Source organism: Bremia lactucae, linkage group LG1 (assembly GCF_004359215.1).
Source record: "Bremia lactucae strain SF5 linkage group LG1, whole genome shotgun sequence".
Lineage (NCBI taxonomy): Eukaryota > Oomycota > Peronosporomycetes > Peronosporales > Peronosporaceae > Bremia > Bremia lactucae.
Genome location: NC_090610.1, coordinates 12,809,711 through 12,942,591, shown reverse-complemented (window position 1 = coordinate 12,942,591; position 132,881 = coordinate 12,809,711). Strand labels below are relative to the sequence as shown.

The following is a 132,881-nucleotide window of genomic DNA, read 5'->3' as shown; positions in this document are numbered from 1 at the left end:
ATTTGTTATACAACTCGCTAAGAGTCGTATGTGCTGGGCATATGCGTGAACATCACGCTTGCCTTGCTTGAGTTTCAGAAGCTCTGAACGAGCTCTAAACTCAGCCCTTGGGGGTTCAAACGTCTGTTTGAGCCGGGCTTTAAAAGCCTCTAGCGACCCAAAGACGTATGGGTCGCGCAACTTAAGGCCCAATGCCAAAGTTTTGGCACGACCTGCCAAATTTGATCGAGCGAATGCGACTTGCATTTGCTCGTCGACGATATGACGTGCCCTTATGGCACCGTCCAACTCGACAAACCATCTCAAGAGGGAGTCTTCTTCGACTCCCCTATACTTAGAGATGTCAATCTTTAAGGTTTCGGGACGACGCGTTTGCGTCATCCTAGGTACAGGAGGCTGTACCTGTTGTAACCTCAACAGTTCTGCCTGTTGAGAGCCTTGCTGATTCAGCAAGGCTACCTTCTCCTTCTCCTTCATCTCGTCAAGTTCATGTTGTATTAACTTGGCGATGGCTGAATGGAGGTAATCTCTGTCCAAACTGGACAGTATTGCCAAGATGGCATCGTTTCCTATGGTCGAACTCATTCGTTCGACCACACTCCTTTCGATGTCACTTAGAAAGGAGTAGCTATCACGCGAAACGTGATGCGTATTCCCATTATCATCTGACATTTGTCCATGTTAGATGGTGGAACTGTGGTCCTTCGACGAACTACAAAGTGCTACCAGGTGTACCGGGGCACTACTGGATTGTACTGCTTCAATACAAGTCCACTTCGCACTGCCTCAGTGCGAGTGGTGCATCACGTCACTTCACGTACACTAGTACGTGCAGAGGAAGACTCTCTTTATAACACTTGCTTTAAAGAGTATTAATGAGAAATTGTATTTATATAATTAAGTACATCTGTTCTATCTACTTAATACTAACTGAAATATAAACTGATTTAAAACATGTAACAAAGTCTTATCTGTCTTTCTCTTTGCGCGCGTCCAGCGCTGACTGGACCGCGGAGAAAGTAGATATAATGGTCTATATCTACCAATGGATAAGCTTTAAGAATATTACCATACAAAGTAATATTCTCCAAATATTCTTTACCTTTTAGATAAAATATTAATTAACAACCTTTCAGTGTTAATTTCATGTAACGATACACCCCGTTACATACCGCCATTTCTAAACTACTCATTCTGCGAATACACTCGGTAATGCTTGCTATTGTTATTACAATAAAGGGTATATAAAAATTATATCAAAATAATCAATTAATAAGAAAATGTAGGGAACTGGTATAGACACACACCCTTTTGGTATAGCCACATCCCCTCCCCGTCTATCAGTTCTAATTAAATAAAAAGTACAGATTAAGGATGAACAGTTTCATTATTCCGCTATCTGCAAAATTGACAATTATTCCTCTAGAGGCGACTTGAGATCCCTTTTGGACCTTATATTCCCCCCCCCGCTAAATTACATTTTGCTGCTCGGTTGCTGCTCTATCTTTTCGCTCTTTTTATGAGTCGCCAATCAATTACAGGCGCTCTTGGCTTTTTTTCACCGGTAGAAAACCGTATATTTAACATCGTTAAACGAAAACACGGTGTCTGATGTGCAGCCACTACTCTCATATAGATAATTTGGGCGTTTGGATATAGCGGTGCCTAATTTAATTAAGGGGGGGGGTGATGTACCAAAGGCCAAAAGGGCGATCTAAAGACGATTCTAACGGAATAACTGTTGAATTTTGGATGCAGTGGATGACCCATAAAGTAAAAATATTTGACGCTTTTATTCAAGACAGACGGGGAGGGAGTGTGGCTATGCCAAAGGGGTGTGTGGCTATATGTGTGGCTATACCAAAATTATCGACACGGTATTCAAACTCCACGGGTTACCCCGTGAACGGGTCTCGGATAGAGATCCAAAGGGGTGTGTGGCTATACTATACCGTGATAACATTTGACGCTTTTATTCAAGACAGACGGGGAGGGCTATACCAAAAGGGATGAGTGGCTATACCAAAAGGGGTGTGTGGCTATCTATACCACACAGTGAAAATATATGACGCTTTCATTCAAGACAGACAAGGAGGGAGTGTGGCGGGGTGTGTGACTACACCGGCTCCCCAAAAAATACCTGATAATAAAAAAATTAAAAAAAATACCAAAATAATTTATAGATAAAAATATATATACCACGCATGTATACTATACGTACGAGTATACACAAGCTTGGGATCATGAAGAGATATGCTACACTTGATCTTAGCCATGAGGCAGAGAAGGTATCATGAAGAGCTGTGGATTGAAGGCATTGTTATTCATAAAAAATTGTCATAAGCTTACGACGGAGTTTTAGCATGCTTCAATCTATTCACGTAATCAATAAACTTTCGAGTAGATTAAGACTGTAAGACTTTTCCATTTACGTTTTCTGCTGTTCAGACGAAATTTGACACATATCCTATTCTGATTATTGTATGATCGTAATGCTACATTATGTATAATTTTGGCATGTTGCACAACTTTGATGTCCCACCCCCGCAACCTCTTGCTGGCCTCACATCAATGATTGTGACTGCTGTAACGGGGTGTATCGTTACATGAGAGTAACACTCAAAGGTTGTTAATTAATATATTATCTAAAAGATAGATAATATTTGGAGGATATTACTTTATATAGTAATGTTCAGAAATCTTATACATAACTAGGTATAGGCCATTATATCGATTTATCCCGCAGACTAATCAACTGTAGATGTAAACAAAAGGGAGAGACAGATAAGATAAGATAAGATTTCAATTGCATGATTAGTACTAATTTATAAGTTAGCATTAACAGATAGAAAGAAGAGATACTTAATTATATAATACAGTTTCGTTGAACCCTCTTTAAGCTAGTTGTCTTAAAGAGAAGTCTCCCTCTGCACGTACTAGTGTACGTGAAATAACGTAAGGCACCACTCGCAACTGAAGCAGTGCGAAGTGGACTTGTACTGAAGCAGTACAAGTCGTAGTGCCCCGTTACACGGTAGCTACAAGGATCCCACGCGCGCCATTATCGCGCACCGCGATCTGAACAATTTTAAGCCTCGCCTGTGCGTGACGAAAAGCCCTTTTACTTCTTTACGTTTATGCTGACATTCAAAACTTTAATTCTCACGCTTCCAAAGGCCCGCTAAATGATCGTGGTATTTGTGAAACACTTGAACGAAAGCGTAAAAGGCAAAAGAATTCCAGTGGTTGCGAATGCTCACCGGTAAAATGCTGTCAGAGCCCGTAACGAAAACGCTGCAAGAACTCAGACTTTTTTTTCTTGACAGAACGTTTAAGAGGCTATCGAACTACTTAACTTATTAACTTAAGGAATGACTAGACCCACCCCAGGTTTTTATGTCGTTATACTTGAGTACTGTAACGGGGCACTACGACTTATACTGCTTCAGTACAAGTCCACTTCGCACTGCTTCAGTTGCGAGTGATGCCTTACGTCACTTCACGTACACTAGTACGTGCAGAGGAAGACTTCTCTTTAAGGCAACTACCTTAAAGAGGGTTAAATGAAAACTGTATTAATATAATTAAGTGCCTCTCCTTTCTATCTGTTAGTCTAACTTAATTATGAACTGGTACTAAACATGCAGTTGAAATCTTATCTGTCTCTCTCTCTTTGTTAACGTGTACAGCTGATTAGTCTGCGGGATAAATAGATATAATGGCCTATACCTATTTATGCATAAGATTTCTGAACATTACTATATAAAGTAATGTTCTCCAAATATTATCTGCCTTTTAACTAATATATTGATTAACAACCTTTAAGTGTTAATTTAATGAAACGATACACCCCGTTACAAGTATTAGGCCGAGCAGCCTAGCAATCTTTAAATGAGTCATATATGCTTCTTAAATGAGTTTGCGGCGAATTTGCGCCTCTTAATTGCGATAGCGAGCTCTATGAATCGTGTCGACTACCTTAAGAGTCACTTAACTTTATGCTTGGGTGAAAAGAGGCTTTTTCTCACGCGGTCAAGATAGAAAAGTTTGCTTGTCTAGGTAATGATATCGATTCAAATGACTATTTTTAAAAAATGTCTTATTTCGCTTTTATTAAAAATTTGGGGAGATTTCTACCTGTAGACAAAATTCCACTTTTAGTGGTTTATCCATAGAATAAAATGGATGTTGTCTGCAGCAATTCCCAATCTTTATTCTCTACCTCTAATTAGTTTAATCGCAAAACAAATCAAAGAATACGTAAGTACTGCTATCCAGGCCATTAAAGTAACTCCGTCGTTCGCTTAATGGTAACCAGAAACCTCCTGGAAATGGCCGCCCGGATTGAATTTAATCATAAAGTTAGCCGCCTCCTTTTCCAATTTTGAAGGCTCTACGTCGAGCTCGCGCAGTCCAGGGAGGTCGGACGTCTTAACCTCGGTGAGACTAAGACGCGTAGCCCAGTCGCGCGTAAATTTTGGGTCCGGAAACTGCTCACAAAAGTAGCCAATGGCCTGAGCAATAGGCAGCGGTAGATTGATTAATCTTGGATTCGTCTTGGTAATATCAAACACGTAATCAACCAGCTCCTTATACGAAAATTCTTCGTCGCCAACGAGCTCAAAAGTGGCCCCCCGAATCGTCTCATCTTGCGTAATGTGATAAATGGCCTTGGCCACATCATTTACAAACACCGGCTGGATGACAGCTTCGCCATTGTCAACAACGGGCAGACCGCCGTAAGTAAGGCGATTCCCCATCCAAACGAGTAAACGATCTTCTGGACCAAACATGTTGGCTGGTCGCACAATAGTAGCCTCTGGAAAAGCTTTTCGGACAGCCACCTCGCCACGAAATTTAGACGCAGCCCACACGCTAGGTGAGTTAGGCTGGGCAAGCAGCGACGAAACGTGCACCATACGAGGTACTTTAGCCTCCATCGCCACCTCAGCAATGGTGCGGGCGACGTCCACGTGCACGTCGTCGTACGTGTAATTGATCCACCACGGCAAAAGATGCTTCGTTTGATAGTGTTTTCCGATAAGATTAATTACAATGTCCGAGCCTTCCACAGCCGCAAATATCGAATCACGGTCGCGTGGGTGGAATGGCAGTGCCGCTACATTTCCTAAATCAGCCGATACACGCAAGTGTGACACCTCCGCATCATCTCCACGGTACGGCAGCACGTAGCCATTTCCATTCATCCCTAGGAACACAATGTCGATTGATAGGAAAAAAATACCTGTTTCAATAATACGAACGCCACTCACGCACCCAGATGTGCACATACATAACGTCCTAGGAAGCCTGTGGAGCCAAAGACCGTGGCGGTGATACCATTGCCACGCACGCGACCTACGGGATGGCGCAGCGCCGCCTTGGCAACTGGGGAGAGCACCGACATTTTGCAATTGTGAGGCAGTGAAGGAGCGACCTTCGATCGACATTCGCTCGTCCAGCAAATTAGTTTCGCTAACTTTTCGTGACGAGCAAGAGCCAACATCATTGGTCAGAATGAAGCTCGTTAGCGTAAAAGAGCAGGCGTACGCGTCGCTGGACATGGACTCGCCCCTCGTGGCGCCCATACGCCGTAATCTCTCAAACATTCCGTCATCCCCGACGCCTTCTATAATTTCCGTTACCTCGGAGCTCGGCAATGGCTTTAGCAGCGATAATGGAGAGACTCGGCGCTTTTACAATAGCGTGACCAACGAAATTCTCGCAGTATTGGATGGACCCGTGCGACAACTGGCATTTGAAACAAAAGGCGCGCTATTAGCCACAGGGTGAGCACATTCCTGCCGTTGGACGAAGAAAATTTACGGTCTAAAATTCTACATGTGATGCTCATGATTGGTTATTTTATTAGACTGGCTTCGACGTTTTACTTGCTCTCTTGGTTCCAGGCTGTGATGGTGCCTTTCTTCCTTGCCATTTTTCTCATGTATGCTTTGCTTATACTCAAATTTCAAACTCAAGTCTCACGAGCCTTTTGTTCTGTTTTAACTTGTATTAAAATTGCAGGTACCTCGTCGACCCGTTAGTTGAAATGATGGATGTATCTCCTAAGTATTTTCTCTGCGTCTGTACTTCGCGCGGTCGTCATGCCCGGCGAAAGTCACGTGGTTGCTCGCGTGCACTCGCGTCCCTTGTGGCCGTCAGCTTAGTGTGCGTGTTCTTTGGACTGCTGGGCTACATTACTGTGCTCTCGGTTCATGCCCTGGACTATAGCGCTTATCAAACGGGTTATAACAATTTAGTGTCCGGGGTCGAGCATATTCTTGGGCAGCTTGGCCTTCCTGTCAACATTACTACAACGCTGCATGATAACGTCGAAAAATTAGCGCGTATTGCAGTCACAGAAACGATGGATTTACTCTCTGTGATGTTTGTGACGCTCATTTATCTTACCTACTTTTTATGCACTCGCACTCGAGCAAGTGATGCTGGAGGCGTTTGGTCAAAGATTGACCACGATATTCAGCGATTTGTCACACTCAAGTGCTTTTTGTCATTGTTTGTGGCGTTGCTTGTGACGATTGTGTACGTTTGGCTGAACGTTGGACTGGCCATTGTATGGGGCATGCTGACGTTTATTTTAAATTGGATTCCTAACGTCGGAGCAATGATCGCATCTGTTGCGCCAGTCTGCATCATTGCAATCACTCCGTCAAACTTGATGAATCCCATGGAGAAATTCTTGGCCATGTTTTTTCCCATGTGCTTCCACATGTTTGTGGGGAATTTTGTGGAACCCCGAGTTTTTGGACGGAAGCTTGAAATTGATCCTGTAATTGTCATCTTGTCGTTATCGGCGTGGGGTCTATTATGGGGTGTGGTAGGTATGATGTTGTCTGTCCCGCTCACTGCCGCTGCTAAAATTATGCTCAGTCACCTTAAATTGTGGCCTGAGTTTGTAGCTTTGGTGGAAGGAACGTACTTTACAAGGTTTGGTAGTAAGCCCAGTAGGTATAAGAAGGAAGAAGACGATCAAAAGGATTTTGAAACGATGGAAGTCCAGACAGAAAGTGAAAAAGAACGTGCAAATGGCAGTCACGTACGGGTATAATTGGCACTTGACCAGTAACTAACAGGTAGTAGCATTATAGTTTTCATACCTTGTTTATCTTAAGTGGACTGCAGCTGAGTAGCATAGCTAAATAGGCCGAGGGATAGAAGAAGCCAATGCGTGGGAGGTGGACCCGTAGCAACGAGGCATTTATATTTTATGGCTATCTTTCTTCGCCACTATCTATTGATGCTCGTCAACTATCTTAACGGGCTGCCTGATTATCATGCAAATACATATGACACCGTTACATGTACGTCGGAAGCGTTGCAAGGTATGCTGTTAATTCTGGTGGAGTGTATGGCGCCGCAAGATGAGTTGAAGCAGTAGACGAGCTGTCTTGAAGAATGTATTCTAGTCCTTGCCCCTTGGAAATAGTTAAGTTTAAATAAAGTTTCAAAATGCCAAAAAGTGCTTCCTGTCTCTCTGCGCGTGCAATCCCAAGCCATCTGAACCAGCGTGGCAACTAACTCGCATCGGAGCACTTCTCGGAACGTTCTGTTCGATGACCCAGCTTTTAGTTAGGAATTAGACCTCAACAATTGCATTTTGGGCAGTTGAAAAATACTTGTAAGCTTTAAGCCTAAAGATAAGTAGCATGGAGTATGCATTAGCTGGTCGCATCCAATAAAATTGGCTGTAAGAAGAGATATTCATGAGATTACCAATTGTACTACTGTATTTCCATTTTGCGCAAACACGTTTTCAAAGGCTAGTCCTACCACGCAATGAGCCCTCGAGCACAGGCGCTGTCAGTGCTTCCGCAGCGAACCCAATGCTTTGTTACTGTGCTTAAACCGCATGTAATGTATGGTGCTGCAATCACATCGCTCTTGAGGGCCAGATCAATGTCAATGGCATCGTCAAAGCCTCTATATTTCGGTCGACACTGCTACACTACAGCCAGCACCAAAATGCCGCTGCAATTTGATACGCACCTTGTTGTCAAGAGTCTGCAAGAGAGAGGTAGACCAGCAATATCTTTGCTATTCCCGTTGGACTCGTAACTGGAGGCATTCTATGACGCACGCCAGGCTTTTCAGCTGATCAATCGGAGGCCATCCTGGAAGTAATGAAAGATGCCATGGCCGACTCGTTACAGGCGCAAGCACGCATCGTAAGTCTTGTAATAAGGGTGCTCTATACCTTCGTAAATTATATTAATAAAATCTGTCAAGCTGGCAACAAAATCAGAGCACGTAGAGCTTAAGGCGGAGCTGTCCGAGCGCGTGTTTAACTCCACGCTCAAGTTTGGTACATTGTGCATATTTACAAGCATTGCTTGGAAACACTAATGATTGTTACAGATATTGCACAGCGCCACTCGCGAGAGCTGCTGGTGCGAGACTTTAACACACTAAAGCATGATATTCGTATGCTTGAAAAAATCGATTTTGACAAGATCCGTATGGAAATCGCCGAGCTCGAAAAAAAGTTCTTACTGCAAAAGCAAGCGGAAGATGAAACCCTAAATGAGCTTCGATTGTCGATGGAGAAGGTTGAAAAACGCATGCTTCAATACGCTGTGGGTTTTGCCGGTACCATCATGGCCGTGGGTGCAGCGTTAATGCGTTTGGTTCTATAGAAAACACAACTGAAAGAAAATAGACAATATTTGCTCAAATGGTACGCGCGTGTTATAAAAATTCCGAGTCTTTCGGATGCGCTTTGTCGTTCACGCGAGAAGTTGATGTTGCTAGCTGTTTAGCACTACTCAAGATATTGCTCAACACGTTCGTGCTTCCACCACTTGAGGTTTTCGATTTGCTATCGTGTCTTTTTGGCTCTTTTTCCATAGGCCGATAACTGCTTCTACTTGTGAAACGATCTGGACGCGGAGGGAAAAGCTTTGGTTCTAAGTACGGTCGTTTTCGTCTTGTGTTTGGACTTGTGGATCTATTGCTCTCAGCCTTTAACGGAAGAAGAGTTTCGCTGGGTTGGCAATATTCCTTTCTAGAAAAAGACTGCGACATTTCTCGGGATACATTTCGAGAGCTTTTACTTCCTTCTCGATGTGAATCTCTTCGCCGGTTACCGTAGTCACGACGATCATTCCTGCAGTATATGTGATCCGGCCAGTTCTTGTCTTCACTTCTCCTGTTTTGCTCTTTGTCGTATGAGCGTCTGTAGTCGCGAAATGCAAATCGATCCTCTTCTCGATGAGTTCGGGAGTTCGCGTGCTTATCGTCACCTTTGCTACTGTCATCATACGATATGGAAGGCATATCGGAAGCCTCTCTACGAGTTTCGTCTTGACCAGATGTCCCTTTATGAGCGCGGTAGCCATTATGCTGACGCATGTCCGGCGACGATGAACTTTTACGATCTCGAAAGCTTCGAATCTCGTATTGATCTCGCAAATTTACTGCAGTGGGCAATTCGGTTGCCGACAAGCGAGGCCTCTTCGATTTATCATCAAATGACTTATCATCAAGTGCACCAAGCGCCGCGACTCTTTTGTGGCTTTCAGTAGGTTTCTGTATTCCTTGTTTGCTGTCGTTTCCATCGCACAAAGGCTTCGAAGATGCATTCGAATTACTCACCCTTTCGTCACCCTCTTGAGGCACGCAATCATTCGATTGAGTAGCTTTCACCCCCGAAGGTTGCGTCGCACCCACTGATTGCGCCTCTTGAGCTATTGTCTCAGCCTTACTAACCGCCACTTTTGGCTTTACAATCAAAGCACACTTCTCGACTGCTTTTGAATGCATCAATTGGTAGTGCTCTGCTAGGTCACGATATTTGTCGCTTTCGAGTCTCTTTGCCACCATTGAAAATGGCTCCCCTTTTGTATTAATAACAAGCCTTCGATCACGAGCACTTTTCACAAGAGCAGCCCATGTTTCATCACGCACCAAGGTATCAACATTCCCAACTACATACATACAATATCGAGCACGCGTAATCGCGACATTTAGACGCCGAATATCACGCAAAAAGCCAATGCCACCGCGCTTAGACGATCGTACGCATGAAAATACAATCACATCTTTTTCTCGACCCTGGAATCCATCCACCGTGTTTACTTCAATTGACACGCTTGCTGAGATTTTCGACCGTGTTATTTCTTGTCGAAGTACGCGGACTTGCTCCTTATAAGGAGATACGAATCCGACACTCCAATTGTTATTCCTCACGTCTATACAAGTTTCAAACATATTCTGGCACAAGTTTATGCAGAATGCTGCCTCCTCACGATTGTACTTGGATCCGTTCATGTCCTCTTCCCTTGAATTCTCAACATCATAAAGCAAGAAAGGCTGAAAGCTTGGACGGGCGTACACACCAGAACAAGTCTTCTGAATCTGCTCCATTACACTCGGTCCATCGGTCAATAATCCCCCATAAAATCTCTTCGACGGGAATTCCCGCAAAAAAGGGTGCATTCGATATTGCACCCGTAGCATCGATGGTGCAACGCCACTCTCCGCTATCCGTTCAAACAATGATCGGTCATACCGCGCTTTTGCTGCAACAACGCTTTTGACGGTAGCAGGTAGCTGCTTGGGATCACCAACGAGCACCACTCGAGCTACTCGCTCTCGAATCGGGATTAGGGTGCTTAGTTCTACTGCCTGGGCTGCCTCATCAATAATTAGTGCGTCAAAGCCATGCTTTAGATTCGAGAAATCGCCACTTCCAGCCTTCGATAGCGTGCAAGCGATAATGTTTGCTTTCGACAAAATCGTCTCAGTCGTTTTGGCTCGAATAGCAGTCATCTCGTCTCGCAAGCGTCGGATATTGCCCGTGCATTCCGTGAGCCGTTGATGAGTTTTGGCTAATTCCTTTCGATTTTTCTGTTTGCCATCATTCTCGTTAGCTTTATTGTGAAATTCACGTATTGAACTGCGCAAGAATCGCTGAGTGTCTTGAAGTGCGCGCAAGCCCATGGCTTTCGGGTGAATGGCCATTTCACGCCGGATAATGTGAGGCAAGCACACCGAATTGACAATTTCAGGTGCGTCCTCGCCTGCGTTCCCGAGGCGGACAATGGAAATGAAATCTTCCTTCAGAGCCTCTGGATGCACGCTTGGCGCGCAAACCTTTGTCAATTTACCTACGCTATCCAGTAACCCGTCCGTCATAATTCGCAGCACCAATTCATTAACTGCGCCATTGGAAGGAGCACAAAGTAGAATGTTATTTGTTCGACCTGCTAAGCGCTCTGAAGCTGCTCTTGTAATGATACGGCGCTTGACCACTAAGTTCGAATTTGAATGATTCGTGCGAGATGACAACTTGGCTTCTAGTCGACTGCGCGATAATTCTTTGTTTTTGAGTGTCTGAACTGATCTCCGATTTGGTCCAGTAGAGGTAGAATTAGAGGAGCGACATAGAATGCTCCCGAGTGCACTAACGGAAAATATCGGCGCCGCAGTCGAAGATGTAAGCATTTCTTTAGGTTCACCCTTTAATTGACGCGTCGGAACAGCCTCGCGGTTCGTTAAGCCACCTTTGGCATCATCGCTCTGTGCGTCAAGCTTTGATATTGGCATTATAGCAGAAGTCGGTAGCCGCAATGAAAGCAATCCGCTTAAAAGTCCCATGATCGTCTTAGTTTTGCCTGTTCCAGGTGGTCCTTGAAGCAGCGATACACCTATGCTATAGTTATTTAATACACTATGGATAGACTGCAGTTGAGAATTGTTGTATTGATGCTTGATCGCTTCCCAAAGGTCAGAAGGAACAAAGCGAGGTGGGCATTCCAAGACATCCTTTTGATCTATCAATTCAGTCCACTTGTCTTTGAGCTTGGTGGAAAGGGCCTTAACGTCTGCGTTGTCATGCTTGCGCAGCTTGTTTACAGCTTTTCCTATACTAGTGGACTACACATTCAAAATTAGCTTATTTGTCAAGCACCTCGCAGACTCGACACTCACTCTTAAGTCTGTCAACATAACGTTCATTCCACTCAAGCGTTTTAAAATTTTCACAATCTGCGCGCAGCTTTTATTCGAACTTTCACGACGTAGGTTGTCCAATGCCGACGTAATGGTAATAAGCTCTGATTGCGTCGACTGGTATGCGTCAGGAGTAAGAATTACACTTCTTAAATGCTCGGGAAGCATGTCAACTGATCGAAGCCCAATGTATTCCCGCGCGGACGTTACCAGATTACATAAGGACTTAACCTTCCATTCCGAACTGGCGATCGCACTTGAAGTCAATAATTCACTTGAAAAAGCGTGTACACTTGTAGTTGCACGATCCAATTCGCCATCGTTTAAAAATAGTACACTAACAGACTCTTCTACATCGATTTTGCTAGACTTTTCCGTCCCGAATGTTTGTCTTCGCCCCTTTTCCGTCTCGCTGATCAAAACGACTCCTAAAAATGTGCGTGCTCTTATATGCCCACTTCGATTTTGACTTTCCCCTGCAGCTTGCAAGAAAATTATGTCACCGTTTCGGAGAAGCTTTTCATTGTAGGAATTATTAGGTCGCTCCTTACACCTAGAGCTCGCGAGCAATCCTTCGTCTCGCTCAACAATACTAAAATTGAGGCACCGCATTCCTTCTCGGGGTTTCTCAGACACATAGCGAAGAAGATGCCCCCCGTTGCTGTATCCGCTCCTTCGAAGTCCCTCTTGCACTTCGTTGCTGCATTCCGCCACCAGAAGGGGCAAAAAAGCTCGAACATAATCTGCGCTTTTCTTAAAACTTAAGCTTGGTATCTGAAGCTCATCATTCGAATTTTCAGTTTTGAAGTCATCAGATAAAAGATCAGGCATGGCAGCTTGTAGTATTTGCCGATAAAATGGTAGCAGAGAGCAAATCGCAATGGGCTTCCTCATTGTCTTGATTCGATGAAAAAGTGCCGCGAAACGCAAATCGGTATCTTCGCTTTCCTTTTCTTTTGATACTTCTCCTACATTTGCGTTAGTTGGTTGCTTCAACTGCTTTAATTGCTTTGCTTGTATTGTCTTGATCGAGTTCGTATGTGTGTGTGATATCCCTTTAATGACTTGGGCCATATTAAAGGAAGTGTTCTTTTTCATAGCTTGCTCTTTAACAGCCATTTCTGATTTTGAAGGTAAATTGTATTGCTCTTCAGAGTAAAAGCTGTGTTGTTTCCTAGCTGCTGCAATATTTGATACTTCTTCAATGCCACTTAAATCGACCAACGCGTAGCCTTGGGCTCTAGCGGCCAATTTTCCACTCATCGGCCGGATCAAAGATTTTGGCTTGCTTCTTAAAGCCTTTGGGTCCAATGCATGCTTTGCTTCCGATCGAGCGGTGAAGCTCGTCGAAGCTTTATAGCTATTTGAGTCTTGTGATCGTTTCATAAAGAATTGGGATGATTTGACAAGCTGTCGAAATTTTTTGGTCTGACTACCAAAGTCAGTAGACTGGTTGGACTCAATTGCTGCGGCCTCGCCCTTTATACTATCGATCATTGATAAGATGGTGTCGTCAAGACAAGTATTTCCTTTTAAAAGACACTTAAGCACCGTCATTAACAGATCCGCAGCTCGCTTTCGCTCTGACATTGAACCTCTCGCTATGCACTCAACAAGCGGATGGATGAGCCCGATCACGCGTGTACTTGACACGGTCGGATCTTTCAAAGAATTGATCCAGAATTTCCAAAATGATATTCCGAAATCAAGACATTGTACTCGCGTTGCTTCCGTAATTTCCACCGTAAGCGTCACAGTTGGATCAAACAAGGCTGTCAGTAGCGAGACTAAGAAGTCATTTAGTAGACTAGGAAGCTTGATCAGGTGGTTAGCAGTGATACCAGTATCCGATATCTGAAGCGACAATGTCGTCAAGTCTTTGGATACGGACGCTTTATGAAACGCTGTTTTTAAATCACTGCTCAGCATATCAAATACGCGAGACCATGCAATAATCAGCTTTTTAACAGCAGGCAAGTAGACTGCGTGCTGAAAACCATAGAGACGCATTGATTGCAGCATAGAAAGCTGGCCTCGTAAAAAAGCCTCAGCATTCCGATGAACAGAAATTAAAAATGCCTCCAGCGGAGAGGGTAAATGCGTAGGTTGACTCTTCTCGGCGGTAAATTGGCCAATTAAGCTACCAGCAGCGCAACAAATTACGCAAATATTAGCAAAATCGCATGAGTTCGATGCAAGAATAGCCTACCTCTTAAGTTGCTGGCTAACAAAATTTGTTGGGCTTAAATAACAAGTACTGATATGTTGACACACGATGGGATATCTAAATGGATTAGCTAAGCCTTTAGATAGCACTTCGTCGCACATTTGCTGAAGATACTGCTGACTATGGGCCTCATACTTCTGCAAGAGGTCTAATAAAGGTTGCAATTGTCTACTGGAAGTGGTTTGCGCTTCCACACAATTCAAAAGCTCAGAGACTCCCCCAATTGATTCAAATAGTGCTCCGTGAACTTGTATAGGGATCGTTGTGACAGAGTTCCACGAGCACAAATTTTTCAATAAATCAGTAATGATCGGCCTTCCTTTCGTAAAAACTTCTAGAGACACGATACCATCCCCAGCATTGGCAACAATATAAGTGTAAACGACATCTCGAGCAAGCTGTAAATGTCTGCTCAAGACAAGAGCTGTTGTCTCGGCTGCTAAGTCAACAAGTGACTCGACATTATTTGGTCTAACGACAGTATTATACAAATGATCCATCCACAACATTTCCAATTTTGCTTGACTGTCACCCCCCGGATTTGAACCACACGGCCACCAAAAAGCACTGTCAGAAACAGAATAGTCAACTGAGATTGACTTGGATAGTGCGCCTTCATCTCGTTCACTTGTACTGTTCGCATTGGTAGCTACGGGCATGCGATGCCCGTAACAGTCCATGACAATAGTAAATGCCGCCCTCGACAAAGCTACAGCAGCAATTCCGTCAAAATGTTTGGGGCGGAGGTCCTCAATTATTAAAAATTGCAGAATTTCATGGCGAGTCTTTAAATAAAAAGCAAGCTCAGATTGATTAGACTGCACAAAGGTGGCTGTTAGCAAAATTATCAAACTCGTAACTAGAAATCATGGAACTATAGTGATTTACATACAGCATTGCTTGAGGCCTGAGGCGGCCGCATTGCCACAAGAAGCGGTGGCAAGAGCTCAATGAACTGTTTCGTAACAAAAACACGCCAGGATTGAAGGCGACAATGCTGCATGACAACGTTATAAACGATTGTCGGAGAATGCACACAGTGACTCCAAAACCGGTGTTCAAGGCATCGTAAGAGAGCCAGAAAACATTTAGAAACCTGCAGTGGTCAAAATATGAATATAATGAAGCAAACAAAACGATCAGGTATTTTTATAATATGTTGCGCACCACCAACGTAATCGTCTGGTCTTCTGATGGATCAGCGTCCTGAAGAAAATTGAAGACCAAGTCCGGGATTGTGTCAAAGGATTCAAGCATTGTTTCCAAACCGTATATATCTAATTGCTAAGAAAATTAATTAAATCTCCAGCTAGTATTACATAAAGCGTAACAAAAAATCCCAACTCAACCTGCATGACATGATCCAGCGCAGACCACAAAATCTTTTTTGTTGGCGTCTTAACACAATTTGTCGGCTCCAAAAACTAGAAAAACAACAATTGGTAAGTCATTAACCATGAGATGAGAAACCGCGCCAGAAAACTCACATTTTGGAGATTATCCGTCGTTCTGAGATCCAGTTGTAGCACTGGTTTATTAAACGCCTCATTTTCTAATATGTACATCCACTCTTCCATCACGTCAAGAAAATTCTTGTCGTCGCCAATGTCTCCAGTTAGCTGAATTTTTCCAAAGTGTGAAATCATTTCCTGGGCCCATTCTCTACAACCACCAGTCATCATATCTATAACGTTTGCTCGTTTTTAAAAACTTACATAGTAGAACGCACCTCACTGCTGAGTCTGGTGACACTAATAGCTGATATAGACCAGCACAGCCACGAAGACTCTCTAATTTCCGATTAATTTTTACATCGGAGAATCGACTCGAAACCCACTATCAAGCATAATGGTAAACATTCCTACTTCACGATAGCCCCAAAACCCATAAACCTACCCTTGATAAGACTCGCACAATGCGAAAGTCTGACAGTAATCTTCGTTGAGTAAGAATCTCATATAGTGCTAGTGCTATCGTTTCTGAATTCTCCCGGAGCGCACTTGCCAACCCCATGGATGTTTCTGTCAACTGACGCTGAACTCGATCGGCGTCTAAACCTTGTAACTTGATAAAAAAGGCTTGTATAGAATCCTGCGTGAATTCAAATTCGAGCTCTACGTGAACACTTGGCATGGAGGCGTGGTAAATGTCTACACTGTCAATAATGCTCAAGTAAGCAGTAGTACATCCATCAATAGATCGAATACATAGCCACACCATTTACAACAGGCGCTAAGCTGCTGCTCCATTCTCTGGTAAAAAACCACAATGCTCTCGGACGATGGGTAGAGCTCCAAAACACGCATCATAAAGACCATGAGAGGCGAATATCGGCACCACCAGTGTTGCATACTGAGGCTTCCCATTAAGAACTGACCCACACGACTATATAGACGCTGCTTTTGCAGTATTGTTTGTTTGGTCTGTTCTTGCTCGCATAGCAGCCGCACTTCTTCCTCCAGCGCGGATGCTAATGCTTCCATCCTTAACGTTGAATGTGTCAAATTTGGTGTACTTGCACCTCAAGAATAAATTTAATGGTTTTGCCACGAAAAAATGTGGCTCAAGGGCTCCTATTTCTGCCGCCTGTTCTCGTGTCGGTGCTATTATTCTTTGTATGCGGAGCGAGCGGGGTCTCTGCACTAAGTATCGGCATGCTTTCAAGCTTTGCTTTCTGCGACGTATGGTATTTTCTGCGAATGGGATTTGACACGCTCAGGCCTGCACCTCGTGGGTCTCGCAAGCATTTATTTGCCGTTAGCAGGATCAAGGGTCGTATTGGACTCATGGATATTGACCGCAATGGGCACTGCAACAACGCACGTTTTCTGCGCGAGTGCGGCTTTGGACGCCGCGATCTGTGGCAGGTACGAATGCTGATTGAGCTTTGGCAAGAATTGCAGAGTAATGAAGGTCAATGTATTCTATATTCGGCATCAATTACCAGCACAATGGTGTGTGGAAAGTTGTGACTGCATCAGGAGGCAATCTTATTGTTGGCTCGCAAACTGTACGTTATCGGCGCGAGTTGCGCTTTGGACAGACCTATACGTTGGAGTCAAGACTCATCTGCTGGAATGCGCGCGCTTTCTACGTTGAGCACCGCTTTGTAACTCAGGACGTCATGGGCTATTTTGTGAACGCTATTGTACTGGTTAAAAACATAGTAATAGGCGCGCTGGAACCCGCGCAAATCATTGCTAAGCTGCCGGTCCTGCAGTCTGACGAGGAAAATAATCCGCCAATGCCCGTGGATGTCTTGCGGTGGCTTGAAAGCAACGAAGCTTCTAGCAAGATGCTCCGTGCGGAGACTACTTAGTGATAGAAATTGTTTTGCGTCTTGAATCCCGTGGAAGCGTTTTCACTTTGACGGCAATGATTAATGTCCTTCGTATGAGTGAATTCATAGCTAGTATCATTGTAAGCGTTAAAGGCAATGATGATACACCCCTTAATTAATTGGCTTAAATTCATCAGTAACCATCACTCAACCCTTATGTACAGATTGTAACAAATGGGTTTTCGTAATTAATTATTTTTGAATAGAATAAAAGGATATTTTACCCACAAAGTAAATGTACAACAACAACGGTTCTCCAACAATGAGTGCCACATTACACCCTTCCCCATCAGACTGTTGACACCAAGTGACAACATTCGCTTCATTTCCTCTTTGAGGTTGGAACATAAACAACCGTTTGGTTGTGTTTTGCATTCCTGTTTCCCATGACAATTAAGCGTGATTCACAGACTCTTAGCACCTTCCTCGACGATGAGGGTATGGTGGACTTTGATAGTCACACTCAATTAGAGGATGAGGAACAAGAGCATCGTTCTCTCACGCCTTCTCCTCCGGATGAAGGTTGACGGGCCCCGAATCCGTTCCCAAGACGTGGTGCCGCTGATGTCTTAACTGCATTGAGCAAGACACATGACCCGAGTCCAACATTATTACGAATCCGCTCGATGAAGAGCAAGAGCGGGCAATCCTCATATAAATAAAAGCTCGTTGTCGAGCTGCAGAGATAGCGAAAGCTAAAGCATGTAGTGAATACAGATTCACTCCACTTAGTGCGAAAAGCTTTTCAAAGAGATCGCGGGTCACAGTCACAGCTTGGCCATCTGGATCTCCGCTTCCACGGCGAAGACGCCGGAGAAGCTCGCTGCTCACGACGCTCTTTATGAGCAATACCTTACGCCAAAGGTAATGACGCGAGGTCAGTATCTGACACGTTTACGTGATCAGGCCCGTAGGGCTTCGGTGACCTCGATGAGGGAAATTTCGATCGTTTTGTTTCCAAACGAAACAAGAAGTGAATGCGAAGTCTTATTCGAGAACTGGGTCCATCGGGCCCGCTGCCTCCGCAATTTTTGGAATATTAGAGAGTTTGTGGATATGGCTAATGTTCGTTTGGAACGGAAGCTTCGCTTCGATTTCGCCAAGCTTAAGGCCAAAGGCCAGTTACGTTCGGCATTTATGCCACAAAACGAACAAAGGCCTAGCCGATATTTAAGAGCTTCGGTTGACCGTGCAACCATGGATTGAAGCCGCACTGAGGTTATAGATCCACCTAATTCCACTTCTAGTGGTGGAGAGCGTCGTTTGACGCGAGTTGGCGACCTTGATCTTGGCGCTCAAAAATGTCAACGGCGTACGGGCAATCTTGCCGAAGAGGTACCTCAAACTCCCAAGAATTTTCGGAAGAGGAGTACCCCAGCCACTTCACCAGATACTGGTGTTGGCCCTTACGACGACGTCGCTTTGAAAGTTCTCCACGTGAAAGTGAAGGTTTCCTTGCGCATCAAGTAGCGCGGGAGTGGGCCGAAATCTCGACGGAAGCATTTGATGCTTTAAAGCACGAGGCGCAATTTCTTCGTGAGATCCTTGCTCTGGTTAAGAGATCTTTTGAGGCGGTTCAGAACCGTCTTTCGATGCTGGAACGTCAGCAACCTCGTTTAAAGGGCCAGCTGGACATCCTGTTGAGGATGCAGGAATCTGCGGCCCGACCGCCTGTCCCGGCGCAAGCGCCTTTAAGTCCACGTGGGAAGGGTCCCGATACGGCTCAAGCAAGCCGACGTAGAAAACTGGGTGTGTACGCAGCTTGCTGAAAGGTTTAACGTGTAGCTAGGGACTTCTTGGGCACGACCGTAATTGTCCAATAAAGCGCGGGCGCAATAAGTTCTTGAAGACCGCGGAAACCAAGTTAGTAGGTAGATTTTTAGCGTTTGATAAAACTCGGTCTACGACCGCATTACAATTGGTACAGCTTCTGCCTATGGCATCTGCTTGTTCTTTATTTTGACTTGGCTATCAGCCATCGTGTCACGTACATGTCTTAAGACACTAAATCGCGTTGCGTGAAACTCGCTCATTTGTTTCCGAATGGTAACAGGGCATTAGCAAGCCTATTGGCTAATTCTCCCGTCACATACGACACTGGAAGGCCGATTTGGATTTGGCAGTGCCAGAATCGGGACACGGATAAGACTATCCTTAACTTCTTGAAAAGCATTATGCTCTGTGCTAGTCTGTATCCTATTTAAGGAATAAGATAATGGCCTAGCCATATCAGCGTAATTTTCGCTATATTTGTATAAATCATTGGCGTGACCCAACCACTTACGCAAATCCTTTGGGTTTTAGAAACCGACCCAGCTACTATGGCTTTTACTTTGCGGGATCCGCTCTAAGGCCTCGCTTCCCAATGAAGCACCCTAAGAAAGGAATTTCCTCTGCGCCAAAGATGCATTTTAGATGCATTGGCATACAAATTATTGGTGCGTATACACTCGAGCACTGCTCGCAATTGGTATAAATGGCCTTCCATATCCGACCAACCCTGCTCCGCACGACTATGGACAAAAATGTCATCAAAATAAGTCTGTCCATAACCTCGATTAGGGCGTTGCGTCTCGAGACGATTAAATGTTGTCGGGGCGTCGGAAAGCCCTAGTAGTAAAACCAACCACCCCCATAGCATTTCGCTTGGAATGCTAACCGTTGTGAGCGAGATATCGCTAGCTCGCATGAGCAGTTGGTAATAACCATCGACTTAGTCAAGTGCACTGTACATTGTACATCCCACCATATTGGTATGAAGAACATCTTTCTAGGAATAGGAATTGTCCTGGTATAATGGCAGCATTAAGCTTATTATTAGCATGTACAATGCGCCATTAACCATTTGGCTTTTTGACACAAAATGTCGGTGTCGAATGGGGGGATTTGCTCTCTCGTACCATTCCAGCCTCGTGTTTTGCACAGAAGAAATCGTCAATGACGTCACACTGTTCCTTTGGTAATGGCAACTGTCGTATGACACAGTATTGGTTCCCAAAACCAAGTCAATTTCATGACGGACACCTCTATCCGGAGGTAAAGGAGATGGTGGATTGGTACATACCGCATCTACGAATTTCTTAATCAAGGAGTAAAATGGATATGTAGGATCTTTAAGGATCGATGACCCACTCCGCTCACTAAGTGCAGCTTTTGCGTCATCCAGGATAGCTTCGCCCAGAAGTGACGATTAGTTTAACTCAATCGCTGGTCGAATTACCACCATCTCAGATAAGTCGCCAGCCTTAAAGGCTCGGCCACACTTATGAATAGACACTTTGTCTAGCTCTAAAAGAGCATGTAACGAAGGGATTGCCGCAAGGCTAACTTCTCCCAAGATGCTGCCGGTTACAACATTTACAAGCGTATGTAATTGCTCATCATATCAATTTGTGAGGATATAGACGCTTCGCGTCTCCCCTGTCTTGGATCAGAGACAAGCGCCTCTTAGAGGCCGGGACATTCACGTCCCCTAATTTCAATCTGTATTGCTTCTATACCAGAGATGGAGTCTAATTCCACATCCGACAAGGAGTTACTGAACTCAACTTCCTCGTCTAACGAACGTGCATAAGAAGTTTTGACCGGAAATGCCCTGGCGAACCGCCAATAGTGTCACTATTGACACTCAGTATGGTGCCACTTCGGCCGACCACACTCGGTGGACTTAAAAGTGCGACTCCACGTATCTCAGGGATATTGCACCCTTGATGACTCGGCCTTAGGCCTGCAATGCTTTTAGCATTCAGTGAATCGCTATTACAACATGTGTCACTCGACGGAGTACGTGTTGTTCCAGCCCCTTTTTCTGAGTCGGGCTCAGCCCCGCACCTACTGGGTATCGACGTTTTCCCGCACCGTGCCAGATTTCTGGTATAGGTTGGAGTTGGTGCTCTTTCGAGCTTCATGCGTTGTGTGAAGGGGACAGGCCGGACGTAAATGTTTCGTGCTTCCGCACATATAACTTTTACAAATGTTTTTATGCTAAGTGCCCCTTCTCCTTCCTCAACGAGGCTTAGATCCATGGGTTCCGGTCTTGTAGAAGCTTGTACGGTGAACAGGCGTTTTTAACACGAGAAGACTTAAGGCCGAACTCAGCGCGTAGCGCTATGGCAACTGCCTCTTCGAAAGAATCAGGATGGGATCGGACTAATTCCGGCAGGGCAACGTCATCATTGAGATCTGCATAAAAATTGTTACGACAATTGCTTCTTGCACCGGGTCTTGATGTATAGATGCAATGAGAGTTCTCAACTCCTGGACATAGTTCCCTAGGGTTCGTTTACCCTGTCGAGTCGCTGTGAGCCGTGATCGAATGCGAAAGTCCTGATTAGGTGGTGTAAACATGCTGGTTATTTGCTGTTTTAGCGAATACCGTGAGGAAAAAGCGTCGTTTTTTGACGAACTGCACGATAGTGCCCATATATCGCTCTACCTCCGAGTTTGGAAATGGCCATAGCCACCTTTTGCCGTGATGCTAAGAACAAGGCGAAGTCAATGGACATCTCCATCTGCTTAATCCAAAAAGGGAGGTTTTCTCTCTCTTTTCCCTCAGATGTCTTTACATTGACAACTAGAGGGCGAGACTTTGGCTCTGAATCAGGTACAGAGATGTACCGAGTTGGCATAGATACCGCACGGTGATCGTGTACCTGGCCGATCAGGAAGGATTCATATCGCATGGAGGCTTCAAGCCTTGCATGCAGCACCTTTGCGCCCTGGGATATAATAAACTCTACATGTTCAAGCCCAAACAAAGTTTTGAGTTTGTCATACGCTGCGCGTTGCGCCTCTGAAAGTTCTAAAAATCTACCATTTCAGTAAAGGTTTAGTGTTATTTAGACTCAAGTAGATTGACTACGAATGCTACCAGGTGTAGCGGAGCTACCCCACTCTTAAAATTAGAGCAGAATTTTTCGATTAAAAGAGTCTCTTTGTTCTATAGATATAATCGGTTTAACAACTCAAAGAGTCGTACAGGCTATTAAAGCTTAATGACTCCTAGTTCAAGGAATTCAAGGGTTCTTAGAACCAAGTGGCAACTACTGCCCAAGAGTATATACCTCAAAAAGGCTTTTATCTCTTAAAGATCAATGGGCAAGCCTTAGGAAGGCAAATAACGCTTTGATATTTAAAGGGGAACTGCACTTTATTTAATTATTTAATCTAAAACCGTACCCTAGCTATTTTAAAATAGATTTCGGCCGCCAGATTTATATCTGGCGGCGACCACTTTTTGTTACCCATAATAAATGGGTTTTTAGTAATGAACGATTTTAGAATAGGATAAAACGGTTCACAAACCACTCTATGCCCCATTACACACAAACACCCTTTAGATTGAAAACAACTTATTAACCACCACATACTGCGCAATAAATCAAGATAAAAAAGAGAAGTAGGGCTTTCACTTTGCAACTCAGATTATAATTGTACTAAAACTTGTGGAATGAACAGTTTACACATAGAAGAGTTGATAGAATGGGACTACATAACATGTGGTGGTGGTGGTGGTGCTGGGTGTATATTCTGGGAGGTGGACCAGGCCAAGCGCGACCTTCAATGCAGGTACGCGCATTATGACCCTTTCTATTGCAGTTCCTGCATCGACGTTGGAGGGGAGCCTCTAACTAATTTCCAACGCGCTTAAATTGGGAAGGATCACGTTGCGTAGATCCTGTTGGCCTTTCTCTTGTCTGGATCATTATTGGGTCATGCATGATACCATCTTGAACGTGCAGCACATGGTCAAGCAATACCCTTTTTCGATGATTATAAAAAACTAGAAAGCTGAGAATCTGATTTTTTTGCATTTTGAGTGAATTGAGGGGAAGTGAGTTGAGAGAATTGTTTGTTAGTGAGTTGAGTGGCAGTAGTTGTTAAAAGTGAGTTTCCGTCTAACGTCAATTTGAGTGAATTTAGCCAATGAATTTGGGGTGATTATATACTGTTAAGAGGGTGAGTGATTACTAACGGCTCCCATATTAAAAGGACAAAACGTCAAAGTCATGTGCACTTTAAACGCATAAGGAGGTCTAGAACGGGCGTTACTGCTGAAATCCATACAACAAAGAGTCGAGTCGTATTTATCTACGGGAGTTTATATTGCAAGGAAATTTGTGGAATACCAAACGAAAAATTCAGAATATTATTGTTATTTTTAATTGTCAATACTACCGTTCATGACAATATTGTGCCTAATGGGACAGCTCTGTTCGTTGGTTGATTTTAGTCTTTAAATTAACCCCGCCAAACGCTGTTAAACGCGCGAATGGGCGGAGCAATCAATCACCTTCGCAAAAATTATATTACTATATTTAGGTAATCCTTAATCTCCCCTTAGTTTCTGGTAAAATCCGTTAGTTTGATAGAATTAGCTTACTTTATCCGCGCGTAGTGCTAACTGCATCTAGGTAGGTAGGAGACGATATGATAGCACTGCCCGCTCGTTGCCTTTCGAAGTCAACTATTTGTGCTCAATTTGCAATCATTTAGTCCAGTTGGCGTTCGCGTTCGTTCATTTGTGACCTTTCTTAATAGACTATTTTACGGTCCACGGTTCGTTCATGACACAAAAACATTTTATTCTGTAAACTAAGTCCTACTCTTTCACTGTTTACGGGCCATCGATCACACAAGAACGTTCTATTCTAGCAGACGCACTTGATTGTTACCAAAAGGAACCAAGCCCCCGTTATCACCATGCACGCATGAAATTAGCGGATCATATCAAATTGAGGGAATTTTATAAAAATTGAGGGGAAATGGACGATTAACTATAATATCAGGACTATAAGAAGATATTGGTGCGGTACCTCGCCCACACTGACATCAGCGTAGGTTGGTAATAAGGTAGTACTAGCAAAAGGTGCCCCGTCACACATGGTAGCACTCCGTGATCCGTTCAATGACCACGTACGTACTATCCTACATAAACCTGTTTGATGAAGAAGAAGTAAGTTTTTACGCTCCGTGTGGAGCCTTCCATGCTACGCATGAGAGGTTCACTCACTTGATGACCTCGAGTGGAAAGCAGTCGAACGAATAAGTTCGATCGTAGGCGGGTCAGTCGTCAGCGCAATGTTGTTCGCTCTACAAAAGACGACCAACATGCGGTATCACCGAGCTTACTCAATATGTACTCGACACGGCCATAGAAAGGTAACCTTGCTTCACCAGGAAGGCTCTCAACAGGCGGAGCTATGTGAGAACAAGGTGTTTAAAAGTTGGAACTGTTGAGACAGCAGCATTTACATGCTGCTGTGGGGCCGATACATGTGCGTCGACCAAGGCTTATAGATCGAGATCTTTAAGGCAGTCGATAATAGCTCCTCGTTGCTAGGGCTCGTTGAACTAGACAATGATATCGAAGCTCGTCGCATCGAGGATGAAGCGACGAAAGTGAAGTTTGGCATGTCCAACTTGGCCGGACTGGCCAGATCTTGGGCTACAGGGCAAGGCTCCAGGACCTATATGTATGAGGTCTTCACGGCTCGGCCGGCTCAGACGAAGTTTGAGCCGCCACGTGTCATTTTGGGGCCTCGAGAGCAAAGCTGCTGAATTTAAAGCAGGGCAAGCGTGACATTCACACTTACACCCACCATTCACTTTACCTACTAAATCTATCGCGAGTAAATCGATCAATGATTCATCACAGGTGTTCATCAAGGGTCTTGCGGATGGTCCTGTCAAGATCCATTTGTTCCGCCTCGAATGAAAGAAGCTAAACCCATCTATCTCTATAGGGGAACAGGAGGACTTCAGCCTGAAACTGGATTTCGTCCACTCGAGCTCCTATCGTTACCGATACGACAAAAAGTTGATGTCCTGAACCAATAGACGTCTAATATATTAAGAGTGAGAAATCTCGCTCTCCAAATCACGAGAGATTGCAAGGTCCAATCGATGTCAGAAGACAGAGAACTGTAGTGCCCACGCCCAGTACAAAAAACACCGAGCGAGCAGAAGACATGGCACTGAAGTCCCCACGCCCAGTGACAAGAAACATTGAGCAAGCCGGTTGGCAATTTCTCCGCCAACAAGCTTCAAACCACGCAGTAGTAGCTTTAACGGAACATGTGGGTGTGTATAAGCGTTCACATAGAATGGAGTATAGCCTGTAGAGCCATGCCCAGAGTTGTTCAACGCAAACGCATTAACCGGGAGCATTGTGCTTTAGCGCTTTGGCGTCTCAGCACACACACTGCGCAGAACGTCTTCAATATCGCGGTTAGTCTTACCATCGATTTGCGAACGGCATGTCCAGTTTAAAGCCAAGCACACGTAATATCGACTTCCAGAACGTAATCGCGAAACGGGTCTCTATCGGAGAAAGTCAGATGCATTACTGTCGACACTGTAAGTGGATTAGGATTTGGGAGAGCCGAGATCGGAGCATGGATGAGGCTATCCTTTACCGCTCTAAAAGCGTCATTGTTGGTGCTAGCCCAGCACTAATCCGTGCGCTCTGAATAATGTTTGCTGTGCTTATGCAAGTATTTACCGAGCCCTAGAAATTGGCGCGAATCCTTCACGTGTCGTGGAGTAGGCCATTCCTTTACTGACTTTATTCTGTCGTGGTCTGCTCGTACAACATGAGTACCTACAATGCAGCCCAGCACAGGTATGTCGGGGGGCTTTATGACGCACTTTTGCAAGTTGACGTACAATTGGGCGTCTTCTAGAGTCTTCAACACAGTGTCCAAATGACACTTCTCGACTCTATTTTGCTCAGCCCGACCTCGGCTGTAACGGGGCTAGAACGTCCCGTCACTTGCTTACACGAAACGCTTGAGGAAGGCTCCAGCTTATGTGCTAGGTATCAAGTAAGTTCAAATTTATTTAGTCGTCTCGAAGATTTTCAATTGCACTAAGTATGACCGTGTCCCCGCCTTTCGGGAACCACATATTTTCAGGTAATTAATGATTGGTCCAAATTGGGTCTTAAGGCCCCCAATACTATACCAATAAAAAGAAATTGTTGCGCTGTGCCCGCAATTTAGGCACAGCACCTGCCTTCAAATATATTTGTTTGTTTTGTTTTGTGTTACTCCTGTTATGTGGCCCATTACATCACCCCCTTCTCATAACAGCACTAACCAACCGTGAGTGCTCGATTGTCGAAACACTAACAGTCCCGACCGATGCCACGATGGCAAAGCGCACGACCCACAATTCCACAGCGCTCCCGAGCATCGCATCATCAGCGGGAGTGCAAGACAGACCAACAACTCATTTCTTGAGCGCTGTACGACTTGTCCGGAGCTCACGCTCCGAATTCACTTGCAATGACACAGGACTACTTTCGGCGCTTACGCGATTTACGCGGTCTACGCGAATAGAGTCTTGAGAACGTTGCGTACGACGCTTCGCAAAGCTCCTAGTGCGCATTCATCCGGCGTTGGAACCTGATGCTCGAGATTGGAAGGATCTCAACACAATGGCTTGCCAATATAGATGACATTCTTGCCAATCACTCAATCGGCGCTTTACACGAAAAAGTATGCGAGAGCGCTCGGACTGATGGCCGAGTCTGCTATGTTTACGTCATCGAGGGATGTCACTCTCGCGGCTTAGTGCCACGTCCATCTCGCGACGAATGACAAAGACACCTCGCTGAGTAACAACTTTGCATGCGCGACTAAGCCTGGATCGGAAAGCACGACCGTAGTCTTTACGAACGATGGACTGTAGTTGTTCGTGGTGCGCCTCGCTGGCGTCACCACTCTCGGCAGCGGAGTCAATCTCCGCTAAACGCCCAGCGCAGGGCGGCGACACATTCGTCTGCCCATCCTGTAGTGCGCAACTTGTGGAGGTCTCATTCTCGTGATCGTGGCGATACACGTTCACAACGACGTTCTCGTTCTCACCATCGTTTTCATTCTTACGACCGTGAATCTCGACACAGTTCCTGTTCTCGATATCTTGGGTCGTCATTTACCGTGAGAACATTCACGTCTGCGGTTGCATTGGGGTAGTACGATTCCATGGACTCATATGCCCGAACAATGCCTGGAACGTCGCGGAGAAGCGAGGAACGCGGCTCCCACGTATGCTGCTCAAGTGGGAACCCAAGCCAGCATAATAAATAGTTGCGCGCGATTGAAACCGCGCGCGTCTCATGAGTCGACGGTGTTACTTCGCGGAGAGGGTCCTCGTGACCCACAATACGATCCAGCGAACGTGACATTTCGCATCCACAAGCAGCGATGAGCCCTTCGCGATGGTGAGCTGGCGTTCTAATTACCCAGGACGATATTGGTGAAGCTGCGAACAAGGCTGCCGACGCTCAGCTGGAAGCTGAGGCTGCTCTCGAGCGTGCTGCACAGGTGGAGAGGACCGCGAGTAAGATCCAGCAGTCGACCGCAAGCTGCTTGACGGGTGAGGAACCTGGAACGCCAGGATCTTAGCCATGTGCAGACGGGAAAGCAGCCGCGTCCATTGTCATTGGCGCGTCGAGCAAGGCGGAAAAAGATGTCGATCTACGATCACCTGACTCCGCTATCGGAACCAACCTGTGAAGCGTAGCCAAACGATATTCCTTTACCTATTCGAAGTAGAATGTCGGGTGCAGTCGCAACGATGAGGAGTTGTCCAGCGTGTAAGCGTCGCCGATCGCCTTAAGACCCTTGAATGGTCCGACAAGTATTGGGTGAGTTTACTTGCGCCTAGTTTGGTAACTGTTGAATCGCCTTGGCCTTCTGTATACAATAGTACACGATCACCTTTCTGAAACTAACTCGTGTTTTCCTGCCATGTTTATCTGCATTCTCTTTCTGTTTATCCACTGCAGACTAAAGTGTATCACGTACAAACCGGATGATGGATTGACGTTGGAGGATAAACTCCGACACAGTTTTGTGGTCGCGCCGACTCAATCAGCGCATAGTTGGCTATAGGTGAACGCGTACCCGAAGCAGGGTCAATAAGTGTCTGCGGTGTCCAACGAGATAATGGGGACGCCACGCCACGTGGGGTCAAAACGGCAGACTTCGCTTGGATCGCTTAAACAAATGTGGGCTGCACTAGATCTGTTTTTTATCACCTTCACCCGCACCCGGAGTGGAGCCACGAGGCGCTGTGGGCGCGGATACAGCATTGTTGAGTACGGACTCAGCAAGTAGTAAAAATTACACTCTAACTCGTGAAGGAAGCTGCATAACTTCGAAGCACACCTTCGAGGACTCTATTCACGCGCTCGGTTTGCCCATCCGTTTCCGGATAGGCCGGGGTTGACATATGCAGCTTTGTTCCGAGAAGCTTGAACAGTGACATCCAAAATGCGGATGTGAATCTGGGATCACGGTCCGAAAAAATATTTTCCAGCAAGCCGTGATGGCCACGAACAACGTAAATGAAGTGCACCGCGGTCTCTGGCGCGGTGATCGTAGCGAACAGGCACCAGGTGTGTCATCTTGCCGAATCTGTCGACAAAAGTCAAGACACCCGTTCGATCTTGACTATCGGATGCGAGCCCGAAGATAAAGTTCATCGAAACTGAACGCCAAGCTTTAGCTGCAATCGGTAACGGCCTGCGACGATGGAGATGGTTTCACCCGTTGGCAAATTTCGTATGTACGAATCTAGTTGCGTACTCACTTGTACATATGGGGCAAGAAGAAGTCACGAGACGCAGCCGCGAAAGTCTTTTTGCGGCCTAAGTCGCCACCAGCTGGGGCATCGTGATACTCGTGATAGATGCAAGCACGCAAATTCGAGTCGTTGGCAATTACCGTACGAGGAGCATCGAAGTGATCGATGCTAGGTCGCCGTCTAAATTGTATCGCTGAGCTTGATCACGCTTGGTTCGTCACAGAGCTCCCAGTGCAACATCAGTAGGAGCGCGTAGATAAGCGATAACATCCGCGTAATCGGATTACTCTCGTTAGCAGCAACTATTTCGTCGAATAAGCACAGTCAGGGGAGATCCGAGTTACATTTAGCGATACACACATCTCACATCGATCTCATTCTTCATTGTCGTCAGTCACCTGGCGACTCAGCGCGGTCCGAGGATAGTAGTCGGGACGTCGTGACATAGCATCAGCAAGAACTTTGGTCTTGCCCTGTTTGTAATGCACGACGAAGTTGTACTCAGGTATTAAATACAGCCACCGTACCATCCGTTAGACAAGTGCGGAGTCTTCATCGCTGTGCGCAGCGATGCATAATCGGTATACAAAGTAAATGTACGTTCCCCAAGCAGAAGCACACGGAACTTGATGAGTGCGTACCGCATTGCTAATAAATCCTTATTATGAACTGAATAATTTTCGTCCGCCGACTTCAACTATCGTGACTGATAACTCACGATTCATTTACGGCCTTATCATCAAATTGCATGAGGGCGCAACCATTGCGAAGTCCCTTGCATCGCATACCACGCGGAATGGCTTGGAGTTGGCTGGAATGACCAACACTGGTGCTGAAGCCAGGCTCTTCTTCACTGCATCAACGCCGCTTGATGCTCGAGACGCCACGTGGTTGTGGCGTCTTATTCAAAAAAAACGACAAAGGCTCTTAAGTACCGGCTTAATCCTTCGTATACTTATACAAGTAATTAGCCAGGCCGAGCCACTGACGCAACTCCGAAGGGTTCTTGGGCGAGGGCCAAGAACAGAGTGACGACACCTTCTCTAGATCAGGTCGAACTCTCGACTTTCCTACATAGCAACCGAGCACCGGAATTTCCAGTGCACAAAAGACGCACTTCTTGAAATTTGCACACGACTTGTTGTCTCGCATGACTTGAATAACCTGTCTCAAGTGTTGAAGGTGAAATGTACATCGTTGAGGTTGTCCCCAGCGCGACTGTGGACGGAGATCATGTCGTAATAGGAGCAAAGTCCTGGAGTGGTCTCAACACTTGTGACACCATGCAATTGAAAGTGGCCGGTGCAATTTTCAACCCGTGTGGCATCACTAGCCATTCCCATAGCATGCCACTAGGGGTACTTACCGCTGTGAGTGGTATGTCGCTCGGTTGCATCAGGATTTGGTAGAAGCCATCGATTTGATCGATGGCACTTAAGATGACGCTTCCTGACATCGAGCTTAATACCAGCTTCTTCCTGGGGATAGGCGTTTGCGCAGGAATAGTGGCGTAGTAAACGCATGCACCAATCGCCAGCCTCCCGTAGCCTTCTTCACCCAGAAGGTTGGACTTGAATGTGGCTAGGTACTCTCGGGCACTTGACCCGCCTTGCGGCGGCCTTCGAAGAATTTGTCAATAGCCTCGACTTGATCTCGAGGCAACGGCCACTGCCGTGCCACGCAACACTTCGAACTTAGCACGAAATCAATGTCGAGCTGAACACCACGATCGGCACGAAGTTCGGCCGGAATCGTGTCCGGGAATGCGTCTGCATTTTCACGAGCAATGTCGGTATACACACAGGTGAATGTCTTTCTGGATGGTATGTTTGGGGGGTAGGCCCGCTTATCGCTGAAGCGTGCGGAGCCTGCCACATTGGAGGAGGCTTTTGCCATTGCTCTCCGTGAAGACTTAAGGGTCATTAAGCTTCTACCAAGCCTTCGGCTGTCACCGTTACGCGACCCTCTAGTCCGGAGCCTATGGGCTTCGATGCGATTAAGTCGTCGTCTGGCCAACGACATGCGACTTTCTTTAATGGGGACCCGCGCACCGGGCGTCAAAAAAAAATGGTTCGCTTTCGCTGTCGAAGCCAGGGTATCGCGCGGCTGAATGCCGCGCGACATGTCGGCTTATATAGGGGACGCCTATAATGAGGGTGCTATCCCGGTCGTACGTCCAAAAACAGTCGGGACCATTAGGTGCAGGGCGCTCTGCTGGTTGAAAAGGAGGTCCGGGTCGTCGAGTGGCAGCCCGACTTTTCAACTAGCAGAGCGCCCTGCACGGTTAAAAGCCACCACTACGACTGGTGATTCACGCCTGATTATCGTCAATTTAAATGTCGCCGGTGTCCGACGATCTCTACGAGCGCTCCAGGAGTCAGGCGCGACGAACAATTTCTTTTGTGAAACTTATTTATCGATACTGCTTCTCAGCATTCATATCCGCGGGGGGGCCTTGCCAAGTCATTGTCAACTTGGCAGACCGGAAACAACATCGCGTATCGCGGCGCAAAGTGTCATTGCCGTATACGTTAGACGGTTTTCGCAGTTATGATGATTTCTTGGTTATCGCGATGATCTATGCATTCGATTGCATCCTGAACATACTATGGCTGGCACGTAATTAGTCCCAAATTTACCGGTTAACCAGATCGATGAGACGTCGACGCAAGTTTGACGTCAGTGAAGTGTTTATTAATCTCTTCTTATCCCTAAGTGAGTGGACGACGTCACAGTCGTGGATCGTGAATTCACGACGTCTGCGGTGCATAGAGCGAGCGATGGCCCCTTGTGCTGCTTGTGTTCTTTCGGACATAATTGACAGAGACTCCTCGCATCACAGCGAAGAGAACGATGCAGATGAGCAGTGGCTCCCACAAGAGGTCGACGCGGTCGAGTAGGGGTTTCCGCACGTGCATGCAGTGCATGAACCGGGGTTCCCATCTACACTCCTCGTGGTTGTGCAGAGGCTCTCACAAGGGCAATTCGTGGTCGAGCAGGTGCTTCCACGTGAATACGACGTGGACGACAGGAGCCCTCACGCGAGAACATGATTTTCGGACTGGGTCTCCCATCATCACCCACTGTGGTCGAACCAAGGTTCAAACATGTGCAATATTTTTAATTTGTGGTCGAGCAGGGGATCTCACACGGGTTTACGGCGGTCGACTAGCTCCCGCATCAAATGTCGACGGTCGAGCATGTATTACTTCCGTCACGTGTTTGCGGCATCATGGATGACGATCCAATGCCTAGAGAGGGTAAGGGTTCATCACCGCTATGGTTCGCCAGCTTCGAGTATCGACTCGAAGCACGACGGGGACGCAAGCATCGAGATATCAGTGTTGGAATGTGTACAAGACGTGGAAGGGAGTATGCAAAGGCGCTATTACATTGAAATCGCGAGTCCACCTCGTGATTCAAGGGCTCTCCTGGAAGCATTTCCCATGTGCCTAAAGGGAAGCACTGTGGAACAGGTATGTTTGATCACCAACGAGATGGTTACCGCGACAAACGGAGAGCAAATGACGCGACATCGAAGAGCTGAGCCAAAATAAGCGCGCTAAGAACGATTTGAGTCGCAGTCATGGTAGGCTTTGCGAGAATCTGGCAACCCTGTCTTGTTCATGGAATGTGTGATGATACAAGATGCCAGATGCCGAGCCATCTGCACGTAGTCGCGCATCGCCATTTTACCCTCCCACATGGACAGGAATCTTAAGCGCACCGTTTTTTTCCTCTTGCGGTGGCTCGAAAGCAAGGCGAAGGTCATCCTGGATGGCATCTATGGTGGGAAACGCGTGCTCGTCCACGACGAGCTTACCAAAAGCACATTCCTTGGATTTCCCAGTGAGATGGGAAAGGAGGAAGTAGACCTTCGACTGGGGCGTCTCGAGGAGCCTCGATGCGATGGCGATGTTGGCTTCTCGGAACCATCTATTCAAAGACAATCGATTTTACCTTCTCCGGAGGGGGTGGATGTTTATATCCTCACGGAATCGTTCCGTGAAGATCACGAGGGAGGTAAACCTCGCCGATTGGATTAGGTGAGCTCGCGGGGCCATAAATGTATGTAGGGGTGAGACGTTGTGCGTCGAACGTCGCAGGTCTCATCAGCGACACGATGAACGCCTCTCCCGATAACGCCGCGAGGCGACCGAGGGCATCCCACTCAACACCAGTGAGATGAGGGAAGGTCGTGTGCTCCAGAAGCAAATCTGGAGCGTCCAAATACGACGATTCGCTCATTCCAAGCTCGAGCATAGGAAGGACTACGAAGTACTACCGGTGTAGCGGGGCTAAAGCGTCCCGTCACTAGCTTACACGAACGCTCGAGGAAGCCTCTAGCCTAAGTATTATGTATCAAGTAAAAAATATAATTTATCTAATCTTTACGAAGATTTTTATTGTATCAAGTACGACTGTGTTCCCGTATTCGGAAACTTTTTTTTCCAGGTAATTAATCATGGTCCATATTGGGTCTTTAGGCCCCCAATACTGAAGCAATAATAAATTGTTGCGTTGTGCCCGCTATTCGGGCACACACCTGTTTTCAAGCGGAATTGCTTATTTTGCTTTGTGTTAATCCTGTAATATAACCCATTAGATCGGCCCTACTATGCACAAATGCATCGTCAAATTAATGGAGCGCGTATGTGCGGTGCTGACGCATCACGTGAGCCACCACTCGGTTGAATGTCGCCAATGCGTTTTTCAACATTACGGCATCACAAGCCACTCCCAAAGCAGACCGCTTGGGGTGCTTACTGCTGTTTTTGCAACATTGGAGTACCTGATGGTAGTATTTTAAATCCAATGCAAAAATAATTGACCTCCCAAAGGATTTCGACAAGACATCATTCCACGGGATTGGCATTTGCGCAGGTATGGTGGCCGTTCTCAGGCGTGAACCACGCGCCATCCACCTGTGTCCTTACGCACACGGAAGGTCGGGCTGCAGTGAGGCAACTTACTCTCACGTACAAGCCCCGCGCACGCTGAAGAATTTATCGATATAATCGACTTGTTCTTTCGGCAACGGCCATTGCCTGGTCACACAATACGCCAGGTTTCAAATCAATTTCGTTCTCGATACCCCCATATCGACCGGTAGGCGGCTCGGCACTTCATCGGGGAACACATCACGATGTTTCCACAGAATCTAAATAAATGAGCTGTCTTTTAAGGCCCCACGTCTTGAGCCGCAAATCGCTCGTTTTTGTCTGTTTCTAAGGCACTCTCGTCCATTATGGACGATGAGCAGCAGTCCACCAAGTTCTCTTCTGGGACTGGTGCGACTATCTCGTGAATCTTTCCTTCCACAAGTTCGGACAGAAACAGATTCCACGACATTTCCGGGAGACCCGCCTGCTGCCACAGGCTCTCATCTTTGGGCAGGATCATTGAATGCACGACTACTAGTCATCGTCCTTATCACAGCACCAATCTCTCCGAGCTGGGTAGGACATTGTGTGGCCTTACTTTCTGTTAGTACACTTTCCACGTTGTTGGACACGACATCACTTTCATAAGCCTCTCACAGGAGCACATCCTTTCCGGTGTCCTGCGTAGAGTAAACTGTGCATGTAAGCCAGTCTATTCATGGTTGATGTTTTGTCAACCATGGTGTGCCGAGGATGAGGTCATACGAACTATCCATACCTAGCACTATGAACTTCTTCTTACAAGAGAAGTCTCTTAGGCTGAAGGCGAGTTCAACTTGAGCTCCTCAGATTTTACTCGCCGTTCGCTAAACGAATGGTCGCCTCTTTTCGCTTGCCACCCTGGAAAATCAACGCATACATCGCCGGCTGTTTTAAAGCCACAAATTTCACATCACTTCTGTGATGTACCCAAATCCACGAGAAAAGTCATCACTTGGTCATAGACTCATACTCAGCGCTATAGACCAGTAATGTCGAGGACCGAAATTTCGAGACCTCAAGGACGTGCTACCCATTTGTTCGATAACTCTAATTTTTGAGGTAGCTTCAGAGTCCGCGTCAGTAGGGCATCCCGTCACTACTGCGCTCCTGCATTTTCCGACGCCTCAGTGGTCGATGCGGAGCTCATGCATTTTGCACGCTGGTTCTTGCCATCACCCGTTAGGAAGAGAGTCCTCTTCTGGGCGTCTTCGCACCAACAGAGACTCTGGCATAGCAGCGAACCATTATATGGCCGCGCTTGCCGTATTTAAAATAGACTACGTCTACATTGCTCAACTCCATAGGAGTGGCATCTCTGACCTCTCGGCCGAGGGCTTGTACCAAGCTGTTGCCGAGGCACTGTTGAAGGTTTGCTCCTCAACTAAGGCAATTTGGATTGCGTCTTTAACCTGCGACGGCACCTTTCTAAAAAGATCCTGTCGCGATGGGCCGTTTCATAATTTTCATAAACGTGGGCACCTTAATGTGCCCCGAAATCAGACCTACGGTAATATATTCCGACCGCGAGCGCATCTCCTGCCATACGCTTTGCCTGGTGGCGCGCCCCAAAGAAGCGTGCCTGAAGCAACACCTCTTCCTTCGGCGGCTGGCATATTGTGCGAATCTTTTCGTTAATGAAGGCCCATGCAGGGAAAGCCTTTCTATCCGCCATGAGCGACGAGTAACCCCACCTGAGGCCTTACCGCGCAACTGCGACATGGTAAACGACACCATCTGGGTGTCGGCTTCTATGAGCTGCTCCACACCGCATTGCACCTCGGCTAAAAGCCAGTGGACAATAGTGTGCGCTGCAGTTCCATCGAACTTGGGCGGGTCCTCCGAATTGGCCTCGGCTGATGCAGCCGGGCGTAGAGCATCTCAACAGTCCTGTTGAGAGCCTCGCTCCAAGCCTGCTCTCGCCTAAGCTCATCCTGAGTCTTAGTGACGGATTCCTTCGCAGCATGGCTCTGTGCCCGGACGCGGCCCTTCGCTGTCCAATCACGAATGCCTCAAACTGCTTTAGCTGAGCAACATGTGGATCAGGAGGACTTACAAAGAGCTGGCCAGGGCTTGCCCCCCATGTCCCTACACCAAGTGCTCTGCCACCTCCCGATGATGTTCAAAGAGGTGTGGGAAATGAGCCCAATCAATATCGAGGCACATGCTCACTGACACGCTCCGAGAGACGAGTACTACTAATGCTACCAAGTATAGGCGGGCGCCTCTAAAGCTGCCACGCAGTACTAGCACGCAACTTTTGAGCACAGTGAGGTAGTTGGTGAGCGCCTAAGCAACCTCGCCCAACGAACTAAAAACCTAGTGTCAGTGACGTCACGGGAGCGGTAATCCGGCTCCACGTGCGCACTTGTCAACTAGGAAGTTGTTTTCAGACTGGTATATATTTAATCGTATTAAATATAAAACCTAATTTTCCAATCATAAATGCCATCACTGTCAATATGCACTGATATTTATTGCATGGATATTATTCTAAATATCTGGATTTCGCTAGCCGTCATTCCCGTTGATGTGAATGCCCTCAGGTGCATCACATACATAAGGGTGGGTTACAATGTGATGCACACCCAAGTGGTGGGTCTAATTTTTAACGTGGTGGATCGTTCCATTAATTAACACTTAAAGGTTGTTAATTAATATTTTAATTCAAAAGTAGATAGTATTTAGAGAATATTACTGACGTAGTAATATTCGAAAAGCTTATCCATTGGTAGATATAAGCTATTTTATATACTTTATCCGCGGTCCAGTCAGCGCTGGACGCGCGCAAAGAGAGAGACAGATAAGACTTTATCAATGTTTGTATTAGTATATAATTACGTTAGAAGAAAATAGATAGAAAAGAAGAACTTAATTTAATCAAATACAGTTTACATTTAACCCTCTTTATGCAAGTGTTTTAAAAAGAGTCTTCCTCTGCACGTACTAGTGTACGTGAAGTGACGCGAGGACCACTCGCACTGAAGCAGTGAGAAGTGGACTTTTACTGAAGCAGTTTAAGTCGGCAGTGCTTTGTTTTTCCTGGTAGCACTTTGTAGTTACTGATCCAGCAACTTAAGAGAGTTTGCAAATCTCTTGACAAATGTTGTTCCAGACACACAATCATTATGTGTCTCTGCACCTAGCGATGTGTATTTCTCATCACCTTGAAGTTAAAGGTGACAAATGATTCGTCACATGGAGCCCTAGTGAACTGTGAGGCGTCAATTAACTTTATTCGTCGCCAGTCGCTAGAGGGTCGTAGGCTCAAATATGTTGAGAGCGACATCCCTCCAACTAGGATTATGATGCGTCTAGCGGCTCGCGACATACCTCCAACGAGGATAACGGTGCGTCTAGCGACAGTAATAATACTCGTAGTGAAATTTCACTACAGTTCAAAAGATTTACAGTACAATGACGATTTCGTCGTACTGGATTTGGATGACAAATTTGATGTCATCCTAGGTTTACTTGGCTCAGAAAATATGAGCCAAGAAACAGCTGGCAGCATCGATCCGTAAAGATGCCCGCTACTTGTTCATCTGATAGACGTTTTGGAGCGCCCACAAGCATGTGGATGTACTACGAGTGAGTGCGATGGCTCACTTGTGGTACGGTCGTTAGTACGACTGCACAAGATCACAGTGTGATTAGCAATCAAACTGTGGAGTCAGCTGCCGCGGCTGTGCGAATGCACAGGCAGCGCCGAAGGTCCACCACTCGAATAAGTCGAGTGGATTGCGACATGAATGTACGCCTAGCGGGCGACATCCAAGGAAGATACCGGTTGCCCAAAAGGGATACACGATGATCCTACCTCGTAAGGAGAGTCGACAGTAAAAGACCTGACTGTGATAGCGCAATCACAGTCGGAAGACGCGAAGAAATAAGTTTCGACGTACTTGAGAAGAAATCTCCTCAAATAGTCAATGCTAAAGTGGCAAGACTTAAGCATCCCGAGAGATAAATCCCTCTGCAGCCTGTGGAAAAGGGGTCCCAGAAAGAAACCGAGACATTGAATGTCTTGGTTAATGACTGATCAAGAGTAGGCGCTTATATCTTGATCTGTAAGCGCCTCCGAAGTTTACTTCGGAGATAACTCAATAACCAACCCTAGAACCTAAGCGTTTCTTGAGAGATCTGCATAGTGGTAGAATCAAGCAGATATGCGTACTCGTCACAGAGGACGAATACGTAACCGATATTCGGCCAGCGATAATTTTTGCAGAGAACGAACGGGTTCTCAGCAGCTCATCGATGGACGAAAGTGCTCTCGATGTAAAGACTCGGATTGGAAGACATACTACTCAATCCTGGGAGTCACATCAGATAAATCCTTTATATAAGGATTTGATTAAATATAGGGATGTATTCCCTGAAACAGTTCCATGCGAGTTGCCTAAGGATAATGGCAACTCACATGGAACTGTTTCAGGCACTTGACATGAGATCGAGCTCGAACCGGGCTCGAAGTACTCTGTCATGAAGCAGTGGCGACTGCCTCGTGAACAAGTACTTGCGATCGATGAACTATTTATCGATTGATTAAAAGCGGGCCATGTAAGGGAGTCAACCTCCCCACATAGCTCTCCGACCTTCTGTGTGCAAAAAGTTACAGGAGGGTGGCGGATATTGCACGCATTTAATCATCTGAATGATGCAACGGTACCGGCTCAAACGCCGATACCTAGAAAAGACGTAATCATAGATGGTATGTCTAAGAGTACCATCTCTTTTTGTATGGATCTGATAGATGAATTTTAACAGATCCTTATGCGTGAACGGGACATCCCGTACACAGCAGTGAGCATTCCCAGTGGGATGCTCTGGGAATGGCTAGTGGTGCCTCAGGGGCTTTGTAACGCCCCTGCAACATTCAACAGATGCGTAACGAATCTATTGAGACCGGTGCGAAAAATTCGCACCGAGTTATTTTGACGATGTAATCGTCCACAGCCGGTTTAGGGACGGAAAGATGGACGTGGAAGCTCATAAAACTCACGTACTTCAGCTTCTTACACTTATGCGAAAGCATAAGTTGTATGCAAATCTCAAGAAGTGTATATTCGCTGCAAGCGAAATACCACTTCTTGGGTGCATCGTCGGTAAACACGGCGTGCGCCCTGATCCCGAAAAGATCAAGGCAATCACCGACTGGCCAGATCCAGTCGATGTCAAGGACTTATAACGTCCCTTGGTTTATCGGCGTACTTGCACAAGTACTCTCGCAACTATGCCGAGATGACAGTTCATCTCTCTCGTCTCTTTAAAAAAAGGGAATTGGTTATGGAACGCTAATTGTCAGCGTCCCATTGAAAGGTATCAAGCAAAGCTTGATGCAATCGCCCATCTTGGCGATTGCAGATCAAGATAGACCATTCCATGTGGTCTCTGACGCCAGCGATACCGCTATCGGCTGCACATTAATGCAATACGATACAGACGGCGCGGAGTGCGTCGTCTGTTACCAATTGCGTCAGCTGCAACCAGCTGAACGCAATTGCCCAGTGCATGACAAGGAACTCCTTGCCATGAATTATGCACTGGCAAGCCATCGTAATAAAAATTCTGGTGGCACCCCTGCTTCAGTGGGTACCACTCAGGGGAGTGAAGACAATAAAATGTCTCATCTCGCCCCTGAAAAGAAGCCGTGGCTTTTGCCCGAACGGCTAATCAATAGCTTGTTTAGAGGGACTACTCCTCACAATAAATATCCCTTATTTATTGCGACAAAGCCACTTGGCCTTGATCCCAGTGCGAAGAACTTTCGCGCTGAGAAAGATTTTCATCTCAATGCTTATTTCAAGCATCGATGGTACACTGGCAACAATAAGCGAGATAAAGCCTCGCTTATGCAAGCCTGGAGCGCCTTCATTCGCAATGTCAAAGACATTGGACGCTAATACCGTGTCTTTATCGACACGGTATTCAAACTCCATGGCTGGTCTCGGATAGAGATCCACGATTTACGGCGGAGTTTTGGCAATCCGTGTTCCGAGAAATCGGAACACGGCTTGCTATGTCAACTTCTGATCATCCAGAGACAGATGGTCAGACAGAATGCTCAAATCGCGTCCTCGAAGCTATACTTCGAGGTTACGTCCGATGGTCGAATCCGCCATCAATAATTCGGTGCATGCGTCTACAAAGCATACACCGTTCATCGTGAATGACTTACGCCATCCACGCATACCCACCAATTAGAGGGATTCTCTTGTTTAAGGGGAGGGGTGGACTCGCACAAGCAAAGCCATTTCTGGCTCATGCTCACCACGCGTCGAAGTTTCCAACGACGCGAATGATGTCGATGTCGAAGCAATCGACATCAAAGATGAGACTTCAAAACTAAACACGATTTGCATTGAGTTTGAGAGACTAACTCCAACCGGTGCAAGATTCAAACTGCATCCGTCGTCTCGTGAGGCAGGACTTCCATGCCTCACGGGGGGGGATCCCTGTACGAGCAAAACCACTTCTGGCTCATGCTCATCACGCGTCAAGTTAACAACGACGCGAGTGATGTCGATGTCGAAACAATCGACATCGAAGACGAGAAAGATCTCATGGCAGTGCGCACAAAGCGCACTGAAAGAGACAAAACAAATGAGTCAGCAGAAGAATTTCTGCTAACTCGAGAATCAATAATCCGTTTCGTTCAGGATTCCATTGCTAACGTAGTGGACCGTCAGAAACGGAATGCAGACAAACATTGAAGAGCAAATGTTCTTTCATTTAAAATTAATGGTCTAGTACTACTGTCTACGGTAAACTAACCTTAACATGTAGTCACTAATGTGGGTAGTAAACTACTACCCAAGTTCATTGGACCTTTCCGTGTACTGCATCGCAGAGGCAATGCGTACACAATAGAATTGCCACGTAGGATGCAAACGCATCCTACGTTTTCCGTTGGTCGGCTCCACCCGTACCATTAGTACGCGGTTTCTTCCGCGGCCGGATCTGACCATCCTTTTCAAGAATCTTCAAAAGATTCTTGTGATCACGACCAGACCCTCATGTTGAGTCTGGAGGTTCTCTTGTCGAATTCGAAGTTCCTCAAAATCCCGATGAGCTGACGACAGCTCGTCACGAAGAGCGTGATACTTCCGTTCGTACTCCACATTGAGTACGCACTTTTCATAGGGTCTTCCAACCGTTCGATACTGGAGCGTGCACCGCCTGTCCAACAAGTGACGCTTACCGCGCTCGTGTTCGAGACCCTCCTCCAATACATGGAGGTAGTGGTCGAGTTTGTCGATCGTCCACTCTTGATCCGACACGTAGGTCGAATCAATTTTTTTCTCCTCCACCACAAGCATTGGTGGATTCCCGCGATGGGCAACGTTTTCTTGTGGAACGCAACGTAAACCACCGTGATGTGAAGGGGCAGCGTACGAGTTATCTTGTTCGCTGGCGCGGTTATCCACCTTCACATGACAGCTGGGAGCCTCGTTCCGAGCTAGTTGTTGATGTTGAAGGCCTTGTCGGTCAGTATGACGAGACCCATCCGATGGGTCAGAAGATCCATCGAAAAAACACGCGCCCCTGGCGCATGTAAATCGATTGCAAAACGTCAATCGCATCCCGCATCTCAATAGAGATACGAGCCCTTGCCCAGGGCGAAGAAAGGGAATAGACATCCCCGTTTACTCTCTTCGTGTTGTCAACACAACACGGACGCGAGGATGGCATAAGCCATTCACGAAGAACGGTGTATGCGTTGTAGACGCATGCACCGAATTATTGATGGCGAATTCGACCATCGGTAAAAACTCGCTCCAACTCGGATACGATTGGACGTAACCTCGAAGTATCTCTTCGAGGACGCGATTTACGCGTTCTGTTTGACCATCCGTTTCTGGGTGACCGGATGTTGACATAGTCAGCCGTGTTCCGATCTCTCGGAACACGGATTGCCAGAACTCCGCCGTAAACCGTGGATCTCTATCCGAGTCCAATTCGCATTCGTAGTCGACCTCTAAAGAGGGGTCGTATTCACGTGATGAACAACCACGTGCACCCGCAACATCTAGTGTTGCGCGAGAAGAAGATACTACGGCAGACGGAACGTCTGCCTCAAGAGACATTAGTGCGTCACTCGCGGCTGCATGAACCGCAGCCGAAGGCTCCGCACTACCAGCATCCCGCATGGATTTATTCTTCATGCGATGGAATTTAAAATGATGGTTCTGATCAATCAACAATATTTTTAAATTAAGTGGTCACATAGTGACCACTCCATCCAATGACAGTCACAGTGATTGTCGTTTAAGGGAGGGGTGATGTAACGGGGTGTATCGTTACAAGAAATTAAAAATTAAGGTTGTTAATTAATATATTATCTAGAAGGTAGATAATATTTGGAGAATATTACTTTATATAGTAATGCTCGGAAATATTATCCATAAATAGGTATAAGCCGTTATATCTATTTATCCGCAGACTAATCAGCTGTAAACGTAAACAAAGAGAGAGAGACAGATAAGATTTTAATTGAATGTTTAGTATTAGTTTATAGTTAGCTTACATTAACAGATAGAAAGAGAAGAAACTTAATTATATTAATACAGTTTTCATTTAACCCTCTTTAAATTACTTGTCTTAAAAAAGTCTTCCTCTGCACGTACTAGTGTACGTGAAGTAACGTAAGGCACCACTCGCAACTGAAGCAGTGCGAAGTGGACTTGTACTGAAGCAGTACAAGTCGTAGTGCCCAGTTACAACTTAGCTTTGAGGGTCTAGACCAAGGCTTCGAAAAGAGAAAATGTAACGGGGCACTACTGACTTGTACTGCTTCAGTACAAGTCCACTTCGCACTGCCTCAGTGTGAGCGGTGCCTCACGTCATTTCACGTATACTAGTATGTGCAGAGTAAAACTCTCTTTAAAATACTTGCTTTGAAGAGGTTTATATAAAACTGTATTTTATATTAGTTAGCTCTTCCGTTTCTATCTATTTAATACTAACTTAATTATAAATTAATACAAAACATGTAATAAAGTCTTATCTGTCTCTCTCTTTGCGCGCGTCCAGCGCTGACTGGACCGTGGAGAAAGTAGATATCATGGTCTATATCTACCAATGAATCAGAATATTACCATGTAAAGTAATTTGTCTAAATATTATCTACCTTTTAGATAATATATTAATTAACAACTTTTAAGTGTTATTTCATGTGACGATACACCCCGTAGCCCCCCTTAAACGAAAATCAGTCTGACTGTCATTGGATAGAGTGGTCATTATAACACCACTTAATTGAATACGATGAAATGGCTGTGCTCGGGCGAGTCCCCCCGTGGAAGATGATCACTCTGGTGACGTAAGTATGCGTCAACAGGAACTTATTGGTCGGGAAGGGAAGAGTGCTGCCTGGTTGTGCTTGTTTGCATCACCAGGAATGGAGTGTCTCTAGGAATCGCTCCAAGGGCCAAATTCACATTACAATCAGCATGAACCAACAGGGAAGGGACCGCAATACGTTGCGGTTTGCTCCTGAGAAGAGGCCTTGGTTGCCTACTAAGGGATGCCTAATTTGTTCGTCTAATATGACCAACGATCGATATCATATTCCGTTATTCGACTCATCCAGGCTTCATAAGCGTGGTGAGGATGAACGAAATTTTTCATCGAATACCTTTTCCGGCATCGGTTGTACTTTTGTAAGCGGGCAAAGGATGTCAAGCCTTTATTCCAAGCTTGAGCAGCCTTTGTACAGAATGTGAAGAACATAGGCCGTGAGGTTTGGCTTGACAAGCTAAATGCTTTCTGTGAACGGTTCGAAAAACGGACCGTAGTCGGTGCACGCTATAAGTTGCACTAAATATCTAGATAGGCAGGGATAATTTGTCTTTCGTGGGAAAACTCATGTCCATGCTATTTTAAGGGTGTAGGTCATGCCCCCCTAAGGAAGCATATTCTCTTAAAGATCCTCATTGGAGGACGCTCATCTCTTACGAGATGCGTCAAGGGATTGAGAACCTCGAAGCCTTTTACGAGCGCGGGAAGCGCTCGTTCTCCGATGGACCATCTGTCGAGGAGGATGGGTCTCGTCAAAACGCTTCTCACCACTCGAATCCGTCAATGGATGTGGAGCGGGAGGAAAAATCGGGTTCGCCTCGTCTGACGAACCCAAAAGGACATCGTGATTTGGATCACACCCTTTATTTATTTGAGGAAGGACATTGATCACGAGCGGTTCCGTCGCCGCGAGTTAGCGGTGACGGTTGGAAACGTTTCTCGTGACGAATTGATAAATTGTGCGCAGGTTGCGACTGATCAACTGGCGAACGAATAGACATATCAATCCCTTCAAAAAGAGCCGGTGACAGCTCGTCCGAAGATCTCTTCCTTGGAGGAAAGCGTGGATCGTCTGGTTCATGAGAATCATACTCGGTTCCGAGACCATAAGGCTTTGGCTGATGCCCTAGACCGTTCCGCTGTAATCTGGAATCAGAAGAAGCCTCGTAATGCTGCTAGAAAATTCTGTGCTCGGGCGGGTCCCTACCTTTTTGAATAAGAGCCACCCTCAAACAAGGTGGGTGGGTATACTTAGGTGGCGTAAGCCATTCTCGAAACAATGGTGTATGCTTTGTAGAAGCATGCACTGGGACTGTTGATGGCAAATTCTACCATCGACAAGAACTCGCTCCAACTCTAAGAAGGTGGACGTATCTGCGAAGTATTTCTCCGAGGATACGGCTTTGCACGCTCCTTCTGACCATCTGTTCAGGATGTCCAGGTGTTGACATTTTCAACTGTTCCAAGTGATTTGAACATATTTTGCCAAAAATTCTGCCGTGAATTTAGGGTCTCGATCTGAGACCGGTTCGCGGGATAACCCATGGAGTCGGAATATCGTGTCAATCAAGACACGAGCACAGCCTTTGGCTGTGGTCGACTCCGGGACGACAGCAAGATGAACCATCTTGCTAAAACTATCAACAAAAACAAGAAAACCATTATTCTTGTGAGGTCTTCGGGAATCCGAAGACAAAGTCCATAGATACGGACTGCCAACACTCTGCCGGAACAGGCAGAGGTTGTAACGGAGCCCGATATGAAGCACTGGACTTCACCCGTTGGCAAATTTTGCAAGCAGGCCAGTAGAAGTCGCGACTTATGGTGATATAGGTTTTCTCACGTCCACGATGCCCACTTATTGGTGCATCGTGGCACTCATACATGATGCGTAAACGCAAATCGTTTTGGGTGGCGCCAGCAAAAAAATACTTAATACATTGACTCATTGCGTTCGTGTATCGATCTGTTGAGGATCGATCCAACTTCGACAATTCTTCTAAGGATTGCTGGGATGGATTCTTAAGGTAATCTATCAACCCTTTAAGAGCCTTATCTTCTTAATAAGCTCTTCTAACGTCGTCGGGTATTGTTAAAGACGGAACACTTATTGTTGCAACAGTGGCCTTATGCTCACTGATCGCTTGCGCAGCCGGCTCAAAATCGAGTTGGCGCGAAAGGGCACCAGTGACGACGTAAAGTCGTTCTGGTTTATAACCCACGGAGAAGTTTTACTCTGCGAAGAAAGACAACCATCTCGCCATTCTTTGCGAGAGGTGTGGACTGTTTACGGCCGCGCGTAAAGACGCGTGGTCCCTATATACACTAAACGGTCCATCTCCCAAGCGATAGACCCTAAACTTAGCCAGTGTGTTTTCGTGGTAAGGAATTTCTTGTCATCCACTGGATAGGTCCGTTCAGCTGCTTGAAGTTGGCGCGATTGATAACAGACGACGCGCTCTGCGCCGTCTGTATTGTATTGCATAAACGCACAGCCGATTGCAAAGTCGCTGCGTCACAGACCACATGAGAAGGTCGGTCTTGGTCCGCAATCACCAGGATTGGTCACTGCATCAAGTTTGCCTGATACCCTAAAAAAGGCTGACAATCAGCATTCCATGACTACTTAGCATTTTTCTTCAGTAAAGTAGAAAAATGTACTGTCATTTCGGCATAATTGCGTGAGTATACGCTGCTGAGCCGAGGAAATTTCGAAGTCCCTTTACATCGACTGGCTCAGGCCAATCGGCAATCGCCTTGATATTTTCCGGATCCGGGCGCACACCGTGTTTACCCACAATGTACACAAGAAGTGGTATTTCGCTTGCATCGAATATACACTTCTTGAGATTTGCATACAACTTGTGCTTACGCATAAGTGTACGAATCTTTCGGCGTGGGTACGATGTACTTCAACGTCCGACTTTCCATTCATGGCTCTGCTATGGACGAAGACATCATCAAAATAACTTGGTGCGAACTCCCCCACCGATCTCAACAGATTGGTTACACATCTGATAAATGTCGCAGGGGCATTACTAAGTCCCTTTGGCATGACTGGCCACTCTCATAGCATAGGGGGTGCCTATGCTGTGAACGAGATATCTTGTTCACGCATAAGGATTTGATACAATCCAACCATCACATCCATTGACGAAACGAAAATGCTCTTTGACATACCATCAATGATTACGTCTTTTCGTGGTATCGGCGTTTGAGCCGTATCGTTGCAGCGTTCAATTTATTCAGTACATGCACACTGCCTTCCTCCTAATGCTTTACACACACAGAACATCGGATAGCTATGTGGGGGAGATGATTCCCTCACATGACCCGCTTCTAAACGATCGGCAAAGAATTTGTTGATCGATATACTTGTTCATGAGGCAACGGCCGTTGCTTCATGACACAGTATACGAACCTGGGATTAGGTCGATTTCGTGTATGAGTGCCTTTATCCTTAGGCAACTCGCAGGTACTAAATTAGGAAAGACATCCTTAAATTCTGTTAAATCTTTATATAGAGGATTTGTCTTCAAAGATTCCCAGAATTGAAACGTAAAACGTTCAATCCGAGTCTTCACATCAAGGACACTTTCGTCCATCGATGAGCTACTCAGGATCCGTTCGTTCTCAGGAAATACTATTACCGACCGAATATCGGCCACGTTGTTGTCATGTGTGACAAGTACGCAAATCTGCTTGACTTTGCCACTATGAAGATCGCGCAAGAGCCGCTTCGTTTCAAGCGTTGGCAATTGAGTCATCTCCGAAGTTATCTTCGGATGCGGTATTAGATCAAGTGTATAAGCGTCGAAGCGCCTACACTTGATCCATTGTTTACTATGAATTTTAATGTCTGAATATCCTTTTTGGAACTATCTCCGAAGGTACCTGGGAACCTTTGACCACAGATTCTGGGTACTTATTCCCACACAAACGTTTTGGGGAGTATCCTCTCCAACTGCCTCTAGTTGTGGTTGCGCTACAACAGCGAGATCCTCTACGATCGACTCTCCAGTCGATCTAGGACTTTCGCACTGCTCTTATAGACGGGCGCTTGGGTGTTGCTTTTCAAGCAATCATCCTTGTTTCGTACCACTCAACTTATTCGAGTGGTCGAAATTTGACGCTGCCTGTGCTTGAACACAGCCGTCGGTAACTATGTCCACGTCACAATAGTGGACCTTTGACGGTGCCTGTACTTGTGCAAGCCGTCGGGATCTAACTCCACAATCACACTGAGGTCTCGTGCAGTCATGAAACAACGACCCACAAGTGAGGCCATCGCACTCACTCGTAGGACATCCACACGCTTGTGGACTTCCAAGACGTTCATCAGTTTCTATCTGATGAACAGGAGACAAGCATAGTCACGACTTAATGCTGCCAATTTATAGATGGCTCGTTCTTTCCGAGCCATGGTAATCCAAGGATGACATCAAATTTGTCATCCAAATCTTGTACGATGGAATAATTTTCATACTCTTTACCCTTTAACGTATATTGGATACCAACTGCGCGTTTCTTTGCGGTTATAGATGCGCCTCTTGCAAGGCGCACTATCACCCTCGTTAAAGGGATATCACGCTCAATTAATTTAGGTCTGCGATCTTCTAGCGATTTGCATCGAATAGATTTGTTCGACGCCCCATAATCGACTAGGGACTTTAGTGGCAACCTTTTTGACACTTTTATTTTCTAGGTGATGAGGTTAATCTCATCCTATGGGGCAGTTACACACAATGGTTGTGTGTGAGGAGCAACTTTCGTCCAAAGGCCTGTAAATTCTTTTGATGTTGCTGGATCAGTGTGGCCGCTCCGCACCTACTGACCCCGACCATTTTCTTACGATCCGCCTCGCCGTTGCGATTTCGCAACAGCGTCAGATCCGCGTCCTCCCCTGTTCCTAGCGAGAGGTCGGTCTTTTCGCTCAGTGCTCTTAGGCACGACCTTGGGGCATTGTACTCATAGGCGTAGTGGACTGTCTTTTGACAACGATTACATTTTTGTAACTTGAAGCGCGAGTTTTTTTTGCTCTCTACATACGAGATATCCATGGGTTCTGGAAGTCCGTTTTCTTGTCGTCTCGGTGGACGATATGCACCCGAGTGGAGAAAAGCCTGTTCAGGCTAAAGTTGCCATGTTCCGCCATAGAGATCACTTGGTTGAGCGACGTGCGTCTTAACAGGTCCGTCTGCAAGACCTTTAGTTAACACACTTACCTGTGTTTGTTCATCAATCTAATGAATAACAATACAATTGACCAGGTATCGTGTATGTTGGGCTTAAGCGTGCATGTCACCCTTGCCCTAATTCAGCACGTGGTGGCTCAAATACTTGATTGAGCCGGGTCTTAAAGACCTCTTACGACCTAAAGACTAATGGGTCGTGGAGCTTGAGCCCCAAGATCTGGCACGTCCGGCTAAGTTGGACATGCCAAATTTCACTTTCGTCGCATCATCACTGATACGACAAGCTTCTATGGCATCGTCTAGTTCGACGAACCATCTCAAAAGAGGGTCGCCCTCGACTGCCTTAAACTTAGATATTTCTATCTTGAAGCTTTCGAGTCGACGCGGAAGCGTCGACCCATTAGCAGCATATACATGCTGCTGTCTCAACAGTTCCAACTGCTGAGCACCCTGTTCTCTTGACACCTCTGTGTGTTGAGAGCCTTGCTGTATAATCAAGGCCTCTTTCTCTTGGGCCCCGTCGAGTTCGTGTTGAATGAACTCGGCAATGGCCGCATGCTGTTCATCTCTGCCCGGACTGAACAGCATAGCACCAACGGCTGGCCTGCATACGACCGAACTCATTCGCTCGATCGTTTTTTATTCAAGGTCACTCATTTGAGTAAATTCCCCACGCGTCGCGTAATATTCTTCTTGAGGGGCTGAAAAACTCCCTCCTTCTTCATACAACATGTCTATGTTGGGTGGAACGAGCGTAGGTCGCTGAACGGACCACAAAGTGCTACCAGGTTAACGAGGCACCTTTCACTATTACTGGTGAGTACTAGTTGACCTTACACTGATTACAGTGAAGGTTAGCTACCTTGTAACTTCACGTACACAAAGGTACAGAGGAAAGTTTCTATAAAGCTAAGAGGACTTAGCTTTAAGCTGGCAAACGTCATTGTCTGAAAAAAAGGAATAAAGTCAAGCTTGCAAAATTCATTTAAACTACAGAATTCCCAAACCGGGATTCACGTCACAACAATGAGCGGATACAATGATATCAAAGAAGACATGTGACTCGCCGTTTTCACGCTGCCAAACGTCATTGTTGAACCGAAAGGAATAAAGTCAGCTTGCAAAATTCCCGAACCGGCACTCGAACCCGGGTCGCGTGGGTCAAACCACGCATCCTACCGCCTAGACTATTTGGGAACGCCGCAAGAAATTTCATAATTATTTTCATGAATCACAACTTCTACCGTTTTTTCGACCGCACTGCATTCTAAATATGATCCATACGCTTTCATTATTTCGAAAACATCACGTCACACCACACTGTGGAGTCGATGAGCTAATAAGCTTTCATAAAATTCACGTCACAACAATGAGCGAATGCGATGATACCAAAGTAGACACGTGACTCGCCGTTTTCACGATTAGGCCAAGGCTTAAAATAGCGAAAAGATTAAGGGAAGTATTAATATATTTAGTATTCTCCGTAACGATCTTCTATGTACTACTGAACCTAATATATTATATCTAACTAAGTATGGCGCCTCCTTGCGCACCGCACAATCGTGTCTTATAACGATTGGCGGGGTTGATTTAGACTTAAATTGACCAATCAATTGAGCTTAAGTCTAGTTGTATCAAAATCATTTAATTTGGAAATTTTAAAACTATTTTAAGTCATTATTAATATTGAAACAATTTAAGTCAATATTAATACAGATAATATAAATATTGACTTAAATAGTTCCAATATGTCCAAATTAAATAATATTGATGCAGTTAGACATTTGCTCGATTATTTTGTTAATACTGTTTAAGTCAATATTAATATAAATAATATTTGGATTGACTTAAACTGTTTCAATGTGTCCAAATGAAATAATATTGATGCAATTAGACAGGAAACAAATAAAGAACACAAGTATAATATAGATAATAATTGTGTATTTCTTTTTTAATTTCGTCTCGTAGCGAATAATAGTTATTATTCCTCTTATAGGAGGTGTTACTTATGTAACGGGACACCGCAATACATAAATGAAAGTACTTAGTGAGTTGGTGAGGCCGCTAAGGCGCCCACCACAAAACCTCACTGCACGTGCGAGATGTCGGGCAAACCGCTTCTTAGCTGTGCTAGGGTGTGTGAAGTAGGGCGTGTGTAGCAGAGCTGCCACGCTCCCAAAGTCAGAGGAAGACTTTTAGACTCAGAGACTCTTTAAGTTGTATAGAACTAATGGGTTTTTCAACTCGAAAGTCGTACAACTATTAAAGCTTAATGAATCCAAGTTTAAGGGATTCAGGGACTCGTAGAACCAAGTAGCAACTAGTGCCCGAGAGTTCGTACCTAAAATAGGCGTTTATCTCTCACAGGTCAATGCGCAAGCCTTAGGCAGGCACTAGACGCTTTAAGATCAAAAGCGGAACTGAATATCATGAAATTAGATAAAAACTTACCCTGGCTAATTTTAAATAGATTAAGACCGCCAGACTGATATCTGGCGGTCAAAATCTATTTAAAATTGACCACACTTGTACCCATAATAAATGGGATTTTATCAATTTAACTATTTAAAATTGAATAAAAAGGTATTTTGCCCATAAAGTAAATGTACCACAACAACGGTTCTCCAACCGATGTGTGCCCCATTACACGCGCAAAGAGAGAGGCAGATTAGACTTTGTTACATGTTTTGTATATTGTATAATTAAGTTAGTATTAAAAAGATAGAAACAGAAGAACTTTATTTTATTTAATACATTTACTTTTAGAGGGCTGCTATATGGACACCCCCCCTTCTGCTGCTTGGATACCCCTTATTCATAAACCTATATTTGATTGGCTGACGTATACCTAATAAATTCATGCTGCGCGCACCACACACCCCTCCCTCAATGGATATTCTGCACGCCACTACGTATCGCTCTCTCGACGAAGCAGAAAAAGTTGTAAAATCATATGCCATTTAAAATGGATTTAGCATCAATCGTGGTCGTTCAAAAACGAATAAAGCTGGCACGGAAGTTCGAAAAGTGTGGCTGAAGTGCGTACACGTCAGGGAACATGAGGGTTCAGGGGGCTAAATTCGTCGCACGTCTACCTTGAAAACTGGCTGTGAATGGCAAGGAACTATGCTGTGAAAGATCCACAAGAACAATGTTACATGGAACTGAGACATTGTTAATGATGAGCATATTGGTCATGACCCTGCTGAAGACCCCTCTGCGTATGCTGCTAACCGAGTAATACGGCCGCAACAACGACGTCAAGTAATTAAAATGACGAAGGCCGGAGCCACGCCGCGTGTTGTTCTGGCAACGCTACGTCAGAATGATCCAGAGTGCAACCTAATCAGCAAAGACATTTACAATGCAAAGCTCAAAGGGAGAAATTTAGCATTAAACGGTCGTCGTCCGATCGAGGCACCCCTGGCCCGATTTCATGAAGATGACATCTTCCATAGGCTTCTCACTAATGATAGTGGTGGATTTTTTTGCACTGCCTGTTCGTCGCGCCAAAGACTGATATTTCCGTCGCTGCTGACTTCTCTAAAAATGCGGTTTTTATTTTGGATTTCATTTATAAAACGTATAAGTATAAAATGCTACTGTTGCACATCGTTGGAGTTACGTCAACAAATCAGACAATATCACTGGCGTTTGTTTTTCTGTAGGAAGAATCAGTACCTGATTACGCTTGGGCCCTTCAACAGTTTTCAAAGTTGCTTTCGTTCATTGTTATATGAGAATATCTTGCTGTTGTGGTTGATTAGGAGCTTGCGCCATCGCAGGAATAACAAGTACCTTTCCCAATGCTGCTGTATTGATTTCCATTTGGCAAATTACCAAGAATGTCCAAGCAAACATTAAAAAGCATATCAAAGCAGAGAATGAATACAATGAATTTTGGGACAAATAAATGACACTTTGTAAGGCACACACTGAACATGATCATATTAGCAAACTAGCATCACTTCGGTCAAGTGTGCCTCTCCAAGTTGCAAACTATCTAGAGAAAACTGGCTGAACAACCAGAAAGAGCGTTTTGTTGTTTCATGGACAAAGAACATTCGTTATTTCGGACATGCAGTCACTTCGCGAGTCGAAGGTAGTCACGCCTTCATTAATCAATGGATAGCCACTTCAACTCTTGACCTGGATGAGGTATATGGGAAGATTGTTCTTGCAGGAGATGCCCAAAGACGGGAAATTAGCCGATAAGTTAGTCTTGAGCGGCTTCAGGTTCCTCTTGGGCTGAAAGCTCCATTTTGGAGCAATGTAGTCCGCTGTATTTAAGCACATGTGTTGTATATTGTGCATAGTCAGTATCAACTGGCAATTGATCCAAGCAACAATACCGAATGTAAAGGAGATTTTATGGGGACTATGGGACTACCTTGCCAGCATAAGGTATTGCAGATATTGCAAAAGAACGATCCTACAAGCTTCAGACTTTCATAAGCACTGGAGATTACTAATAACGCTGCCTCCGCAGAGCATACAGCAGGAACAAAGTCTTGATGAGATCATAAGCTCAACCAAAACCCGTTACAGGAGATAGATTCACGCCAGAAGGCTGCGCTACGCACTTCTATGAAAGGACTACTTTCATCCCGCCCAATGAAACGCGGCAACAACTTCGTAGTGACGTACAATTGGGCGTCCTTCAAAGTCTGCAACACAGCTTCTAAATGACGCTTGTGCGACTCTATTGCGCTCAGCCCTTCCTCGGCCTTACTATGCACGAGTACATCGTCAATGTAATGGGGCGCGTAGGCACCGTGCTGACGCATCACGTGAGCCAGCCTCGCTCATGCTTTTAGCATCAAACTCGCCTATGATACCGCCGAGGGGTCGATCATAAGGCATAGTTTTATTGACCTGCTAAACTGGCAGGGTCACTATGGCAAGTTTCTGTGCTTGAGATGATACCCTATGGTTCATCGTCACGTTGACGAGAAGAACTTAATTATATTAATACAGTTTTTAATTAACACTCTTTAAAGCAAGCTTCTTGAAGAGAGCCTTCCTCTGTACGTAGTAGTGTACCTGAAGTGACGTGAGGCACCACTCGATCGATTGGATATCAATTCGACCGGAGCAAAGAAAAACGCATTCTCAAATGGAGCTACAGTGCTATCTTAATTTTACTGGTAGCATAACCTATTGAATAACTGGCGCATCAGATCGTGGCCAGCAGCCGTTAACTGAGTGGAAAGTTGTAAGGTGTGTAGCGGATCTTAAGATCCCCTTTATAGTGTCGGTAATGTCGTGTAATGTCGTTGCACGAATGTCACATCTTATCGTCGGCATTCCTAACCAACAATGACCAATATGAATAATCCAGATGTTGTCCGTACTCGTGGGCGACCTAAAATAAAAAAACTCGTCATCAACAAAGCGTGACCCATCACATTTCGAGCATTGCGAAAAAGAAGAGCGAAGAAAAAACGAAAATGCGGTCACTACAAGGGGCAAGGCCATTATCAAACCACATGTCCTTTGCTAGCAACGGGAAGGACATCAAGACTAAAAGTTTGGGGATTGACATTGAGAGTGCTTCAGAGGATGAACTTGCGCTTAAGTATGTGAAAGTAGCATCTTTCTGCCAGGCTACATTCACCACTCGAGGCTAAAAGACCTATCATCATTTAAGCTTGATGCAGAGTCGACTAATGAAATCTCAAATCGACAAGGAAAAACCGCTGCAGCAAAAGCCTACATAGAAGCAAATTCCGAAGTAGCACTGGATGTCGATGGAGACGGTAACTGTGGTTTCCGTGCCATTGCAGTGGCACCAGGACGTTCTGAGTTTAATTGGCCAGCCATTAGGAAGGAATTGGCCAAAGAACTCATTGTAAGCAAGCCATTTTACGAGTGCTATTACCTGGAGAAAGGACTGGTAGACCATCACCTTACCACTCTCGCTTGGCTTGCTGGCCCCTGTCACCGGGCATTTTGGCTAATTATGCCAGAGATGGGTGCCGTCATTGCAAACACATACTAACGCGCTGTCGTGTTTTATGGAAAAGAGGCAAGCGTTACAACCCTACCGTTTCACTGCACGCCTTACCAAGCGGAGAAAGTATCGTACTGGTATCACAGCCTCCACTACCAGGCGTTGAAGTTGAAGGCTGATTCGGTTTGGCCAGACATTGACCACCGCTGGGAAATATATGCAAGCGAAACCACAAAAGTATAGAGGGAAATTGTTGAATATAGAGAGCACCTTTTGACCACGCCATGGTTTAACTCTGTCGTGTTGTTTTGGGTGGAGTGTGAGGCGGTAGCCATGGTTTAACTCTCTCGTGTGTTGTTTTGGGTGGTGTGTGAGGCGGTAGCATTTATACCATGTCGGCATTCACAGAATATCCATTGAGGGAGGGGGTGTGGTGCGCGCAGCAGAAATTTATTAGGTATACGTCAGCCAAGCTAATACGTATTTATGGGTAAGGGGTGTCCAAGCAGCAGAAGGGGAGTGTCCATATAGCAGCCCCCATCTTTTAACCCTTTATAAAGCAAGTGTTCTAAAGATAGTTTAACTCTGCACGCAATAGTGTACGTAAAGTGACGTGCGGCACCACTCGCACTGAAGCAGTGCGAAGTGGCCTTGTATAGAAGCATTACAAGTCGGCAGTGCTCCGTTACACCCACTTCGAATAGAAAAAAAGGTATTTTACCCATAACGTAAAATTGGGCCACATTAACGCTTAACAACTTGATGTTCAGCAAGTATTGCAGAACTGCTTTAAAGTTTGCAATATTAGTTTTGGAAAAGTAAACTCCAAATTATGCTATTTGTAAATACCAAATGCATAGCATCTGTTGTCTCATTCTTACGAGCGTGGACGCTGGCGCTGCACCGGTTCAGGCAAGCCGAGCTCGTGGCAGCGCTCATAGGCGGCCCAGATCGAGTCAGCGATGACGGCACGAAATCCATTCTTTTCAGCGCGGTAGAGGCCAGCAGCGGTGGTTCCGCCTGGGCTTGTAATTTTATTCCGCAACTCGACGGGGTGTACGTTTTCCGACTGCATGTAAAGCGCAGATCCTAGCATTGTTTGTTGCACCAATTTCTGCATAACATTCATCAAAAAAGAAAGCATGAGGTGTGAATGCAGCGACAATTTTTCAGCTTAATACCGTCGCCACAGGACGAGAAAAACCCATGTGGACACCCGTGTCGATCATCGCCTCAGCGACAAGAAAGAAATACGCTGGTCCAGATCCCGAAAGCGCTGTGGCCATGTCGAGTGCTTTTTCATCGTCAATGAACACCTACGATACAATTTGAAAAAAACGTTTTTTTTTAATATATTTGCATAAACAATAACTGATAAATGTAAACCAGACCTCAATGCCAAACGACCCAAGAATTTGCTTGGTCAATTCGTGCTGTGCACTTGTGACTTCTGACGACATCGCCCACACCGTCGCGCCTTCACCTATCATTGCTGGCGTGTTTGGCATGGCACGGACAATACGACTGTCCTGCCCTAAATACTTCTGCAGCAGCTTAATGGTAGGTCCTGCCATCACAGAAATGACCAAAGCATTTCGATCCATTGCCACTTTCACAGCCTGCAGCACCTGTGATTTTCCGCATCATCAATCAAAATATCGAAACAATGGCGAATCAAAGGAGTCAGCTATTGACGTACGTCGTCAATCATCTGTGGCTTGACTGCCAGTAATATTACGTCCGCATTTGTGACTGCCGTGCTGTTGCGCGCGTGCGTCTCCACGTTGAGCTTGGCGAACTTGTCTCGCATGGTCGGGTTGGGATCGGACACGACGATCTTAGAGCTGGGAATGAGCTCTGTTTTAAGCACACCCGTGACTATAGCTTCAGCGATGTTGCCACCGCCAATTACAGCCAGGCGACTGAGCTGAACCTCTGCGCGTTCGGAATCAGCTACGCTTTTCTGCGTGCGGGAGTAAATGACCGGCCCTGTGCCTTCCGTGGAGAAGGTGGCGCTTTGAACGCACCTCGATAGGTTTGCCGCAGCACCAAGGAAGGAGGTACGGTTCCATTTGCATGTGCTTCGATATGATAGCCTTGTAGCCATGTGCCTGGCAACGAGGAAACACATCCGGAAATGCAAACTAGGCTTTAATTTGAAACTGAAAAACTGACGAATAGTCGTTAATGTGCGATAACGATTGTGTCTTTTCAGTTCTCTATTTTGTGACTTTGAGCTATAAATGGCAATTTGCTTCAGTTATTGCAGCATTTCAAAGATATTGACGGCCGGTGCAAATACGCACGCTGTTGCCTCGTTGCTCTTTTCTCTGTGATGAGCATTAGATCTACGTACTTAAAATTAATCAACGTGCAACAATATTCCTTCCGCAAATTTTGGATGCTCGAATTGCAAACCCGAATAAAAGTATGGTAGCATGTGTGAAGTAACATTTTGCGAGGCCTGAAGTATTTCCTTTCATCAATGAGTTGCTTTAATTAGTGCTTGAAAGTCAAGTATTAAAAAATGATAATCAAGATGCACAAAAGAAATCACCTTTAAATTCCGCGAATGCCTCAGTTGGTATAGAATACTTCATGCCCTGGTGAATTCTTCGGCTCAATTATTCTGCTTGGCGGTTATCTGTGAATTCTGAGCTCGACCGTATTATTGTCGTTTGTGCCTTTGGCGCCCTGTAAACATAGCAAGTTTTGTCGAGCACGCAAATTTTTGACAAACAGCCCATGCTGAGCGAGTCGATGAAATAATCACAAGTTGTGAATACCTGTTTCCTATAGCAAAATCAGTTGCATAAGTTTGCCCTTGGTTACAGCCCTTCACAAAAAAATTAGCACAGCATTCAGAAATGAACTTTTAAAACAAAATTGGCTTTTTTGCTAGCATCGTATGATGAATAAGCAAGACGCTGAAATACAGGATCATTTGATTGGTTGAAAAGGGTTTATTTGCTGCGTGTTGGCCACTCTTTGTTGCAATGCAAGAGGACATTTGGGACGATGCATTGCTATCGGAGATTGAGGCACTCGAGACTCGTTATGTAAAATCTTGCAGCCGTCTAAATGATACGACAAACATTCCTCAATCAGCCTTTTGCTATAATAAGAATATGTGGAGCTGCAAGTCATGTACGCTGCAAAACAACGCGGCGAGAACTACATGTCAAGTATGCCAGGCACCACGAGTATTCATGTTGCACGAGGATCAAGACACTACCTCAGCCAAGAAGATTATACAGACTCGAATTACTTTCGACAAATCCACGACTTCACCGCCACAGCAACAATCCATAAAGAATGATGGTGTATGCTCAAAGCCTACATCATTCACCTTGACACAAAGAGATCAATTAGCAAAATCCGCTACAGCAAATACAACGCATTTTTCGTTAAAGTCGCCAATAAAGTCTTTTTATTCAAAACGAGCAAAAGAAGAGGTCAAGCCAGACAATTCGCTTTTGCAAACAACGCGGCGTGCAACAGGAGAAGACGCAGTGGCCAAAACAAGATATCTCGACATTTCTATACGCTCAAAAGGCGTGCCCGGGATTGATATTGATGCCGCACAGCATTTCGTGTACCCGACAAATTACTCTATTCGAGACTATCAATTGGCCATTGCAGAAAAAGCATTGTATCACAACACGCTCGTGTCATTGCCTACGGGCTTAGGTAAAACACTAGTGGCTGCAGTTGTCATGTACAATTTTTACCGCTGGTTTCCGACTGGAAAGGTAGTGTTTATGGCGCCGACAAAGCCACTTGTGGCTCAGCAAATAAAAGCGTGTCATGAAATCATGGGAATTCCGCTTTCCGATACTGCAGAATTGCAAGGAAACGTTCCTCCGACAATGCGTCGCGTGCTGTGGAACTCCAGACGCGTGTTCTTTTGCACCCCTCAAAGTTTGCAAAATGATCTTTGCCGAGGTATTTGCAAGGCAGAAACATTTGTGTGCATCATTGTTGACGAAGCTCATAGAGCTACGGGAAAGTACGCCTACTGCGCTGTAGTGCACGAAATTGAAGCAAAAACGCAACAGTATCGCATTTTGGCACTTTCGGCCACACCTGGAGCGAAATTTGATGTGATTCAAGACGTTGTGACGAATTTACGCATCTCCCATATTGAAAGCCGATCAGCTGATGACGTGGATGTACGCAAATATACGCACGCACGGCAAGAAGAGGTAATTGTTTGTCGTCTCGGCGACCAAATTTTAAAAATCAAGGCGCAATTTCTCAAGCTCTTCACGCCGATCATTCAACGATTACTTCGCAATCAGATTATTCGAAATAGCGATCCAGATAAATTGACGAGCTGGTACGTGCTGCAAGCTCGAGAGAATTTTCGAAAGAGCTCGACGTACGCGTCAAAGCGAAGTGCAGAGAGTGACTTAGCGCTTCTCGTGAGTTTGCTACACGCCAAAAGTTTATTGACTGGTCATGGACTCAATAGCTTTCGTGATCAAATCTTGAATTGGGTGGAAGAACGAAAGAATGGCAAATTGTCGTGGTCCAAGAGAGAAATGCTACAGTCTTCGGCATTTCAAGTGCTTGAAACAAGTTTAGCATTAAGCGGTGATAGCTTATATAGTACTGTGAGCCATCCAAAGCTATTGAAACTTCGTGAAGTGCTGTTAGAGCACTTTCAGCGCCATGATGCAGGAGCTTCCAGCACACGAGCCATCGTTTTTACGCAGTTTCGTGCAAGCGTATCGGAAATTGTAGCGCTACTGCGTCCACTTGCACCTATTGTTAACGCGCAGCCTTTCATTGGACAGGGTGCGTCCGGCAAAGCAAAAGAAAACAAGGGGCAGTCTCAAAAAGTACAGCAAGAAATTGTGCGTAGGTTTCGAAAAGGCGACTTTAATGTCCTTGTAGCCACATGCATTGCCGAGGAAGGCCTGGATATTGGAGAAGTTGATCTTATTGTCTCTTTTGATGCACTTACGTCGCCTGTTCGGATGATTCAACGACTGGGTAGAACTGGACGAAAACGCGTTGGCAATGTAATTATCCTCGTGACCGAAGGAGACGAGCAAAAGAAGTTGATGCGTAGTACATCAGCGGCGAAGACTGTTAGTCGCGCGCTAACAACTTATAAAAGTAGATTTATCTTCGCAAAGTGTCCGCGTATGCTTCCAACCGGCATTTACCCGCAATTACGAGAGCTGGAGATGAAAATACCAACTTTCCATGCTTCTCAAGTTGGTGGGAAGATGTCGTCGACAATTCTTGACCCTAATACGTGGCAGCTCAGTGATGCTGAACGAGCTGTGGCGCTGTTGAAGTTTTTTCCGGCAAATTTCGCGAATAGCTGTAGAAATAAGCTGGTGCCAATTGTTGCTGATCGGGCACATCTACTACGGCGCCAATCGCGTACGTTGGTGCGAAACAATGATAGCACTCAAGTGAGTTATTCTGTTCGGTCGCTTATTTTGCTACGTCTAGTTCGCGACATTCACGGTGTCGACGAGAATTTGGAAGATGAATCTGATGATGATGACAGTATGAATGCTGATAAGGAAGAAGAAGCTGAGGTGGCGAGCTCGAACAATCGTGCAAATTCTGTGGAACATGGAAATGAGTGTCATGCAGCATTTTTAAGGTCTCGAACAACCAAGTTTCACAGCACTAGATTGAGTATAATCGACTCGAAACTGAAAGGTGAGATGACCTCTGCTTCGCAACAATGTAAAACGCCCGATGAGCCCGATTTTGCAAGCACATGGGACAACGTATACGATACAATTGGAGAATCGATCTCTTCCTTTGACACGCACTTTAGCCCGCAATATGCCGACTTGATAACCCGTAATATCTCTACTACTACTGAGGACGTTATAAATTGCAATGGTTGCTGTGAAAATACTGCTTCAATGACCCTTACAGGAGAAAAGCAGAAGATAGATGCTTGTAAAGCAACATCCTTGTTGGTTCCGACCAGCGAGGACGATATGACTGAGGCGAAAACAACTGCCTCTGGCAGCAAGTGGCCTGACTCTAATGTTTCTAGAGGCGCGAAAAAGCCAACTCGAGATTCGACGCTCTCCTTTAAAAATGTCAGTCATCACAATTTCTCAAACAGAGCTGAGACGGCTTCGCAAACCTGTCGAACGCGACAACTGGTATTTGATGAAAACGCTATTGATGCCAATCCACTGACTTTTACGCAAACAATGGAGCTTTTGCCAACAGAGCCAGCTAGAGAAGCTCAAGTACTACGTTCTAAAAAGCACGAAACGCCTCGAGCCACAAAGGAGAATTTTTCAGAGTTACCACCTGTGTCGTGTGCACAAAAAAGTGTTAGTGCTGCCAATGAAATGCCATATTATGAAGAACAGACCGAAAACGAATTACAATCCTTTGAATTACTTCCATCATTGTCGAATGGTCCTGTAATGGCATCTAATTTATTAAATGTCTCGCTACGTGCAGCTTCTCCTGATAAAAAGTTTGTGGGAGCTGGCATTCAAGAAGACAAAGCTCATGAACGAGTTGACGATGATTTAAGTTCTGTGGTTGCGAATGAAAGTAGTTTTCTTCAAGCAAGCAATATTAATTCCAAAACACGAGCAGACTCTGACGCTGAAGATATGCTAGCTATTAATCCAATGGAATTCACGCCCCCGTCAAAAAGGTATTTAGCCGAGTATATTCATGGTGCTACGCATACAAATCAGAAGGAAGTTGATTTCGAGCATAAGGACGATGGCTGCTGTGCTGTGTGTCTTGAGCGTGAATCATATGATGATGATCTAATACTCTTTTGCGATGGATGTAACGTGGGAGTTCATCAATTCTGCTATGGTATTCTCTCTGTACCCGATGCCGAGTGGTTCTGTGCCGTCTGCTCGGTGGCTCTAAAGACTGGCAACGATGTCGCTGCTAATCCACCACGATGTCAGCTCTGTCCACACCGCGGGGGTGCGTACAAGCGGACGGGATGCCACCACTGGGTTCACGTTCAATGCTATATATGGATTCCAGAGTTACAAGTCGAGCAGGGAGTGGATGATTCTCTTATGCTTTCTGAATTAACTCGACTTGATCCAGACCGCAAGAATCTCGATTGTTCAATATGCCATTCGCAGATTGGTAATGGAAAGATTCAATGCGCACACAAGCAATGTTTGACTGCCTTTCATGTCAGTTGTGCCGCATTCGCTGGCTATCGCATGGATCAAGTCGATGTTTCAGGCAGTGACGACAAGGAATGTTATACTTTATTTCTAGCTTACTGCTCATTACACCGCAAATCTTCTGCTCCAGTATGCGCTTCGGATTTGTCAACGTTACCTGAGAAAGCAACGGTTTCCCTATCCCATCCATCACTTTCAAAACCTGCAAATATTGCATCTCCTAGTCACTTATTAGCATCGCCTTCCTCTGCGGAGGTCGAAAAGAAACGTAAAAAGTTTCGGCGACTTAAACGCAAGTATGAGTACTCTCCCTCCCACTTGTGTTCACAGCCAGAAGCGTCAAGAACATTGCAAAAGCGTCTCAAGAGAAAGAAGAAGCAGCGAGAGACTTCACGAGCTTTAGCAGCTGCGTATATTGAAGAAACAGCTGAAGTGCAAGGGGGAGATGATGATGATGACGACGATGATAATGAGTATGGAGAAGACGATCAAGAGGCGGCGGACAATTCATTTATTAACGATTCGTCGCAGCTTCTGTATTCACAGTCGGTCAAATCTTATGAAGACGTTGGGGATCTCACGTCAAAGAAGAAATTGAAATCAAGTCCCAATATGCGGGCTATTTATGCGCAATCACTTTGTGCATCACAGACTTCTCCACTACCACTAGGTAGGCACTGGGGAGCACTTCGATCAAATGGAATTATCCGTGCTTGTCTTGATAAAATGCATACCAAAACGAAGACTACGACGACGCCAACAACTGCTGTAGCAGTTGTGGAGGAATTCCAAGCGGCTTGTGACCAACGGAATTGCTTGCCAGCTGATACGATTCAACTCGATTCGCCTACCATTTGTCCGTTGAATCAGACCAAGAGGTTGTTTAATGACACTTTGCATACCGAGATGGAAACAAATGGCATTGAAACTTTCAACACATTGGAGGAAAATCGGCAAGAAAACTTGAAACAAACAAAATCACAGACGTCACTAGTTTGCAACAACATTTTATTGTCGAAAGATGACCAGTTGGCAAATGCACGAGATGTGAGAGCAATTGATTCATTCCATTTGACGAAAGAGGGAATGGCTCATGACGGAGAAAGTGCTGCGTATTCTCATTATTCGAATGGAACGTTGACGTGTAAAAGGTCTCTTGTTCCTGCGAAACGGTCCGTGACGTCTACTGTCGATCTAACTTGTCATCACTCGCAAAGGTTATCCCAGTCAATGAAGTGGAACATTCTCGTAAGCTCGACCTTTGCCAGCTCCAAAATATATGCAATCCTTTTATCGTCCAAGAGCGCCGACTGTGGCGTAACAATTACAGATTCGCTCCATGTCGATGTTTTACTTAGTGTGCGCACCGCCGTTCTTTTCTTAACAAGCCAACAAGTACACGCGCTGAAGAATACACCTCCAAACCAAAATGAAAAAAGCGGCTTGTTGTTTAGATTGACTTTGGCCATGCACAAGAAAGTCATTGTAGCTGTTGTTCACACTGGTGAAAAATCCGAGATTCAGCGAATTCTACCGTTTCCAAACGTGACAATTATTGTGCAAGATTGCATCGATACTCTATGCTCGCAACTTCACCAAATTGCACACGAGGATCTCGTCGAAGGGTACGAATTTCCTTCTTTATGTCTTGGTCCCTTAAGTGATCAGGTTCCAAGAGCGCTAGACGAGAATTTCGCATCCCGACTCGAGTTCTTTCGCTCTATTCCAGCTTTGTCACTTGACAGTGCACTGAATTTAAGTTTTCGCTTTAAAAACTTTTCAGTAACACAAGTGCCAGTGCATAAATTTAACGAAATGCATTGGAGAAGGATGTTGCCATGGATCTCCGAGGCGTCAGCGGTGGAGATTCAGAAACATGTGCAAAATATACGACGTTGAGGTTGTAAAGTATGATAGTTTAGCTATCGTCGGCTGACTATTTAAAAGCGCAGAAAGCGACTAAAACGGTCATGCCCGGTTCACTGCGAGGTGGCATGTCTTAGCCACTTTTTGTGTGCAAATTAGAATTAGGTAATTACTGTAAAATACACACGCTCCAATAATGGGAGCAGCCACAAGCAACCCATTTATCGACACGAAATTTCTTAAAAGTATCGAAGCCGCTCGGAGTTGCCCAAAATGTATTCAATTATTGTGTATCGACTCCATATTCCACAATGGAGGACATTCTTCCGCAGAGCAAGAAGCAGCACCGTAAGCAGGAAAAGGCTCGATGGTTAGCGGAGCGCAAGTCTTTGCAAATACTGGAGGGCTTAGCATCTTCCAGGCGGAAGAGTAGAAATCACCGTCAACGAATTGTCCCGCCTTCCGCTGCTGTCCACTTTGAGCCGTGCATGTCGACTAATTGTGACAATCGAGTGGCTGGACACTCGTGCGTCGTGCGGAGAATTGAACCGTACGTCCATCGCTTTGCGCTCTTTGCAAAAGACCGGTGGACGGATCGTAGTTTGCGTGATCTCTTTGCCAGTGAGTTTTCCACCCTCTCGTCAGAATACTGCGCGCGAGCAGCTCAGCTGGGGCTCATTCGGGTGAATGGACAAGAGGCGAAGCTGGACACGATTCTGAAACGTGGAAGTTTCTTTGAGCACGTCGTGCATCGACATGAGCCTGCAATTCATTTCCCGATCAAGACTGCCATGGAGTTATCGACATTGGCGTCGCTATCCACGACGTGGATCCATTTGGAGACAGACGACTTGATGGTGGTAAATAAACCCTCGGGCGTTCCCGTGCATCCAACCGGCAGCTTTCAATTTAATTCGCTGACGCATATACTGCATCATGACAGACAAGGGATTGCCGCAGAGAAGGAAAGTTTAACACAAAAGCTCTATCCAGTGCATCGATTGGATCGATTGACGTCAGGACTGCTGATACTCGCCAAATCGGCGGAAAAGGCACGCAGTCTTACGGCTGAGCTAACAAATCCTTCTATCAACCAAGGAACTGGCATGCGTTTGGTGCAGAAATACTACGTAGCGCGAGTTCAAGGCGACTTTCCCGTCACGGCAATGGGTTCTGCAGGCATTGCTAAGTTCTGCTCAGCATTTGTAACGATTGATAGTTTACGTGAAGAATACTGGCGCGTGGAAGCCCCAATCGGTTTGATGTCACCACGCCAAGGACATAAAAGATGTGTGAGTGAGTCAGAAGACGCCAAGCCTTGTGTAACGCTAATGCGTCGTCGTGGAGACTCCGTGGGTGGCGAAAGTATCGTTGAATGCCTCCTTTTAACGGGTCGGACGCATCAACTTCGAGTGCATTTACAACACGTGGGCTTTTCAATCGTAAACGATCCGCTGTACGGAATTCCGAATGAAGACAAAGGGATGAGGCTTGCAATTAGGCAAGTACAGAATGTCCTCTTTGATGCTGTTCCAATTTCATATTACCAAAAATTTCATCATGAAGATGATAAACTTCGATGTACTCGAGTGTGCGAAGTCTGCATAGCTAAAATCCAAGGAATTTTCGAGGTTGAAAACAAGGATGTAATTATGTGGTTGCATTCCTATCGATATGAAACCCCCAGTTGGTCATTTGAAGTGCCGTTGCCGTCTTGGGCCACATTGCCAACAGCATTGCCCATCTGATTAACATTGTAAAATTGCAAAAGTACTTCTCTCTGCACGACGTGCAGAGGAAGGCTCTCAGTAGCTAAGAAATCTTAGCTTACGCAGAGTAAATTCTAAGGCTTTATTATAGAGAAAACGTAAAACTGTGATAATATATCAAGTTCCTACGTAACGATCTTTTATCTACCACTGACTTTATTATATTAATAACTATCTATGTATGGCCCGCACAATCTTGTCTTATAACGATTGGCGGATATGGTAATATTGGAACAAGTCAAAGTTAATAAAGATAATATTTGTACTTTTCCTCTCATAGACCAGGTTGTTAATTAATATATTATCTAAAAAAGTAGATATTATTTGGAAAATATTACTTTACATAGGAATTTTTGGAAAGCTTATCCATAAATCGATGTAGGCCATTACATCTACTTGCTCCGCGGTCCAGTCAGCACTGGACGCGCCCAAAGAGAGAGACAAATAAGATATATTACATGTTCTGTATTAGTTTATAATGAAGTTAGTATTAAATAGATAGAAACAGAAGAACAACTTAATTACATGAAATACAGTTTACTTTTAGCCCTCTTTGCAGCAAGAATCTCAAAGAAAGTCTTCTTCTGCACGTACTAGTGTACGTGAAGTGACGTCTCGCACAGAAGCAGTACAAGTCGGCAGTGCCCCGTTACACATGGTAGCACTTTGTAGTCCGTCCAAGGACCACAGTTCTATCATCTAACATGTCCATGTTAAATAATAATGGAAATACGCATCACGTTTAGCGTGATAAATACTTATTCTAAGTGACATAGAAAGGAGTGCGGTCGAACGAACGATTTCGACCGTAGAAAATGATGCCATCTTGGCCATGCTGTCCGGTTTGGACAGATTTGCCCTCCATTCAGCCATCGCCAAGTTCATATAACATGAGCTTGACGAGGCGAAGGAGAAGGTAGCCTTGCTCGATCAGTAAGGCTCTCAACAGGCAGGACTGTTGAGGTTGCAAGAGGTACAGACCCCTGTATCTGGGATGACGCACACGCGTCGTCCCAAAACCTTAAAGATTGACATATCTAAGTATAGGGGGTCGTAGAAGACTCCCTCTCACGATGGTTTGTCGTGTTGGAAGATGCCATAAGGGCTCGTCACATCGTCGACGAGCAAATGCAAGTTGCATTTGCTCAGTCAAACCTGGCAGGTCGTGCCAAAACTTGGGCATATGCCTCAAGTTGGTGACCCGTACATATTTGGCTAGCTAGAGGATTTTCAATCCTGGCTCCAACAGAAGTTTAAGCTGCCCAGGGCTGAGTTAAAAGCTCGATCAGAGCTTCTGAAATTTAAGCAAGGCAAGCGTAATGTTCAAGCTTACGCCCAGCGTGTACGACTATTAACGAATTGTACCATGAACAATCCAATTTATGAACACACGTTGATTAAGGTAATCATGGAAGGTCTTACGGATGGTCCCGTGAAGACCCATTTGTTCCGCTGAAACTGGATACGCTTGAAGAAGCATTATCCATTTTTAAGATTTTGATGCAAGTTTATTAGCAAGGTGTATGCGGAACAGGAGGACATTAGCTTGAGACAGGCTCAAACTAGTTTGTCATCGTATCGTCCTCCGTGACGACAAGAGCTTGGAGGTCCAGAACCTATGGACCTCGCTTTCGAACAGTAAGCGATTGCAGAGATGCAATCAATGTCAAAAGTTAGGTCACTGCGGTCATGATAGAAAGTGCCCCACGCCCAGTACCGCTTATGGACTGAATTTTAAAAGGGTAACGGTCGCGGGTCCGGCGTCGTTGCGAAATCGCAACAGCGAGGCGGACCACAAAAAAACGGTTGGGTCAGTAAGAGCGCATCGCCCTACTGATTCAGCAACCTCAAGAGAATTTGCAAATCTCTTGACATAAGTTGCTCCAGACACATAATCATTATTTGTCTCTGCACCTGGTGCTGAGGTATACCTCATCACCTTGAAGTAGAAAGTGACAAATGATTTGTCACTTAGGGCCCTAGTGGACTGTGGAGCGTCGAATACTTTATTCGTCTCCAGTCGCTAGAGGGTCGTAAGCTCAAATATCTTGAGCGCGACATCCCTCCAACGACAGGCGCGTCGATAATAGTGATGAAACCCGTAGTGAGATTTCACTACCGTTAAGATTAACAGCTTGATGATGTTTTCATCGTACTGGATTTGGATGACAGACTTGATGTCATCCTAGGTTTACCTTGGCTCAGAAAGTATGAGCCAATAATCAACTGGCAGTCTCGATCCGTAAAGATGCCTGCCACTTGTTCATCAGATGGCCTTCTGATGAACGTGTTGGCGCGTCCACAAGCGTGTGGATCACTACGGCTGAATGCGATGGCCTCACTTGTGAAATGGTCGTTAGTACGACTGCACAAGATCACAGTGTGATTACTAATCACAGTGTGGAGTCAGCTGCCGGCGGCTGTGCGAATGCACAGGCAGTGCTGAAGGTCCACCACCCGAATAAGTCGAATGAATTGAGACATGAATGTACGTCTAGCGGGCTACATTCAAGGAAGGTACCGGTTGTCCAAAAAAGACAACACGATGATCCTAGACCGTAGTTGAGAGTCGACCGTAGAGGACCCGACTGTGATAGCGCAATCATATTCGGAAGATGTTAAGGGAATAAGTTTCGACGTACTTGAGAAGAAATCTCCTCAAATAGTCAATGCTAAAGTGGCAAGACTTAAGCATCCCGAGAGATAAATCCCTCTGCAGCCTGTGGAAAAGGGGTCCCAGAAAGAAACCGAGACATTGAATGTCTTGGTTAATGACTGATCAAGAGTAGGCGCTTATATCTTGATCTGTAAGCGCCTCCGAAGTTTACTTCGGAGATAACTCAATAACCAACCCTAGAACCTAAGCGTTTCTTGAGAGATCTGCATAGTGGTAGAATCAAGCAGATATGCGTACTCGTCACAGAGGACGAATACGTAACCGATATTCGGCCAGCGATAATTTTTGCAGAGAACGAACGGGTTCTCAGCAGCTCATCGATGGACGAAAGTGCTCTCGATGTAAAGACTCGGATTGGAAGACATACTACTCAATCCTGGGAGTCACATCAGATAAATCCTTTATATAAGGATTTGATTAAATATAGGGATGTATTCCCTGAAACAGTTCCATGCGAGTTGCCTAAGGATAATGGCAACTCACATGGAACTGTTTCAGGCACTTGACATGAGATCGAGCTCGAACCGGGCTCGAAGTACTCTGTCATGAAGCAGTGGCGACTGCCTCGTGAACAAGTACTTGCGATCGATGAACTATTTATCGATTGATTAAAAGCGGGCCATGTAAGGGAGTCAACCTCCCCACATAGCTCTCCGACCTTCTGTGTGCAAAAAGTTACAGGAGGGTGGCGGATATTGCACGCATTTAATCATCTGAATGATGCAACGGTACCGGCTCAAACGCCGATACCTAGAAAAGACGTAATCATAGATGGTATGTCTAAGAGTACCATCTCTTTTTGTATGGATCTGATAGATGAATTTTAACAGATCCTTATGCGTGAACGGGACATCCCGTACACAGCAGTGAGCATTCCCAGTGGGATGCTCTGGGAATGGCTAGTGGTGCCTCAGGGGCTTTGTAACGCCCCTGCAACATTCAACAGATGCGTAACGAATCTATTGAGACCGGTGCGAAAAATTCGCACCGAGTTATTTTGACGATGTAATCGTCCACAGCCGGTTTAGGGACGGAAAGATGGACGTGGAAGCTCATAAAACTCACGTACTTCAGCTTCTTACACTTATGCGAAAGCATAAGTTGTATGCAAATCTCAAGAAGTGTATATTCGCTGCAAGCGAAATACCACTTCTTGGGTGCATCGTCGGTAAACACGGCGTGCGCCCTGATCCCGAAAAGATCAAGGCAATCACCGACTGGCCAGATCCAGTCGATGTCAAGGACTTATAACGTCCCTTGGTTTATCGGCGTACTTGCACAAGTACTCTCGCAACTATGCCGAGATGACAGTTCATCTCTCTCGTCTCTTTAAAAAAAGGGAATTGGTTATGGAACGCTAATTGTCAGCGTCCCATTGAAAGGTATCAAGCAAAGCTTGATGCAATCGCCCATCTTGGCGATTGCAGATCAAGATAGACCATTCCATGTGGTCTCTGACGCCAGCGATACCGCTATCGGCTGTGCGCAAACGCAATACGATACAGACAGCGTGGAGCGCGTCTTCTGTTACCAGTCACGTCAGCTGCAAACAGCTGGACGCAAATACCTAGTGCATGGGAAGGAACGCCTTGCCATGAAATACGCACTGGCTAATTTAGGGTCTACCTCCTCGGAGATAGACCGTTCATCGTATATACGGATCATGCGTCATTTCGCACGGCCGCAAACAGCCCACACCTCTCGCGAAGAAAGCCGAGGTGGCTATCCTTCTTCGCGGGTATAATTTCTTCCTGGAGTATAAACCAGGACGGCTTAAAGTCGTCGCTGATGCGATATCACGCCGACCCGACTTTGAGCCGGCTGGGCACTCCAACAGTAAAAAAAAATCCCTTGTGCAACACTCATACAAGTGTTCCGTCATCAGCTTTGTTTGATGACATAAAGAAAGCCTACACAAAGATAAAGACCTTCTGCGCTTAGTGGATTAAGTGACGAATCCATTAAATATTTTTTTCGTATGATTTAGCGGCCTTGTATCGATCGTCATTAGATCGATACAATCACGTATCGTCGTCCCAAGTCACAATGATTTGCGCTTGCACATCATGTATGAGTGTCATGATGCACCAACAAGTGCGCATCGTAGACGTGGCAAAACTTATCTCACAGTAAGTCGCGACTCTTACTGGCCCCGCCAGTATCAGTTCGTGTGCAAGTACATTCGTGCTTCCGAGGTATGTCAACGGGTGAAGCCTAGCCCTTCATCCCGTGCACCTCTCCAATCTCTATAACTTTTGGTAGAATGTTGGCAGTCTCTATGGACTTCGTTTTCGGACTTCCCGAAGACGATCACGAAAACAATGGAATCCGTGTTTTTGTAGATAGATTCAGCAAATGGTACATCTTGCTGCAGCACCAGAGTCGATCAAGGGTCCGGGCTGTGCCCGTGTCTTTATCGACACGGTATTCAGACTCCACGCTTTACCCCGTGAACTGGTCTCCGATAGAGATCCACGGTTCACGGCGCAGTTTTGGCAGTCCGTGTTTCCTTCTCTCGGAAAACAGCTGACTAATTCAACTTCTGATCATCCGGAGACAGATGGTGCGTCAAACGCGTCCTCAAAGAGTTACTTCGAGATTACGTCCAATCGTATCCGAATTGATCGAGTTTTTACCGATGGTCGAATTCGCTACAATAATTAGGTGCATGCGTCTACAACGCATACAACGTTCTTCGTGAATGGTTACGCCATTCACGCATACTCACTCAATTAGAGGAATCCTCTTGTTTAAGGGGGGGGGGCATTCGCACGAGCAAAACCAATTTTGGCTCATGCTCATCACGAATCGATGCAATCGACATCGAAAATGAGAAAGATCTATTTTCCAGTGCGCTTTGTGCGCACTGGAAAAGACAAAACAAACGAGTCGGCAGAGGATTTTCTGCTGGCTCGAGATTCAGCAATATGTTTCGTAAGAGATTCCATTGTTGACGCAGTGGACCGTGAGAAACGGGGCGCAGACAAACATGGAAGAGCAAATGATCTTTCTTTAAAAATTAATGACCTAGTACTACTCTCTACGGTAAAATAAGCTAAGCGTGTAGTCACTAATGTGGGTAGCAGTAAACTACACCCAAGTTCATTGGGCTATTCTGTGTGCTGCATCGCAGAGGCAATGCGTACACAATAGAATTGCCACGTAGGATGCGAACGCATCCTATGTTTTACGTTGGTTGGCTCCGCCCGTACCATCAGTACGTGGTTTCTTCCAAGGACGGATCTGACCACCCTTTTCAAGAACCCCTAAAAGATTCTTGTGGTCACGAACTAGATTTTCATGCTGATCTGGAGATTCTCATGTCGGGTCCAAAGATCCTCGAAACCGCGATAAGCTGACGACAGCTCATAACGATAGCGTGATACTTCCTTCGTACTCCAACATTGAGTACGCACGCTTCGAACGGTCTATCAACCGTTCCATACGGTGAGCCTGCACCGTCTGTTCCAACGAGTGACGCTTACCACGCTCGTGATCAAGACCCTCCTCCAATACATGGAGGTAGTGGTCGAGTTTGTCGATCTTCAACTCTAAGTCCGACACATAGGTCGGATCTAATTTTCCCTCCCCCACCACAACCATTGGTGGATTCCCACGGTGGTCAACATTTTCTTGTTGAACGTATCGTAAACCACCATGATGTGAAGGGGCAGCGAACGAGTTATCTTGTTCGCTGGCGTGGTTATCCACCTTCACATGACAGCTGGGAGCCTCGTTTCCAGCTGATTGCTGACGTTGAGGGCCTCGTCCGTCAGTATGACGAGACCCATCCGATGGATCAGAAGGTCCATCTAAGAACACGCGCCCCTGGCGCCTGTAAATCGATTGAAAAACGTCAATCGCGTCACGCATCTCGATGCGAGCCCTTCCCCAGGGCGAAGAAATGGAATAAAATCCCCTTTCACCCGTTTCGTGTTGTCGACACAACACGGACAGGGATCACCCCTAGTGAGGCTTGAAGTCCTGCCTCACGAGACAACCGATGCAGTTTAAATCTTGCACTGGTTGGAGTTTGTTGTTCAAATTTAACGCGAATCGTGTTAAGTCTTTAAGGCCAGGCTTCGCGTCCAATGTCGTTGACATTGCGAATAAACGCGTTCCAGGCTTGCATCAACGAGCTTTAATGTCGCTTGTTGTTGCCACTAAGACCATCGATGCTTAATAAAAGCATCGAGATAAAATTTCTCAGCGCGAAAGTTCTTCGCGCTGGGATCAAGGCCATGTAACTTTGTCGCAATAAATAAAGGATATTTATTGTGAGGAGTAGCCTCTCCAGACAAGCTACTGACTAGGCGTTCGGGCAAAAGCCACGGCTTTTTCTCAGGGGCAAGACAAGACATTTTGCTGTCTACGCTCCCCTGAGTGGTACCCACTGAAGCAAGGGTTTTGCAAGAACTTTTATTACGATGGCTTAGCCATCGTTTCACCACGCACAGAACTATGTGTGAATAACGGCACCGGAGACGGCGCTGGCGATGAGGAATCATCCTCGTCGTCGTAACCAAGCATGCTTTAGCAAATGCTATTAGCACGTCAAGCCGATCGAGCCCCGTCATTCGAAGTCTCATAGTCAGCCGCCTGACGATGATCAGGCGACTGTTCTGCTATCCCCGAGTCGGCCATTTCGTCCGACTCGCATTCAAAGTCGACCTCCAAAGAGGGGTCGCATTCACGTGGTGTCTCACCACGTGTACCCGCAACACCTAGCGTTGCAGGAGAAGATGGTACTACGGCAGACGAAACGTCTGCCGCAAGAGACAATAATGCGTCGCCCGCGGCTGCATGTACCGCAGCTGAAGATGCCGCACTATTCGCACATCGCTTGGACTTGTTAACTATGCGATAGAATTAAAAATGATGATTCTGACCGATCAACATCGTTATCAATTTAAGTGGTGTAATAGTGACCACTCTTTTCAATGACAGTCAGAGTGATTGTCGTTTAAGGGAGGGGTGATGTAACGGTGTATCGTTACATGAAATTAATACTTAAAGGTTGTTAATTAATATAATATCTAAAAGGTAGATGAAATTTGAAGAATATTACTGACGTAGTAATATTCGGAAAGCTTATCCATTGGTAGATATAGGCTATTATATATACTTGCTCCGCGGTCCAGCCAGCGCTGGACGCGCGCAAAGAGAAGGACAGATAAAACTTTATTACATGTTTTGTTACAATATATAATTACGTTAGTAGAAAATAGATAGAAACTGAAGAACTGGATGATATTAATACAGTTTACTTTTAACCCTCTTTAAAGCAATTGTTTTAAAGAGAGTCTTCCTCTGCACGTACTAGTGTACGTGAAGTGACGTGAGGCACCAATCGCACTAAACTATCCATTAATTAATAGATATAGACCATTATATCTAGTGCGAAGTGGGCTTGTACTGAAGCAGTACAAGTCGGCAGTGCTCCTTTACACAATTACTTACTTAAGTAGTTGACCATCCCTTTAGGTACACAAAGCATACTTAACGGGGGGATTGTGTGACATAGGGCAACTTCAGCCCGTTTCAGACATGGTACGGCTGCTAGATCTGCAGTATTTTGCATATATTTAAATTTACTGCTTGCCCAATATTGCACCACTTCTTAGAATTGCGAATTCGCTTGATGCGGCTGTTATAAAATGTCACACCAAGTGTCCTTCCTTTTCTTTTACATGATGAAAAAAATGTTTACAAATTAATCGACTGTTCTACTTCTTTCAGCTAGACATGAAGATAATGTCGGCTTCAAGCAGTCTGGCAAGTCGCTCTCATCCTTTAATGCGTGTCTTTTGTCACAAATTATAATTGTTTCAGGTATTTCACGTAACGCTGTTATACAATTTGCTGCTAAGACACGAGCGACGGCGTCCATGGTGGAGCCACATTGAACCAAAATTAATGCTAGGTGCGCTACCGCTGCAAAACAAAAGTCACATGGAGCAGGTGAGTTGAGGCTAAGTTACATTTTGTTGTTGAGCTGAAACTAATGCCATATTTTCTGTAACGACTAATGGACGTGCAGCTGGTGAAAGGCGAAGGAGTGAAAGCTGTTGTGACCATGAACCAGCCCTTTGAATTGTTGCCAAATTTGATATCAACGCCAGTCTCACCGGGTTTGATAATATAAATTTGGGCAAATTTGCTGCTGAGATTAACTTATTGACTAGATTTTGTCAGAGGAATGGAAGAAGGCTCGGATTGCTCAGTGTTTCGGCCCGACAGACGACTTTTCTTCACCATCGCTGGAGACACTTGAAAGGTTCGTACAATATTTCGATTATGCCTAAGAAAGTAGCCCTTACGATTTTTTTGTGCGCAAGATGTGTAAATTTCGTTTACGAAAATGTTATACAGCAAAAAATTACTTATGTGCACTGCAAAGCTGGACGTGGTCGGAGCACCATCGTAGTAGTAGCCTTTCTGGTTCAATATCGCAGTTTAAGCGTCGAGGAAGCTTATCAATTTGTAAAGAGCAAGCGACCGCACGTAAGACTGCATTCAAAGCAACGTCGTGTCTTGTGTGAATTTGAAGGAAATCATCGTCTGCACACTTTTGGCGGGAAAGCTTGACCTATTTAAACTTCCGCGCAACTACATAGGGTGCAAGAAAGAATTAGGAGGAGACGTTTACAGTATATTGCGAAAAAAAAATTAAACTAAGTAAAAGGTATAAATGCCTTCGTCGTTTATAGGTGATTTCCACTCGAAGCCAAAATTTTTGGCAGTGTCCAAAACGTAGTCGATGGAAACGTTTCGCTTCGTGTAAGCCAGCAAAAACTCTGATGCAATCTTGCTAACGCTAAGTCTACTTTGATAGCTTGGCTTCATTAAATGCTTGGCTGTCTTAAAGAGTGAAACTACGTGCTCCTGTTCATAAATAACATCGGCACCCAAGACAATGTCAAACTTGTCGTCGAACTCGTCCAAATTCACGCCCCAAAGGAGCTTGCGGCACTGTACGCGGCCCTCCACGCCATTAAGCTTACAATTGGCACGTAGGAGCTCAATGGTATCATCATCACCGTCCGTAGCCACAACTTGCTTATTCGTAAGGTGTGAGGCCAAGATGCTGATTAGGCCGAGGCCACTGCCAAGCTCGATGATGGACTTGCCGGTAAACCGGCTACGATCCTGGTACATAAATTCACTCATAAAATCGCCTGCGCGCCAGAGTGTAAGCCCCGTGGACTGCAGCGTTTGGCCAATATCCCGGCGCAGGCCATTGAGACGAATAATTATCTCGGCATCAGCCTTGTCTCCGTTCTTGCAAAATTTAAATTCAAAAGAGTCTTCTTTGGGCTCAATGTCCAGCGCTCTCTGGATGTCCAGACGCACGTCCGAAGAACAATCTTCGATCGAAATACCTTGCTCGATGGCAAATTCGTGTAAGGCTGCCAGCGTCGCACCAGATAGTGTTAATTGCTCGTCATGGCTGTCGCTAGTGATGTTCATGGAAATTAAAATTGGAAGTCGAGGCAAGATTATCATTGGCTGTTGGACTTTATTAGAAGCTTGTATTGAAGGGGACCACACACCCTTTTCGGTGTCACCCCCCTTTAAAAGTGCTGTTAAAATAGGAATTTGCTATTTCCACCCGCCCAAGTTGCTATTTCCATCCAGCCAAGTGGAATCTGACCAATCAAATTACTTGCTATTTGCACCCACCCAAGTTTGCTATTTCCACCCAGTCAGGTAGTAGTTATATTGGTTCTTTTAAAAAAATTCCCGCACTCATATTTGACATCTTTATTTTGTACCACTGCATTGTACGCTTCCAAAATTTCTGGACGCGCCAAAGAAATCGCTTCTACTTGAAGCATGGAGTGTCCACGAGCATTTAAAGCCATGTATCCGACCGTGACTATATTGCTTCCTTTCCGAAACAGTCTGACAAAACTTGTAAACGCTGTAATCGATAACCTCAACGTTTCACTGCGTAATAACACCTGCATCGGTCGATCGTCCTCATTGAGAGCTAACTGCAGCGACAGAAAGGCTTTCCCATTACTAAAGCGACGAAGTCGCGTGAGTACACCCGTCACTTGTACGTACACTTTTTCGGGTTCAGTGTAGTGTTTGCGTGCTTCAGCATTCGCTTGCTCAAAATTCTGTTCAACTTGGGATCGAGCAGCTGCGCTGTCCACAACAACAAGGCTACCAGCAATTACGAGCTCAGCTTGGCGAGCTTTAAGCTTTTCTTCGAGCTTCACGGAGGTCTCGAGAGCACCATCGTGAGCAGTAATTTTATCGTCTTTAGCGTCAGTTACAGCATTGGCAATTATAGACGGCGAGCGCTTGTAGCAGCAATAAATGTACACTGGGGTACTGGACAATTTTGTCCTGACATAAAAAGAATGCAAAGTGTACTTAAGGCTTGCGTGAGCAAGGTATTCTTTTTTTCGCCAGTGTTTTCGTGGTGTAATACACACCAGCATCGCTTGGCTGAGGTTACGAATCGGTGAAAAGTTGAACTTATTACACGCAGATGCGAGCTGGTCTATCGTGCGATATAATTGGCGGAAAAAAGACGACGTTGTCTTGGTACGACGACGAAATCCACGAGAAATGAAATTCATGTCGAGAATGCAAGCAATAGAAGCAGAAAGACCTTCATTCTTAAACGTCACGGTGATCGTTTCCTGGTCGTGATTGAAAATGCTTGGTACCTCGCATGCGGACTGAAGAATAAAGTGGCCACATGTTTCGAGTTTCCAAGACGTGCCTATCGGTCCAGATGCTGTGCCCACAACACACTTGTTAAGCTTTAATTGTAGAGTCGTGGTGCGTTGGTGACATTTTTTATGAAACACCGTCAAGATATGCACATTCGTGAAGCCTTCCCGTAACAACGCATCCACTGCCAAGTGTCGAGGATGCCAATCAAGTACAAGCAGGGAAGTATTTTTTTCAATGTGAGCCGCAATAGTGTACATGGATCTGCTGATCACATCTTCTTCAACTCCGTTTCCTGCGCAGTTGTCGGAGGCATGAGGGTATGTATAAACCTCGTTGAGAAAGTCGAGAACTTTGTCACGTCGTTGCTCCTGCTGTACTGCAGTTATTTCTGTTATTACTTCGGAAGCAGATTTAGACAAATGCACCAGTTTTTTTCGGACACAGCCTTTCATTCCATTTGACCTCAATGAAAGATCCGCAGGAATTGTATCCACACGACTTTTATCGTGTGTCGAGCTATCACCCACCCACAAGCGAATCTGCTCTCATTATTATAAAGAAAGCCGATAAGCTACAATTTCCATCAATCGTGTACTAGTTTACGTACTTCACGGTGATCTGAGAGTACGCTAAAGTCGTCATACACAAGATCTGGATAGCGGCCAAAGAGCCTCTCTTGCATGCCGTACCAATTGCAACATGGCAAGGTGACTACACCACATACTCGGTCTGCCTGCACCGCACCTAGCGCCTGGTCGAGTGCGACGTGGGCATGCACTAGTACGACAATGACTCGTCGTAAAATGATCCGAACATTTTCGATTTTATTGCATATCGTGACGAGATTCGATATATTAGCCCAGCCAATTGTACGCTACAGCATAAAGGTTTTGTCGTGATTGTAATTATTGCAACAAATTGTGTATTTTATTAATTTATTTTACCTCGTTTGGTCCTTTATCCATGGCTGGGTCGACACTGAAACATTTCCATCCTCGCATTCGAAATGCGAACAATGCAGCCGTGCGTGCTGTAGACACATATGCACGCGTAAGAAAAAGCATTTTTTTTGCCGATAGGAGGAATGTCATTTAACCCTTACGAGTATTGCCGTCTCCAACAACAACGATTCCGTCGTCCTTGTCACTTGAGGATTCAGAACTATTGTTGTTCGAGCTCTTGGGCTCAATATAGCGTCGAACGGCATTGAATAGCGCCATGCTCTAAGGAATTGTCAAATTCAATCGGATGCATGACGAGATTATGATAGTACGGTGTGTACCTCTGTAATCTCTTTAGCGTCTGGATACAAGCCATGTTGCAGCAGTTCAGGCGCACAGTTCAATTTTCCAATAAACTCGTTGAGATAGCGCAACGACACAGGAGGCTTTGATAAAGTTTTATTTGTTTGAATATCTGGAGAAGCCTGGGGTGGATAGCATAGCTGCCATCGCGAGACGTGCCGGATTGACGTCATTTGTGGTCCTTAAGAATATTCGATTTATTACTATTATATTTAAAATTGCATCGACAAAATGATTGTTTTATAATTAACTTTGTTTCAATAGAAATGACGTCATAATTTGATTGGTCAGATTCTACCTGGAAATAGCAAACTTGGGTGGGGCAAATAGCAAGTAATCTGATTGATCAGATTCCACGTGGCTGGGTGGAAATAGCAACTTGGGTCCCTTAAAATATTCAACTATACCAATATAATAAAGAAAGGACAGCTTTTCCAGTACCTACAAAATTGTACAGTTTGTAAATGGTTTTAATCAAGGTAATAAAAAAAAGTATTAAAATATACCAAAATTATTAATAAATAAAAGAAATATACCACGCATGTTTAATATACGTACGAGTATTCACAAGCTTGGGATCATGAAGAGATATGATTGAAGGCGTTGCTGTTTAGCTTTACTATAGAACGAAGGAAACTACAAACTTGTATTCAATCATTCGCATTAATTTAATACATATATTCTGTTTTTATGGCGAGGAAAAACCCAGTTTTGGATTTAAAACCTCTAATTGTCATGCACTACGTACTAGAGATAACGAAGCATACAATCATGCGTCCTTGCTCGGGCAGGTCCTACGATTATGACCACATTGAAGGCAAATTTCGCACTTTCTGATTTGGCGCTAACCAATTCTTTCACGACCGTGATTTAGTAACGGGACGCAAGAGGTAGTCGCACGAACAAGCGATCTATCGTAATAGACTTAATCGGTAAGCTTCAATCATACGCCATCGCACCCCCGCAAAGCCGAGACCACGGCAAAATTGGAAGCCATTGCTCGACGAATAGAAACGCCGGAACTGCAAAAAGCGCGATACGTAATGCTTCTGATTGACTACTAAAAATCAAGTTGACAGAGACGTAATTTGTTTTTGCATGGGGTGAAAAGAACATTTCCCTAAAGTTAAGGAGGTTGATTTAAAACAAGTTTGTAGTTTCCTTCGCTCTTTAGTATAGCTAAATAACAACGCCTTCAATCATATCTTCATGATCCCAAGCTTGTGCGTACTCGTACGTATATTATACATACGTAAAACATTTATTTTACTAAGTAATTCTTTTGGTATTTTTTTTTATTATTTGGTATATTTTTTACGTGTTAATTATTTTGGTATACCTTTTATATTCCCTCTAATTAAATATTGGGAATCGTTAATCTTCCCTCCGTTTTTGGTAAAGTCCCCTCAGTTTAAAATTGGCTTATTCTATGCATAGTGCTTGTAATGGGGCACACATCGGTTGGAGAACCGTTGTTGTGGTTCATTTACTTTATGGGTAAAATACGCTTTTTTCTAATTTTAAAATAGTTAGTTACTTAAATCCCATTTATTATGGTTAATAAATGTGGTCGCCGCCAGATATAAATCTGGCGGCCAAAATCTATTTTAATTAGCTAGGGTAAGATTTTAGATTTAAATAATTAAATAAAGTTCAGTCCCTTCTGATCTTAAAGCTTTAAGTGCCTTCCTAAGGCTTGCGCATTGATCTGTAAGAGATAGAAGCCTTTCTAAGGTATATCCTCTTGAGCACTAGTTGCCACTTGGTTCTACGAACCCTGAATCCCTTGAACTAGGATTCCTTAAGCTTTGATAGCTTGTACGACTCCCTGAGTTGCTAAACCCATTAGTTCAATAGAACTAAGTGACTCTCTGAGTCTGAAAGTCTTCCTCTGACTTTAGGAGCGAGGTAGCTCCGCTACACCTGGTAGCACTCGTAGTCAATCTACGCATGAGTCTTTACAAGACTAATTTCTCAAGAAAATGGAAGAGGTTCCAGAATTGCCAGAAGCGCAACGCGCCGCTTATGACAAGTTCAAAATCTTATTCGGGCTTGAGCACGTGGAATTTATTATTTCCCAAGGACCAGAGGTCCTTCGGTACGAAGCCTCCCTGATCGGTCAGGTACAGGACCATTTAGCGGCATCTATGCCAACCCGGTACATCTCTGTACCTGACTCAGAGCCGAGGGCTCGCCTTCTAACTGTAAGTGAAGACATTTGAGGGAAAAGAGGGAGAAAATCTCCCTTTCTGGATTAAGCAGATGGAAATGTCCATTGATTCCGCCTTGTTCTTAACAGAACGACAAAAGTGGCTATAGCCATTTCCAAACTTGGAGGTAGAGCCATGGAATGGGCACTATCGTGCAGCACGTCCATAAACGACGTTTCCCTCATGGGATCGCTAAACAGCAAATGACGAGCATGTTTGCACCGCCTGATCAGCATGCGAGCACGGCTCCTAGCGACTCGACAGGGTAAAAGAACCCTAGGGGACTTTGTCCAGGAGTTGAGAACTCTCATTGCATCTATGCATCAAGACCCGGTGCAAGAAGCAATTGTTGTAACAATCTTTGGGGGACTAAATGAGGGCGTTACCCGGACGGAATTATTCCGATTTCATCTGGCTACGTTCGAAGAGGCAGTTGCCTAGCGCTACGCGCCGAGTTTGACTTTAAGTCTGCTCGCGTTAGCACGCCTGTTTACCGAATAAGCTCTTCGAGCACATGGGTACCGTCTAATAGAGCGGAACCTAAAATTTTTAGCCTCGTTGAGGAATGAGAAGAGGCTCTTCAAGCTGTGGAATAACATAAGCCCATCCGTAGATGTTATATGTGCGGAAGCACGAAACATTTACGCCCTGCCTGCCCTCTTCGAAATTCGCGTAGAGCTCGAAAGAGCTCCAACTCCGACCTATACCAGAGATCTGGTACGGTGCGGGAAAACGTCGATACCCAGTAGGTGCGGGGTGCCCTACTGGGGAAGACCTAGGCTCTGTTGAACCTCAAGGAGGCGAGAATAAACAGAACCTAGCCCCAATTAGCTCGGTGCTCAATGGCACGGGGCGAGAGTACAGGCCTGGCTTGCTAGTCGCTCAAGCGACTGTAAAGGGCTTTGATAAGCCGTGGTCAATTTAAATTGACTCAGGAGCGTCTTGCAATTATGCTCGAGGCCTTTTTCTTGAAGGATGTCAACAATACGTTGAGGCGCTTAGAGCGCATGAAGGTGATACAATCACTGTTCGCTTAGCGACTGGGACTCGGGGCACTGTCCCCAAAGTTCCATTGAACTTAGGTATAAAGTTTCTGGACTTTGACAGTATGGAACGCTGTCTCGTCCTTATTTTGGATTCGAGATCTCATCCTTGGTATGGCCTGGTTAGAACACCATGAGCCATGGATCGATTGGAGGTCTAAGACCCTTAGGCGTCACGCGCATTGTTCTTTGCAAAGTTTTGTAGTCATGAACCACCTTTGCTAGGCAACAAAGCGCTATTGGCGCGGATCATTGAATGCGTTTGTCAATGTTTTAGACATTGGCATGTCTGAGTTAATAAACTCTAATGTTAAAAACATTAATTCTGAGCCCGACTCAGCAGAAATAAGTGAAACGGCACGTACTCCGTCGAGTGACACTCGTTATAATAACGATTCACTAAATGCTGAAAGCATTGTTGGCCTAAGGCCGAATCATCAAGGGTGCAATATCCCTGAGATACGTGGAGTGGCACGTCGAAGTCCACCGAGTCTGGTCGGCAGAGGTGGCACCATACTGAGTGTCAATAGTGACACTATTGGCAGTTTGCCAGGGCATTTAGGTCAAACCCTCCTAATGCACGTGAAGCGACACGTAAACGTTCGCTCAAAAAGGAAGTTGTATTGCCTAACTCCTTGTCGGATGACAAATTAGACACCATGTCTTGTATAGAACCAATACAGACTGGAAAACTCGGGGACGTGAATGTCCCGGCCTCTAAAAAGCGTATTTTTTCCACTCCAAGACTGGGTGGACACGAAGCGTGTATACCCTCACAAAGTGATACGAGTGAGCAAGTACATACGCTTGTAAATGGCGTAACCAGTAAGATTGAGGGGAAAGTTAGCCTTGCGGCAATCCCCTCGTTACATGCTCTTTTAGAGCAAGACGAAATGTCTATTGATGAGTGTGCGGTCGAGCCTTAAAAGCTGGTGACTTATCTGAAATGGCGGTCATTCGACGACGACTAAGTTAAATCCATCGTCACCTATGGACGAAGCTGTCCTGAATGACACAAAAGCTGCACTAAGTGCGTGGAGTGGGTCATCGACCTTTAAAGATCTACGGATCCATTTTATTTCTTGATTAAGGAATTCCAATATGTGGTGTGTACCAATCCACCATATGTTTTACCTCCGGATAGAGGTGTTCGTCATGAAATTGACTTGGTTTTCGGGAACCAAATACTGTGTGTCTCAACACAATGGCCTTCACCAAGGGAGCAGTGTGACGTCATTGACGATTTCTTCCTTGCTAAGCACGAGGCTGGAATGGTACGAGAGAGCAAATCTCCTCATTCGACACCGACATTTTGTGTCAAAAAGCCAAATGGTAAATGGCGCATTGTACATACTTCTAATAAGCTTAATGCTGCTACTATACCAGCACAAATCTCCATTCCTAGAAAGGATGTTCTTTAGAGCAATATGGCGGGATGTACAATGTACAGTGCACTTGACTTAGTCGATGTTTAGTACCAATTGCTCATGCGAGCTAGTGATATCCCGCTTACAGCGGTTAGCACCCCAAGCGGCTTGTTATGGTAGTGGCTGGTTATGCCACAAGGGCTTTCCAACGCCCCGGCAACACTTAATCGTCTAGTGACGCAACTGTTTCGCCCTCATCGAGGTTATGCACGGACTTATTTCGATAACATTTTTGTCCATAGTCGTGCGGAGCAGGGTCGGTCGGATGTGGAAAACCCTTTAGACCATTTGCGAGCAGTGCTCGAGTGCATGCGCACAAACAAATTGTATGCCAATGCATCTAAATGCATTTTTGGCGCAGACGAAAGTCCTTTTTTAGGATGCTTCATTGGAAAGCGAGGCCTTAGAGCGGATCCCGCTAAGGTAAAAGCCATAGTAGATTGGCCGTTCCTAAAAACCAGTATTTAGATAAAAACCAGTATTTGCGTAAGTGGTTGGGTCTCGCCAATTATTTACACAAATATAACAAAAATTACGCTGATATGGCTACGCCATTATCTAATAACCTTAAAAAGGATGCGGAATGGTGCTGGACTAGCACCGAAAATAATGCTTTTCGAGCAGTTAAGGATAGTCTTATCCATGCCCCGATTCTGGCACTGCCAAACCCAAATTGGCCTTTCAGTGTCGTCTGTGACGCATCAGATTTTTTTTTGCCATTGGCAGTGCTCTGTTACAAACAGATGTTGATGGGCATGAACGTGTTACTGCGTTCGAGTCTAGACAGCTTAAAGGTGCTTAAAAGAGCTACCCAGTTCATGACAAAGAGTTATTTGCTATGAAGTATGGTCTCGTCAAATTCAGAGTTCATCTGCTCGGCTCTAAGCCGTTTGTGATTTATACAGATCACGCGTCGTTACGCACGGCGACCAAGCCGCCCCATCTCTCACAGAGAATGGCCCGATGGCTATCCTTTTTTTGTGGAATACAACTTCGAGGTGAAGTATAAACCCGGCAAGCAAAATGCTTTGGCCGATGCATTATCACGCAGGCCGGATTATGAGGTTTCTCATTTGACGACTATCTCGTCACCTATTCATGAATTAATCCGTTCGGCTTACGCCAAGAATGAACAGTGTGTAGCTCTGCTACGAGCTTTAAAGAACTCGGATTAGGGTATTAAATTGCCGGCACGTTTGCGTGCAAGGTTACATCGATTTTCTATCGATAACAACCTGTTGCTTTTTTTTATTGCACAGACATCGCGGACCCTCCGCGTGTCGTTGTTCCTCATGATGAGGATTTGAAGTACCAGATCCTCAATGAGGGACACGATACTGTCCTTGGTGGTCATCTCGGTAGAGAAAAGACCTACGGCTCTATAAGCCAGAGTTAATGGTGGCCCTAACTTTTTAAATGGGTCAGCACATATGTTCGCACATGCGAAACGTGCCAACGGGTTAAACCCTCGGCACATGCTGCTGCGCCACTAACGAGTCTTCCCGTCCCCATAGGATGCTGGGAGTTCATTAGTATGGATTTTATTTTGGGGCTGCTGAAAGATACAGCCAGGACTCCGGTATAGTGAGAGGGTACAGCTAAGCTGTTTATCGATCGCGTGTTTCGACAACATGGTTTGCCAGTGACAATTGTCTCTGATCGGGATCCCCGTTTCACGGGTAAATTCTGAAAATCAATTTTCCGAGTGGTTGGCACCAGATTGGATATGTCCACTGCGGACCATCCGCAGACCGATGGTCAAACCGAACGTGTCAATCGCGTCACTAAAGACGTTTTACGCAGCGTGTGTGCTCAGACACCAAAGCGCTGGAGCTTCATGCTCCCAGTGGTGGAGTTTGCGTTCAATAACGCTTTACATGCCTCTACAGGCTATACTCCGTTCTATGTCAACGGTCTCACTCACCCACGCGTTCCATTAACGGTACCACTGCGTGGTTCAGGGCTTGGTGGGGGAGAATTAGCCGATAGGCTTGCTAATATCAGCCCTATTACCTTCGGAAACAAGTAAGCGAGTTTCTCGCGACGCGATAAGTGTCTTAGAACATGTAAGGGATACGATGACTGATAGCCAAGGCAAACAAAAAGAACAAGCAGATACCAAAGGCAGAAGCTGTATTAATTCTTTATATGGTCGGAGACCGAGCTTTATTAAACGCTTAAAATCTACCTACCAACTTCGTTTCCACGGTCTTTAAGACCAAATTGCGCCTGTGCTTTATTGGACCATTTACGGTCGTGGCCAAGAAGGACCTAGCTTATACGCTTAACCTTCCTAGCAAGCTGCACACACACCCAGTGTTCTACGTTTGCTTGCTTAAACCGTATCGGTACCCTTCCCACGTGGACTTGAAGGCGATTGCGCCGTGACAGGCGGTCGTGCTCCAGGTTGCTGTATCCTCACCAGGATGTCCAGCTGGTCCTTTAAACGAGGCTGCTGACGCTCCAGCGATAAACGACGGCCCCAAACCACCTCAAAAGAGCTCTCAACCCGAGCAAGGACCTCACGAAGAAGTTGCTTCTCGTGCCTTAGAGCATAAATGCTTCCATCGAGATTTCGTTCCCTCCCGCGCTGCTTGATGCGCGGGGGAACCTTCGATTTTACGTGAAGAAGCCTTTAAAGCTACGTCGTCGTCTAAGGGCCAACACCAGCATCTGGTGAAGTGGCTAGGGTACTCCTCTTCTGAAAACTCTTGGGAGTTTCAGGTACCTCTTTGGCAAGATTGCCCGTGCGCCGTTGACTTTTGAGCTCCAGGCTTAGGGTCAACTCGCGTCAAACGACGCTTTCCACCACTAGACGTAGGATTAGGTGGACCTATAGCCCCAGTGCGTCTTCGAATCCATGGTTGTACGATCAACCGAAGCACTGAAATATCGGCTAGGCCTTTCTTCGTTTTGTGGCATAAATGCCGAACGTAACTGGACTTTGGCCTTAAGCTTGGCGAAATCAAAGCGAAGCTTTCGTTCCAACCGAACATCAGCCGCATCCGCAAAATCTCTGATATTGTAACTATTACGGAGGTGGCGGGCTCGATGAACTCAGTTCTCAAATGAGACTATGTTTTCACTCCTTGTTTCGTTTGGAAACAAAACGATCGGAATCTTCCTCATTGAGGTCACCGAAGCCCCACGGGCTTGATCACGAAATCGCGTCAGATACTGACTTCGCTCATTAACTTTGGCGTAATGTATTGCTCATGAAGAGCGTCGCGAGTAGCGATCTCCTCTGGCGCTCTCGCCGTTTCACCGGAGGTCCAGCTGGCCAAGCTGTGACCCGCGATCTCTTTGAGACGCTCGTCCATGGTTTAATCAGGCACCGGTGCAATTTGGTCTTAAGACCGCAAAAAGCTTTAGAAAAACTCGGTCTCCGACCGCAAAAGAATCATATCAACTTGTGCCCATCGCTTGTTCTTTCTGTTAGTCTTGGCTATTAGCCACTGTGTCACGCACAAGACGCGAACTCGTGTTTCAAGAAATTTGCTTACATTTCTATGAACGGTAACAGAACTGATATCAGCAAGCCTTTTGGCTAATTCTTCCCTAACTTCCAAGCCCTGAACCATGTAGTGGTACCTTTTATGGAACGTGTGTGTATGGAAGATCATTTACGTAGAGCGAAGTATAGCCTGTAGAGGCATGGTCAGCGTTATTTAACGCAAACGCCACTACCGGGAGCATTGCGCTTCAGCGCTTTGGTACCCACTGCGCAGAACGTCTTCAATGACACGGCTGACACGTTCAGTTTGACCATCGGCCTGCGGATAGTCCGCTGTGGACATGTCTAATCTGGTGCCAAGCACTCGAAAATCGATTTCCAGAATTAACCCGTGAAACGCGGGTCTCGATCAGAGATAATTGCCAAAGGCAAACCGTGTTGGCGAAACATGCGATCAATGAACATCCTTGGTGTACCTAGACCAATCTCGCACAGCCGCTAAATGAGCCGTTTTCTCAACCGGCTAACAAAGACAACGATACCTGTGTTACCGGCCGATTCTTCCGGATGGCCAAACACAAAACCATACTAATGGACTCCCAACACCTTTTGGGTACGGGCTGGCTGGCCAGTGATGCCGCGGCATGAGCCGAAGGTTTAACTAGTTGGCAAGTTTCGCATCTGCGAACGTATGAGCTTACCTATTTGTAGAGCTTGGCCACCAATAAATCTGGCTCACGGAGCCGTAGGTCTTTTCTCTACCGAGATGACAACCAAGAGCAGTCTTTTAGAGCAAGACGAAATGTCTGTTGCCGAGCCTTAAAGGCTGGTGAATTGTCTGAAGTGGTGGTGATTCGACCGAATATTGAGTTAAACTCATCATCGCTCCTAAACGGATTCGTCCTGGAGGACACTAAATGCGCGGAGTGGATCATCGATCCTGAAAGATCCGACGTACTCAATCTAATCCTTAGTTAAGGAATTCCAAGATGTGGTGTCTACGAAAGCCCCATCTGTCTTACTTCCAGATAAAGGTGTTTATCAAAAAATGACTTGGCTCGTGGAACTAAATACTGTGTTACACGACAGTGGCCCTTATAAATAAACAATGTGACGACATTGACAATTCTTCCGTGCTAAGCACGAGGCTGGCGAGAGAAAATCTCTCCATTCGACACCGACATTTTGTGTCAAAAAGCCTAATCGAGCACAAAACCCCATTCCTAGCAAGGAAATTGTCTAGAGCAATTGGGTGGGATGTACGATGAATAATGCACTTGGCTTAGTCAAATTGCTCATGCGACCTAGTGATTTCCGCTTACAGCGGTTAGCACCCCAAGCGGCATGTTATGGGAGTGGCTGGTTATGCCACAAGGGCTTTCCAACGCCCCGGCAACATTTAATCGTCTAGTGACGCAACTGTTTCGCCCTCATCGAGGTTATGCACAGACTTATTTCGATGACATTTTTGTCCATAGTCGTGCGGAGCAGGGTCGGTCGGATATGGAAAACCATTTAGACCATTTGCGAGCAGTGCTCGAGTGCATGCGCACAAACAAATTGTATGCCAATGCATCTAAATGCATTTTTGGCGCAGACGAAAGTCCTTTTTTAGGATGCTTCATTGGAAAGCGAGGCCTTAGAGCGGATCCCGCTAAGGTAAAAGCCATAGTAGATTGGCCGTTCCTAAAAACCAGTATTTAGATAAAAACCAGTATTTGCGTAAGTGGTTGGGTCTCGCCAATTATTTACACAAATATAACAAAAATTACGCTGATATGGCTACGCCATTATCTAATAACCTTAAAAAGGATGCGGAATGGTGCTGGACTAGCACCGAAAATAATGCTTTTCGAGCAGTTAAGGATAGTCTTATCCATGCCCCGATTCTGGCACTGCCAAACCCAAATTGGCCTTTCAGTGTCGTCTGTGACGCATCAGATTTTTTTTTTGCCATTGGCAGTGCTCTGTTACAAACAGATGTTGATGGGCATGAACGTGTTACTGCGTTCGAGTCTAGACAGCTTAAAGGTGCTTAAAAGAGCTACCCAGTTCATGACAAAGAGTTATTTGCTATGAAGTATGGTCTCGTCAAATTCAGAGTTCATCTGCTCGGCTCTAAGCCGTTTGTGATTTATACAGATCACGCGTCGTTACGCACGGCGACCAAGCCGCCCCATCTCTCACAGAGAATGGCCCGATGGCTATCCTTTTTTTGTGGAATACAACTTCGAGGTGAAGTATAAACCCGGCAAGCAAAATGCTTTGGCCGATGCATTATCACGCAGGCCGGATTATGAGGTTTCTCATTTGACGACTATCTCGTCACCTATTCATGAATTAATCCGTTCGGCTTACGCCAAGAATGAACAGTGTGTAGCTCTGCTACGAGCTTTAAAGAACTCGGATTAGGGTATTAAATTGCCGGCACGTTTGCGTGCAAGGTTACATCGATTTTCTATCGATAACAACCTGTTGCTTTTTCTTATTGCACAGACATCGCGGACCCTCCGCGTGTCGTTGTTCCTCATGATGAGGATTTGAAGTACCAGATCCTCAATGAGGGACACGATACTGTCCTTGGTGGTCATCTCGGTAGAGAAAAGACCTACGGCTCTATAAGCCAGAGTTAATGGTGGCCCTAACTTTTTAAATGGGTCAGCACATATGTTCGCACATGCAAAACGTGCCAACGGGTTAAACCCTCGGCACATGCTGCTGCGCCACTAACGAGTCTTCCCGTCCCCATAGGATGCTGGGAGTTCATTAGTATGGATTTTATTTTGGGGCTGCTGAAAGATACAGCCAGGACTCCGGTATAGTGAGAGGGTACAGCTAAGCTGTTTATCGATCGCGTGTTTCGACAACATGGTTTGCCAGTGACAATTGTCTCTGATCGGGATCCCCGTTTCACGGGTAAATTCTGAAAATCAATTTTCCGAGTGGTTGGCACCAGATTGGATATGTCCACTGCGGACCATCCGCAGACCGATGGTCAAACCGAACGTGTCAATCGCGTCACTAAAGACGTTTTACGCAGCGTGTGTGCTCAGACACCAAAGCGCAGGAGCTCAATGCTCCCAGTAGTGGAATTTGCGTTAAATAACGCTGTTCATGCCTCTACAGGCTATACTCCGTTTTACATAAACGGTCTTACCCACCCGCCGTTCCACAAACGATACCACTGCGTGGTTCAGGGCTTGGCGAGGGATAATTGGCCGATAGGCTTGCTGATATCAGCCCTGTTACCGTTCGAAAACAAGTAAGCGAGTTTCTCGCGACGCGATTTAGTGTCTTACGACATGTAAGGGATACGATGGCTGATAGCGAAGACAAACAAAACGAACAAGCAGATGCCAAAGGCAGAAGCTGTATTTATTCTTATATGGTCGGAGACCGAGTTTTACTAAACGCTAAAAACCTACCTACCAACTTGGTTTCCGCGGTCTTCAAGACCAAGTTGCGCCCGCGCTTTATTGGACCATTTACGATCGTGGCCAAGAAGGGCCTAGCTTACGCTAAACCTTCCCAGCAAGTTGCGTACACACCCAGTGCTTTACGTTGGCTTGCTTAAGCCATATCGGGACCCTTCCCACGTGGACTTGAAGGCGCTTGCGCCGAGACAGGCGGTCGTGCCGCAAATTGCTGCATCCTCACCAGGATGTTCAGCTGGCCCTTTAAACGACGCTGCTAATGCTCCAGCGTCGAAATACGGTCCCGAACCGCCTCAAAAGAGCTCTCAACCCGAGCAAGGACCTCACGAAGAAGTTGCACCTCGTGCCGTAATGCATCAAATGCTTCCGCCGAAATTTCGGCCCCCTCCCACGCTGCTTGTGCGCGGGTGAACCTTCAGTTTCATGTGGAGAAACTTTTAAAGCGAAGTCATCGTGAGGGTCAATACCAGTATCTGGTGAAGTGGCTAGGGTACCTCTCTTCTGAAAACTCTTGGGAGTTCGAGGTACCTCTTCGGCAAGATTGCCCGTACGCCGTTGACGTTTTTGAGCGCCAAGCTCAGGGTCAACTCGCGTCAAACGAAGCTTCCCACCACTGAACGTGGGATTAGGTGGATTTAAAGCCTCAGTGCGCCTTCGATCCTTGGTTGTACGGTCAAACGAAGCACTGAAATATCGGCTAGGCCTTTCTTCGTTTTGTGGCATAAATGCCGAACGTAACTGGCCTTTAGCCATAAGCTTAGCAAAGTCGAAGCGAAGCTTCCGTTCCAAACGAACATCACCTCTATCCGCAGACTCTCTGATATTCCAGATATTACGGAGTTTGCGGGCCCGGTGAACCCATTTCTCAAATGAGACTTTGAATTCAGTTGTTTCGTTTGGAAACAAAACGATCGGAATTTCCCTCATGGAGGTCACCGAAGCCCCACGGGCTTGATCACGTAAACGCGTCAGATACTGGCTTCGCGTCATTACCTTCGGCGTAAGGTATTGCTCATGAAGAGCGTCGCGGGTAGCGATCTCCTCCGGCGTCCTCGCCGGTTCACCAGAGATCCAGATGGCCAAGCTATGACCCGCTATCTCTTTGAGACGCTCGTCCGCACCAAGCGGAGTGAATCTATATTCACTATGAGCCTTAGCTTTCGCTATTTCGGCAGCTCGACGACGAGCTCTTTCCTCTATGAGGATTATTCTTCATCGAGTGGATTCGTAATAATGTTGGACTCAGGGTCCCGTGTCCTGCTCAATGCAGTTAAGACATCAGCGGCACCACGTTCTGGGAACGGATTCGGGGCTCGCCGACGTTCGTCCGGAGGAGAAGGCGTGAGCAAACGCCGCTCTTTTTCCTCCTCCTCTGATTGAGGGTGACTTTCAAAGTCCACCATTCCCTCATCGTCGAGGAAGGTGCTCAGAGTCTGTGACTCACGCTTGATTGTCATTAGACAAAGGAATGGAAAGCACAACCAAACGGTTAGCTTGTTTAGGTTCCAACCTCAAAGAGGAAAAGAAGCGAATGTTGTCACTCGGTTTCAACAGTCTGATGGGAGAGGGTGTAATGGGGCACACATCGGTTGGAGAACCGTTGTTGTGGTACATTTACTTTATGGGTAAAATACCCTTTTATCTAATTTTAAAATAGTTAGTTACTTAAATCCCATTTATTGTGGGTAATAAATGTGGACGCCGCCAGATATAAATCTGGCGGCCAAAATCTATTTTAATTAGCTAGGGTAAGATTTTATATTTAAATAATTAAATAAAGTTCAGTTCCCCTTTTGATCTTAAAGCGTTAAGTGCGTTCCTAAGACTTGCGCATTGATCTGTAAGAGATAGAAGCCTTTCTAAGGTATATCCTCTTGAGCACTAGTTGCCACTTGGTTCTACGAACCCTGAATCCCTTGAACTAGGATTCCTTAAGCTTTGATAGCTTGTACGACTCCCTGAGTTGTTAAACTCATTAGTTCAATAGAACTAAGTGGCTCTCTGAGTCTGAAAGTCTTCATCTGACTTTAGGAGCAAGGTAGCTCCGCTACACTTACCAAAAAAGTAATGTATCAAGATAGCATGTTACGATGACCTTTTGCAAGAATTGCCTCAGTACTAGCCAACCTACACTGATAACAGTGAATGTAAAGGTGCCTCCAAATATGTAGCGTCCACGACGAGCAGATAAAAGGGATAAATTTGGGAAGAATTGTTAGCAACTAAAGGTCAGTACTAAGGTAGACCTAGTATGAGAAAAAGTAGAGCTGTTCTAATATGATTAGCTCCTGCATATTGCTACCTTCTTGTGTATCACGGCACCGTTCGCTAGTACTGCTTCAGTACTAGCCAACCTGCACTGATTAGAGGGAAGGTGAGGTACTTCCGAATACTTAACCTAGACTGACGTGCAGGAGAAGACTTTAAGTATCTAGGAGTCTTAGCTACTCGACGTCAACACTTAAGGCTTAGTATAGAGAATAAGTGAAACATATCTTGTATGTTAAGCTCCATCATAACGAATTTCTTATCTACCGACTTTAATATAATAATATCAAACTATGTTTAGCGCCTCTTTGCGCACCGCTCAATCTTGTCTAGTAACGATTGGCGGAAATGATTTAAACTCAAATTAACCGTTCAAAGAAACTGTTGTCTTGTTGCTTCAATATTAACAAATATGGTATTATCAAAAGTAAAAAATAATACTATATATGAAAGTACTTTATCTTTGTTATTTTTCATTTATAGGTAATAATTTATAATATTCCTCGCATAAGATATATATTTTAACGAGACACTCCGTTACATCACCCTCACCATAACCAACAGCCAAATACGTGACTGATGTATATTGACAGAGAGAACTCCTCTGTATGGCATCACTTGTTGGTTTTTATTTCAATTCCAAATATTTGTTTGCGCATGGTATCAAAGCCCGTGCACTTGCCTGTAAGGCCGCAAACCTGGCAGCTACACGACTAAGGATAACAGCTAGTGATAAAACACACGTCAGTAGATGCTTAGGCGTCTACTGCGAGAAATTACTCGCCTTTAACTTCGGTTGGAGGTGTACTTTATGAGTCGGCGTCATCGTCTGACTCAATAACAACCATAGCGGGCTCCGCCTCACCCCGGGCCGATTGCGCCAACCATGGGTTCTGACGAGATAGATCAAGTAATGGTCTCGAGGATGTTCGAATTCCCGGACTTTCTTGATGCGGAAATGTGTAGGATGACTCCGATAAAAAGAACGGTACTTGTGATGCTCAAATTCATCACCAGGAACGAAGCGATCGTAAAGATTCCTTCGGGTAAACTTGTTCGCCCCAGTGCTAACATTAGCCAACGGGAGAGAGAGCGTTATACGTTGAGGTTCGCTACCGAAAAGAAACCCTGGTTGCCCTCTACGGGTAACATAATTCTTGGGTCTGGTATGACCAACGAGCGCTACAAAAATCCATTATTCAAATCATCCAGGCTTCACAATCCTGGTAAGGACGAAACGGAATTTTTCATCGATGCCTTCAATTAAAATCGGCGGTACACTTGCAAGCGTCCAAAGGATGTAATTCCTTCTTTAACGCTTGGGAAACATTCAATAAGAATGTGCAACGATCAGGCCGCGAGGCTTGGCTTGAAAAAATGGTTACTTTTCGTGACCGGTTTGAAAAGTGGACTGTAGTCGGTGCTTTTTAGAGAGCAGGCTTACCTTGCCCTCATTGGGAAATCCATGTCCCTGCTGCTTTATGGGTGCATTCCATGTCCCTAGGGAGGCGTACTCCGTTAATGACTCTCGTTGGGGGACGTACATCTCTTCTGAGATGCGTGAAGGGATTTAAAACTTACAATCCTTTAACGAGCGCGCGAGGAAAACGCTCGTTTAACAATGAACCCTGTAAGCCAAAGAATCGGTCTCGTCATACTGTTGGACGAGACCCGGAATATCTGTCGTTAGGTGGGATCGAGAGAACTCGTCGGATCCTATTCGACCCTCGGTTCAAGAACACTTTCCGCCACTCTAGACATGAATTGATGCGGAGAAGGATAAATCGAATTCGACTTTTCGCGGGCTCAACTTCTTAACATTATGGTCAAATCCATCCTCCGGTACTTGCGGCAGGAAAATGATCATGAAAGTTCCCGTCGTCATGATTTTGCTTCAACGGTCGACAATGTTTGTCACGAAGAATTGAATCTTGAGCGCAAGTTGCGGTCGACCAATTTTCGAAAGAATGGGTGCATCAAACCCTCGCGACGAGCTGGCGACAGTTTGTCACGAGCTTCCTCGTTAAAAAAGAAATTGATAAGTCTGGCTAAAATTTTTGAGTCTCTAACCCGAGACCATCCGTCTTTGGTGGATGCCTGGGACCGTACCGGTGTGAATTGGACCGGAAGAAGCCTCGTACTGGTAGTACGGGCGGAGACGTCCGACGTAAAGCGTAGGATGTGCTCGCATTCTACGAGGAAGCTCGATCGTGTACGCATTGTCTTGGCTGTGCTGTACACGAAACAGGCCGATTCACTTGGGCAGTAATTTGTGCAACTGCTTACAATCATCAGTACCGATTGAGTAGATTTACCGTATACAGCAGGACTAGATTGTTAACTTCAAAAAAGGTTTGCTGTTCCATTTTTATCAGAGTCCCGGTTCTGTCGGCCCACTGCGTCAGCGATAGACTCCTGCACGAAGTGGACCAATTCTTCTTTAGCCAGCGGAACGGTCTATCTTTGAAGAGACAAACCCAAAAACGTAGCCAGTGCATATGCAAGGACTTCCTTGTAATGCACTGGATGATTGCGCTCAGCTGGTTGAAGCTGACGCTAATGATAGCAGGCGGCGCACTCTACGCAGTCTGAGTCTTTGCGTTAAACCACAGCCGATTGCAAAATCGCTGGCCTCATAGACCTCATGAAATGGTCTGTCTTGGTCCGCAATCGCCAATTGTCGATTGCATCAAGCTTTGCTTGAAACTCTCAAAGGAACGCTGAGAATTAGCGTGCCATGACCACTTGACTTTATATTTCAACAAATAAGAAAGATGTTCGTTATTTCGGCATAATTGTGAGAGTACTCATGTAAGAACGCTGATAAGCCGAGGAGCATTCGAAGTCCGTTTACATCGACTGGCACAGGCTAGTCTTCAATCGCCTTGATCTTTTCCGGATCAGGGCGTACACCGTGCTCACCCACGATGCACCCAAAATAGTATTTCGATTGCAGATAAGCCGTGGAGCATTCGAAGTCCGTTTACATCGACTGGCACAGGCTAGTCTTCAATCGCCTTGATCTTTTCCGGATCAGGGCGTACACCGTGCTCACCCACGATGCACGCGATATACACTTCTTTAAATTTGCATACAACTTATGCTTACTCATAAGTGTAAGAGCCTTTTGAACGTGAAAACGATGTACTTCAACGTCCGACTTTCCGCACATAATCTGCTTTGAACGAAGAAATAACTTGGTGCGAAATCTCGCACCGATCTTAACAGATTGGGGATGCACTTCAATTGACTGTTGCAGGGGCATTACTAAGCCCCTGTGGTATAACCAACCATTCTCAACGCATGCCTCTTGAGGTACTAATTGCTGTGAACGAAATATTTTGTCCTCTCATGAGGATTGATAGGCTCCGTCTGTCAGTTCCATGGACAAAAATATGGTACTTTTTTACATACCATCAATTATGATGTCCTTCTCGGTATCGGTGTTTGAGCCGGGACAGTTGCAGCGCTCAATTTTATTTTCGCATGTGCAATTCGCCACCCTCCTGGTGCTTTACGCACACAGAAGGTCGAAGAGCTATGTGAGAAGGTTGACTCCTCACGTGGCCCGCTGTTAAGCGATCGTCGAAGAAATTGTCGATCACTAATACTTGTCCACATGGCAGTGGCCACTGCTTCATGACACAGTATTTCGAGCCTGATATTAAGTAGATTTTGAGTCGAGTGCATTTATCCTTAGGCAACTCACACGGTACCGAACCAGGGAACGCATCCTTAAATTCGATCAAATCCTTATAGAAACGATTTGTTCTTAATCAGGTCCTAAGATTACGTAAGACGTTTGGCCCCTAAGTTCAGAATTTTCGAACAAATGGGAAGCATAGTCCCTGAGGTATCGAAATTTCGGACCTCAACCCTGCTGGTCTATAGCGCTCGAGTATGAGGCTACAGAATTTTGTTAAACTCGCGGCTCTAAGAAAGAGACCGGCGGTGTTTGAGTCGCTTTCCCAGGATGGCAAGCGACAAGAGGAAATCGTTCTTTAGCGAATACGCGCTCATTAAGTCTGAGAGAGTTCAAGTTGAAGTCGCCTTTAGCGTTACTGACTTCTCATTTTAAAGAGAAGTTTACAGTGCAGGTATGGAGAGTCCATTTAACCTCATCCAAGGAATGCCATGGCTGGCAAGACATCGACCATGGATAGAATGGCGTACACGCACGGTTGCAAACTCTACGCAGGGCACCGGAAATGATGTGCTTCTACGAGAGGCGTATAGAGCTGGTATCGTGTCAAACACAGTTGAGGGTGCGTTGACGGAATGTCAAACGTCCTCAAGTACTACCCAGCTCGTAGAGACTGGGGTAGTGAAAAAGACGATGGCAAGTAGCTTTTGAATGTCCTGCACAGAGCTGAAAGCCTGTGGCAGTAGACGGCGAGCTGACAGGAAGTCAAGCGTCGCATATATCGGCACAGTGCCTAGAGCCTGCTGCAGAACGGATGCGTTAGTCAGGAAAGCAACGGCACCCGCTTCCCAGTCAAAGGTCGTGGTGACTTGGAAAACGAGTGTTCGACAGATAAGGACGGTCAAAGGCACGTCAAATTGAGTGACCTTTGGATCGACCTGTCGAAAAGAGAACGGGCCTTCGAACGAGATGTTCAAGGCCGTCGAAGGCGAAATAGCGGAGGCGTCCTCTGATGAGGTGCTCCAGCCAGCACGTCTTTACATCTGCCGAGGAGATAGTAAATCTCCCGGAGATGTCGTGGGATTTGTTCCTTGCCGAATTAAAGGAAGGATAGATTCACGAAATAGTCACACCAGCTCCAGAAGAGACTTGGTGGTCTGTTGCTCGTCGTCCACAATGGACGAGAGCGTCCTAGAAACGGACAAAAAGAAATGGTTTGCTGCTCAAGGCTGGGATACTTGAGAGACAGTCCGGTCTTTGTGGTTCTGTGGAAACATCGCGATGTGTTCCGGAAGAAGTGACGAGCCGCCTACCAGCCGATAGGGGCATCGGGAACGAAATTGATTTAGAGCCTGGCACCAAGTATTGTGTGACCAGGCAATGGCCGTTGCCGAAAGTACAAGTCAATTTTGTTGATGAGTTCTTCGACAAGCGAGCCAAGGCGGGATATGTACGTGAGAGCAAGTCGCCCCACTGCAGCCCGACCTTTTGTGTGCGTAAAGCCACATGTGGATGGTGCTTGGTTCACGCTTGCAATAAGCTGACCACGGCGACCATACCAGCGCAAACACCAGTCCCGCGGAAAGATGTTCTGTTGAATTCCATGGGAACGTCAACTATCCTTTCCGCGTTCGATTTAAAAAATTGTTACTATCAGGTACTCATGAGAGAGTCCGATGTAGCCAAAACAGCTGTAAGCACCCCAAGCGGTATGCTTTGTGAGTGGCTTGTGAGCCCCAAGGGTTGAAAAACGCACCGGCGACATTCAACGGGGTGGTGGCTCACGTGATGCGTCAGCACCGTGCCTACGCGCTCCATTACTTTGACGATGTATTCGTGCACAGTAGGGCCGAGGACGGGCTGAGCGCAGTAGAGTCGCACTAGCGTCATTTAGACACTGTGTTGCAGACTTTAAAGGACGCCCAATTGTACGTCAACTTGCAAAAGTGCGTCATAGGGGTCCCTGAGATACCTGTGCTGGGCTGCATTTTAGGTACGCATGGTGTATAAGCGGACCCAGACAAGTTAAAAACAGGAAAGGAATGACCAATCCCAACAATTTGCGCAATTCCTAGGGCTCGCTAATTACTTGCATAAGTATAGCAAGAATTATGCTGAGCGAACTAAGCTATTGTCTGACCTCCTTAAAACGGACGCAGAATGGGTTTGGTTAAAAGAACAAGAAGATACTTTAAAATCAGTGAAGCAGTATCTTATAGAAGCACCGGACTTGGCATTGCTAGACGCGGACAAGCCCTCTAGCGTCGTCTGCGATACAAGTAATTTTGCAATTGGCAGCGAGCTCATGCAAAAAGATGACGACGGCGTCGACCGTGTCATTTCTTATTAGTCCCGGCTTTTATAAGCCGCGGAACTGAATTATTCTGTGCATGACAAGGAGCTACTTGTAATAAAGTATGCTCGTGTAAAATTTGGAGTGCACCTGTTAGGCACCGAACCATTTGTGGTTTATACGAATCACGCATCACTGCGGACCGCAATAAACTCACCGCACCTCTTGCCTAAACTGTAAAGATGGCTTACATTCATCTCTGAAGTTAATTTTAAAGTTAAATACAAGCCGGGTAAGTAGAATGTATTGGCTGACCCGTTATCGCGCAGACCAGACTGCGTGGCAAGACACCAGGAAAGTGTGTCTCATGCTAAGTTACAAGTTGAGTCGTAAACTTTGGCAGCCATGAAGGCATACCACGTGACGAACTCACTCGCCTCCAAAATAAAGGAGAGCTACAGTCAGGACGAACAATGTCGCCTGCTGTTGGATCACTTTGGACGAAAGGTCTGAAGGCTAAGCTAAGTCTTTTTAGCTACAGCGATGGCCTTTTATGGCATCAGCTGTCACCTTGGGATCCCTTTAGAATCTATGTATATCATGACACAGATCTCAAGCTGAAAATACTTCACGAGCTCCGATGAACCATCGAGTGGGCATCTGGGCCGTGAAAAAACATTCTTACGAGTGTCAAAGGAATTTTGGTGGCCACACCTATATCGATGGGTGGCCAACTATAGTCGCTCGTGCGAACAGTATCAGCGCATTAAGCCTGCACCGCCCAGCAGTGCGTCATTGAAGCCGGTGCCGATCCCAACGGATTGTTGGAAGTCGATCAGTCTGGACTTCATGCTTCGCATGCCGCCTGACCTCAAGGGTCGGACAGGCTCGTCGTCTTTTTAGACAGACTGAGCTAAATGGTGCGTTTAGCAACATGTAAAACATCGAACAACAGACAAGGAGGCAGTGCTCTTGTTCCTGTATCATGTATACCGACAACACGGAATACCCAAGTCCATCGTATCGACCGGGATCCGCATTTTACGTCTAATTTTTGTCGTTATGTGCTTGAGCTGCTAGGTAGCAAGCTTCACATGTCGACCGCAGATTATCCCTAGACCGATGGCCAAACAGTACGTGCCAATCGGGTCGTTGCGGATATATTGCGCACGGTCGCGACCCCCAAAGAATGGAGCAAACAATTGCCCTTCGTGGAGTTCGCTGAAAAAATTACAGTGTCCACGCCACTAAGGGTGACACAACGTTTGATATAAACGGACTGCGCCATCCTCGAACGCCAGTCTCGTTGTGCGCAGCCCGAGTCTTAGTGGGGGAGGGCCTCTCACTATGCTCGGTGCTAAAGATGGACATAGTTTCGACTATGACGATGACCCGCGAGGGTATCATCTCAACAACAGAAACTTGCCCCAGTGACCCTGCCAGTTTCGCAGTGGTCTTAAAACTACCTTCTGTGACCGACCTCTCGGCGGTGGGCGCTGTCGCGGGCGATTTTGATGCTAACCTGCGTGAGCGAGACAACTCTTTGTGGGTGAGCGATTAGCCATCACACGAAAAGTCCGTGACGCGATGGCAAGCGCACAGGACAAGCAAAAAGAATATGCGGACTGAAATGGTCGCAAAAATAATGAACGCGTTAGGGTGGGTGAAAAGTACTATTATGTACTGCTACCGTACCTAAAAATGCAATTTCTGTACTTCCAGGAGGTACTACGAAGTTGTTGCCGCGTTTCACGGGGCCCTTTCCGGTGGTAGAAGAGATTGGAGACCTAAATTATAGGCTCATCCTTCTCCCGTATATGAAGATGCATTCCGTATTTTACGTGGGTCGTCTGAAACGTTGTGTTAATCCAGAACAGATCACATACCCCCATCCGTCTAAGGAGACCGTTGGTGACGCCTACTATGAGTCGAGCGTCGATCTGGTGAGAGAGACGGAGAAGGTGAAAAACTTCCAGCCGAATCCTCTGACCACGATACGGACTTGTATAGCGAGTGATATCACGCGCGTGACGCGGACCTTCAGCAGCAACTTTTTTAAAAGGTCCAGCCGAAGTTGAAGGCGTTCGTAACCCTGACGATCCTTCGCGCAGACATCGTGAAGATCCGAAGTCTGTCGTGAGACTTGACTTTCGAGATCCTCGATCCGTCGTTCAGCAGCGTTCAGCGCCTGCGACTGAACGGATGCGGGATAGGCTGCCGCGAGTAGGCGGGCCAAATCGCCGCTCCTTTCGGGCACCACCTGCACTGATGGAAATGCTGGGAATCAACACTTCCTTGTTGGAAGGTTGGTTGCCCACCGCTCCATGCAGCAGAAACATCAAATCCTTGTCTAGTAGAGAGGATACCCAAAGGGCTTTGACGCTTGGGAACCGGTTGACGCGCTGTGCGTCGACGTAACGGGCCTCGTGTCTGCCTATGAGAAGGACTTGTCGCTCCGCTGGTTCCTTATGGACTAGCAGGAGCGGCGTGATGAGTAGAAACACGGGTGCAGTACCGCCCATGATTCTTTATACAAGCAAGCGAGCAAAGTTAATTTGCTGCGACCGTTGTTTCGCCATATCGAAATGTGGCTGAAAGCGGCGCATAATTGCCGCTATGTAATGGTCGGTTGGTTCATTCGAATGCAACACAACCGGGATCGGGGAAACTCGACGAAGTGATTTGACATGAGCCTTCCAAAAATTATAGATGCCATGATTTTTATGTGCATCTAGAGCAGCGCGCTCTAAGAGCGACGCACTCGTTCCAGCCAAATAAGGCCATTCGGATGGAGGTGGCATCGGCGGTATGCCAACAGTCAAATAGCCACGTACAATGCGACTGGCTTGAGACATCGACTGGACACGCTCACGTGTTGTCGGTGGAGCTTTACGCTCAGGATCTTCTGCGTCAGACCCATTGGAATGATGATCTGAACGACAGGTTTTGTGGAACTACCCAACTGGGAAGCAGCTGCGCCATTATGGGCAGCGCTAGCTAGCGCAGACGTCGAGACAGTTGCTTTGTTGACGTAAGGCAAGTTGGCCTTCGCAACGTTGGGCGTCTCCATGTTAGGAGCAATGAGTGAAGTTTGACGGGCCATAGAGCACCATCATCCTTTCGCATTAGCTCGCTGCAGTCATCACTACTATAAGGTGACGGCAGCGGTGTGGACGATTTGTAGTCAGAAATGAGCGACGAATTTACATCCTCACTGTAAAAGTGGGATGGATCATTCAGTCTAATTAACAGTGCCACAGAGCATTAGATTTCGGCGTTGTAAATGTGGCTCTGAGCGACGGTGGCGTGATAACGCGGCGCGTACGCTTCGTGCGTGATTGTGAGGGTGTCTTTGCAGATGACCCAGCATTTTTGCCCCTCTTAGGTGGCATAGTTGGCACCGTGTGAGTGCACACAAGTCCTAGAAAGTGAGAGGACTAAAGCGGCGCGTAAAGCAGCTCGCTGTCCCTCGTTCCTTATTGACGAATTGGTAAAATGTAAATTCGTTCTCAAAGGGGGATGGCATAACGGTCTAAAGTTGCCCTATGTTACACAATCCCCGTTAAGTGCTTTTTGTGTACTAAAGAGATGGTCAATTATTTAAGTGAAGTAATTAGACCCACCACTTGGGTGTGGTTCACATTGTGACCCACCTTTGTGTATGTGATGCACCTGAGGTCATTCACATTAACGGGTTTGATGGCTAGTGTCATCCAAGATGCGAGACAAATTAGAGCAATACGCTCGCAATACATATCAGTGCATATCTACAGAGATGGCATTCATGATTGGTTAAAGGATTTAAATTTAATACGATCAAATATAAATCAGTCTGAAAACTACTTCCTTGTTCACAAGTGCGCACGTGGGTTTGAAAGCAACCGATTTGTAATTATATTTCTTTGAAACTAAGTTAACCTCCTTTTTTTTAATTAAGTTTACCTCTTTTCGGCTATCGACTCATCGAGTTTCGAAGAGACTTCGGGTTAAAATATTAATATTTACTATTAAGCATATTCTTCGCTCAGTATTTTGGCATTTATCGGATTTCGTTCGAGGATATACTTCGTATAAAACCACTGCGAGCAGATATTGGTTTTAAAAAAAACATATTTGTCTTCCGCCCGGAGGCTGGGTTGCATAGTACAATAAGTTAAATTTAAAAGGGCCAACCATTCTACATGAAGTCGGGGAAGATGACGGGATATCGTTCAGGTAAAAGATAAAAAAAGTATATCAATTTTTTAGATCTTGAGAGCAATACATAGCTTTTAAAACATATACTGTAAAGTTGGTAAGCCATCGAGCTGCATTACATGCAAAAATTGTGCTTTCTAAATAATCGTGTCACCACATTACCATAACTAATATCTTCTAAGACGCATTCGAATATTTTCAATTCTTAGAATTCGCCATTGAGTTGCGCTTAAACCAAGATTCGACTGAAAATCCTTTGCTGGAGCTAAAGATTGGTGTAGATCTAGAAGGCAAAGCAGAATGAGTTCGAGGTCGTGATTCATGCATGAAAATCCGAGGTTGCGGACGAAGTCGAATCATTGAAGTGTTCGTGTGACAAGTGCGCATATGTAGTGTTGAAGTGGAGTCAAATTGTTTTGGCACGCTAATGGCTGTTCTCTTAGAAAGCCTCACTTTGTCGAGATCATCTGCCCCTACACAAGTAGGTAATAATTAGAAAAAATTGCATCAAAAAGCCAAGTCAGAAAGGTTTTACCTGCTTTGTCGGCTTTCATCAAACAAAACTGCTGGTGTCGCTGAGATGCGTCCGCATCATCGTAGCGATAAAAACTGTTGTTCTGTGAAGCAGGACTCATTTGGTGAGCAACACTTTCTATCACAGCATGGTGATTAGATTTTTTTTGCATGCTTGTATCTTCCTCAATAATTCTTTGACCACGACCGATCTTGTTCTCGTCGTCTGGACCGCTCTGGTCAGAACTTAAAATTGTTTCTGCAGATAGTGTCGAGTTTAATGTCGTCAAGTGCTTTCGATTGCTTGTCTTTTTATCCTTGTTGGCATCTATACATTAAACAAGCAACCTATTTCAGTCCATTTTATTTTCAGCGACCGTGGTAAGATATGAAGGTTTACAAGAGACGATCGGCTTCGCCATGTCACGCGGTTGACAAGCGTTATTCTTGTCCATACGACGCGAACTCGAAAGCGAAGTCTCGTTCGCTGTTTAAACACAAGCATTCAAAGCAAAATAATCAGACATAGAGTCGAGCACATAGAAGATTATTACAACTTACTATTTAATAACAATAGGCTCGGGCGGTGTTTTAGGGCCTTTCTCCTTGTTGTAGCAAAATTCTTTTCCTTTGCTAATCCGCGATGTTGGCTCGGAGAATCTGAGCGCGGCCTTTTATTGGCTCGTTTTAATATATCATTCGATGACGTGGAGTCAAAGCTGCGATCACTTGGCTCATTGTCAATCATTTTACGACGAGCTTTTAAATTTTGTACTGGGGCTTCTAGCGTGTTTTTGTCGTTAAGCGTCGCTTTTTCTTCATTTTTAAGAAAGAAGGCCAGAAAAATTACAATCTACTACTTTAAAATTTTCGAAAGCGTGGCTTACCATTCCGGTTCATAAGTTGACGTTGTCCTAGGCACCAACAGCAAACAAAACACCATTGCCTCATCAAAACTTCAGCTGCACAAATTTCCGCCTTTAACAACAAAAGCCTACCACTTCTTTTTTCCTTAACGTGCCGACCAGCCACCCTCAAATTAATTTGTTGCTGAGTTGATTCGAAATGCTGGTTTTGCGTCGGCTCCATAGCTCTTGACGTCATCATGTCACTAGTTGGGCGATTAGTCCGCAATCGCTTTTTTGTTGAGTTGCCATTGCAATTAGTCTCAAGGTTAGACTTGGCAACCATCTCAAGCTCCTTAGGATCTTTTATCTTAGAGCGCGACGATTTAAGCTTCGATGAGGTAGAAGAAGGCTGTTTCTTGCCATTACTGATCTTTTTCGGCTCTCCTGTTGACGTTGACAGATTTAAGCACTGGTCGTTTACTGTCACCTCTTCCTCTGAGCTTTCATCCGAGTCGTCTGAGTGATCTTTGTCTCCAAGCACTTCATAAACGTGATTTTTCTTGTGAAGCGTTTGGTTATTTGAAAAGCTCTGGAGCCAGCACTCGTCACCCATTCTTTTTCGAGCTGCTTTAACAGATGTTGCCGGGCTGATTTTATATTCTATTGGAAGCGTACCATCAGCAAACTTTGGCATCTCTGTCGAAGCATTCGATTGCAAAGCTCTTGCCAGTGCTTGTTCAAATTGCGCACCAGTTGATCCCATCCGCTTTTTACTAAAACTACCATTAAATCTTTGTATTTGTAGCTTCTTTTGCCAGCACCTACCACAAAATATAAATTGAATAAGAACAACATATAAGTTCTCGTTCAATTGTGCAACAAAACCTGTCACGTTTGGCAAAATTGGGGCTGTCAAAAAAATCCACTTGAAGCCGATGCTCAGCCGCGAGATTTCGAATACCAGCTGGTGTTCCCGGCGTCCGAATTGTAACCTGCAGCAAATGACAAATAAGACTAATTTCTTTAAAGGGTTCAAGCCAGTTTGCATGGAAGCACCAATGAAGGCCACAATGGCCAATTAAGATACTTGACCCAGCACTTGACAGTCCACGTGAACGTGTGATAAGGAGCTACACGGTCGCTTTCCACTTTTACGATCTCATCATACTCCTTCGTCCAGCCATCATATGTAATTTCGACCTGCAGCACCAAAATGTTCGCTTTAACACCGCAAAAATTGCCTCCAAAAATGAAAATAAAGTTACGTACCTCCTCTGATGATGGTACGCTCAGCACTCGAGCCACGTTCCAAACACCGTCGCAATCAAGCACGTCTGTGCGAAAGAGGTCACACCATCAATAAGACGTACTTGAAGAGTGGTAGTTTTCATCGCACCAATCCAGTCACCCTTTGTTAGACGGGACCTCAGCTCGACCGCCACATTGTTGCGGATTCTCGGCATATATGACTTGCCTCTCAAATTTGATATTCTAAAGAAAATAAAATAAATCGCCCACAACCTTTAAATTACTGCTTTAGTAGTTTCTGATTCACAATACATTTGTTTTATTAACAGCCATAGGCACGTAAAAATTCAAATAAACTAAACAAGCAGGTAAATATATGAAATACGGCAAAGATAAAGCGTAGGCAGCAAACAAATAAGCCTTTCCTTAAACTCTCCGTCGGGGCAGCGGCGATAAGCAATGCTTCAGTACTTACTGCACAGCGCAACTGCCCCGAATAAAATCAATAATATCAGTCGGTGCGCACTGCTCGCAGCGGTACCAAGCGTTAGTCTCTGGGCGGACCTTGGTCAGATCGCGGTAGAACATTTGCCCACATTCCCGACATGGAGCGTAATTGCTTCGATTTGTGCCATCCGAAGGAACAAAGGCAGTAGCAACATACTCGGTGCGCGGGGGCAATTTAGCCGATGGGTATACGGATCTCGCAGCTCGACCTTCGTGAACAATTGTGGCTGGCACAGCTGTCGGGAAGAGTACCTGCACGCGGCACACGGGGCAATATATATCCACTCGCAAGTGATTGTCAATGCAGTGTCCATGGAAAAGGTGGCCGCACTGTAGCTGCTTCACGATGTCCTTCTCATAAAGGCCCTTTCGGCAGCGTGCACATTCAGCTTTATGCGTCTCTATCCCCGTCATCGGGTTCTTAAGCGGCACATACGACTGCTGTGGAATATCGATCGCCGTTTGCGGTAGAGGCTGCGATGATTGCATTGGAACTGGAATCATGATTCCCTTCCTTTGGTTTTATTTAAAAATGACACATTGCTGGATTCTTATACTTTTTCAAACGGATTTCTATGCGTAATCAACGGTAAATACCGACTCACATATACCGGCATTTGTTGTAATGCGTGTACCACACAGCAACTTGCCGCATTGACCGATCGGACGCCGTTACTATCTGTATTAAGCATGTTCGGCTATCTTGCGGAGAAGCTAAATGTGAAGAATTTGGGCGAGCTTATTGCACCTACACTGACGCCTGAGCAGGAATTTCACGCCTCCATTGAGCATGGTTTGCGCGACAAGTTTATGTTTATGCTGGATGATCAGAAGATCGACCCTAATGCCAAAAATACCGCGGGCAATCTGCCCATCCATACGGCGGCGTACTTTGGCCGCGTTGACTTCCTTGAGATCTTGCTGGCGCGGAATGTCGATGTAAATGTTATGTGTCCGCGTGAAAACTCCCCGCTACATTTTGCGGCGGCGCAGAGTCGTGATGACGCAGTAAAATTTTTAGTTAGCCATGGCGCGAATCCTGCGTTACGCAACCGTAGCGGCCGCACGCCTTATGACGTGGCAAGTGGAGACAATATTCGGCAATTTTTACTTCCATTGCAATTTCGACATGAAGATCCACGCGAAGCTGCGACGATGTTGCCGCCAGGAATTACCCCTTCCGTGGATCCAACGGCCCCTCGACCGGTCATCGCGCCGCCTCCTCTCAGTGGAGACTGCTCGGTCATGCAATCCCCTCCCATGGGAATGCCACAGCAGCAGACATTACAAACTAATCTGTACGCAGCTGCTACGCATAGTGCGATTCCACGAGGTGGACTAACGCGATTCGCGCGTCCGAAGGACTACCGCCCCATTCAGGCTGATGGTTTTGGCTCAAGTGTCGGAAATGAAGAGTTGACTGCCAAATTTGGCAATACGCGAGAGATTAAAGTAACAGCTCCTCCACCGAATATGACCGTATTATCAACGTCAACTATAAATGACACTGAAGCCGCAGAGACTGCTGCATCTGCTGCTATTCCTGGCGTAAATCCGTATGCTTCTGCTTACGCACATCAGACACAGTCAGGAAAATTTGAAGCAAATTTTGGGTACGCGTCTGCTGCAAGCAATGCAGCTATCGGGCCACCTCAATTCAAGATTTTTAACCCCAAGCTTGCTGACACTAGTGCTACTTCAGGAAGTACTTCCGTAGCCCATGGACATCCTGTTACCGGCGCACCAGCCACGCCTCAGTTTGTGGCGCAGAATTCTGCATCCCAGTAGAACGCGCACATACAGGGCGAAGGAGTGAATTTATCGACCGCCGCAAGCCAAGCGTGCTAGTTTGACCATTAAACGTGTGCACGAGTAGTTTGACCATGATATGTGTGCTGAAGTAAGCACAAGATAAAGTAAAAAAAACAAAGTGCAATATAAACTTTGATTAACGCAATTGGTTAAATTTTTACTTTTTAACACGGCTAGTCTATGCGTGTGGCGCTGGAGGCGTCCAAGACCTTGGTGTCACTTGCTGTACAAGAGTCTTCACATTTAAACGAACGGAAAGAGGCATTAAAAAAGGAAAATGCTGCGTACGTGGAAGCACATCCAGAGATCAAGACACTGCTGAGTGACTTTATGTCAGCGCTGTTGCTCGACAAGCCGCAAGACGTCGTAGCATATGCAGCCGAGCACTTCTCGGCCTTCAAGTCTCCTCCTACTGCTCTTCAGCCAATTGTGATCGCTGGTCCGTCTGGTGTGGGCAAGGGGACGCTAATTAATCTTCTACTGGAAAAATATCCGAACACTTTTGGCTTCTCAGTAAGCAACACAACCCGAGACGCGCGTAAGGGCGAAGTGGACGGTGAAGCTTACCATTTTACAGCTAGAGACAAGATGCTTAAGGAGATCGAAAGCGGACTTTTCCTTGAGCACGCTGAGGTCCACGGGAATTTGTATGGCACGAGCAAGCGAGCTGTACAAGACGTTCAAAGAAAGGGAAGAATTTGTATCCTCGATATCGACGTTCAGGGTGCTCAGCAAGTCAAGAAGTCTGGCATTAGCGCAAAGTACCTTTTCATCGCCCCACCTTCTCTAGAAGCACTTGAGCACCGTCTGCGTGGGCGTGGAACCGAGACGGAGGACAAAATTCAACTTCGCATAAAGAATGCAGAGGGCGAGCTAGCCTATGGTCAACAGCCAGGATTTTTTGATGCTGTCCTTGTGAACAACTCGGTGAACGACAGTTTTCGGGAGCTAGTTGACATGCTGAAGCAGTGGTACCCAACTGTGGAGCTCAAGTAGGTCCTAGCGAAACAACGAAAAAATGTATTCACAATGTTTTAACTCAAAACTTAATTAATGCGCAATTCTGTAACGCAACCTTTATTTATAGTATTCCAACCAATTTACTTTAAATACTGTACCGCGAAAGGAGCAACTGTTCTGTCCGATAAAATTCCCGGATAAATATGCTCTTGGCTTGTACGACACCTCTCAGCACGACACTTAGTGCTCAATTAGAACTAACTATCGGTGCTTAGCATTAGCACAGTGTTGCTTGAATGCAAAAAAGTTTGGATTTTTTTCTTAGTGATCTCGTTGCTATTTTCAAAGCGAGGTATTTTATCCCTGGCCTCTTTAACAAATTGTTGTCATCGGCGACGTTTGGATGACATCGATAACGGTTCTAAAGCCAACACGCGCTAAAAAGCGTTTAGCCTATCATAATATCAAGTCATGAGATCGTTTAGACTCTGCTGTTGAATCACATGCACAACCCAGCGAGTCAATGTCTTAAAGGGACCAATCTTAGAAAATGCTTGTTGGCCTCTGTCATGTCGACTGCATGCTATGAGGTTTTTGTATCAAAGAAAATCTGATATCAGTCAAATAAAGTTGCCTGGTGCGCCTCAATATTTCTCTTAGAAATGAATTTGGCCTAGAGCTCTACTTAGGGAAAAATCAAGTTTGGCAAATTTCTGCTTTTTTTGCTTTGCATACGCGAAACAAATGGCTGCTATTTTTACAGTGAGAGTGCCATTAATTTGAAAATTCGGGCTTGTATACTTAATACAAATAGAATTTAAGACAACACGGCATAACGTAAATTTACGTAAGTTGCGTATACTATATATTTTTTTATAATTTTTGCTGCCCTTTAGACCGGAGAGCGCATATTTCCAGCAAAAACTTCGAGAATCCTAACAGTTGACGAGATTTTATGTCGCTCGAACTGCCCACCGTAATTAGTCATTTGAGCACGTGGCTTACAAGTGTTGAGCTCTGCGCTTTGCGTGCACTGAATAGCAGCTTTTCCACTACTATTTCAAGGTATACATGGGAGCTCACGGTCAGTAATACCAGTAGCTCAAAGGTAATGAGTCAACTGTCCGTATTATTTCCGCATGTGTGGTGCTTGCGGGTGCTCGATTCTTTTTATAAAGACTTGATGGCAATACAATCGCTTATACCATGGCTGGACAGAAGTCAGGAGCTTCGAGAGTTGGAATTAGCCAGAATTTACTGCGTCAGCGGTTTCCACTTGCATCTTTCCGCTAAACAGCTTACAAAAGTGGTCATTCGCCAATGCTACCAGATGCAAGAGCCCGCGCTAGTGGCGCCAAAGATTGAAACTTTGGTCATTGAGCATTGCCCAATGACAAGGTTCCATCCAGATACGCATTTACCGCAGCTAAAGAAGCTGTTGCTGTCTTCGCGAAATTTCACGGCGTTGCATTCTCGAATTCTTGTGGAAGAAATGCATCTAAGGTCTCCTGCGCTAATGGATCTTAGTTTTGCTGGATGTTCACGACTTGAAGAGGTGACAATCGAGGCGGAAGAAATTCCTGCGCTTCGTCGACTCGATTGTAGTGGTTGCCCAATGCTCAGCCGTGTGCACGTGACGTCCAAACTGCTGAAAAATCTTAACCTCTCGTGTAATGACAGCTTACAATGCGTGGTGCTGAATGTAGAAAGCATGGAAAATCTGGACTTGTCGTTCTTGAAAAACCTCACGAATTTGTCTATTTCTTCTCCATCACTGCGACGACTTAATCTTCAAGGATGTTGCCGACTACAGCGAGATACTATTAGCATTAATCTTTCGAAATTGCACTCGGCGAAATTGCATGGTACGACACTTAAGGCCCGTGATTTTTAAATCGAGGCAGTAATTGTGTCAGATATTAATCCAATTTTTGAATCAAAACATAAACTTTTTTTATTGGTTGAACCTTTTTTTGCCTTTCTGTGCTTCAGTACTCGCGAAAAAAACTTGAATTTTCAAGCATCAACTTATGGGGAATGCAACAGGTTGGATAGCGCAATCTCTGTACCCTCTGGAGCAGGCGCTGTGGGTTGCGGCCAAGAGCAGCGACTTGGCCACGCTTCGAGAAGGATTAGTGCGGCTGACGCCTGAGACTCGCTATTACAGCGAGTGGCGAGATCCCACTTACGGCTATACGCCCCTCGCAATAGCGTGCTCGCAAGGCCACTTGCCCTGTGTGCAGGCTCTTCTTGCGTACGGTGTGGATTGCAATGCACGAGACTTGAAAGGCAGCACGCCACTTCATATTGCTGCAAGTTGCGGGAAAAGTGAAGTGGTGCGGCTCTTGCTCGAGACTTCAGCGGTAGACTATTTCGCAAAGACATCCAGCAAAGCAGAGACGGCACTGGACATTGCTCGCCAGGCGTACAAAGAAGCAGAAGGACGAGCAGCTACGTATATCAAGTGTATCGAATTGATTGAAAAGGTTTTTGCAATTCGTGAAAGTTGCTGGTCCCAAGAACTCATTATTATGGAATGCTCTACATTAACAGAAACTCTGTCTCTTTTCGAGTTGGTTGTACGAAAGGTCGGACAATTTCTTATCAATTGCATCTGGTATTTCTGGTCTTGAATCATGGAAGAAAAGGTCATTATTGCCTCGAAAAAGCATAATTTGTGAGTATTCATCCTCATTAGTTCGTTTTGTAGGCACGCAATGGTACTACGGACTGCTGCGCCCGATGTTGTAGAGATCGACCTATTCCCAATGAAACCTGGCGAGCGGCGTCCGCCAATTCCGAGGTACATTGCCTGGAGTATTATTTTGAAGAGCCAGCTTCTTCCTAAATTTTATGTGCAGCTCGGAGCTTTTGTATAAAACAAGCCATGGCATTCAGCAGAGTGAAGAATGCACGTGGCTCAAACGGAAGGAGTATCGCCTTTCAATAAAGATGTCAAATAAGCGGGGACCCAGTCGTGCTTCAGCTTTGCCAATGGAGTTTGCCACTGCGAATCATGCAGACCTTGTGGCTTGGAAGACTTTTTTAACAACGTTGCGAGTACGTCCACTTGTTAATAACTTTGACTCTTGGCCTTTTAATTGATTCTGATTTGGTTAATTTTTCAGGTTAATCCTCCGGAAAATTTGATCGCAATTGCGTTTGCACGAGCTCAAAACGAACGCATTCAGTCACCTCAGCTAGCCCCGCGTGACTCAAGTTCTGCCGAAAGCATTTCAATTACTGAGGCTGCAATGCGTCAGGAGCAACGTGATTTAGATGAAGCGCTTCGATTGTCGATTGACGAAGCCCGTCGCCAGCCTTCGATGCCTTCGGCCCCCCCTCCGTCCGACACAATGCTTGAAACACTGGGCTACTCAGAAACGTTGATTGGGTCAGATGGAGTGGAGATTGTGCAGCTACTTCGAGACGATGACGTAGCCAATTTTTCTTCGTGTGCTGATTTGTTTCGCTCATCAGCCGTGCGGATGTCTAATACTCAACGGCTGGACGAATGTGTGGTTTGTTTTGACGGACCTCAAGAGGCAGTATGTGTTCCGTGTGGCCACAATGCTGTCTGTATGAACTGTGCTCAAGAGCTTGCTGACACGTCTCGATTGTGTCCGGTGTGTCGCCAAAACGTGCGGGAGGTCGTTCGCCTTTATCGTGTCTAAAAACATTTCGAGTATTTTTGCACATGAAAAGTTATTATAAAATGAATGGAATGATTTATCCGTTTGCATCGTAACTCGTAAGCCCAAACATGTTTAAGCATAAACAAGTGCCAAAATAATCGCATTGCGAAGCGCTAAGAATAGGCACAATAACTCTGCTCCGCCTTCACCTTTCAAGGCTAGTGTGAGAAGCTATTGCTTCTATTGTCAAATAATGGAATTGTACCGGCTCAACTCGAACCACATAATTTTTTCTTTGATACATTTTCGTCTATTCTCTTATTCAAGCTAATTTACATTCTCTAAAAACTTCAATAAAAATAAGTGGGAATTCTAGCCAGAACCAATTTTTGGCTAAACCCAGCAACAAATGGTATATATTTTTTGGCCAATCAAAATACCTCAAACTTAGATGGGTCTAAAGATTAAGCAGAGCAAGTCCGACTAAGAAGTTTTCTTGGTGGTGTGGAAGCTGAAGACCTTATAGATAAAAATGGTCTGCCGAAGGATGGCTACAACTACTCACACTACATGAAGGAGATGGGACAGGGAAAATTATACTAGGCTACGAGCCGCTTCGTTGCTGGCGAGGAGGCCCGTACGCTGTCGAGGAAAGTTGATTTGTCAGAAGGCGCACTACCCAGTATCGATGAGCAAGGTCGAATGCTCGATGCCATTTCGCTGTACTCAAATGTCTTGGATGAGGACTTGAGGGAAGCACTTGTGAACGACGAGGGTTTTTGAAGAGTTGGATGATAATTGCGTAAAATTCAAGCGGCTGAGGAAAACGCGGACAAAGAAACGTTGATGACTTCGGCTATGAAGTTCACATCGCAAAAATTATGGAGGCAGCACGCGGCGATGAAGTTGAGCCTGAGGAGCCAGTTTTTCGCGCCGAGCCCGAGGAAAGGAGCTTTAGGAACTATTTGAACGCAACCAGTATCTGCAGCGCGAAGAGCGTGAGAAATGGACTGTGAGACCATCGTAAGCACGTACTCTACGATAAACAACCACCCCTCAGTGTTGCGAGAGAGGCGCCGTCACTTGGCAAAAAAAAAAAAAAATAGTCAGGACAGTTCGCATTGCCGAAATTGAAGGCATTAAGCAAAAAGTGACGCTGTCAAGTAATTAAGGATTTTTTGACGTATTGGAAGCGCAAGCCAAGAGCAAAGTGATTTAACACCAGCAACCCGAAACTGGTCAGAGACAGAAAGGTGAAACGAAAGAGCAGAAGCGCACACGTAGGCAAGTATGGAGATGCACAAATTAACCCGGCTGCGGAGAAGGAAGATTTGAAAGCAGCATATAAGGAGGTAGAAGCGCGGCAACGGTCGCCGGCGTGTATCTATCTGTATATACTGAAAAATACTTGACCAGTTGCAACGTCAGACCGATACATCGACGTTGGACCAAGCACTGTCAGGTTAGTGCACGAATTGTTTCATATTTTCTTAATTATGCAATCAGTTGCCTCTACCTTATGCCTCCATCAGTCATAAGAAGGACCGAGACAAAATAACACGAGTAATTAGAAAAGGGATTGTTGATAAATACGAACACAAAGCTCGTACATACCAAGTTTTTGCTAATACCACCCATCTAAGTTTGAGATATTTTGATTTGAGATAATAATACCTTTGATGCTTATTAGCTTATTGAAAGAATGTGTTTTGCCTTTTCTTGGCACAGAAAAATTAACAAGAATTTCTTAGTGTAGCGGAGCTACCTCGCTCTTAAAGTCAGAGGAAGACTTTCAGACTCAGAGAGTCACTTAGTTCTATTGAACTAATGGGTTTAACAACTCAGGGAGTCGTACAAGCTATTAAAGCTTAAGGAATCCTAGTTCAAGGGATTCAGGGGTTCGTAGAACCAAGTGGCAACTAGTGCCCAAGAGGATACCTTAGAAAGGCTTCTTTCTCTTACAGATCAATGCGAAAGCCTTAAGAAGGCACTTAACGCTTTTAGATCAAAAGGGGAACTGCACTTTATATGATTATTTAAATCTAAAAACCTTAGCCTAAATAAGCTAATTAAAATAGATTTTGGCCGCCAGATTTATATCTGGCGGCGACCACTATTGTTACCCATAATAAATGGGAATTAAGTAACTAAATATTTTAAAATTGGATAAAAGGGTACTTTACCCATAAAGTCAATGTACCACAACAACGATTCTCCAACCGATGTGTACCCCATTACACCCTCCCCCATCAGCCTGTTGACACCGAGTGACAACATTCGCTTCTTTTCCTCTTTGAGGTTGGAACCTAAACAAGCTAACCGTTTGGTTGTGCTTTCCATTCCTTTGTCTAATGACAATCAAGCGTCAGTCACAGACTCTGAGCACCTTCCTCGACGATAAGGGAATGGTGGACTTTGAAAGTCGCTGTCAATCAGAGGAGGAGGAAAAGGGCGGCGTTCGCTCACGCCTTCTCCTCCGGATGAACGTCGGCGAGCCCCGAATCCGTTCCCAGAACGTGGTGCCGCTGATGTCTTAACTGCATTGAGCAGGACACGGGACCCTGAGTCCAACATCATTACGAATCCGCTCGATGAAGAGCAAGAGCAGATAATCTCATAGAGGAAAGAGCTCGTCTTCGAGCTGCCGAGATAGCGAAAGCTAAGGCTCATAGTGAATATAGATTCACTCCGCTTAGTGAGGACGAGCGTCTCAAAGAGATAGCGGGTCATAGCTTGGCCATCTGGATCTCTGGTGACCCGGCGAGGACGCCGGAGGAGATCGCTGCCCGCGACGGTCTTCATGAGCAATACCTTACGCCGAAGGTAATGACGCGAAGCCAGCATCTGACGCGTTTACGTGATCAAGCCCGTGGGGCTTCGGTGACCTCCATGAGGGGAATTCCGATGGTTTTGTTTCCAAACGAAAGAAGGAGTGAAACGAAGTCTCATTTGAGAACTGGGTTCACCGGGCCCGCAAACTCCGTAATATCTGGAATATCTGCGGATAGAGGTGGTGTTCGTTTGGAACGGAAGCTTCGCTTCAACTTCGCTAAGCTTAAGGCCAAAGGCCAGTTACGTTCGGCATTTATGCCACAAAACGAAAAAAAGGCTTAGCCGATATTTCAGTACTTTGGTTGACCGTACAACCAAGGATTGAAGCCGCACCGAGGCTTTGGATCCACCTAATCCCACGTTTAGTGGTGGGAAGCTTCGTTTGACGCGGGTCGACCCTGAGCTTGGCGCTCAAAAACGTCAACGGCGTACGCGCAATTTTGCCGAAGAGGTACCTCGAACTCCCAAGAGTTTTCAGAAGAGGGATACCCTAGCCAATTCACCAGATAATGGATTGACCCTCACGACGACTTCGCTTTAAAAATTCTCCACATGAAACTGAAGGTACCCCCGCGCATCAAGCAGCGTGGGAGGGGGCCGAAATTTCGGCGGAAGCATTTGATGCTCTACGGCACGAGGTGCAACTTCTTCGTGAGGTCCTTGCTCGGGTTGAGAGCTCTTTTGAGGCGGTTCGGGACCGTCTTTCGACGCTGGAGCATCAGCAGTGTCGTTAAAAGGGCCAGCTGGACATCCTGGTGAGGATGCAGCAATCTGCGGCACGACCGCCTGTCTCGGCGCAAGCGCCTTCAAGTCCACGTGGGAAGGGTCCCGATATGGCTTAATCAAGCCAACGTAAAACACTGGGTGTGTACGCAGCTTGCTGGGAAGGTTTAGCGTATAAGCTAGGTCCTTCTTGGCCACGACCGTAAATGGTCCAATAAAGCGCAGGCGCAATTTGGTCTTGAAGACCGCGGAAACCAAGTTGGTAGGTAGATTTTAGCGTTTAGTAAAACTCGGTCTCCGACCATATAAGAATTAATACAGCTTCTGCCTTTGGCATCTGCTTGTTCTTTTTGTTTGTCTTGGCTATCAGCCATCGTATCCCTTACGTCTTAAGACACTAAATCGCGTCGCGAGAAACTCGCTTACTTGTTTCCGGACGGTAATATAGAACAGAGTATAGCCTGTAGAGGCATGAACAGCGTTATTTGACGCGAACTCCACTACTGGGAGCATTGAGCTCCAGCGCTTTGGTTTCTGAGCACACAGGCTGCGTAAAACGTCTTCAATGACGCGATTGACACGTTCAGTTTGACCATCGGTCTGCGGATGGTCCGCAGTGGACATATCCAATCTGGTGCCAAGCACTCGGAAAATTAATTTCCAGAATTTACCCGTGAAACGGTGATCCCGATCAGAGACAATTGCCACTGGCAACTGGGGTAGTGAAAAGGACGATGACAAGTAGTCATGTTTCTCATAGTCCTGGACAGAGTCGAGAGCCTGTGGCAGTAGAAGTCGAGCTGACAGGAAGTCAAGCGTCACATAAACCGGCACAGTGCCTAGAGCCTGGTGTGGTTGGAAGGGGTGCGTTTGCCAGCAGAGCAACGGCACCCGCTTCCCAGTCAAAGGTCGTGGTGACTCGAAGAGCGAGTACCCGACAGATTAGGACGATTAAATGCACGTCTAAACGACTGACCTTTGGATCAGTTCCTATTAAAGAGGGTGGGCCTTCGAACGAGGTGTTCGAGGCCGTCAAAGACGAAATAGCGGAGGCATTGTCTGTTGAAGTGCTCTAGAACGTCTTGAAATCTGCCGAGGAGATAGTAAGCTCCCGGAGATGCCGTGATATCTGTTCCTCTCCGAACTTAAATAAAAATGATCCACGAAGTAGTCACACCAGTTTAAGAAGAGAACTTCGTGGACTGTTGCTCGTCGTCCACAATGGACGAGAGCGTTCTACAACGGACAAAAATAAAGATTTGCTGCTCAAAGCTGGGATGCCTTGAAATACAGCCCGTTTTGTGATATTCTGTGGTAATATCGTGATGTGTTCACAGAAGAAGTGCCGAGCCGCTTACCTGCCGATAGGGGCATCGAGCACGAAATTGATTAAGAACCTGCCTGGCACCAAGTATTGTGTGACCAGGCAATGACTGTTGTTGAAAGAATAAGTCAATTATATCGATGAGATCTTCGACAACGAAGCCAAGGCGGGACATGTACGTGAGAACAAGTCGCCTCACTGCAGTCCGATCTTCTGTGTGCGCTAAGCCACAGGTGGATGGAGCGTATTTACGGTTACAATAAGTTGAACACGGCCACCATTCGGGTACAAACGCCAATCCCGCGGAAAGATGTCTTGTTGAACTCCATGGAAAGTCAATTATCTTTTCCGCGTTGGATTTAAAGGATGGGTACTATCAGGTTCTCATGAGATAGTCCGATGAAGTCAAAACGGCAGTGATCACCCCAAGCGGTATGCTTTGAGAGTGGGCGTGATGCCCCAAGGGTTGAAAACGCACCAGCGACATTCAATTGAGTGGTGGCTCACGTGATGCGTCAGCACCGTGCCTGCGCGCCTCATTATGTTGACGACGAATTCGTTCATAGTTGGGCCGAGGACGGGCTGAGCGAAATAGAGTCGCAAAAGCGTCATTTAGACGTTGTGTTGCAGACTCTGGAGGACGCCCAATTGTACGTCAACTTGCAGAAGGGCGTCGTAGATGCATACCTGTGCTAAGCTGCATCGTAGGTACACATGATGAACGAGCAGACCCAGACAAGGTAAATCGGCAAAGGAATGAACAATTTAGAGGATTTGCGCCAATTCCTAGGGATCGCTAATTACTTGCCCAAACATAGCAAGAATTATGCTGAGCAAACTAAACCATTATCTGTCCTCCTTAAAAACGCAGAATGCCTGGAAGTACGCGTTATTATGGAATGAGTTTGGTTTAAAAAACCAGATGATGCGTTCACACCAGTGAAGCAATCTATTGTAGAGGCATCGGGTCTTGGTATTGCCAGACGTGGATAAGCCCTTTAGCGTCGTCTGCGATGCAAGTAATTTTGCAATCGGCAGCGCGCTCATGCAGAAGGATGACGACGGCGATAACCGTGTCATCTTATCAGTCCCGGCTTTTGAAAGCCTCAAGCTGAGGCATCTTCGCTAGTCTCAAATGGACTAGCCGAAGCAGGTTTGTGAGAAGAAACAGGGGTTACAGTACTGCCCATAATTTCTTTCACTCGCAAGCGGGTGAAATTAATTTGCTGCGACCGCTGTTTCATCGCATTGGAATGCCGATGAATTCGGCGCGTGAATCCCGTCTCGTATTGGTCGAGCGTTTCATTTGAATGCAACACGACCGGGAACGGGAAAATACGCCCAAGCGATTATCCCTGAGCCATCCATGACTTAGAGCCGCAATATTAATTATGTGCATCTTGAAGAGCGCGCTCTAACAGCGAAGCTCATGGCCCGTTTAAACGAGGCCATTTAGTTGGAGGAGGCATCAGTGATATGCCACCCGTCACATAGCCACGTTCTAAACGACTGGCTTAAGACACGGACTGAGCATATTCACGTGTCGTCGGCGGAGCTTTAGGCGCAGAATCCTCTATGTCAGAACCATTATAAATAATGGTTTGAACATAAGGCGTTGTGGTTATACCCAACATAGAAGCGGCTGCGCCTTTATGGACAGCGCTCTCATTAATGGTCGCTGCGCTATCCAGCGCAGACGACGAGACAGCATTAGTAAATGTTGCTGTCTCCATGTTGTGAGCCATGAGAGAAGTTTGGATGGGCAATAATGCGCCATCATCCATCATCAGGAGATCGTTGTCCGCATCACTACTATAAGGTGAGGGCAACGGTGTCGACTCATTGTAGTCGACAATGAGCGACGGATCGGCTTCCTCACGGTTGGATGGATCCTTAAGCCTCGTTAACGCGACAGCAGCAGTAGCTGTCGGCGTTTCGAATAAGGCATTAGATGCTGCCGGCTTGTTAACGCGGCGCGTGCGCTTAGCTCGTGGTTGAGTGAGTGTCTTCGCGGACGACCCACAAACGTTGCCCCTTTTAGGTGGCATATTATACTCCGTGAGATTCTTTCTTAAAGCCTCTAGCGACCCAAAGACATATGGGTCGCGCAACTTAAGGCCTAGTGCCCAAGTTTTGGCACGACCTGCCAAATTTGACTGAGCAAATACGACGAGCCCTTATGGCATCGTCCAACTTGACAAACTACCTTAAGAGGTTGTCCTCTTCGACTCCCTTATACTTAGAGATTTTATCTTTCAGGTTTCAGGACGACGCGTGTGCGTCATTCCAGGTACAGGGGTCTGAAACTGTTGCAACCACAACAAATTTGCCTGTTGCAACCTCAACAGTTCTGCCTGTTGAAAGCCTTGCTTTATCGGCAAGGCTTCTTTCTCCTTCGCCTCGTCAAGTTCATTTTGTTTGAACTTAGCGATGGCTGAATGGAGGGCATCTCTGTCAAACTGGAAAGTATGGCCAAGATTTCCCTGCGGTCGAACTCCTTCGTTCGACCACGTTCCTTTCTATGTCACTTAGGAAGGAGTAGCTGTCACGCGAAAGCTGTCTGTGGGCGCACACGACGTGCCCGCCAACATCCCGTTACATTTAATAGCACTTTGTAGTCCGTCCAAGGACCACAGTTCTATCATCTAACATACACGCGAAAGCTGTCTATGTTAGATGATAGAACTGTGGTCCTTGGACGGACTACAAAGTGCTATTAAATGTAACGGGATGTTGGCGGGCACGTCGTGTGCGCCCACTATACTTATGCACACACCCTAGCACAGCGAGAAAGCGGTTAGACCGTCTTCTCTTGCGTGCAGTAAGGTAGTTAAGGCGGGCACCTAAGCGACCTCACTCAACGCACTAAGAACTCGAATAAAGTGTCGTCACGGGAGCGGCAATCCGGCTCCTCGTGCGCACTTACCAAGTAGGAAGCAGTATTTCAGACTGATTTATATTTAATCTTATGAAAAATATAAATACTTTTTATACCAATCATAAAATGTCAATTCTGTAGATAACACTAATTTGTATTGCGAGCGTATCGTTTTAGATACCTCGCGAAGCTGATAACGCTAGGCGTCATCCCTCCTAATGTGAATGCACCTATATGCATCACATACACAGGGGTTACAATTTGAGCCACACCCAAGTGGTGGGTCTAATTACTTTACTTAAGTAATCGACCACCCCTTGAGTTCACAAAGTGTACTTAACGGGGACTGTGTAACATTAGGGCAACTTTCGCCCACTACACCATCCCCCCCTTTTTAAAGCCCGGCTCAAACAGACGTTTGAACCGCCTAGGGCTGAGTTCAGAGCTCGACCAGAGCTTCTGAAACTCAAGCTTATGCCCAGCATATACAACTCTTAGCGAGTTGTATCACGAACAACCCAGATTATGAACACAGGTTGATTACGGTGTTTATGCAAGGTCTTACGGATGGTTCTGTAAAGAACCACCTGTTCCGCTTGGAACTGAATACGCTTGAAGATGCAATATCCGATGCGGAACAGGAGGACTTAAGCTTGAGGCAGGCTCAAGCTAGTTCGTCATCATATCGTCCTCCGAGACGACAAGAGCTTGGAGGTCCAGAACCTATGGACCTCTCTTATGTCGAAAGCGAGAAACCTCGCTTTTCGAGCAATAAGCGATTGCAGAGATGCAATCGCTGTCAAAAGTTAGGTCACTACGCTTATGAATGTAGTGCCCACGCCTAGTACCGAGGGGTACCGAACGTAATTTTAGACCGTATGCCAAAAAGGGCAACGGTCGCGGGTCCGACGTTGTTGCGAAATCGCAACAGCGAAGCGGACCGCCAAAAAGCGGTCGGGGTCAGTAGGGGCGAAACGCCCAACTGATCCAGCAACCTCAAGAGAATTTGCAAATCTCTTGACGAAAGTTGCTTTAGACACACAATCATTATGGGTCTCTGCAGGTATCCCTCATCATTTTAAAGTTAAAATGACAAATGCTTGGTCACTTAGAGCCCTAGTTGACTATGGTGCGTCGAATAACTTTATTTATCGCCAGTCGCTTAAGTGTTGTAGGCTCAAATATGTTGAGCACGACATCTTTTCAACGAGGATGACGGTGCGTCTAGCGACAGGCGCATCGATAACAGCGATGAAACGCGTAGTGGGATTTCAGTACACGTTAAAAGATTTATAGCATGATGATGATTTCATCGTACTGGATTTGGATGACGAATTTGATGTCATCTTAGGTTTACTTTGGCTCAGAAAGTATGAGCCAAGAATAAGCTGGCAGCATCGATCCGTAAAGATGCCCGCCACTTCTTCATTAGATTGTCATCTGATGAGCCTCTTGGAGCGTTCATAAGCGTGTAGATGTACTACGAGTGAGTGCGATGGCCTCACTTGTGGTACGGTCGTTATTACGACTGCACGAAATCACAGTGTGATTACTAATCACACTGTATAGTCAGCTGCCGGCGGCTGTGCGAATGCACAGGCAGCGAAGGTCCACCGCTCGAAAAAGTCGACTGGATTGAGACATGAATGTACGCCTAGCAAGCAAAATTCAAGGAATATATCGGCTGTCCAAAAGGGACAACACAATGATCCTAGGTCGAGTAGAGAGTCGACTACAGAGGACTAGACTGTGATAGCCGTTGAGGGAATTAGTTCCCAACGTACTTGTGGAAAAATCTCCCCAAAAGTTATTGCTGAAGTGACTAGACATTAGCATACCGAGGGATTAGTCCCTCGGCAGCCTGTGGAAAAGGGCTCCCAGGAAAGAAACCGAGACATCGAATGTCTTGGTTAATGACGGGTCAAGAGTAGGCGCTTATACTCTTGATATGTATGCGCCTCCGAAGTTAGCTTCCGAGATAACTCAATTACCAACCATAGTACCTTAACGGTTCTTGAGAGATCTGCATAGTAGCAGAATCAAGCAGATCTGCGTACTCGTCACAGAGGACGATTGCGTAACCGACATTCGGTCAGCGGTAATGCTTGCAGAGAGCGAACGGGTTCTCAACAGCTCGTCGATGGACGAAAGTGTCCTCGATGTGAAGACTCGGATTAAGAGATATACTACTCAATCCTGGGAGTCACTCAAGACAAATCCTTAATACAAAGATTTGATTGAATTTAAAGATGTATTTTCTTAAGTAGTTCCATGCGAGTTGCCCAAGGATAAAGGAACTCGACATGAGATCGAGCTCAAACCGGGCTCGAAGTACTGTGTCATGAAGCAGTGGCCGAGAACAAGTACTTGCGATCGATAAATTATTTATCGATCGATTAAAAGCGGAATATGTAAGGGAGTCAACCTCCACACATAGCTTACCGATCTTCTGTGTGCGGAAGGCGACAGGAGCGTGGCAGATAGTGCACGCATTCAATAAATTGAATGCTGCAATGGTACCTGCTCAAACGCCGATACCTCGAAAAGACGTAATCATAGATGGTATGTCTAAGAGTATCATCTTTTTGTCGATGGATCTGAAGGATAGATTTTAACAGATTCTTATGCGAATAGGGACATCCCGTACACAGCAGTGAGAGCTCCCAGCGGGATGCTCTGGGAATGGCTAGTAATGCCACAGACGACCCTGCAATATTTAACAGATGCGAAACGAATCTGTTAGGACCGCAGAAGGTCTTTATCTTCTGTGTAGGCTTGTTTAATGTCATTAAGCAAAGTTGATGACGGAACACTCATTGTGAGTGTTGCAACACAGTGGTATAATTTTCACTATTGGAGTGCACTGCCGACTCGAAATTGGGTCGGTGTGATAACGCATCAGCGACAACATTAAGTCGTCCTGGTTTATATTCCACTGAAAAATTACACTCGCGAAGAAGGATAGCCCACCTGTGGGCTATTTACGACCGTGCGTAATGACGCATGGTCCGTATAGACGATGAATGGTATATCTCCGAGGAGATAGACCCTAAATTTAGCCAATGCATATTTCATGGGAAGGAGTTCCTTGTCATGCACTGGGTAATTGCGTTCAGCTGGTTGCAGCTGACGCGATTGGTAACAGACGACGCGCTCCGCGCCGTCTGTATCGTATTGCATTAACGCACAGGCGATTGCGAAATCGCTGGCGTCACAGACCACATTAAATGGTCTGTCTTGATCTGCAACCGCCAAGATGGGCGATTGCATCAAGCATTACTTGATATCTTCAAAGGAACGCTGACAATCAGCGTTCCATAGCCATTTCTTGTCTTTTTTTAAGAAACGAGAGAGATGAACTGTCATCTCTGCATAATTGCGAAAGTACTTGTGCAAGTACGCCGCTAAAACCAGGAACTTTCTGAGTCCCTTGGCATCGACTGGAATTGGCCAGTCGGTGATTGTTTTGATCTTTTCGGAATCAGGGCGCACGCCGTGTTTACCGACGATGCACCCAAGAAGTGTTATTTCGCTTGCAGCGAATATACACTTCTTGAGATTTGCCTACAACTTATGCTTTCGCATAAGTGTAAGAACCTAACGAACGTGAGTTTTATGAACTTCCACTTCCGTCTTTCCGTCCATCGCTCGGCTATGGACGAATACATCGTCAAAATAATTCGGTGCGAATTCTCGCTTCGTTTAATGTATCATCGGATGAATCCATCCGATAAATCTTTTAAAGATTACCGGCTTTATATCGATCGTCATCAGATCGATACACAACACGCAACGGCTTACTGTACTAAACAGCCGTTGACGGGGACACTCCTCGTGTCGTTGTCACAACTCACAATGATTTGCGCTTGCGCATCATGTGTAAGTGTCACTATGCATCAACAAGTGGGCATCGTATACGCGAGAAAACTTATCTCACAATAAGTCGCGACTTTTACTGGCCCCGCCAGTATCAGTTCGTGCGCAAGTACATTCGTGCTTGCGAGGTGTGTCAACGGGTGAAGCCTAGCCCTTCAACCCGTGCACTTCTACAACCTCTATTACCTCCGGCTGAATGTTGGCATTCGTATCTATGGACTTTGTCTTCGGATTTCCAAAGACGGTCACAAAAACAATGAAATCCTTGCTTTTGTAGACAGATTCAGCAAGATGGTACATCTTGCTGCAGTACCAGAGTCAATCACGGCTCCGTGCTATGCCCGTGTTTTCATCGACACGGTATTCAGACTCCATGGTTTACCCCGTGAACTGATTCAATAGAGATCCACGGTTCACCTTGGAGTTTCAACAATCCGTGTTCCGATCTCTCGGAACCCGGCTGACTATGTTAACTTCTGATTATCCGGAAACAGATGGTCACACGGAATGCGTCAATCGCGTCCTCGAAGAGATACTTCGAGGTTACGTTCAATCGTATCCGATTTGAAACAAGTTTTTACCGATTGTCGAATTTGCCATCAACAATTTGGTGCATTCGTCTACAACGCCTACACCGTTCTTCGTGAACGGCTTACGCCACCCACGCATACCCCCCAATTAGAGGGATCCTCTAGTTTAAGGGATGGGTGAATTCGTACGAACAAAACCATTTCTGGATCATGCTCATCACGTGTCGAAATTACCGTCGACGCGAATGATGTCGTTGTCGAAGCAATCGACATCGAAAGAGAGAAATTCAGCAATAGTGATGACAATATTTTTCTCAAAGAAATAGATAGTACCAGCGAGAAATCCCTCGGTGAAGAAGGGAAAGATGTCATGCCAGTGCGCACAAAGCGCACTGAAAAGACAAAACAAATGAGTCAGCAGAGGAATTTCTGCTGGCTCGAGAATCAGTAGTCCGTTTCGTACAGGATTCCATTGCTAACGCAGTGGACCGGCAGAAACGAAACACAGACAAACATGGAAGTGCAAATGGACTTTCATTAAATATTATAAATCGAGAACTACTGTATACGGTACACTTACCGAAGCATGTAGTCACTAATTTTGGTAGTAGTAAACTACTACCCAAGTTCATTGGGCCATTCCGTGTACTGCATCGCAGAGGCAATGCGTACACAATAGAATTGCCACGGATGATGCGAACGCATCCTATATTTTACGTTGGTCGGCTCCTCCCGTACCATCAGTACGCAGTTTCTCCGCGGACGGATTACCTCCCTTTCAAGAATCCCCGAAAGATTCCTGTGATCACGAACTAGACTCTCATGTTGAGTTTGGAGATTATCATGCCGAATCCGAAGTTCCTCGAAATCGCGATGAGCTGACGACAGCTCGTCACGAAGAGCGCGATACTTCCGTTCGTACGCCAACATTGAGCACGCACTTTTCGAACGGTCTTCCAACCGTTTGATATAGTAAGCTTGCACCGTCTGTTCAACGCGTGACGCTTACCACGCTCGTGATCAAGATCCTTCTCCAATTTATGGAGGAAGTGGTCGTGTTTGTCGATCTTCGACTCTAGATCCGACACATAAGTCGGATCTAATAATTTCTCTCCCATTGGGGGATTCCCACGGTGGTCAACCTTTCCTATGTTGAACGCATCGTAAACCATCGTGATGTGAAGGGGAAGCGAACGGGTTATCTTGGTCGCTGATGCGGTTATCCACCTTCGCATGACAGCTGAAAGCCTCTATCCCAGCTGATTGCTGACGTTGAGGGCCTCGTCCGTCAGTATGACGAGACCCATCCGATGGATCAGAAGATTTATCGAAAAACACGCGCCCCTATCGCTTGTAAATCGATTGCGAAACGTCAATTGCATCGTGGATCTCGACAGATATATGAGCCCTTCCCTAGGGAGAAGATAGGGAATAAACACCCCCTTTCACTCGTTTCGTGTTGTCGACACAACACAGACAGGGATCACCCCACGTGAGGCATGGACGTCCTGCCTCACGAGACAACCGATGCCTCTTAAATCTTGCGCCGGTTGAAGCTCGTTTTTCAAACTTAACGCGGTTAGCGTTAAGTTTGAGAAGCCAGACTTAACGTCCAATGTCTTTGACATTGCGAATGAAGTGGTCCAGGCTTGCATCAACGAGCTTTTATCTCGCTTGCTGTTGCCATTATTCCATTGATGCTAAAGAAAAACATCGAGATAAAATTTATCCTCAGCGCGGAAATTCATCGCGGTGGGACAAGGCCATGTGGATTTTGTCGCAACGAATAAGGAATATTTATTGTGAGGAGTAGTCTCTCCAGACAAGCTACTGAGTAGCCGTTCAAGTTAATCAAGTAAAAGCCACGGCTTCTTCTCAGGGGCAAGACGAGACATTTTATGGTCTGCACTTCCCTGGGCGGTACCCACCGAACCAGGGGTACCACAAGGACTTTATCACGATGGCTTACGTGATCGTCATCACCACGCATAGGGATGGGTGCGGGTGACGGCACGGGATACGGTGCTGGCGATGGGAAATCATCCTCATCGTCGAAAACGAACATGCTACAGCGAACACTATAAGCATGACTATTCGATTGAGCCCCCTCATTCGAAGACTCATAATCAGTCGCCTGACGACGTTCAAGCGACTATTACAATCTTCCCGAGTCGCCATCTCGTCCGACTCGCATTCATAGTCGACCGCCAACGAGGTATCGCATTCACGTGGTGACTCACCACGGGCTTCCGCAACAGTTACTTTTGCAAGAGAAGATGGCAGACGCCTTGTCTGCCGCAAGAGTCAATAATTTGTCGCCCGCGGCTGCATGTACCGCAGCCGAAGGTTTCGCACTATACGCTGACCACATGGAGCCGTTAGCCACGCGATAAAATTGAAAATGATGGTTCTGACCAATCAACATCGTCTCCACTTCAGTGGTCTTATAGTGACCACTCTATTTAATGACAGTCAGACGGATTGTCGTTTAAGGGGGGGGGGGTTGAGGTAACGGGGTGTATCGTTACATTAAATTAACACTTTAAGGTTGTTAATAAATATATTTTTCAAAAGGAAGATAGTATTCTGGGAAAATTACTTTACATAGTAACATTCGAAAACTTATTCATTAATTGATATGGGCCATTATATCTACTTGCTCCGCGGCTCAGTCAGCACTGGACGCGCGCAAAGAGGGAGACAGATAAGACTTTATTACATGTTTTGTATTAGTATATGATTAAGTTAGTATTAAATAGATAGAAACAGAAGAGCTTGATTATATTGAATAGAGTTTACTTTTAACCATCTTTAAAGCAGGAGCTGTAAAGAGAGTCTTCCTCTGCATGTACTAGTGTAGATGAAGTGATGTTTGCACCATTTGCTTTGAAGCGACTTGTACTGAAGCAGTACAAGTTGGCAGTGCCCATTACATGATCACCGTGATAACAGTCATTTTTGCTTTTAACTTCGTTCATGCCGTGCTCTGTCAACACAGCTGGAACATTACGCACTGCCTTTACTGCATCTAATAGCGTGACAAGCAGGTTTCTCACCCATTCTAATTGAAATTTTAATGATATCACCTATTTAAAAAAGGGGTATTGGACCCATAGTGTGAAATGGCTGTGAGGAAAAGATAGAAAATATGCGGCAAGAGGCCAAGATCCCGAGATAAACATCTATTGATCAGATTATCCACGACGGGGAGCTTAGCATAAAGTCAAATTGACGGCACGTAGTTGTGTCCAGTCGGTGTCACAATTTAATCGTATCGAACGCGGCTTTGTGACTGGTAATATACTTCCTATGCCACTATCACACGAATAGCCTTGTTCGGATAGAACTAGTGCGTCGCTCTCCATAGAGCGCGCCACTACATACGCTAATGATTACTATTGCCGTCTACCATCTCACTTGGCCGTGTTTCCCTGATCCCGGCCGTGTTGAGTTCGAATGAACTAACCGAGCAATACGAAGCAGAATTCCTGCGCCGCTTTCAGCCATATTCTGATGAGGCAACAACGGTCGCAGCGAATCAGCTTCGCTCACTTGCGTGTGTGAGAAGCCATGGACGGTGCTGTACCCTCCCCCCCCCGCTTCTCCTCATCACGCTACTCTTGCAAGTCGATTTGGAATTAGCGGAGCGGCTTCGATAGGTGCCAGTTTTCACAGGCAAACACCAGTCCCGGTACGTCGCCGCGCAGGGCGTCGACCGGTTCCCAAGAGTCGAAACTCTTCTGGTATCCCTCTCCATTGGACTAGGATTTAAATACTATGCTTCACGGAGCGGTGGCCAAGCAACTTTCAAAGGAAGCTTTTGTTCTCATCAGTATCCATCAGTGCAGGTAGCGCGCGATAGGAGCGGCGATTTCGTCCACATAATCATGACAATTTAGCAGTGGTCAGCATGGAGTCACGGCAAGAAATGCCTGTGCTCCTCAACAACTACGATGTTTCGTCATTGAAAATTAAGTCCTATGACCGACCTCTCGGCGGTGTCATAGGCGAGTTTGATGCTAAAAGCAAGAGTGAGGCTCAACCCTTTGTGTATGAGCGATTGGCCATCACACGAAAAATCCGTGACGCGATGGCAAGTGCACAGGACAAACAAAAACAATATGCAGACCAAAATGGGCGCAAAAACAATGAATGCTTTAGAGTAGGATAAAAAGTACTATTAAGTATTGCTATCCTGCCCAAGAATGCAGTCTCTGTACTACACGGAGGTACTACGAAAATATTGCCGCTTTTCATCGGGCCGTTTACGGTGGTCGAAGAGGTTGGTGACTTAACTAATAGCTTACCCTTTCCCCGTATATGAAGACGCACCCCTTATTTTACGTGGGTCGTCTGAAACGGTATGTGAACCCAGAAGAGATCACATACCCCCATCCGTCTCAGAAGTAGATCATGACGCGGACCGTGAGTCAAGCGTCGGTTAGCAGCGCTCTGTGCCTGCGACTAGACGGAAGCAGGATAGTCTGCCGCGAGTCACAAGGGCAAGTTGTCGTTGTTGACATGATACTCTCATGGGTCATCGTCATATTGACGAAACTGTGTCCCTCTTTTGCACCGAGCATAGTGAGGGGCCTCCCTCACTAAGACTCAGGCTGCGCACAAACGAGACTAGAGTTCGAGGATGGCGCAGTCCGTTAATTTAAAACGGTGTCTCACCCATACTGGCGTGGACACTGTAATTTAAGCGAACTCCACGAAGGGGAATTGTTTGCTCCATTCTTTGGAAGTTGCTGCCGTGCGCAATACATCCGCCACGACCCGATTGGTACATTCCGTTTGGCCATCAGTCTAAGGATGATCGGCTGTTCATGTAAAGCTTGCTACCTAGCAGCTCAAGCACATGACGCCAAAAATCAGACGTAAAACGTGGATCCCGGTCCGATACGATGGACTCGAGTATCCCGTGTAGTCGGTTTACATGATCCAGGAACAAAAGAGCTGCCTCCTTGCCGATGAACGTTGTCGTAGATGGTGCTTAATGAACCATCTAACTCAGTTTGTCTACAAAAACGACGAGCCCCGTCCGACTCTTGTGGTTAAGCGGCATGCCAAACATGAAGTCCAGACTCATTGACTTCCAACTATTCGTTGGAATCGGTAGCGGCTTTAGTGGTGGACTTCTGGGCAGTGCAGGCTTTATGCGCTGACACTGATCGCACGAGCGACTTAAGGTGGCCGCCCATCGACACAGGTGTGGCCACCCAACAAATTTCGACACTTTTAAAAATGTATTTTTACGGCCCAGATACCCACTCAATGGTGCATCATAGAGCTCGTGAAGGATCATCAGCTTGAGATCTGTGTCATGAGGCACATAGATTCCCAAGAGATCCCAAAGGTGACAGCTGTTGCCATAACAGGCCATCACTGTCGCTAAAGCGATGTAGCTTAGCTTTCAGGTGCGACTGAAGAGAAACCTTTCGTCCACCAAAGTGATCCAACAGCAGGTGACGATGGTCGTCCTGACTGTAGCTCTCTATTATTCTAGAGGCTAATGAGCTCGTCACGTGGTATGCCTTCATGGCTGTCAACATTGACGGCTGAAATTATGCTTCAGCACTAGACACACTTTCCTGGTGTCTTACCTCGAAGTTTGGTCTGCGCGATAAAGCGTCAGCCAAGACATTCGACTTTTCGGCTTGTATTCAACTTTGAAATTAAATTCAGAGAATAATGTAAGCCATCTTGCCATTCTAGGCGAGAGGTGCGGTGGTTTATTGCGGTCCGCAGTGATGCGTGATCCGTAAAATCACAAATGGTTCGGTGCCCAATAGGTGCACACGAAACTTGAGAAGAGCATACATTATTGAAAGTAGCTCTTTCTCATGTACAGGGTAATTCGGTCTCGCGGCTTTTAAAAGCCGGGACTGATAAGATGAGACGGTTATCGCCGTCGTCATCCTTCTGCATGAGCGCGCTGCCGATTGCAAAATTACTTGCATCGCAGAAGACGCTAAAGGGCTTATCCGCGTCTGGCAATGCGAAGACCCGGTGCCTCTACAATAGATTGCTTCACTGATGTGAACGCATCATCTGGTTCTTTAAACCAAACCCATTCTGCGTTTTTAAGGAGGACAGATAATGGTTTAGTTTGCTCAGCATAATTTTTGCTATGTTTTGGCAAGTAATTAGCGATCCCTAGGAATTGGCGCAGATCCTCTAAATTGTTCCTTCCTTTGCCGATTTACCTTGTCTGGGTCTGCTCGCTCATCATATGTACCTACGATGCAGCCCAGCACAGGTATGCATCTATGACGCCCTTCTGCAAGTTGACGTACAATTGGGCGTCCTCCAGAGTCTGCAACACAACGTCTAAATGACGCTTTTGCGACTCTATTTCGCTCAGCCCGTCCTCGGCCCAACTATGAACGAATTCGTCGTCAAAATAATGAGGCGCGCAGGCACGGTGCTGACGCATCACGTGAGCTACCACTCAATTGAATGTCGCTGATGCGTTTTTAACCCTTGGCGCATCACAACCACTCTCAAAGCATACCGCTTGGGGTGATCACTGCCGTTTTGGCTTCATCGGACTCTCTCATGAGAACCTGATAGTACCCATCCTTTAAATCCAACGCGGAAAAGATAATTGACTTTTCCATGGAGTTCAACAAGACATCTTTCCGCGGGATTGGCGTTTGTACCAGAATGGTGGCCGTGTTCAACTTATTGTAACCGTGAATACGCACCATCCACCTGTGGCTTAGCGCACACAGAAGATCGGACTGCAGTGAGGCGACTTGTTCTCACGTACATGTCCCGCCTTGGCTTCGTTGTCGAAGATCTCATCGATATAATTGACTTATTCTTTCAACAACAGTCATTGCCTGGTCACACAATACTTGGTGCCAGGCAGGTTCTTAATCAATTTCGTGCTCGATGCCCCTATCGGCAGGTAAGCGGCTCGGCACTTTTTTGGTGAACACATCACGATATTACCACAGAATATCACAAAACGGGCTGTATTTCAAGGCATCCCAGCTTTGAGCAGCAAATCTCTATTTTTGTCCGTTGTAGAACGCTCTCGTCCATTGTGGACGACGAGCAACAGTCCACGAAGTTCTCTTCTTAAACTGGTGTGACTACTTCGTGGATCATTTTTATTTAAGTTCGGAGAGGAACAGATATCACGGCATCTCCGGGAGCTTACTATCTCCTCGGCAGATTTCAAGACGTTCTAGAGCACTTCAACAGACAATGCCTCCGCTATTTCGTCTTTGACGGCCTCCTCGTTCGAAGGCCCGTCCTCTTTAATAGGAACTGATCCAAAGGTCAGTCGTTTAGACGTGCATTTAATCGTCCTAATCTGTCGGGTTCTCGCTCTTCGAGTCACCACGACCTTTGACTGGGAAGCGGGTGCCGTTGCTCTGCTGGCAAACGCACCCCTTCCAACCACACCAGGCTCTAGGCACTGTGCCGTTTTATGTGACGCTTGACTTCCTGTCAGCTCGACTTCTACTGCCACAGGCTCTCGACTCTGTCCAGGACTATGAGAAACATGACTACTTGTCATCGTCCTTTTCACTACCCCAGTCTCCACGAGCTGGGTAGGAACTGGTGACGTTTGACATCCCGCCAACGCACCCTCAACTGTGTTCGGCACGACAGCAGTTTCATAAGCCTCTCGCGGGAGCACATCCTTTCTGGTGTCCTGCGTCGAGTTCGCAACTGTGCGTGTACGCCACTCTATCCATGGCTGGTGTTTTGCCAACCTTGGCCTAGGATGAGGTCATACGGACTCTCCGTATCTAGCACTGTGAATTGATCTTATATGAGAAGTTACTAATGCTGAAGGCGAGTTCAACTTGAACTCCTTCAAACTTTATGAGCGCGACGTTTGCTAAATGGCGGTCGCCTCTTCTCGCTTGCCATCCTGGCAAAACGACTCAAACATCGCCGGTCTCTTTCCTAGAGCCGTGAATTTTTCAAAATTTTGTGATGCACCCGAATCCACTAGGAGCGTCATCACCTGGTCATAGCCTCTTACTTGAGCGCTATAGACCAGCAGGGTTGAGGTCCAAAATTTCGAGGCATCACGGATTATGCTACCTATTTGCTCGTCAACTCTGAGCTTAGGGGTAGCTTCAGAGTCCGCGTAAGTAGGGCATCCCGCCCCTTCTGCGCTCCTGCATTTCCCGACCCCCTCAGTAGTCGATGCAAAACTAATGCGTCTCGCACGCTGATTCTTGCCATTACCTTTGGAAAGGGAGTCCTTTTGTTGGGCATCTTTGCCCCAGCAGGGACCCTGGCATAGCAGCGAGCCATCATATGGCCGCGCTTGCCGCATTTATAGCAGACAACGTCTGCATTGCCCAACACGGAAGTGGCATCTGGCCTCTCGGCCGACGGCTTATACGAAGCTGTCGCCGAGGCACTGTTGTAGGATTGCGTCTCAACTAAGGCAATTTGGATTGCCTTTTTTATCGTCGACGGCACCTTTCTGAAAAGGGCCTGTCGCGATTGGCCATGCTGTAGTCCGTTTATAAACGTGGGCACTTTATTGTTCTCCGGAATCGGACTTTCGGTAATGGACGCCGACAGCAAGCGCATCTCTTGCACATACTCTTGCAGAGATCGCATCGTCTGTCGCACCTCTTTGGAGCGCGCCTGAAGCAACACTTCGTTGTTCGGTGTCTGGTACATGGCGCGAATCTTTGTCTTAAAAAGCGCCCATGCAGGGAACGCCATAACGTCCGCCATAAGCGCCGAGAAGCCCACTCTGAGGCCTTACCGCGCAGGTGTGACATGGCGTACGACACCATCCGGCTGTCGTGCTCGATAAGCTGCGCGACACCGCATTGCTCCACGGCTAACAGCCAGTGAACAATCGTGAGCGCTGCAGTTCCATCGAACTTGGGAGGTCCATTCGAATGGGCCTCGGATGATGCGGCCGGGCGGAGACCATCTCAAAAAAAAAAAAAAAGTCCTGTTGAGAGCCTCGCTCCGAGCCTGCTCTTGCCTCAGCTCGTCTTTATCGTATTGCATTAACGCACAGCCGATTGCGAAATCTCGTCGAGTGCCTTTATCCTAGGCAACTCGCATGGAACTGCTTCAGGGAATACATCCCTGAATTCTATTAAATCCTCGTATAGAGAATTTCCTTTGAGTGACTCCCAAGATTGAGTACTGTAGCTTTCAATCCGAGTCTTCACATCGAGGACACTTTCGTCCATCGATGAGCTGCTGAGAACCCGTTCGTTCTCTGCAAAAATTACCGCTGACCGAATGTC

The 132,881-nt window shown here is 45.9% G+C and overlaps 15 protein-coding genes across 15 annotated transcripts; 10 read left to right on the top strand and 5 right to left on the bottom strand.

Annotated features, from left to right (window-relative positions):
* Positions 1–4,092: 4,092 nt before the first annotated feature.
* Positions 4,093–5,407, bottom strand: CCR75_000684 (uncharacterized protein; the record flags this gene model as incomplete). Its single annotated transcript, XM_067958790.1, has 2 exons — positions 4,093–5,209; positions 5,278–5,407. The coding sequence occupies 2 exons, from the start codon at positions 5,405–5,407 to the stop codon at positions 4,305–4,307; spliced, it is 1,035 nt and encodes a 344-aa protein (XP_067815180.1). The 3' UTR covers positions 4,093–4,304.
* Positions 5,408–5,517: 110 nt separating this feature from the next.
* CCR75_000685 (uncharacterized protein) lies at positions 5,518–7,517 on the top strand (the record flags this gene model as incomplete). Its single annotated transcript, XM_067958791.1, has 3 exons — positions 5,518–5,789; positions 5,873–5,947; positions 6,028–7,517. The coding sequence occupies 3 exons, from the start codon at positions 5,518–5,520 to the stop codon at positions 7,070–7,072; spliced, it is 1,392 nt and encodes a 463-aa protein (XP_067815179.1). The 3' UTR covers positions 7,073–7,517.
* A 188-nt stretch (positions 7,518–7,705) lies between these two features.
* Positions 7,706–11,258, top strand: CCR75_000686 (uncharacterized protein). Its single transcript, XM_067958792.1, has 4 exons — positions 7,706–8,038; positions 8,107–8,189; positions 8,251–8,326; positions 8,380–11,258. Exons 1-4 carry the CDS (start codon positions 7,801–7,803, stop codon positions 8,655–8,657), a joined length of 675 nt encoding a protein of 224 aa, XP_067815182.1. The 5' UTR covers positions 7,706–7,800; the 3' UTR covers positions 8,658–11,258.
* On the bottom strand, positions 8,710–16,683 carry CCR75_000687 (uncharacterized protein; the record flags this gene model as incomplete). The annotated part of the gene is made up of 10 exons (XM_067958793.1): positions 8,710–11,898; positions 11,953–14,113; positions 14,183–15,018; positions 15,093–15,296; positions 15,368–15,484; positions 15,550–15,624; positions 15,688–15,862; positions 15,930–16,036; positions 16,097–16,350; positions 16,425–16,683. The coding sequence occupies 10 exons, from the start codon at positions 16,681–16,683 to the stop codon at positions 8,710–8,712; spliced, it is 7,377 nt and encodes a 2,458-aa protein (XP_067815181.1).
* A 54-nt stretch (positions 16,684–16,737) lies between these two features.
* On the top strand, positions 16,738–17,764 carry CCR75_000688 (uncharacterized protein; the record flags this gene model as incomplete). The annotated part of the gene is made up of 2 exons (XM_067958794.1): positions 16,738–17,067; positions 17,148–17,764. The coding sequence occupies 2 exons, from the start codon at positions 16,738–16,740 to the stop codon at positions 17,517–17,519; spliced, it is 702 nt and encodes a 233-aa protein (XP_067815042.1). The 3' UTR covers positions 17,520–17,764.
* A 37,445-nt stretch (positions 17,765–55,209) lies between these two features.
* CCR75_000689 (uncharacterized protein) lies at positions 55,210–56,612 on the bottom strand (the record flags this gene model as incomplete). The annotated part of the gene is made up of 4 exons (XM_067958795.1): positions 55,210–55,619; positions 55,687–55,821; positions 55,897–56,133; positions 56,205–56,612. 4 exons carry the CDS (start codon positions 56,610–56,612, stop codon positions 55,383–55,385), a joined length of 1,017 nt encoding a protein of 338 aa, XP_067815041.1. The 3' UTR covers positions 55,210–55,382.
* Positions 56,613–57,501: 889 nt separating this feature from the next.
* Positions 57,502–63,564, top strand: CCR75_000690 (uncharacterized protein; the record flags this gene model as incomplete). Its single annotated transcript, XM_067958796.1, has 1 exon — positions 57,502–63,564. One exon carries the CDS (start codon positions 57,502–57,504, stop codon positions 63,562–63,564), a length of 6,063 nt encoding a protein of 2,020 aa, XP_067815112.1.
* A 278-nt stretch (positions 63,565–63,842) lies between these two features.
* Positions 63,843–65,139, top strand: CCR75_000691 (uncharacterized protein; the record flags this gene model as incomplete). The annotated part of the gene is made up of 2 exons (XM_067958797.1): positions 63,843–65,036; positions 65,098–65,139. 2 exons carry the CDS (start codon positions 63,843–63,845, stop codon positions 65,137–65,139), a joined length of 1,236 nt encoding a protein of 411 aa, XP_067815113.1.
* Positions 65,140–73,643: 8,504 nt separating this feature from the next.
* On the top strand, positions 73,644–75,424 carry CCR75_000692 (uncharacterized protein). The gene is made up of 5 exons (XM_067958798.1): positions 73,644–73,752; positions 73,810–73,938; positions 74,018–74,108; positions 74,173–74,254; positions 74,316–75,424. The coding sequence occupies exons 1-5, from the start codon at positions 73,723–73,725 to the stop codon at positions 74,563–74,565; spliced, it is 582 nt and encodes a 193-aa protein (XP_067814785.1). The 5' UTR covers positions 73,644–73,722; the 3' UTR covers positions 74,566–75,424.
* CCR75_000693 (uncharacterized protein) lies at positions 74,647–78,148 on the bottom strand (the record flags this gene model as incomplete). Its single annotated transcript, XM_067958799.1, has 6 exons — positions 74,647–75,486; positions 75,753–77,210; positions 77,279–77,545; positions 77,616–77,701; positions 77,774–77,894; positions 77,954–78,148. The coding sequence occupies 6 exons, from the start codon at positions 78,146–78,148 to the stop codon at positions 74,647–74,649; spliced, it is 2,967 nt and encodes a 988-aa protein (XP_067814786.1).
* A 23,864-nt stretch (positions 78,149–102,012) lies between these two features.
* On the bottom strand, positions 102,013–105,564 carry CCR75_000694 (uncharacterized protein; the record flags this gene model as incomplete). The annotated part of the gene is made up of 10 exons (XM_067958800.1): positions 102,013–102,417; positions 102,480–102,785; positions 102,858–102,944; positions 103,019–103,310; positions 103,490–104,126; positions 104,191–104,297; positions 104,362–104,505; positions 104,575–104,639; positions 104,702–104,796; positions 105,029–105,564. 10 exons carry the CDS (start codon positions 105,562–105,564, stop codon positions 102,143–102,145), a joined length of 2,544 nt encoding a protein of 847 aa, XP_067815110.1. The 3' UTR covers positions 102,013–102,142.
* A 186-nt stretch (positions 105,565–105,750) lies between these two features.
* CCR75_000695 (uncharacterized protein) lies at positions 105,751–106,848 on the top strand (the record flags this gene model as incomplete). The annotated part of the gene is made up of 1 exon (XM_067958801.1): positions 105,751–106,848. The coding sequence occupies one exon, from the start codon at positions 105,751–105,753 to the stop codon at positions 106,846–106,848; it is 1,098 nt and encodes a 365-aa protein (XP_067815111.1).
* Positions 106,849–107,052: 204 nt separating this feature from the next.
* Positions 107,053–107,868, top strand: CCR75_000696 (uncharacterized protein; the record flags this gene model as incomplete). Its single annotated transcript, XM_067958802.1, has 1 exon — positions 107,053–107,868. The coding sequence occupies one exon, from the start codon at positions 107,053–107,055 to the stop codon at positions 107,866–107,868; it is 816 nt and encodes a 271-aa protein (XP_067815108.1).
* A 1,147-nt stretch (positions 107,869–109,015) lies between these two features.
* On the top strand, positions 109,016–109,726 carry CCR75_000697 (uncharacterized protein; the record flags this gene model as incomplete). The annotated part of the gene is made up of 1 exon (XM_067958803.1): positions 109,016–109,726. The coding sequence occupies one exon, from the start codon at positions 109,016–109,018 to the stop codon at positions 109,724–109,726; it is 711 nt and encodes a 236-aa protein (XP_067815109.1).
* A 136-nt stretch (positions 109,727–109,862) lies between these two features.
* CCR75_000698 (uncharacterized protein) lies at positions 109,863–111,580 on the top strand (the record flags this gene model as incomplete). Its single annotated transcript, XM_067958804.1, has 4 exons — positions 109,863–110,449; positions 110,543–110,635; positions 110,694–110,892; positions 110,961–111,580. 4 exons carry the CDS (start codon positions 109,863–109,865, stop codon positions 111,504–111,506), a joined length of 1,425 nt encoding a protein of 474 aa, XP_067815114.1. The 3' UTR covers positions 111,507–111,580.
* Between the last annotated feature and the right edge of the window lie 21,301 nt (positions 111,581–132,881).

What these genes read in the sequence shown, in the direction of transcription:
- CCR75_000686 (XM_067958792.1), top strand. Translation starts at nt 7,801, where the DNA reads ATGAGCCCTCGAGCACAGGCGCTGTCAGTGCTTCCGCAGCGAACCCAA. An exon ending in CAAGAGTCTGCAAGAGAGAG is followed by an intron (nt 8,039 to 8,106) that starts GTAGACCAGCAA and finishes GACGCACGCCAG; the next exon opens with GCTTTTCAGCTGATCAATCG. An exon ending in TAACTCCACGCTCAAGTTTG is followed by an intron (nt 8,327 to 8,379) that starts GTACATTGTGCA and finishes TGATTGTTACAG; the next exon opens with ATATTGCACAGCGCCACTCG.
- CCR75_000692 (XM_067958798.1), top strand. Translation starts at nt 73,723, where the DNA reads ATGAAGATAATGTCGGCTTCAAGCAGTCTG. An exon ending in ATCAACGCCAGTCTCACCGG is followed by an intron (nt 74,109 to 74,172) that starts GTTTGATAATAT and finishes AGATTTTGTCAG; the next exon opens with AGGAATGGAAGAAGGCTCGG. An exon ending in TCGCTGGAGACACTTGAAAG is followed by an intron (nt 74,255 to 74,315) that starts GTTCGTACAATA and finishes TTTGTGCGCAAG; the next exon opens with ATGTGTAAATTTCGTTTACG.